Source organism: Zosterops lateralis, assembly GCF_965231275.1.
Source record: "Zosterops lateralis genome assembly, chromosome: Z".
Taxonomy (NCBI): domain Eukaryota; kingdom Metazoa; phylum Chordata; class Aves; order Passeriformes; family Zosteropidae; genus Zosterops; species Zosterops lateralis.
In genome coordinates this window covers 78283121-78427299 of record NC_139800.1, presented here as the reverse complement: position 1 = coordinate 78427299, position 144179 = coordinate 78283121, and the positions used below count along the sequence as shown (strand labels likewise).

Below are 144179 nucleotides of genomic sequence, written 5' to 3'. Positions count from 1 at the left end.
TACCTTCATTAGGAGTCTCAGCGAGGGAAGTGAACAGTCCTATGAAAACCTCTGCTGTTGTGCCCTAGTCAGGCAAAAACTTGTTTCAGTAGAGACCCACCTGCCCATGTCTGCAGTATTTGCTGCCTTGTCTTGTTTGCTCTTCTGCCTCTCTCCTTTTCTTCAGCATGATATGATATCCCTTTTCCAGCTGATATGCTGGAATAAACATGCTGGGAAGAACCTGGAGCTCAGCCTGGCTTCCTGTGAAACACACACCTCCATGGACTGCCACGGGAAAAGAAGCTGACCTTTAAATTTTGTGTTGCATTTGGCTTGGAATAAGAGCTCTATCTATATAAAGATTTTCAAGAATATCAGTAACATACAAAAATTCATCGAGGGTGTGTGTTAGTTCACTGCTTTCTTATTTCCCCAGCCCCCCAGCAAACAACCTCTTCCACACCTGGTGGTGTCTGGAGTACAGATGCTCTTCAGGTGCTGTGCTCATTTCTTGCCAGGGAGTGGGGGATGTTTTACACCTTGCAGTGAGGGATTTTGTTACCTTTGTAGAGATGTTCTGCAAAAGCTTCAGCTCCTTTTAGGACTAAAATTAAGCCTCTCTCACTGTGTGTTTAATTAACTTTTATTTGCTTGACATTTCATTTTTATTATTTTTAAGCAGTCTGAGGCTCTTGGCATTAAAAGCACATGTAAACTAATTCAACTGACAGATAATCTTCACAAAAGACATTTTTTTTCCTATCATCACACCACTAGGAATATTTTCCTGAGGAAAGAAAGTGGCTGCACAAATTCCCCCTGATTGCCTCAGTACAATGGACACTTTGCAAGGCAATAACAAGGGGGGAGAAAGTACCTGCTGAGAACATGTGGACACTAAATCAGACACTTAATGCTTCTGGCTGAGCTCCTCCAGGTACCAGTAAGGGACAGGAAAGGCTGCAGAATATTTATTTTATTGGAAAAAAGCGCATTTATTTCCACAATGGTTTAAAGCCTGATTTTAACTTGGTTCCCTAAAGACTGAAGAAGAAAATAATGTCTGCTCTCCTCCACCTAGTTACTGCCAGGCTTCTCCTCCCTTCCTTTCTATTTAGGCCATATTTTGGAAAGGCCTTGGTGTCTCTGAGATGTGAAGCCTCTTCTGCCTGAGTGGCCATCAGTGGCCACAGAGGAGCAGGAACAGGAGCCTGTTATCACCATGGGCAGGGAGCAGCTGGGCATTCACTCATCTCACCCAGGCCTCATGCAAGAGAAAACATTTCACTGCACACACACCTTATGCAGTGGTCCCATCAGCTTCTAAACCAAGAATGGAAAACTCGAAAAAAACCCCAAACAAATAAAAAAGATTTAATCAACATGAAGAGTAAACCCAAGGGGAGCACAAAATCCTCTGCTTTGGATAATAATTTTATGTTTATATATACATACACACGCAAGCATACCTTAGATGCAGATGAAGATTTTAGGAGAAAAAAAACCCAAAACACAAAACAAACAAACAAACAAACCAACAAACAAACAAACAAAAAATCAATTATTATACTAAGCACTACTACCAAGACTTGCTGAAGTGCCCTCATGAGAGCCAAAAAAGAAAAAATACTATTTTTACTTCTACAGATCATCTCAACCCACAATATTCCACCTATCCTTTTCAAAGCACTCAAAATTCAGCAAAGAAAGAAAACCTGGCACTTACTGCATATGAGAGATGTTTACAGTGGCAGAGTTGGTGTATTGATTGCATTGCTTCCTTTTAAATATTTTAAAGTGGATAATGGAGTATTTAATTAAAGAGAAATAAACATTAGTTTTCAATTTATGGGTAAAGAATGCCCTTAGAGTACGGGTTGCAGGATATGATCCTCACTCTGTTCACAGATCTATCATTTGTACCAGACATGGAGGATATAAATAACATCAGCCTTAGACTGGTGGCCCTCTGTAACTCTTCAAGACTTCAGAGTATTCTGCTGAAAAATCAGTGTTCTCTGAAATCCTAGTCCTGAAGTGCCAGCGATGTCTTCTCAGCAGCAATCAAAAATTGTTGGGCGATATGCAGTGGGGATACAGTAGCCATTATTAGGCTTACAGACAGCATAGTCTGTTTGGCTGATAATAAAATCAACATGCTGGTTTTGAGAACAGAAAATAATGTTTAATAAACATCATGTTTGCAAACATCCATTCTTTTCCCTTTTCTTTTAAATAATCTTTTGCTTCCGTTTCCTACAATCTGATGGACCCAAAGTCTAAAATTTAATTTTGCTAATTCTACCTCCTTACCAAAAAAAATGATACCTCATTGGAAATGAAAACGTGGAAAAGAACTATTCAAAGAGCTTCCTGCAGAAAAAATGGGCTCTCTGGAGTCTTTTTGCCAACATCTCCCTCATTTCTTCCTAATATCTGATCTAAACTTACCATCCCTCATCTTGAAGCCGTTCCCCCTTGTTCTGTCACTGTGTGCCCTTGTGACAACCCCTGTGGTTGTTCCCCAAATGGCAGGAGCAGACACTTCTCCCAAGGCACCCTTTAACTTTGGGCCTCCCATTTAGCAGTGTCACTGTAACATTTTGAGGGCTGTCACCTGTCCTGTAATTTGCAGTGTGACATTTCCACTTCTGCACGTTGAGACGTGGCTTTTCACTCAGCTTCCAGCAGCCTGGCCCAGGTGTCTGTAAATAATCTGGAACTCTGTGCCCACAGCTCAGGCTGCTCTCCTTCTTCTGCAGCACCTTGCAATTGTCACCATTGAGCCTCAAAACTTGCTGTGCAGCATCAACCAGGAGCTGCTCTTTCTAAAGTATTTATGCTGGCTGTTTTTCTCCTCCTTCCCTTTATTTTTCTCCCCTCAGACAGATCTTTGGGAGAGAGCTCCTCAGCACAGAATTACTTTGTTTGGGTGCCAAATCCTCCTCGCAGTGGGGTGTAGTCAGGGGGCTTGCATGCCTCTGCCAGAAAAACTCTCCTTTTCAGCAGCTCTCAACCCCCAGCATCCCTCTGGCAGCCAAGGCAGGAAAGAACAACCTTGTTACCAGCCCAAAGCATTTATTTTTTTTCCTCCTTCTCCTGCAGGCTTCATCTCCACCAGTCACATCCCAGCTCACAGCTGCTGGTGTGGTCCAGGGCTCTCCCCACACTGTCTTCACACAACTGGTCTCCAATCTGTTGCTCTGGCTCCAAATGGAGATTTTAGAAACAAAAGGAAAGCCAAGCATGGAGGGAGAAGGAGCAAGCCAGCTCTCAGTACAAGCCCAGCCAGCCTGCCCAGCCCTCGGCTCAGTATCCACAGACAAGGCTCCCCCCAACCTGCTGGCTCACAGCCCCACTTCAGAGCAGATTAGGAGTCCAGAAACAGAAAAGACTTTTCATTTGCTGCTTCTCTGGAGATCTCTTGAGCTGCTCTGTGAGCAGCTCTCATTTAAGAGCTGGCGTGGCAGCCATGAGAATTCTTTTTAAGCAATCAGTGGTGGAAGCAATTTTAGAAAAGTAACGTAATTCTTGTAGGAGCAACTTCTGCCTGGGCAAATTCTGCTGTCAGCACTGGCACAAATTAAAATGGGAAAAGAAAATTCTGCCTCTTGAGTGGGATGGGAACAGCAAATGCTGCACCAGTGCCCCATGGCTGTGACCTCCCAGGGACCACAGCTCACAGGGCAAGTGAACCACCCTGAGCCCTGGAGGTGGCATCTCATCCAACAAACACCACTGAATATTCCACAAGTCTTTCCTCTCTCATAAAGCAAGCAGATTATTTGCCTTTTTTTTCAGCCTTCCTTTCTTCACCGTTCTTTCCAGATTTTACTTGCCCAGCAATGCATCAGTGCATCAGGTCAGAGGGTTTTACCCCTGGCACCATGAACCATTTTCAATCATGTTGATAACCCAGATACCCTGCAGAATACCTGGTTGGCACAGCCCCTCTGGCTCTCTCTGAAGCCCTTCTCCTGGGAATGGGAATGGCCCAGGACAATCCAACACTCTTTCTGCTCTAGTAGCACTTTCTTTAGTGCTTTTAGACAAACACAATGTTCTGTGTGTTTTCTTTCACATCTCTCTTGCTTTCACACCACCCTCATTCATTGCTGTGTGCTGCTGGCAGAGAGTCCAGCAGGACAGCTTGCTGGTGGATAAGGTCTGGATGTGGCAAATAAACAGCATTTTAGATTATTAAATTGTTGGGAGATTATGGGGAGATATATACACAGAGTTATCCATTGTACTTATTTTTGAGGAATACCTGTAAAAATGTTGAAATACAAGGAAAAGTAGAGGAAAAAATTAAAAACTGCAGAAAGAGCTGTGTGTGGTACTCATGACACAAGAAGAGCCCATGCCATGTGGCACCAGGCAGAGAAGCCACACCAGCAGCAGCACAAAGCCCAGCAAGATCCTCCACTGGGATCCTGCAATCCACAGCCCCCAAACAGCCCAAAAAGCCACAACCTGCAGAGCTGGGGTGACACCACAGCTTTCTTTTTTTACAAGCTGTTGTAGCTACTCTTTTTTAGAAACAATGCAGAGGGTTTTAATCCACATGTCCACCTGGGACGGAACAGCATAGAAAAGAAAAATTGCCCCTTAAAAATAAACATTAATGTCCCAAAGACTGGACCAACCTTCTGCATTTGCCAGAGACTCATTAAGTAGCCTAGAGCCACTTTTCTTTGCTTTCATTGTTTTCTGCTTTAATGACAAAAATCCCTGAAGAGCAGAAGGTGAAGGGAGTTTGTCTCTGGTAGCACACTGATGTGCAGTAGCCCCATTCTATTTCCTTCCTCAGATTCATCCCTATCCCATCACCACTTGACAGCTTCTAGTTATTACTAATTTCAGCAGGTAAAAATAGGGCAGATCTCTCCCTCCCCAGCCCAAGAGTCTGACTTCTAAAATTGTGTGCAATGAGATGAGAAAATAAACCTCAACACACCACATACCTGACCTGGGTAATGGTGGAAGAAAGCACTGCCAGTGGCAGTTTCTCCTAATAAACTTCTGTAATGATGCATTTTCAGGAAACATGTATCAAGCCCTAGGAAAGAACTAAAAATGCTTGAGTGGTTGAGTCTCAAACACCCACATTTACAAGGTTAATAGCTGTGAGAAACAGACCATGCTGCACTGTAGAGCAGAATAAAATGCCCCACTCACAAAGACTGACAAAGAGAACCAATATGAAATTTTCCTTTCCAAAGTGATCTGGAGGTCACACTCTGCAGAAAAGCTAGGGGAAAAAAATAATTTATGACCCTTTCTTTCCCCTTGAAATGCATGGCTCAAGGGGAATCTGATGGCACCTGAATCCATCCAGCAACTGCAGCCACATGAACTCAACGGAGACACAAGCATGCAGTGACCAGCTCTGGATGCTCTTTTGGCACATTTTGCTTGTGGAGATCTCCCCCCCCATCCCCAGGACCCTGAATTTAGCAGATATACTCCTAAAACCACTCTGGAGAATTGGAGTTTGCAAAATATTTCCTCTTCCAGATGCCTCTGGGAACAAGGAGTCCTTTGGCAGGGAGTTTGAGAGAGGTTTTGCCTCTGCTTAGTGCCCATACTAAGCTTATCAGTGAGTCCAGGAAAGATCTGGTGTTTGCTTCAATCCCTCCCTCAGCATGCCTGGAGCCAAGGGGTTGGCAACTCACACCAGGTTTGCCTCAGGCTCTGCCAAGCTCTACTAGTGGTGAAAATTTTTTTTAAAAAATACACTTGCCACATTTCTCTGCTGGCAAAATACAAAACCAGAGATAGGTAGTGCCAGCATGAATTCCATTTGCTAACTGAGCTTATTCTGCTCACTGGAACAGCTTTGGAACTGTATTTGTGTTTTGCTACAGTGGCCAAATTTCTCAGCACACAAAGCTGGATTCCCAGCTCCCAGCACTGCTCTGCCTCTGCAGACCCTGGATCAGCCTGGGAGACTCTCCTTCTCCTGCCTCATGTACGATTCCTCTGTTCCCTGGCTTCCCTAAGCATTCCAGAGGAGTGAACTGTCCTCAGATGGATCAATTTGAGAGAGGACTTTTCACATCAAAGAGTTCATCTTGCTCTTTGTATCAACTAAGTGTTGCCTTTCTTGCGATTTTGCAAATTAAAATTTTACCCAGCAAAACTCAAACGTGACTCTTTAATACAACCCAGATGGATTATCTTTTTAAGAAAGGCTCCAAAGTGAAGATGCATTTCAGTCAGAGCAGCAAGGACAGGTTTAATCAGTGCTGAACAATTGAGTTTCTCCCCTAGCCCACGATTAACGAGCATGAAATACCATCTACCTTATAACTACTCCCAAACACTCGAGTATGTTAAACAGACTTTTGATTCTCTCCAGCTTCTTGAGCGTGTGCGAAGCTGCAGCTGAATCCAATTTGTACCATCGGCAGCTGGAGTTATTCTGCATTTGTCACTGGCACTACATTTGTCATTACACTTCTCTTAGCCGCAATGAGGTGACGCTGAAGGATAGAACTCTTTATGCGGCGTTAATGCCGTGGTCATCCAGGCGGTTTGAATCTGCTAGGGCACTTAAGCTGTATGTCTGCCGGGACAAAAAAGGTAGGAGTGCTTCCAAGGAATTTTGACTGGGCAAACTGAATCACAGCTGAAGCCAGGAATGGCTCTCCTGCACCTCCCCTGCAGGCAGTCAGGAGTGCGTCCTTTGAGAGACTTGTGAAAACTTCTCAAATAAATCTCATCCATCAGCAAGGCAGGCCTATGGAAAACAGCTTTTGTCCAGAGGCACTCAGGTCTAGTAAAGCCATGCTCTCTGAGGTGGCTGAAGGCACCTTCTTGTCAAATTGAGGATGCAGTGGCTTTCTGAAGGTGTGGGATGAAGCCTTGCTAAATCCCACAGTTGGCTGCCCTGACCAAAGCAGCAACTGCAGGATAGGGACAGAATGAAACAGTGGACAGCCAAAAACATCTGGTCACAAGTACATCACATGCTGCCATCAAAGGTGGATGCAGGTGAATGGGGCAGTTTTTAAAATTTCTGCCAAGGAGGAAATTCGTGCTGTCTTCCTGCTGAGAGGAGAATGTGAATATTCACAATAAAGTCTGAACAGAAAGAACTACTGAATATTTTAATCAACTCAGTCCTCCTATGAAAAAGAAGTAATTTTCCCCTCTCAGGGCCACATGGATGGGTGCACACTTGCTGCCTGATGTAGCAATGATCATTTATTTAGGCTGCTTTAGCTTAACAGCTAAAATTCGGCTCTTTGACTTCCTGTGCTTAGGAAAGAAATTGATATGCATTTTTTAAACCTTGAAATAGATAGAAAAGCTAGTAAAAGCCGCAAAGAGGGGAGGAAAAAGGGAACATTCAGAACAAATCAGCCTAGGGTAATCCAGAATAGTTTTAAGCATGTTTCCCCTCATATTACCTATTTCCTTCTGGACGGTTTTTACTGTCTTGTTGTGCACCTTTCACCCAGGTGGGCTTTTTGTGTCTCCAGCATTCCTCTGCCTACTGGATTAAATACCAACCTCTTCCACAGTCCTCAACTCACAGCAACTCAGGGAATGCTCTTCCTTGCCACCCCAGGTATTTTCATCTATAAAGAAAAACACTGGAGCTGCTTCCCTAGCTCTTTCCAACTCTTATCCAGCTTTCTTTAATCTGTATTTTCTAATAGTTACCATGGGCACACAGTGTCAGCTCTCCTTTAAAAGCTTTAATCTTTCTGTTAATCTAACCTGAGGTTTTTTCTTCTCATCTGCCTTTCTATTCCCCATCCATTGCTAAATAAAGGAAAAGAGCAAGTAGGAACCTGCCACCCATTAATTAATCTGGACAGCAGAGCACTTGGAAACAGTCAGTCCAAATGCAAACTACAGGACACATCATGAAAACCACATTTGATTCTTAATGATAAATCTTTAATATTAAATCCATAAAACTAGTTAAGCAATAAATGAATTAGAGAAAGCAGAGGTAAAAGGGAAAAAAATAATTTCAGATGAGCCACATAAAAAGACATAAAATAATCCCAATTTTGGGCTGCTTTCAGAGGTTTTGTGTATGGTGAAGCCATTTCAGCCCAGCTACTGCCCTGCTGCCCTCAGTAACTCCAGTGACACCCTGCAACATTGCAGAAATAGTTGGCACCAGTTTTCCCCAGTGCAAGGCACTGACTCGCATGATTAACTGGCTGTTCACCACTGGAAACACCAACATGGAGAATTAGCTGCTTATCTAAGGAGAGGGTTTCCCCTTCATCTTAAAGACCCCATCAGTCTTCACGTTTTAGTTGCATGATAAAAAGTTTCACAGGAGAATCACAGCTGCAGACAGTTTGAAATAAGCTTAGAGAGCCGTGGGCAATGAGCAATCATTTATTGAAATGTTCACTACCAGATTCATGATTTGTCATATGACATCTTTTAAAAAAAGTTATCACTTTATTAGTGAATTCAAGTACAAATGAAAAATTGCAGTTACAATAACCCCAAAACACCACAAAAACCCTACAACCTATCAACCAAAAACCTCAAACACTGCAGGCTGCATTTAGAATAACCAGAAACTGTATTTTTAGACTTCAATTTAGGCAAGTGCTCTGCACAAATAGTTGTCTATACAAAGTGCACAAGAACTTTCATCATCTCACTTTGGTGAGGAGAGGAAAAATGAGGATGCTCTGGGATATATTCCAATTAATTCACCCAGAGCTCATACATGTCATACCATTACTACTAATTCACATTTGTAATATCGTAATATGGATTGGAATAATAACTTAGACTGGAAGGCATTTCTGGAATTCTCTAGTCCATCCCCTGCTCAAAGAAGGGTCGAAGTCAGAGATGGACAAAGTTCCTGGCCTTGCATGCTCAGAGAGAACATTTCCATTTGAAACCCTGGTCAGAGCTGCATTCAGACAACCCTTTACAAGTTTCATGTCTGGCAGATGCATTGCCTGTCCAAAGAGATTTTCCACTTCACTACCATGTTCTAAGCACATTTCCATACAGTTTGAATAATAAAGCAGGGACAACAACATGACTGTCACCAACCAAGTCTCTTTCTGCAGAGGTAAGACAAAAATGCACCTGAAATGGGTCTTGCCTCAGAGACCATGGAAACCAGTCCAAAGGGGACTGAGAAACCATCAGGGGCCAGATTTAATGCCCATCTCCATAAAGGCAAGTGAACCTGAAGATGTAGGTAATTAACTTCCATGCAAATGAGACATAGCAGCAGCCAATTTTGGCTCAGCCTTCCTGCTCCTGGAAACAGTCAGTGCTTTGCCATTGGCTTCACTGGCAGCAAGACCCAGCTGTCAGCTCAGCATGGAGCTCATTGCAATTCCCCAAAGCTTGCTGTGCCACAGGCTGTGTGCCCTGTGGCAGCCCCACACATTGGACTCTGGCCCCTTGTCCTGGTGCTTACCTGGACCAGTTCTACCTGCTCTCATGAGGTCTCTGTGGGGAATTACTGAGCCTTGGATGGAGGCCACCAAATCCCTGTAATCCCCTGCCCAGGATCACACTATTTTTGGCACCTGCATGGGAAATACCAAAATGCACAAATACTCAAATCAAAACAAAGCCCTCCATTCTTATGGGGGGAAAACCCCCCCACAACAAAATGCACCACTTTTTGCTTATTTGTTTCCCATTTTCTTTATATGAGTCTTCTTTGTCAAGGTCTCCAAGGTCAGTTTTCCCCCTCAGATTTTGCAGCATTCCCAGTTTCCACCAACAGCAGCCAGAATGGCAGCCCATGAGGGGCTGCTCAGTCCATGGGTCTGAGGAAACTGAGCAAAAAGCTTAAGGGCTGTGTCTACAGCAAGAAGTTTCCCTGGCAACATGAGGAACTTGGTACCTCTCATGATTTGCAGTGTGCACTGATTTCATCACCTTCAGCCCAGGGAACCTGGAAACAGAAAAGCCTCCAGCTGCCTCAAGCATCCAACCACCTCCAGCCCAGCACAGGTCAAGGCTCATTGCTATGCACTGAACAGCTTTTGGGGACACATAGCCTCCCGTGATGGCTTGTGTCCTACAGAAAGAGCACACAAAAGCCATTAGACTCATTATGCTCTTTGTCCCAGCACACAGCAATGCCATTAAAATGAAGAAAACATAGCTTCAAGCACAGCTTAAAATAATTTCTTTAAAATTTTGAATGCAGCTTTACTTTAAGGATTTTGAAACCACCTAGCCACCTGGCATTTAGTAGAGCAAAGCCTGTGAGAAACACAGATCCTGAATTCTGAAACTATACAAATGGAAAACTCAGGCAATATCATCACTAGGAAATTAGTCCCAATTCCCATAGCATAGCTGGAAGTGTAACAGCAACTCCCGATCCAAGGCAAATTACACAGAGGCCTCGGCCTTTGATAATGAGTCCTGGCTTCCCAAGCTATCATGTCAGGCAGTGGTGGTAAATGTGTATTTGGAGCCAGTGTTTGCAGAGGAAAATGCACACCATGCAACTCAAGTAATCAGAAAACACAGGAACCACATGATGATATGCAAGAAATGAACAAGAAAGAATCCCAACTCATCTCCTCTGCTGCTTCCCACTGAAGATGTTTTAGCATATTGTTCTTCAATGCAATTCAAATTATCAGCTGATAGAACAATTATCTAACTAAAAGATTTAACCATGATTAAAGTCTAAACAAGCTGCTGAACAAACACCTACTCAGCCTCACTTGAACTTCATTTCAATTCCCTGCACATTGAGTGCTCCAGCTATGGATTTTTCTGATGATCAGGGTTCTAGGCAGCATCCCTCACCTGCTCACCCAATATTTGTAGTCTAACCCCCCTACCAAGGCAAGATCACCTGGGCCAAGTGACACAGAAAATTCCAGGTGGGTTTGGAAGGTCTCCATGGAGGGAGACTGCATGACCTTCCTGCTCAGGAAGACCTTCCTGTCCGGGTCTCTGCCACCTTCAATCTAAAGAAGTTCTTCCTTATGTTGAGGTGAAATTTCTTATGGTTTAGTTTATGGGCATTGCTCCTTGTCCAATCACTGGATATCACCCTAAAATCTCTCACCATCCTCTGGTACCCACCTTTGAGATATTTATGTGCATTAATGAGATCCCCAATCAGTCTTCTCTTCTCCAGATTAAATCCTGTGCTAAGGGGCTGTCAGAATGGTACTTTCCAGGAGTCTAAGGGAAATCTGGGAAACTTTTTGAAGCTCTCATTATAAACCACACCATCTGAGCTAGATCCAGTTAGTCACTGGTACCTGTGCACCAGCAGGTCCCACGGAGCCCATGTGCAGGGTCTACATGTGCCGTTTTCAGCCCAGCATCTGACCTTAGAAATCATATTCCTATTTTCAGTTTAAAATCTTTGAAATGATAAAGCTGAACAGGACACCAGCACAAATAAGGGCAGGGACAGCCAGGCATTTACATGGGCCAGTTGCAGCTGGGAAGAAACCTTGCATTCAGGTGAGCACAGCACAGGAGGTTAAGACAAGACTGGCCATGCAGCAAGTCTTTCTTCAAGTGTCTTTCCACAGCCATCAGAATGATTTTAAATGGGAATTTTTTCAGACAGCAACAGAACTTGAATCTGACAGTGCCAGAACAGCTGCAGTCCCCAGCAAAGCCAAAATGTTGGGATCCACAATGTTGGGATCCACTTGGTGCTGCCAGCGCCACACAGGGCACCCAGCTCAGTCATCACAGCTGAAATGATGGACAGGTGTCACTCAGAGCCAAGGTGACAGTGTTCTCCCCCCCAAGAGAAGCTGCAATGTCCCCTCTGTCCCAGTCAATGGCCCCCATCCTTCAGGGCTCCAACACCCTTTCCCAGGAGTCCTGCAGAGCTCTGTGGATCCCTTTGGAAAGGACAGATGCATTTAACAGATGATTCTGCAGAAAGGGCCAGTCTGCCCAGGCCTGAAGCAGAAGATATTTTATAACCTTGTGTAATAAACAGCACCCTAATGAGTGCTGGCAGAAGGAGCAAGAGCCAGCACTCCTCTCACCACACCCTGGTGAGGCAGCACATCTCCCTGACTTTCCATGGACAAATTTGTGTGTAACAAATGATAGAATGCATTAAATGGAGAGTTTTACAGCAGTGAAATGACAATATGCCAGCAGGCACTGGTGGGCTTCTGTAACACCAAACAACACACCCAGGAAATGTCATTGCCTTGGGGCATAAGCCAGGGGTGTTTATTTAGGGACCACAGCCACACTCACCATTGGCTGCCACCATACATGGCTCAGCCTAGAAACACACCAGCAAGGAGCAGGGATCATGCACTCAGGAGGGCAATAAGAAGTACAAACACAGCCTGGGCTTACTACAGCTCCTGAGCTAACTCTGAAGCATTTGAGAAAATGCTCAAGTGCTCATATCAACACAGTATTATGCCATGGGTGCATCAGCTGAGAACAGAGGAGATTAAACTGACAGTCTGTGTCCTGATTTATGACATAAAAATGGCAGGATCTTTACTCATTGGGTTTGAAAAATAGTTATGCTGTTTGACTTTTTAATTAAATCGTGGAGACTATTTATTATATGACCATAGATTGTTTGTATAAATACTTGTGGTTTTGAGGAATCTCAGTGTGAAGGACAAATAAAATAAAAACTAATAAAAATGTATTTTTACCATTAAATCAATAGTAATTTAAGCATGCCAAGGGCCACAATTCTATTTGAGAAAGATTGATAATCCCACAGGAAGAATTTTTAACTATTTGGCTGGTTCCTTGCACTTTCCTTGAGTCAGCTTCTCTTGGGAAACCAACAGCAAAATGCTAAAACCTGTTGATTTTAAATGGCTGAGCTTCTGAAAATCACCCCTGTTTGCACATATCAGGCAAGTGATGAATAATAGATATCTAAACAAAACTGCCCACAGGCTTGCTAAGAAGAGCCGAACACACTACAGTGGCAATAAAAGTAATCTTTAATACCTATTTCTCCATATATGAATTCCATAAGAGCTTTTAAAAATGAATACATCATAGAAGAGGATCTACAGGCACAATTACAGCTCTGAATTTGTACCACTGTTATAAAAACAATCTGTTAAGCTACAACAATGTTAAGATACTTTCAATGCCATTTGGATGACAGAAAACTGTAAGGAAAACCTACAGCTGAAAGAAGCTAATTATGGAAATTCCTGTACAACATATTGCTGAACACAGAAGAGAGTATAGCTTCCACTCTTTTCTGCATTGCAGATGCACAGATTTGTTTAGGTAAATATCCCTGAACAGTAAAGAGAAATTTGAGCATGAAAATAATAAATTTTTGGTAGAGAAAATAAGAAGCAGCAAGCTAACACTGGTTGGGAATGCCTCCCTTTCCTTCAGTGCATCTTCACACACACACACAGGGGGATCTTCCCCAGAAGGACTATGTCTTGACAGATATAACAGGTTCAATTTAATTGCTTATTTATGTGCACCAGTAAATAGAAAGGGCTGCAGAAAACTTCATGTCCTACAGAATATTAGATATGCAAGTCTAGGGCGTGAAGCTTACAGGGTGTCAGCTCATTTAGTCCCTAACAGGAACACAGGAATCATTACCACACCCCATGCCTTGGAAGCTGTTATTTATGGGCACTGTGTTTGAAAGCAAACCAGCCCAGAGCACTCATCTTTCCCTGAAGCCCATTTCTGGGGTTTGTCTAATACTTCCTATTAGAAATTATGCCTGTCACCTATTTTTGAGAAGGCCTCACACCTCTGCCACTTGCTGCCAGATGCTGAAATTTAGTGGGAAGAGAAACCCTCAGCTAAGCAAGCTCTTTTTCTTCAGTTCATTCTGTTTGGGGCTGCTCATGTTCCTTCTGCTCCTGGTGCCAACAGCAATATTTTTCTGCAGCCTGTCAAAACAGTGATTAAATCCAAGACTGCAATCTAAAGCCAGCCCCAGCAGCCCTAGAGAGCTGCAGCAGAGGCAGACGGATCCTGCCTGTGCCAAAGGTTTCAGCAGGCACCTTGCACAGGCAGGGATGGTGAGGATGAAGGAAGGGAGACCCAAAGCTCATCCCATCCCTTGGGTGGATTATCCTGCAGGAGTAACAAATCCGCCTGAAGGTCTCACTCCTCCATGGACATTGAACTAGCAACCCTTTGCACCTCAGCCTCACCTCTGCTGCACACTCTTCATGGATTCCTGCCTGATCCAGACTGCAGGAGAGGAGCCCCAGCCATGCACAAGCAGATTTCCCAGCTCATCCTCTGCAGGAAGGTGTCTGAGATGTGAAGGGGGGTGGCAACAAAAGCAGCATCCCCAAGGGGATGAGGGAAGGAATACATCTGCCAGATAAACCTTTTTCAGAGAGAGAGAAGATGCTGCTGGTAGTTTAGGGGGACCTGCATAACAATGCAGTGCAGGGGGAGAAGTACTCAGAGAAATGTTGATTTACCAGGAGGCAGAGGCAAAACCTGCTACTACGGAAGCAATGATCACCTCTGGATGAACAGGAGGGTCTAGAGCTTGTAAACCCTAGAACACACCTCAGCAGCCTCTCAGGACATGCCACTCATGGCAAATTATTTGCCAAGAGTTCCAGTGCATGTTGCAGCCCATCTCTGGGTGCTGAGCACCCCCTGATCCCTTTGGCTTGTGCATGAGCTCTGCATTGCTGTTCTTGTGCCAAGATGGATTTGAAACCAAGTCCTCTGAAGCAGACCTCAGACTGCAGCACTCAAAAACCCAGGTGTACTCACTATCTCTCCAAGGGGCCATCACATTAAAAAAATTAAGCATTAGTATAGAAAAGATCAATATAAATATATTAATACAAATAGAAAAATAATATATAGTAAACTATATTACAACACTGGAAAATGTGGACTTCTGCAAAGTTGAAAAATGGAAAGGGATACTGTGACTTCTGGAGCATCTCTAATGTTTGTGATTCCTCTTGGAGTACCTGGTGAGAAAGCAAAGATTTTGCATTATACAGGTCACATTCTTTCACTAATATTTCTATTCACAGGTAATTGATACACTTCTAAATATCTTGAAGCTATCTCTATATTCATACTTCTTTTATGGTGCATCTTTCTCCTCCTTAAAAAACTTAATAATGCCAATTAAATTTAAAAAGCTGTGTAAGCAGGATTGGTGAGGCTTAAAAACGTTTTGGCTGATTAAGTTTGGAAAGATGCCTTGCTTTGAAAATATTTTCTTTGTCCCTGTGCATAGAGCCATAGGTGACTCCCCTTTGCAGCATATTTCAGCTGAGCATCAGAGAAGTGAGCTGAGAGCACAACTGGTGTCCCTGGTGAAGATGCACATTCAGCCACCCTTTATCCTTCTTCCCTTCCAGCTCCCATTTCATATTCCTCACACTTGCTAGGTCTTATTTGTCTATGCATAAGGTCCCATGGGGGGACGTTTCAGCACCAGGTTTACAGAATTTGCCCTTCACCACCTCCTACAGATATCTAAAGGGATGCAGGCAAGCCAGGGTTCCAGGGAAAGTGGGTGTAGAAACCCAGCACTCTCAGCATCATGACAACTGGAAGAGCAATAAGGAAGTCATACATCTTGGCCAAAGTTTTGTGAAACCTTTCATTTTCAATGAATTGGCATTTTCAAAGCAGAAAATGCATTACCGCAATATTTCTCTTCAGATCTCGTATAAAGATACAGCACAATAGTTTGATTTGCAACAAATCCCTCTATAAAAAGTGCTGAGCCTGCAGAGATGTCTGCCTGAGAGGTTATATGGAAGATTTGTAGGAGCACAATCAAAGATGAAATGACATGTTAACTTCTGGATTATAACTAATCCCCCTGGAAATAATCATTTATTCAATCAACAAAATAAGATCAGTTACATTAACCTTGAAAGATCTAACAGCTACTCTGCAAGCTTCAGATACACAGATGATGATGTTTAGCACTGACAGTTCCCACTATCTGATTTTTCACTCTATTTTTGTCATAAAACAATGAAAAATAACCTCAGGCCTTCTTACTGTTTTGCTTACAGGGAATGAAATTATACAGTAGGTAATTTTCTTCTCACATGCCCCTGTTTATCTGAAGCTTGGTGTCAGCAAAGTTGCTGTACTTTATTTAAACTCAACTGGGAAAGAACAGAGATGCAATTACTCCATGCAGCACCTGTGGACTGTTAAAAAAACTAAATCAAAGTATGTGCTGGAGCTGGGCCCTTGTTTGAGATATGTGTACAATTTTTTCAGGTATTCAGGAGGCCTTCCCAAACTTGGGCACCACCAGGTATTTTCAATCAGACAATTGGCACAGATTTTAAAATCCTTATACCCCAAACCCCATCACGGATAAAACACTCACAGTTTTTTCAGCCTGTGCTGCTGAGCTGGTGGGCTAAGTTTTAAAATTTTCTTTTATTTTCATTTATTCTTACAATGTCATGGTTTGACACTGATTAACATGCCAGGCACCCATGAAAACTGTAATAAAGATAAGATAAGGACTGGGAAAAAAACACTTTAAGGGTAAAACAGGCTCAAATTTATAGGTATAAAGTAAATTTATTTTAACAGAGCCAGAAAAGGACAATGAGGAGTAAAATAAGCCTTTAAAACACATTATTCCAGTCAGCCCCTCCCTCCTTCCCACCAACAGTGGGAAGATAGGGTGTGGGGGTTTTGGTCAGTTCATCACTCAAAATTTTTCTTCAATTTGCTTAGGTAGAGGAGTCTCTCTTCTGCTCTGTTGTGGGGTTCTTCTCACAGGAGACAGTTCTCCATGAAATTCTCCAGCATGGCTCCAATTTCACAAGTAGCAGTTCTGCCCAACCTGCTGTTAACATGAGTCCCTCCCACAGGCAAACAGTCCTCCCAAAACTGCCATGGCATGGATCATTTTAGTTCATGGGGTGTAGACTTTTGAGGATGTGCTGCTCTAGTTTGGAAGCAAGGGCTCTCTATCTCTGGAAACAAGAGATAGCCCTCCCTGTTTGGGTCTCCCATAGAATTACAGCTTTTCACCATCCACCCACTCCAGGTGAGCACCTTTTCTCACGGGCTGTGAGGGGATCTTTGCATCGCCCCCATGCATTTCATGGATTACAGAGAGACAGTTTGTTTTATTATAGTCTTCACCATGGCTTGCAGAGAAATCTTGACTCCAATGCTTGGACCTCTTCTTCTCCTTTCTTTTCACTGATCTTGGTGCCACCACGTTGTCTTTTTCCACATGACTTCACTTCCTCCTCTTTCTCCAACTAGGAGGAAAAAACCCCTGCTGCTCATTAAGTACCATTGCCAACAAATTCCACCAGCTCAAAGATTTCTGCAGGATCTCACAGCACTGAGAAGTTGCTTTCATTTAGGTTTTGTGTTGTAGAATCACTCACCATATTTCCACTGCCAGCCACTGGCCTGGCCACCACTAGATGGGTGGTGCTGGCCACTGTGGCACCAGTGCCATCCAACACCTCTCTTCATTTGGGGTGCCAAAAAGGAGAAGCCATGGCCACTGGCTAGAGGCAGCCAGGCAGGTGTCTTACAGAGGCTTCATGATGCTTGTATCCCCAATTGTCTGTACTGTTTATGCTAGATATTAAGTTCTACACCTTTAAGATTGGTTCCAAGAGCAAAGGGGGGAAAACAAAGTGTAGAGTTTGTTTTCAGAAACTGCTTTTGCTGCCCTGCATTCCTTCTCCTGGACTGTGCTGTCTGCAGCTCAGACAGCCATAAAGAGCTCTCCTTTGCTTTTAGTTAGTTTTTTTTAGCTAGCTGAGGAGAGAAGTTCCTTGGACTGTGGCTTTTCTTTTTCTTGACACTGTTTAAACCTGCTCTGGACTGAAAACCCAGAAAAACAGTGGGAGCTTGTTGGAGTCCTAGAAACTTAGAATTTGGGGTTTTGGTTTTCAGTAATACATTTGAGTCAAGATGGAGGATTTGGGGTGTTGTCTTTGTCCTTCTTCACCTTCTTCTTCCTTCTTCTTCATGGGTGTCGGTGGTTTTCTGTAATTGGGTGAAAAAGGTCTGCATTGCAGGCCTTGGGTGGTCATAATTGGGTCAAAAATATAAATAATATAGGTGCCGCCTTGGTATTGGGTAGTTATCACTTAAAAGACCTTGGAAAGAGTTAGAAGCTCTCCATTTTACCTTCATTTTCTAAGAGCTCTTGGTGCATCAGTCTGTAAGTACTGTAAGTAGATAAGAGATAATAAACATTCAAAGACTGAACTCGAGCTTGGCATTTCCCATGTCTTTCTCCTGACCTTGGCAGAGAAGATAAGAAGCCAAAACTGCCACAGGAGCTCACACCTGTAGCCCAGTGGGGCCCAAGATGCTGCATTTCCCAGCATCAGAGGGACTGATAAGAGACTGAGCAAGCTGAGCTACACCCCACAAAAAGGACTTTCTGAATTTGCCATCTCTTCGGAACAGTGAGAGGTTTTATTGCTTAATATTATTCATTTTTTAAATGTTTGTGAATACTTTGCTTGTTAAATAAACAGTTTTTTTCCACTTTTCTCCGAGGAAATTTCTTCCCAAACCAGTTAGAGGAGGGATCACTTGAATCTGCTTTTCTAGAGGGACCCCTTAGGGAGTTTCCTCCCAAATTTAAGCCAGGCTTTAAACCAGGACAGCAGGCAAAGCCCACCATGCTGTGCCATGGTGGCAGCAAGGCCACACACCTGGTGCCAGGATGGTCTCAGTGCCTGTGCCTCACCACCTCTGAGAACAAAACTGTTCCTGGGAGGTTTTGATTATTTTCTTTTTAAATATGTCATCACAGAGGCATTATCAATTTCTCTACAGTGTGTCCATCTTCAGAGCCATCAGAGATTGGCTCTGTCAGACATCATGGAAGCTTCCAGCAGCTCCTCACAGAAACCACCTCTGTGGCTTCCCCCCAGCTACCAAAATCAGCACACCCTGTACTAAACCAGCACACCCTGTCATGCATAATTTAATTGCACCATCCAGGCTGGTGTATTTTTGTCTCAAAAACCAGTTCTGGCTGCAGATAACTTCCTATGGTAAATGTCAATCTGTGGTGTCCTTTGGTTCCTGGTGTGTTGCTGCTCCTGTGCAGGTGATGTTCTGCCTTCCCACAATGCACCAAACCTGCAAAATGAGAGGTTTCACAGCAATCTCAAGCTCAGCATGGCCATTTCTGGAGAGCAGCCATTCCCAACACTGGAAGACTCCATGAGGCCTAAAAGGATGAGTACTAGGATCCTGGATACAACCCATCCAGCAGCATACACAGCTCTGAGAGCCAGACAGAGGAAAAGGCAAGGGCATTCCCCCGGCACCTCTCCTTTCTTGACTTTTTTCTCAGAAGGGAAATTCAGAGCAAATTAAATGGAAAAGGTAATTCAGATCCACTGGTAGGCAAACAAACTACAGGAACATCACAGCTTTTTGCAAAATCAGGTCTGTACACTGCTGGAGCTTCACAAGGCCCCCAGAGGAATAGATTGACAACAGAAATCGCCAAGAAAAGGATGGTTCTGGAAGAATTAACAACAAACTGGAAGGCAGCACGAAGCTGTGGTGAACTGCAGTCAGCCTTCAGCCAAACTCAGAAAACTGCAGCATTGCTCAGTATTGCTATGAAGCAATGTCATTTAGCTACTGGCTGTGAAGGGGCCCCAGAATGGCAATTCCCTGGAATTACCTGGAGAATGGTCACCAAAGTCCAGATCCACAGAAGATTTTGAGTACTGACTGCAATATAAGCTGGCACCTGGGGAGAGCAGGTGGCCACACAATGGTTTCTGCAACAGCTGGGTGGATATAGACAAGAGTTGCCTGCAAGAACCTGAAAGAAAAGCAGACATCTTCTGTTAGCCAAGATTTGGCCACAGCCTTGACATGTCCAGGTGCAAGCTGTAAGTATTGAAAAATGTTGTGTCTCCAGCCCCTGGACACAGACGGCAGCCTGAGCAGGGCCTGGATGTCAGCACTGAAGTCCAAGTTCAAAGATTCAGCTCTTGGATGCTCAATCCTGCTCTGACTGAAGCCAAAAGGAAAGCTTGGAGAGCTCTCTGCAATGCACTTAAAATGTTTACTGGTGTTTATGTTTATAAATATATAATTAATGTTTCTGAAAAATTCATTCTGAGAGCCATGGAGAACAGCAACATCAGAAGAAAGCAGTCTTGAAAAGAGAAGGGAGAGGTTGAGTCAATAACAGTGGATCTTTATGATCCATATATTTAACAACTGCACCTTTCTGTGCTATTTTGAAAAATTACCCTCATTTGTTATCTGTGCATTTGTGCAACACCTCTACCCTGCAATCCTCCAGGAAAATGATTAAATTCAATAGACTCCACCCACGTTTTAAAGCTGAGATGGAAAGTACTCATATTTAATAAAAAGAACAGTTTCTAAATGGTTATGGTACTTAATTTGCATTATTCTCTTTGCTATTTTAACTGCAGCTTTATTAGAACAGCATTGTTGCCTGCAGTGCTTATTTTTCACCACCATTGTCATGATACAAGAAAAACATGGGAAGCAGATGAAAAACAGGGAAAATACAAAAAAGCAGAGCACGAGCAGAGTAGGCTGAAATGTGTGTTTTGGGGAAAAATATCTCAGATCTCTGCAAAGCTCAAATCCCTAATCACCCTCCCTATGAGCTTCCAGGAAGAGAAAAGAAGATGTAGGATGTTGCTGGCTTATTTCCATACCAATTAAACATCCTTTTGCTTTGGCAGAGAGGCACAGACAGTCAGCAGGTGAAAACTCAGCCCTCCAGCGAGCTGCGCCCATTGGCACTGGTGGAGGAGGCCTCTCCCAGCCTGCCTCTTTCCTCCATCCTTAGATGGTGGGAGCAAAAATTCCCTTTTCTTCCTCTGCTCTTTCCCTCTCAGGACCCACTAAGCTCTGTGGGTTGGCTCTGGTGCCAGATGTCTGTGTTTCCCCAGCTCAAATCCCCAGGCAGAAGATTAGACACGTCTGCGCCGGGAGGATCATCTCGAGTTTCTGTTGATGAAATCATCACAAAGATCAAGAGGCAAGGTTGTAAGGCTGGCCCAGAGCACCCCCGGGGCTTGGCAGAGGTGAAACAGGAATTGGCAGGAAGGGAGACAGAGAATGGTTGTGGGTGAGCCAGGGCTGGGTGGGTGCACAAAGCCCTCCTGAATCCACAGCCCTGCTCCAGCCTCACCAGCCTGAGCCACAGGGATTATAGGAGTCAGAGGATAAATTGCAGAGGGAGAAAGGTGAGTAAAAACAGCTGCTTGATCACAGACTCCAGTAATCACTTTCTGAGCTTGGAATCAAGAGGATATTCACCACCGAGGAGGTAAATAATCATATGGGTGAAAATGATACAATGAAAGAGAGCTGCAGGCTCAGCACCCACATTCCCTGTTGTCACCAGTTCAGTACCACCCCACAGACACTATTTACAGCAGCCCTGCCAGCTCCCCAGCCTGCTTTCCTGCCTGAGTGCAGATGCACCTCTGCCTGCTTCTGGCAGCATAGCACCAGCCCTGTGCAATACCTGTGGTGCTGCCAGGGGAGGAACATGGATCAGGTCACTTTCCTAGAAACCAGCACAACTCAGTGACATCACTGGTCAGCATCCTCCAAGCCTGAACCAGGCAGAGAGCAATGAATGGATTTAAAGAGGGAAGATGGAAAGACTCCAGCAAATATCACGGCACAAGACACTGGGTAAACTTAGCCAGAGCACCCCAATAGCATTTGCAGCTCAGCTATGCAGGATGATCCATGTGCATGCAGCCAAAAGATGGTCCCTGTCCCAAACCCCAGTAAAAAAATCTACTTTAAAAAGGCGGAGTGGGGGGGGGGGGGATAAGAGGAAGAATTCTAGAATTACTCAGGTCTTTGAATCTGAAGGAAATGTGATACTGCACGATGAAAAAACTCACATAGGAATCTTATCTCTGCTGATTCTGAGAAATTAGTCATTAAATTCTCCTTTGACTTTGCCCATAGATAGGGATTTGCTTGCATTCATTTGGTCGTCTTTGTTGCTTGCTGGATGGAACAAGGAGCACCAACTCACCTTTCTATATGTGTCCCTGAGTTTATGGCCCCATGTGCTAGGAAGGCAAAGCACACAAAGAAAATATTATGCCTTCATTTGCTAAGAAAACAGATTCTCACTAAAATGCAATAAAAGTGTTATGATTTCTTTACTGGTTCTCTTTTCAACAGAAAAAAAAAAAAGAAGTTACTTTAGTGAACTATTTAAGCTGTTTTAGATGAATAACAGACTTATTGGGAGAATAGTGTGTCCACTGGTTAGATTTTGAGAGAAGGGACATGGGTTTTGATGTTAACTGGTCCTTTTGCTCACTGCTGTCATGAGTTTAGACAGATCCCCACCAAAAATCAAACTTTGATCTAAAATAACACTCACCAAACATGGAGCAGAGTCAAGAATGCCTGCAACTACAAGGCAGCAATATTCCTCTGTCCTGGAGTTCCTATGCTGCAATACATACAAAACACTTCAGATGGAGTAATTCAGATAATATTTCAGATAGAATAGCTAATAACAATTGTTTTAATTAGCCCTTTTCAACCATTGTAGAACAAAGCACTGTAACACCAAGACTGGTGCAGATGTTTTAAGATCTGCTCAAACAGGTTCAATCAACAGCTTTGTCCTGGCAGGAAATTCAAAGAGGAGAGGACAACTAGAACATTTATGCAGCAACACGTGAGACTGCAGCTATTAAATACAAACCTACCAAAGAGCTTACTCAAAGGGGCACCACAGATTCAAACCAGAATTATTGCCAACTGAAAACAGCTCTTCAGTAGTTTCTCTGTGCTTACTGAATGTCTGCCTTCAACCCGTCTCTAAATATATTCCATGTCATCTTGGGAGAAATACTAGAAAGGCAAAAGGATCTTCAGTACTTGTACTCTTTCTTTGAAAGGGCTGCTACCACCTCTAGCTCCCTTCTTAGATCTGCTACACAAAGTGGCCCTGCTGAGGGGCTTTGCACAGCAAAACTTCTTAAGATGATGATGATGCCAGAGCATGAGTGCAGTGGGTTCACCCCTGGCCTTTGCTTGGCAGCAAGAGAAAACAAGGTGCCTTCAGCTTTTGAAGTCTTCTTTTAACAGGTTGGTTCATCTGATCAGAAGCAGGCTGGCTACTCTAGATTTTATAGGCAATTAGATTTTACAGGCAATTAAAATGGCAGAGAAATAAAATTTAAATACCACATGTAAGTTTAATTAATTGATTTGCCATTATGCAGGGTATTTCATCCACAGTTCTACCAGGATGGCACAGAGGGTGCCTTGGCAGACCAGAGACTGACACGTGACCCAGTCAGCCCCAGCAACCCAACTGGGACCCAGCCCTGAAGAACACAAATCCCGAAATGCAAAAGGGTTCAAATCCTCAGTGTTGTTCCTTCCCATCTCACAGTCTGAACACTGTAACATTGTGGCAGGATTGTAAAATGCTGATACCTTCCCAAAGCATCTCCTTCAGAAGCTGCTCAGAGCAGGCCACAGGAACAGCCATTTCAGGTCCATGCACACAAACATGCCTCGGTGGAGGAAGGACACGAAGGGCCTCTTGTATGATATTTTCCAGCAAGGTTTAGTTCAGCATGCCAAAGGAATCGTGGACAGAAGAACCAGACCATGTGCTGCTCAGGGGTTAAGTGTGGGGTCAGTGGCACTGATCTGAGGGCACAGGGGTGGTACAAAGGGCAAGGCAATCTATAGAGGGGTGTGAGGGATGAAGAACTGGGGAGGGCAGATGTTGGGAAAGATGGGACATGAAGGGCTTGAGAATATGATTGCTTAGTAAGAAATACTGGAGATGTAAAACCTGTGAGTGAAATAGAAATGAAGGCCAGCTTTAAAATGTAGGCATGGGAGGCAGGAAGACAGTGATTAGCTGAAGTTAGGTTGAAGGACAGAAAACAAAAGGACCCAAAAATGTAGCCCCTCTCCACCCTGCCAAGGCATCAAGGAAAAAGTAGATAAGAAAAGTAGTCTTTGGAGTTTAGAATATAGGATGACATGGTAATATAGTAGTTCTCATAGGCTGAATGCAAAGTTTGTAGGTTTTGTATCTTGCGCTGGTTGGTCGCTGTAAATTAGAATATTCAACACAAAAGGAGATATAATGTATTGTAACAAGGTCCTCGCTCTCTTAGCCCTCTCTCTTACCTCACTCTTACCTCTCTCTTACTTCTCTCTTGCACTTACCTCTCTCTTACCCCTCTTAGCTTTTTTACCTTCCTTACCTCATACCCTCTCTCTCCCTTTCTCTTTTGGGGCTTTGCTTCAGCCCAGGCTGGTGGCTGAAGGCAAAGCCCTCTTTACCCACAACCCTTGCAATAAAACCACGTGTTTCTAGAATATCTCAGGTCTGCAGAGTTCCTTCTCCCTGCTATCCACAGATGCTCCTACAATCTGGTGCCCAACGTGGGGCACAGGCAGGGCTAAGTGCTCAATGAGGGAAGCAATCCAGGGTAGATTGGCAGTAGTTTTGCAAAGCACCATGAAGGAAGTATTCTCTTTCAGGCTGGGCTGGGAACTTTATGGTAAATATTCCCAGGGCAAAGCCTGGAAGTTTCCCTGAGGGGGTTTTCAGGGTTCCCACAACAGGTTCTCCCCTGTTTTTTTCTTACTGTGAAGACTTCCTTAATAGATTTTTCAAACACTTAACTGAACAGTGAAACATGAGCAAAATTATAAGAACAATGATAACAACTCAAAAAGTCCTTTTAACTTAAGATGAAACCTTTTGTCAACGTCCCTTGTGACACCACAGGCCGTTTCACAAGGGCTGTGCTGGGCAGGCTGAGTCCTGCAGTGAGCTTTGACTTCAAGCAATGCACCAAATGCCTGCACTAGCACAGATAGCTGAGTCAGCTCAGGGGGTGCCATATGTGAAGGTGATGCCCAGAAGGTACCTTTGATCCAGAGGAGGTGCTACAATGCAAAAAGACCCCATTCCATTGCACACCATTGCCCCAGATCACGGCTGCACCTGCCTGGCTCCAGCTGTACTTCACTCTTTCCCAGCAGTGCTCCCTTCTTTGTGTTCCCTTCAAGGTGAGCTCTCCCTTCAAGTTTAATTGGACGTGTCGGCGTGTTTTTGTGCTCACGTTGAAGTGAAGCTAATTTTACATGGCAATATGCCAGCTCAGGAAACCAATACGCAAATTCGTAATTATTAATGCATAATTCAGAGATTATTTGCATACAGTAAACAGGCCATCATCTTGATGAAGTGTCAAATGGTATAAAGTGCTAATGAAAGAAAAGAGAATAGACAAGAAGAGATCATGAGATCAAGAGAGAGAGAAAGTGGGAGGTGGAATATATCCTCTAATGAACTTTCAGAAGCCTCCCTAGACTGTTGTGCATGACAAGAGACACTAAAACACCTTTAAGCACAGCCTCAGGAGCCATCTTTTCTCCTGCATTCCAGTCCAAAATCTTCCATCAGGCAAAGGCACATTTCCAGCCTGGCCCAGGGTTTATCTGAGTATAAATCAGATCATTCCAATCAAACCAGAAATTAGTCCTTCCAAGACCTAGCCATTCAAAAGGCCCATCATTGTCAGAGGTGCAATGTTTCATTATTAAAGGGCTCCTCAGCTGTCCCAGTAGGGCACCTACACTTTCATTATACATTATGTATGGTGAGATTATTTTAACCATTTCAACACAAGAGGAAACATTTTCCAGCCTCATTCAAGTCTCTCTTTCACTCTTATCCTGGGGTCTATGAGGAAGACGGAGTCCTCACCTCCAGAAACTGCAAAAATACTCTACATAACCAAGAGTTTTTGTCAGTAACATGATATTCACTGAGGAAGAAAGGGAAAAATGGATTCACATGCTGATACTCCAGCACGGGATTCATTCCATCATTTTACAGTGCATGTTGCATCCACTGGAGAGATACAACTCTTACTGGAAGCATTTTCTTTGCAAGGAAAAACAATCAAAAGCTTTTGCTGAGAGCAAACTCTTTCTTTTTAAATATGCAGACTTCATTACTATTAACTCGAGCTTTAAAAGGTAAATATTTCAGAAAAGGGTTTCTAGCTTTCAAGATTCACAACAAATGTGTTTTTTAATATATGTAAATAATATTCCTATCAAACCACAAGTGTAAGTAGTTACTACATGCATCTTTGATAAACCTCTGAGAAAAATTACAAAAACTGTTGTAAGTATATACTTTTAAAAGATTTTTTCTATATTTGGCTTTAAAATCATGACTTTTTAATGATAACTGCTAATGAAAAACTTGAGCAGGGAATAGTGCAAATGCAAATGAGAAAGGACAGCTCCTATCCTGATGTATGATGTATTAACCTGTTGCTTTGTGCATATTACAACTGGCATAAGATTAAATAAAGTGATCATGGTACGCACCTGGTAGTAACTTCTGCTAGACTGGAGCCCAGCCAGACTGGCTGAGGCTCCCAGAGGCTATTGGAGTTTCTAGTATTTTTTGTACGTATGTTATTGTGTGGTTTGCCATTGATTAGGTGTCATAAATGCCCTGACCTTGCTATCTGCTTCCAATGAAGTGGAAATCAGTGGAATCTACCCAGACTTGCTATGGATTTAATATACTTTCACTGAACTGCAAACACACCTATTTTTAATGAAGGGGCAGTCACATCCTAACTAAATACAAGCACCAAAACATTAATTATTTTGATTATTCTGTGGTTTGCTCATTTCTGCTGTCACACCAAGAGCAGCAAGTTGGCTTTCAGAGGACAAAAGGAGAGACAGGCTTTCTTTGTGTGCATTTCTGTTTGTTTGCTTGCTTCTTAAGCAGATAATATTGCCTCTCCACAAAACCTATTTATAATCAAGCCTTCAGTCTTGCTTTCCTCTTGGGTTTTTTTTTCGGGGGTGGGGGTTGTTGGGTTTTTTTCCCCATGAATTGACTGCCAGGGGGAGCTGAGCCTGGGAGATAAATATATCAGCTGCACTAACTCTTGAGCAGAGCTGAGGCTTGGCACAGAGCTCTCTTTCACGCTGCTATATGCATGATAAAAAGGATTTCTTTTCTGGTGAGGATGCTTTAGGAGAAAATGTTCTGAGCATGGTGCACAGTGGAGAGGGAGGGAGACAAAGTCTGTAAAAGAAGGCAGGAGCACTTTGTGCCATGAGAAAAGATTTAAGCTTGTCAGAATGAAAGACAAGCATTTTCAAAGTGCATAATTTCCCGAGAATTACATGGGATGTGGGTGGCTTCAAGGCTACAGCTCCTGCTCTGCCACATATAGGTTTCAAGGTCAGAGTCTAATTTTATCCTGTGATATAACAGCCTGTGCTGGAAGCTGCTGAGACAAGTCTGAGTTCCTGTCGCCCCAAGTGATTAGTGCCTTGCTTTCCTTGTTTCTCTGAAGCTGAAGGCAGGGTGAGAACAGGGCAATTTGGGATCACTCCATGACTTCCATGTCCACAAGTGTCACACTGGCAGCCACAAACACTGCTCCAAGCTGCAGCACAGCTTCCACTGCCAGTTTTTAAGGTGAGCTGAAGGTGCTAGAGGGGAAGGAATGAAAGCAGAAACTTCTGAGGTGGGCACAAGCTGAGGAAGATGCCAGTTTCTTTTCCCAGTTAACCCACAGAAACCTCAGCTTGAAATTAACGACTTCAGGGCAGAAATCAGAAGTGCAAGGCAAGGAGGAAACATGGCAAGGCAAGGAAGCAGTAATTCTGTGCCTATGAATGCAAGGGTTCATCTCAGATTAGCTTGGCAGGAGCCTGGGAGAAGCACTGGGATGAAATCTGACTTCAAGCAAACAACCAAAAAAGGGAAAGGATGGAAGATGCAAACTAAAACCAGTGAGACAGACCTTGAGGAACCTGATAAGGATTAACACTTCTGATGCCTGTTCCTAATAAAGGAAAGGAGGGTTTGACAGGATCACAGGGCTGAATAGTTGTGACTTCTGGGAACTGGTCCATCAGAATTCCTGGGGTGGGCTCCTGAGGTGAGGGCAGACAGAGATCTACACCTAAGCAGTTCCTGCCTTGGAGCAAGCACAGGGCAAAATGACTTTCTGCATTGTCTGCCAGTCCTGCTATCCAGTCATTTTACATATTCCCCCTAATGCATTTATTGGCATCTGCAGTGCATCCCAGGGAGAGAGGAAGGGAGGGAGGGAGGGAAGGAGGGAGGGAAGGAAGGAAGGAAGGAAGGAAGGAAGGAAGGAAGGAAGGAAGGAAGGAAGGAAGGAAGGAAGGAAGGAAGGAAGGAAGGAAGGAAGGAAGGAAGGAAGGAAGGAAGGAAGGAAGGAAGGAAGGAAGGAAGGAAGGAAGGAAGGAAGGAAGGAAGGAAGGAAGGAAGGAAGGAAGGAAGGAAGGAAGGAAGGAAGGAAGGAAGGAAGGAAGGAAGGAAGGAAGGAAGGAAGGAAGGAAGGAAGGAAGGAAGGAAGGCTTCTTCCTTTGTTACTTTTCCTATAAATAATAGAGATGCCTCCCTTGATATCCTTGGGGTATTTTCCCCCCACAAAAATATGCCAACAGATCACAGAAAAGTTTGGCAAGCCAAACACATCTCTACAACCCAAGGCTATTGCTCTGCTGTTATCAGACAGAAAATGTCAGGTTTTGCTGTCACCACAGTGTTTCGGGGCTGGCTCAAATCATGGATGAAGAGAAAGGCAAATTCTGGCCAGTGGTTCCTTCCCAGTGGAGTGCAGTCCATGAGGAGAGGTCTGCTTTAGCACCCACAGCTGCTGCTCAGCCTTGTGCTTGCAGCCCCCAGACTCAGACAGGGTTTTTCATACAGTGCAAGCCCTTTCTCTACTCTGAGCTCACCTGTAGCTCTATTAAAGCTGCCTCCTAATGATAGTCTCAGATTTTTCCTTGCCTAAGCAGCAGCACTGCCAATTCCACCCATTAAAAGTATTGACTGCCACAGGGTGACATGTGGAGTGGTGAGACCACAGAGCTGCAAATTGTAAAAGACAAATTAAGTCCCCACTGACAGTTCTGAGCACCAGCACGAAGAGAGCTGTTCCTGCCAGCAGAAGGCTTTCTAAAACTTTGCTAGATTGAAAACAAAAACAACACATGGCAAAATTGACCTTTGGGCCAAGAAGGAACCAAAGGTGAAGTTCTTGTATCTGTAATGGCCAGAGGAGGTGAAGGATGATGCTGTGGGAGCATCAGTGGTGCCAGGAGCTGTTCAGCCACCTCTCAATTATGTGGCATGGATGGCAGAGAGCAGTTCAGTTTTTTGGCTCTCACTGAGCAGACAGCAGACCCCCAAGTTAGACACTCAAGGGCCATTGCAAACACTAAAGCATCTGGTAACTGTAAACCATAAATTTTCCTCTGAAGCACTCTGTTAAAGCAACAAATCCACTATTTTTCCTGAACATTTATTTCACCATGTACTTTGCCTTGTATTTAGCTGCATTAAAATCAGCTTATTCTACACCAGTCCAGTGCTGACTACAAAGTACACTGCTGATGATCATAAATTCTTCATGATGTTATTTTCCAAGCAGAAAAGATCTGCAAGCCTGGGAGAGACTGTCCTACAATCCTTTTACCTTAATCAATCAAACAGGTTTGTTTGCTACAAACCTGTTATAAACTTGTTATGAAGAAAACAATTAGAAAACTGGTATCAAATTTGTCTGACAAGGTCATCCTGCCCTCCTTTAATACTTTATTCGTTATGAAGTAGGATTTAAAATAATGATGCCTTCAAGGTACCTTTACCCCTAGCAGATGGTACAAGTCACAAGGCAAGAGCTGTAATTAGAAAATCAATGGCAGTCTCATCATTTCTACATGAGTGCTGGAGAGAAAAAGAGGGGGTCTGTTTGTTTGTGCTGAGGGTACCCATTTTCCAGTTTGATGGTCCTTGTCCCTGCCCTCCACAGAGAATAGTAACATCCCACTTAAGTTGTTTTGGAAGTCTCCAAAGTGCTCGATTGTTTCCAGGACCAAGAAAAGGGAAAGATGTGTCATTTTGCCTGCTAATAAGTCCCCGATTGCTTTTCTTTAAAGCCTTTGGAGCTGATTCATGAAGAATGGCAAGGAAACGGCACTAACAGTGGGACTGTGCCTTTTGCATCCCCCTGAGTTACCAGGCTCAGCCCAGAATTTCCCTAACACCAAAGGAAGTGTATGCAGAAACTCTGCACTTCAACAAATGCTCTACGTGCACATGTAGAGTCAGACCAACTTTAATTACATGATTATTTTTCTTCTCTCAGATTCCTGGACTTATACAGGACAGGCTGCAGAGCTGGTTCATGACTTACACATTTAGAAGGAGCTCTATTCATAAACCATAAGCATAAGGTTTATGCTCCAGGCCTGCTTCCTAGAGAATCCAATCTTTAGTAGCAACAGGGAAAGCTCAAGAATGAACAGCGCCTTGGCAAGCTTTTCAGTAAGGGCTGAGACCAGCTAGCCTGGCTCAAAAAAGATGCAGAAGTACCTGAGCAGCAGCTCACTTTGGCTGCAGCTGCCTGCAGTCACAGGCTTTAGCATCTCCTCTTTTTGTAACCTGTGGGCAGGATCTCAGTGCATGCAGGCTGGAGGGGTGGGAAACCAGCCCAGAAAAGGGGCACCAGCTAGCAAAGAGAGCATCCTGTAAGTAACAAGGCAAATGGTGCAGGGGAACAGGCAGTATTCATTCAGGAGCAATTCTGGATATATCCCACAGAGTAGATAATGGCAGGGAAGAGCATTTTGCTTTAATGGCCCCTTCATTTCTCTTTTATTGCATCTGAAGTATGCAGTAAAAGGAAAAAACATTTGAAGACATAAACAACCACAAAGAAACAGCCTGGCATCTCCTGAAATACACTGCAGGATTGGATGCAGACAATTTTAGGAGGGAACAGAGTGGTGGCACAAAGGAAGAGTATTGATGATCCCATGCTGGGGGAAATCTCATGCTCCCATGGGATGTCTGAATGAAAATCCCACACTGTACTCCTTATCACTTGTTCTGCTCTGAGAGACTTGCCTGCTGTCTCCATGGGCATGAGGCCCCAGGGATGATGGTATTCCTGGGGGAAGCAAACGTAGTGGATAGACACAGGGATGGTCCTGCAGCAGCACCATGTGTTGCAGGTCCTAGAGATGTGCTGAGGAGATAAGGCAAGACAAGGTCTGTGCCACTGCACTGCAGTATAAGGCATCCAACCAGGAGAATTCCACCCCCATGGACAGTAACAATGCAGTAATGTCAGAGCATCTCTAACTGAACTGCACCTTACTGGCAAAATTTTGTCCCCATATCTGAAATATCAAGGAAAATGATCTCTTTTTTTTCAGGAACCAATAAGGTTCCAAACCCCCACACTGTGCAGAATGATACAGAGCCCATCTGGGGGCTTGGATACCTGCTCCAAGTAGTACCTGAAGCAAAGCTGCAGGATAGGAGCAGCTTGTGCTGCAGACACAACAGGACAGCATTGCTAAGGCTCACTGGGATAACGAAGGTCCAAACGTGAAAGGTATCAAATGAGACTCTCAGTTTCAGAAGGAGTCCCCATGATGAGCACACTTGCTACTTGCAAAAGCTCATCTCTCTAGCAAAGACATGATAAACAATTTCTCTGCCAACACACAAAGAACTCTGGTGCAGGTGAGGCAGACCTCTCCTCTACAGCTCCAGCACATGCACCTTCTGGACAGATCATACAACCTGCAGAGCCAGAAAAAGCTTTTGATTTGGGGAAATTACAGCTTGGCTCTGCTGTGCTAATGAGTAGTCATTATTTGTAGCATCAAAGCCAAAGGAGTGAGATCCTGGAGCAGGCTGAAAACACAGAAGTGTCAGGGAGAAGCACAATTACCTTCCCTTCAGAATCAGGGTATACTCTCACACTAGGGCTGCCACAGCACATCCTACAAAGCAGCTGAAATGAGAGCTATCATTGAAGGTAATGAGGAAGTGGATGAGCTGGAGATGGAACAGCTACAGCCCAGCATTTCTTATTCCCTGGCTCAGCTCTGCCTTGAGAAGAGGATCTCACCAACTCTAGGCAGTGGAAGAGGCTACAACTGGTGGGACTGACTATGGGGGTTTAATTGGGGTCATCCTGGGCTGTGAAGTTTGTTCTTCTCCAAGATTTCAGCTGTACTCTCTTCATCTATTCTATGTAGGATTTCTTGCTACATTTTCACCTTTCAGCAGCACTCTCAACAACTGGCTGGTATCTGACACCCAAAAATCCCTTTCCCTCCTACCCTTTTCTGAGAGCACATCCACCTGCATTATTATGAAAACCTACTGATTTTTAAAAGAGCTTCATAAATCCAAGAAGGGAGCAAACAGTGTAATTAGCAAGCAAATTACACACTGCAACATGATGAAGAGTGAATAGAGAGGGGTAACTTGTTGAGATCTGTCTGCAAATAAGTCTCCCATTGGAGCAGGCTATATAAACAACTAGTCAGAAACTTATTACGTCTGCATGAGTCACCACTGGCTTGAAAGCTGCAAAAAAAGGTAAGAGTTCACAGAATCCTAATCAGCAACAAACATGTGATCAGCCTCAGAACCAGTATAACAACTTGTCTTGGTCTGAAAAAAAGGCATCTGCCAAGGAAGGTGGGAACCTCTCTTGGAAGAGAAAAAAAATGATCTTCTCCCCTCCAACTTATTTTAACTTTGAAATTACAGAGCTTTCAGGCAAAGATATGGGGGAAGGAACAGCAGTTGTTTCCTGGTGTGTGTGTGTGTGTGTAAAACAAGGCAAACAAACACCCCCAGGGCAGGGCCAAGGAACAGAGCACAAACCCTGGGACAGCCGTGCTGGGCTGGGTGCTGTCAGGGTCCACAAATATATGCAAGGAACCTGATGGTTCGTTTTAAGGATCTCAGAGCGCAAAAGGCACGGCAGGGGACAACTCAGTTTACTTAAACAAAAATAAACCTTTATTTAGTGCCAAAAAAATGCCATAGTGGGGAGAGAAAATAAAGAGTAGTAAGAAAGAGAGGGAAAGAGGGGAAGGGTATTATAGCTACCAACGGGGAGAGACGAGTCCTCGAGGCGTAGAGATGCCTATAGATGAGATCTTCTCCAGTGGGGTGATCATAAAAGTGAGCAGGGCTCTCCAGAGTTTTTATAAGTTGGTCAAGGCAGGGGCCAAAGTGAAGGGCACAGAGCCAAAGAGAACCAAAGCGAGGGGCACAGAGCCAAGGCAGGAACCACCTGTGTTGAGGCTGGATGCTCATGAACAAGCTGCAAACCGTACCTCTGGTATGGACAGACCAGTTTGGACAGGCAGCCTTGGCTCAATCCACTGTGACCAGTCCCATTGTTCTTGCACTCCGTTCTCATGGAGATGCACACCAGTCCTCCAAGACTTGGCAAACGTTCACCTCAGCCAGGTCAGAGGCTCATTTCAGAGTCCGGGCTCCCAGTCCCCAACCATTGGAGACAGTCCTGAGGCATACCACACCCTTGGGCAGACTCTGACAGGCGCCTTCCCCTGCCCTGCAGTTCCGGGCACGGCCAGCGGGGGCGCTGCGGGCTCCGGGCCGGGCACGGCCCTGCCGGGATTCCCCCGCGCCTGCAGGGGGCGCTGTGGCGCGGGCTCGGCCCGTCTCCCTCAGGCGGGAATGGCGGGCGGGCCGGGGGGGAGAGAGAAAAGCGACTTCCTTTGCCAATCCCCGGGGACAGACGGTGTCAGTGCCCCTCTGGACGGCAAAACGGGCTGCGGCAGGAACCTCGGAGCGGGGCTGGGACGGCAGAGACGGGCACAGCCCGGGGTGGCAGATGAAATGTATCAGAAACCCCTGAGCTGCAGCAGGAGCCGAGGGGTGTCCCGGCAGGCCGGGGCTGTGGGGTTACACTGCAGGGAAACACCCGGAGCAGCGGCACAGGAACGGCGGGGCTGGGCAGCGGCAGCCCGGACCCCAAACACGGCCCAGAGAGGCTCCATGGGGGGAAAGGGGCTCAGGGCCCTGGGTTTTCCCTGAGACACCCAAGGAGATGGTGAGGAATCTCACCTAAGTGAGATTGGGTGTGAATAAGGTCCCAGTTCAGTGGCTGCTCCAATGAGCAGAACTTCACCCACAGTAAAAAACAACCCCACAGCAGTGGTGAATTCTCCCCACAGCAAGACCACAGCCTCCCCTCCCCTCATGGAGACATAGGAGCTGCCCTTTCCCCTTCCCCTAGCCCAAGTCTCATGGTATCTCTGCCCCTCCAAGAGAAATCCCTCAGCAAGAGTACACAGTGTCACCCTTCCCTGAACTGCAGAAACTTCTTGGGCCTCTTAAGCACTGGTCATTATTGTCTCTTAGCAACAGAGGCAAGAAAATTCCCTGGGGGAAAGAAAATGAAAAGAGTGATCCTAACCTCCAATACAAATACTCATATGTAAACAATGCTGCTTTCCTATAAAGTTTGTAGAAAGATGTTAAATAGCACCTAATGCTAGTTTTAATTTAGCTGGATGCTGCAAAATAATGCCAAAACAGGAAAAAAGCACAAAATCCCAAACAGTCCAAAATACCAATTTCCAGTGCCCAAGAGTCAGTAACCAAGGACATGAAACCAGATAATAATATTTAGAGTAGATATGCATTACACCACTGGTTGTCCAGCCAGCAACACCTAATTGAACTGAAATTATTCACTCTGCATATCTAATTAGAAGACACAGTCTCAAGGCTGTGATATGATCAGCCACTCAGCATTAGGCTTTTCTATGAGACATAGCTGATGACAATCTCTTGTGCAGGGCATGGAGGAAATGCCACTGCTGGACCTGCAGCTCTAGTTTGCAGCAGATATTACTGTTTATGATGGCCTTGATCTTTTTGTTGTACATTTACAGACCCTACTGCTGTGCACAGACATCCCACACTAAATCTATCAGAAAACATTACCCGCTATAGCTCTTGGCAACACCAGCTCCGCTGTGTCAACCAGCCAAAACAGGGCTCTAAACGAGGAGAACAACTCAGATCATATGTTTTGCTAATTATGCATAAGAAGAAGATGTAAACAAGCTCCATTAAGATTATTATGCATGAGTTCATGTTTTCGCACAATTCACAAATTACCTATAACTGCTTTTCTCAGATAAATAAGGTTGGAATGATACAGCTGACAGTTTTTGCCAAAGACTGTGAGTTCACCACAGCTTTCAGAGAAATTACCCGGGGATTTACGGTCTTATTAACCCGTGACCCTGATATTGTCTGATGAGACTTTATTATCATCCTAGTCTGGTGGCTGAAAAGAGTCCTTTTGTTGATCCAGAAGACTCAGAGCAGAAGCAATATGTCTCTGAACTGAATCTGAGTCTGAAAGAAACTGTCCCAGCTGTTTATGAGAATAGATAGCCCTGTTCTGTCTAGGGGAAAAACTGGGTCAATAGGATGAACATATAGGATATCTTTCTTTTCTGATTCAAGTCAATCTTATACAAACTGGGAATGCTAAAAGAGAGAGAATTACTAGAAGTCGTTGATACGTAATTCCCTGATCCCACAAAGTTCACAATGCTCCTGCAGAGAGATGCATGGAGAGTCTGGGGGATCAGGACAAAAAAAATAAGAAAATAGGTTTCCTGCAAGCATCATCTCCACATTCTGAACAAACACAGCTCCAAATGCATAAAGCCATGGCCTCTCCCTAGGCTTTAGATCACAATGAACGTGTTGCTTGGCAATACCATTCCCTTTTTAAAGCTCTCCATTCCCCAGCGCTTCTGGCTTCACTCCTGTGTGCCCACTTGGTATTTCCTGTTGAAAAATGTTGGGAAGCAACTGCACTCAATTTCTCAATCCCTTTTTACTTTTTAACAGTGCATAATCAGCTCAGGGCAGACTTGTGACTTTTTAAATTAACCACATTATTATTTTGATACTATTTTCTTCTGGATCACTAGATAAGAGAAATCCCTTTCTAACCCCATGCTACTCTGCTAATTGTTTCAGTTGAACCTACTGAACACTGGCCCACTGTCCAACACTGGAAAGAACAAATTTGATATGAAGAGACAGCCTGTTTTTCTATAGTATCTCCTGACAGAGATAAAATGTAAATACCTAGAATGAAAATGAAAAGTAAAATGAGAGTAACGTGGGACATTGTTTCAGCCAGCACTGCAGAGAGCTTTGCTGGAGGAGAGCAGCAATCAGCTTCTTCCCTTGACCAGGCTGTACACAAGCAGGAAGCCTTACCTAACATTTCTTAGATTTATAAATCCCTGAATGACCTCCATGTGTCTCTTAAAAATAGTTTTGAAGCACTGCCAGGTTCACCAACCTTGCATCATTTCCAAAATGATGCTGAGAGCCTTTGCTTAAATCAGTGGCTGGGTAAGAGCACCTTGTCCCAGCAGCTCTCTTCACACCTGAAGGGCTTAAAAAAGGCTATTTAAGGATTTCTGCAGAAATCTCATCCATCTTCCAAAAGTGGTCATTATGAAGGACACAACTTGTAACACTGGGGGCCTGGTGGACTGGAGGGCAAAACAAAAGTCTAGAGGAGCCCAACAAGAGCTGGGGTTTAAGCCAAAATTAACCCACATGTTCATGAATTGCTGCTACCTTTGAGTTAAACAGGTGTGTGCTTTCCTGTGGATGTGTTCAGGCATTCAGCTTCCAAATCCAGCTTGCTCAGGGGCTCCTGCTTGTGCAAAACTGTGCCCAGACCACAAATTAGGGTTTGCCAGTGGCATCGTGTTCTCCTTGACTATGACATTCATAGCCTTTAACTACAGGTATTTAGAATTATATTAATGTCTCCTATATTATGTAAGGCAGATTAGAGTTCTGTTCAATTTAATCTTGCTCATCCATCATTTATTTAACTCTGCGTATTGTCATTCAAGGCAAGTATTTTGAAATCAAAGCTCCATTAAACCTATTCAATTATCTGTTGTTCTGTGTAACTGTTATCACCAGGTGCAATAGCTTTTATTAACTGAAATAGAACATTAAAAAAATGAAAAATATATGATTGTTAACCTTGGAGCACCCCCAGGTCCTCATTTTAAAGCAGCTCAGGCATTAATCCTACAACTTATAAATAAATTATTATTTTAAAAAAGACTAGGAAAAGTTGTAGAAACAGACAACTGAGCAATGTCTTCCATCATTGATTCTGCTTTTTTAAGCAGGTGTATCTTTTTTCCCATGCAGCACACAGAAAGGCTTTGATGTTTTATGTAATGCTGTCGCTCACTGAAAGGCAACTTGAAGTTCAGTGTAAAATTCAGACTGCACAGAGAGCCCAACTTCACAGCTCCTGCTCTCCTATTTGTGAAATGCTTTATATTTAAGAGTATTTATACTGCTTGAAAACTATGTTCAGAAGAGACGTATTGTGGTGACTCTGTCTTAATCACTTTGTAATTAGATGTACATTTAGTAACATCAAAGTAAGGGGAAATATTGGTCTATTTCTGTACTATTCTTACGCTATGTCATGCCTGTAAAAACTTCAAAGTGTCTAAGAAACCAGTCTGATTTCATACATAATTAGGTATGGAAGTGATACTTCCAACAGCAGCCTAAGACAATAGCAACCCACTTTACAGCCCTTGGCGAGAAACAAATTGAGACAGAGACAACAGCAAGAATAGCTGATACCTGAAATCACCTCCCTGCTTTCTGGAATGAGAAAGCTTAGGATCAGACAACTCATGTGGCCTACATATCATCAAATTTCTTGTTTGTGCCAGGAAGATAACTGGGAAATCTTGTAGAGTGAAATATATGAATTGGTCAGAGATAGGTGGCTAGATCCAGAAACACCTTTGAAACAAGGATCTGCAGAAAATTAACAGGCTCTAAGGGAAGATGCCCAGCTCTCCAGGGGCCGAAAATACCTCAAATAGGATCACATAAGGTAGTCAGTAACAAGAGGCAAAATTGCACTGTGAAATTCCACTATGCTTAGATATTGTTGTTAGCTTTATCCTGGAAGAAGTTTAATCCAGGCTTCCTTGTAATCCTTTTCTTATTGCTGACCAACACCACCCCCCCTAAATAGCCCAAACCACTCTTCATGGACAGCAGTGCTTGTGCAGCACAGCCTGCCATCCCCTCAAGCAGGAATCAATGCAAACTCCCATTAAGGCATCTCTTTTTTCTGTTGTTCCTCTGCCACAGAGCAGAAAACCAAAAAATACCCTTTAAGAAATGCACATATGAGACTGGATGACTTACAGGCAGCACGAACAACAGATGTACGTGGGTATTGACTACCTTTCTTGCTCCAAGTAATAACTGCCGGCTACAGTGAAGAAGCTGCAGTCTCCCAAACACCTTCAGTCATTTCTCATTGGCTTCCAGCCAGATCATCCCACAAGAATCTTTTCAATTACGCAATCCTATAAAAACCAATTTGGCTCCATGACAGTGATGAATCTGTCCTCTGACTAACCTTATTATTTGCTTGCTTGCTTTGTGAAGAGCAGGATCAGACTGCTTCAGATTTATCCATACGTTTTCAGTGTTTTGTTAATCACCCTATTGCTTTATTGATGTTCCCATATTGGACAATCACCTTCCTCTGAAGAACACTTGCTAATTGTCAGTGCTGGGGAGGCTGGACATTTGTGATAAGTCTGATTAGTGGAGCAGCATTTCTGTCATTCTGTCAGAATGTAATGACCACCTGTAAAACAACAGGATGAGAACAAGTGCGAAACAAAATAAAATGCTATGTGTTTTCATCCATGAGAAATCATGCCTGACCAATAGCACATGATTCTTTATAAGAAAGCTTCCTTGTTGGACTGGGGAAACACACTTGTCCTCACCCATCCAGAGTGTGGCAGCCAGTGGAATCTCTTGAAGTGAGTTACTGCTTTGAGATGGAGTGGCTGGGAATAAAGAGCAGAAACCATTTCCACTGGGATTACCAGTGGGGTGTGCTGGAATGAGATTTTTCAGAGCAAGGGCATTATCAGTGATGGCAATCCAGTTCATGGTTGTCATTAAGGATCCTGGTCCATGAAGCAGCTGTGGTGTTCAAGGAACATGCCAGGCTCATCTTCAAGGCAAGAGTTGTCTTACAGAGGGACACATAACATAACAAACCTGTGTAAAACGGCACTGTATTACCAGGCTTTTCTTTTTCTAAAACTTTGAAATGGTCAGGCTAAGAGTCAGAGAAAAGGTGACATCAGAGGGACTGGTACAGATAAAACAGAGAATGCCTTGCAAAGAGGCACGGCTTCGCTCAGGTCTGCTTTACATCGAGCAGGTGATCACTGACACTGGCCCATGTGAAGGAAGAATAAAAAATGTACTTCAGCTCCGGAAGATTCAAGATCTGGGGGAAAAGAAAAGCAATCAACAGTGCAATTTGGTTCTAATTCCCAAACTTTAGAAGTCTGCTGCAGTGAAATAGTTCATAATAAAGCAATTTCTACCACCACGCTGAAGAGGAGAGACATATGGGCCAGGAACAAATCAAAAGCCACTCTACCAGAACCATTGCTTTTGAAGAGCCATCAGAATTGCTGCTGAAGTGTCTTCAGTGCATGTGACTTAGCATTCAGTCACTGCCCAGGCTGCTGCCAGCCTAACCAGCCCTGCACAGGTCAGTGTATTGCTGCTGTTGGGGCTGAGCCTGGGGGCCAGGTGACTTTTGAGCTTCTCCATGCAGGACAAGGAGTATGAGATGCTCTCATTTGCATCCAGAAACACTTCACCCCTAAATAATCAAGCAGTGGAGAAAAAGGGGTTTTATTATGCCAGATGCTGAAGCCTATGTCTTCAAGGGCTCTCTCTCACAGGGTGCACCAAAAAAAGTCAGATGGTACAAAGGATTTAGTCCACACAGCAAGTCCTGCACCAAGCCAGGATGCCCTGCCATGACCTTCCTGTGGTCACCAAACCCTTGGAAGATTGCAGGATTTCCTCAGCTCAGCTGGGACAGGGATGAGCAGGAGCAGCAGCACAGCCAGGACAGGCACCTGGGGCTGAGACAGGTCCTGCCCCCGTGCCAGGAAGGCTCAGCCAGGGCAGCTTCTGGACCAGAGCACCATAGCTTAGCACTCACCCTAATGAGCTACCCATTACAGTAACAAACCCCATTAATTTTAATGCTCTCCCATTTATGCTGGAATCATTGTGCTCCCACACTCCCTCCACCTGACAGTGTCCACTGAGACAAACAGCAGCTCATTCCTAAAGCAGCATCTTTAGGAATGTACCCCATGAGCCCTGGGCTGGGGGACCAAAGCTCAGATAGGAGCTCCTTGAAACTCAGATTGAGCATGGGAGATGCAGACATCCTTCTCACTGCCTCTGCAGGACTTCCCCAGAACAGTAGTGCCTGGCTGAAGGGAGGTGATGGTTTTGCCTCCAAAATCATCCCAATCCCTCTGCAACTCCGAGGCAAGCTGAGGGACATAAGCAGGATCCCAAACTGAAGCAATCTGGGGCACAAAGACTTCTGTGCTCTTTCAAGGGCAGGCAGAACCACCCAGCCTCTCTCATCTGGTAAAGAGCATCTGCTCATCCAGTCAGAAACTGCAGTTTTCACTGAGAAAAAGAAGGAAAACATGGTGGCATTTTTCACTCTTTCCCACTGAATTTTTAAACTTAAAATATCACAATTTTCAAAGAAGGCCAAAAAGAAAAAAAAAATATTACAAGACAGGGCATAAACAGAAATTATTGGAAGTATTTCCACAGGATTTTTTAAGCATGAAAACATTTTTATAAATATCTATGGAAAGATTACAGCTATTTTGGATCGGTTGTGGAGTCAGCACCGAGCAACAGATTTTGCTGAGCATCCGCTCTTCTGGAAATATTTCCCAGGATAGAAAGCAAAACACCCAGAACTTCTCAGCACACTCAATTTGCTAATTTTGTCCAAGGAAATCTACCCTCCAAACTGTCTTAGGCAGAGCAGTCCCAAGGAAGACCACCAGCACTGTAAGACACTTTGGTCACCCATCAGCCCTTTGTACAACACTCTGCACATACAATCCAGAGCCTTTCGCTTGCAAATACATATTTTTATCTATTTTAATGCTGATCCTCCCAGCAGCCCCCAAGCAATGATGAGTGGATGAAATGTAGGCAGGGACACAGCAGTAAAGTCATTCTCAAGGTGTTGGGGAGCACTGAACCTCCTAGAGAGCACTGGTGGGATGTGAACTCTTCCTTGGAACAAGAGTGGAGACAAATTCAGGGAACTTTTTCCTGTTGTCCAGATGTGTTCAGCACAGCAGGCAGCTGTGCTGAACTGGGGCTATCCAGAAAGAAAATCCATCAGATAGCATGGAGAACAAGACCCTGGAGGGAGGGTGGAACAAACTGTATAGCCATGGATGCTGACTAAAGAACACAGATTCATTATGTAACTCATGTTCAAGAGTGTTAAAGCAGCAGGTCTGTCCCATTCCACAAGCCAGAGGCAGCAGCATCTCCCTTCAGACCCTGCAGGACCTAGGTGCACGTGTAAAAGGTTTTCTTCAAGGGATTTACTAGCAAAGCCAGCAACTTTTACCATGCAGATGGAATAATAATTTTAAATAATAATTTAAATAGTGGAACTAATGAGATTTAATGACCGGTTTGGGTTTTTACCCTCCTCTGGATAAAACTCATATACTATAATTTATTTATTAACATAAGTCCTTATTGCAATTGGGATTAACCTCCTGTTTTGCACTGCTGGAGCTGAACAGGCACAGGGGATGAGGGTCCAGAACAATGGGTGTGGGTCCAGCACAGGCGACCCATGCCAGGGAATCCAGGTGTAAGCTGTGGGGACTGGATGTGTAACCAAAATGGCACTGCTGGTCACAAGGAGGAAAACAGCATCCATGCCGTCCATGGGTGGTGCTGGAAAGGTGCTGGCAGCTGCAGTTTCACCCCATGTAGGTGCTGCATTTTCTGAATGAAGATGAGATGCTCCTCTGAGCATAGCATTTGTCCTGAAAAGCTCCCCAGGCTCACCTTCACTCACATTCACCCACATTTTTTGCCTGTATTGTGGCTAAGAACAACTACACTACTAAGACACATCATCACATCATCCACATGCAGATGTGAACACAGGGGAGAGAGCAACTTCCAAAACCATTGCAGATTTTGGACATAAAAATGCTTTTGGGGATAGAGAAAATCTCCCTGTCTACTCATAAGTTTATTTCCTAACAACATGCATATAGCAGATCAGCACTCACTCCTAGTAATTCCAGTTAAATCAGTGGAAATACCCAGAAAATAATTTAATCTCAGTGCTTGGTTCATATTCAGCCAGACAGGATGAGTGACAGTGTGGTTCCACCTTGGTTGGTTGGCTGGATTTAACAAATATATTGTCTGGAGTTGAGAAATCATCCACCACCTGGACTTTTAGCAGAGTATTGATGGACCTTTGGTCCAACCCTAAATCTGCTCAGGACAGAAGTACATTTTTTACTGATTTTGGAAGTTGTTGGTCAGGGCTTACCTCCCAGAGGCTATGCTGCCCCAGGCACCAGGCACAGGGAATGGGATTTGGAGCTGGTCCATTCACCAGCCTGGGTGAAAGCCAGCACTCAACAGTCTCAGGTATCACCCTGCAGAGCAGGAACTCCACTTAAAAACCCAATTGATTAAGGCTTATACAAGCATACGTTTGTATTTTGGCCAAAATTAACTCTGTAAAGTGTCAATGCTACAGCAGAGAGCTGGGAAGGAGGGTATTTGTAAGGCTGTTTTAAAGATTTTAAAAATTGGGAAAGTCAGTTTAAAAAAGAGAGCTTCAGATGGAAACTTTAAAACCAGTTTGCCAGCTAAACAGTACAAGGAGAAAAAGCATAATTAAAAATAAAGTTATCAGGTTTTTAATACTACATTTACCAGAAAAGCTAAATATAGCAGCATTAGACTAAAACATTGTCTTTAGCAGGCTTAAGTTTCAACAATTCATTTGCTGATTAGCATCTACATGAAATCACTCAGCACCTTGATATTTGGGGGAAAAAAGACAAATAGAGAACTTTTATCCATTTAAAGAAACCCAAATCACAGTGGGCTAAACATAGAAAAGGAGAGCGATAACGGAGAATGATGTAAAACCTAATTAAAGACCTTTGGCTGCCGCAGAATTGAAAACCAATTAAAAACCTCTTTTTGCCTGGGAAGGTCCCAGAAGAAATTCCTAAATCTTAATTTGCTTCTGTCCTTATCTGTGCTGTGACAGGTCTCTGAAGCCTCGACAGCCAGGCCAGGAAGATAAGAGGGCAGCGAGCAGTGGCGCTCGGGGTCTGGCTCCCTCTCCGCAGGCAAAGCCGCCGGGACCTCGATCTTTAATTACAGACCACGACCGGGTGCTCCATTAGAGAAAGGGCTTTTAAAGCCCCATTTAAAACTTGATATGCCAGCCTCAATACCTCGCTGCCAAGTACAGCCCTGATGGAGGATGAAAGATGATGCTCAGCCCAGGCCATGCCTTGAACTTTGCCTGGCAGCGCTTCCAGATGCTCCCAGCTGGGGCAGTCTCCTGTCCTGCTGCAGAGGGATAGTGCCTCGGCACTTTGCCAGACCCTTCATACCATTTTGTTTTATTGCTGTAGGGAATGATCAGCGACAGAAGCTGGGAACACTCAGAAAGACTTTTTACAGGCTTATGCTTAATTTAAAAATCTAATTTAAATCCTTAGTAGCCTTTCCTTTTTATAAAATTAACACTTAATTCCTTCCTTGCTACTTGAATGAATTCATATGTGTGGTCAGCCAGAGAAGATGGAATTGGAAATTACAATTCTAGGGTGGCACACTGCATTTGAGTAATTAGAACCATGGATTTTGACATAGATTTATTTTCTTTATTTCCACTTTTTGTTGCCTATGACAATATCACTGTGACCTGGGGTTTGATATTCACAACCATGGCAAGTGCAGAGACCAGAGGGAACCTGAGGCAACCAGAGGGCCCAGCTCTGCTCCCAGATCCAGCACTGGGAAGGTGCAGCCTGCCCACTGTGTGCCTACAGCGGTTGTCCTCCCTAGTACTGCCAACACAGAGATCAGAAATCCCAGACCAATGAGACTCTGCAAAGCATGATTTGGGAGCTGCTGCCATGCCAAAGCGGGAGCATCCGAGGGCAGAGGGCATGCTGTCTGATGTGTCCATCCCCTGAGACATTCTTGGAAAGATATCAAAGAACCTTTCCTCCTGCACATGTTTCCCTTTTGTTGAATGCTCCCTTTCTCCCGTTACTGGTCTTTTTTTCCCTTCATTTTTTTTTTTAGATTTCTAACATATTCTGTTTTTTCCTTCCCACCAAGGCAGGCTCAACCTTGCCTCCCACTGTGGAGCTGCACAGCTGGGTCAGCTCTCCCTGCTGCAGGCAGCAGGTGACCCTGCTCACACCATCCCTCTCATGAGCTCTGGTCTTCTCACCTGAAGAAGGAGAATTTAAATTATCTTAGCAAAACCCCACACGATGATGGATGACTGGTCATGGCACTTTCCTCCCAGAGATCCCACAGGCATTGCTTGAGCTGGCAGCTTGCTGGGATTTTCATGATTTAATGTGCACCCATGAGCTACCTAAAGAGCAGCTTGGGCACTGTAGGTCCTTCATCATTTTTCCTGCTGAAGTCCCAGGCTCCATCCAAGTCAGCAGCTGCAGAGGAGCAGCGTCTGCCTGCGCAGACACAAAAAAAAAAAATCATAGTACTGGTATTTGCCAATTGATTAGCAATGACAAGTGCATCCACCTTAGGCAAAAGGACCACCAGAGCCCCAGAGCAATTACATAAAGCAAACTCTCACCTTGAGAACATACTGACATTATTTAAAACTAATGCTCCTGGTGACTTTTCTCCCTTTGCTTGTGCCCCTCACAATGGCAGCTGCGGTGGAGTACTGCCTTGAGCCTGCCATGCCAGTGATCTTCACCTTCCACTCTCTCCCAGAGCCAGGACCCCTCCTCCCTATGGACAGGGATGGGTGCTTTAATTGCGGCCTCTTCCCCCAGGACTGGATTCTCAGAGGAACACAGCTGTTCCTCCTGGGGACAGCTGGGATCCTGAGGCCTCACTCTCTGGAATGCCAGGCCATGGTGCTCCAGGGCTCTGGTGGTCCTTCTGCTGTAGTTAGGTGCACTCATCACCTCTGAGCATTTGCAACCAGTCCTCCAGCATCATTTCCATGACCGAGGGCCATTAGTCATCTGATCAGCTTGCTCACCACGCCAGCAAGTTCTGCTGCTGCACTTCCTTACATGAAAAAAGACAGCTTTAATTTGGGGGAGGCAGCTTTAATCCTGCTGGAAGAGAAAAGCCATCAGGAGTTCATTTAGTGCAGTTTGATGGGAGCGCTGTGTGTCGGCTCTCATGCCATCAGATGCTTAGTGAGAAGTAACTCCAATTGGGAATTAACCCATTTTGCAGTTACTGCTAAACCTCTGGGTTTAATTATTTTTAAGAAAGTATTTTAATTCCCATTCCTAGGTTGTTGTTTTTTTTTTCCCCAGAGATCTGTTGGCCTTAAAGCAGGTTCATTTCTACAATGGCAGCTTCAGAACCTTGTCTGAGATAGGTTGGATCCTGAGCTTAGGGAGCTCCAGGGCAACAGACACATCCAGGTGTTCCAAAACCATCAGCCTGAAGGGCTCTTCTACACATAAAAATAGCCTTTGATTTTGCCCCTCCCTCCTCCACTGGTACAGCTAAATTTTATTTTCCTTTATGCCAAGCCTTTATTCCTGAACAACAGACTGCCCAGAGAGAAGGATAAAGAGGAACTGTCTAGAGGTTTGTGTATTGTAAGGTCACAGCAGGCCTTTGCTGACGTAAGTCACTAATAGCATGGCTAGACACACTAAATGACATAAAAGTCAAGAGTGGACAATTAAATATAATTTCAAAGTGATAGTTATCCTACTTGGGAAGGCCACTGGATTTACAATGTCTAATCCTTTGCAAAATGTCTGTATATTAAATAGCAATAGTTAATTCAACCACGTATCCTCTCAGTGACCTCGTTAATCTATCCCCTTGCTAAAAATACTCTTGGTTTGTCCCTGGGAATACAGTGATTCTCATTAGCAAATCATGGTTACTCTTACTTAATACAACACCACTGACTAATATACATGAAAAATACATCAAAGAAACTAAACAATGGCTTTCTGCCTTTCTGAGGGGTAAAAACAGTCAGACCAATCAGTTATTTTCTTGTGAGATTACAAAAGCACCGCCAGACCACTACATGCAAAACCCAGCAGTAATCTTGTGCAGGTATAGATTAGCTCCTAGCCCTCCCTGTGCTCAGACCATGCATCATACCCACAGCTACACTCTTTTATTCCCTTTACAGCACATCTCAGAAGTCTTTGACAGAAGCTGCACTGACCTGACACCTGGACCCACCACTTCACTGAAGAGCTCTATACCTGCATCAGGCTCAATTCTTGTTTAAGCCACAACTCTCCAATGTCTCCTCATCACAAGATGCTGGCCCTGAGTTACAGGCAGCTTCTCGTTGAATTTTTCCATGCTGTCACATCACTCCTGCAGAAGTTCTCCAGCCTGTGAGATGCAGCATGAGCCCTGCATTGCCCTTCCACATAAAGGCTCAATTTGCTAAAAATATGTTTAGAGAGGTGTTAAAGCAAACAACTGGAAATTCTTAAGACTGTACAAAGCATTTCCCATTAGTGTGCTGGTCACAGGGTTGGTCAGGATCTCCCTTTCTCCATCTCTGTCCATCACCCAACCCAAAAGCTCAGTGAGGAGCAGCTGGTAACACCAGAGACAAACCAAAATTGCTGAATCCAGCCCCTGTCACAGCTGGAAGCAGAGCCTGCAGGTGAGCTGCTCCCCTGCCTGGAGGAAGCTGTGCCCAAGAGGAGGATGAAGCTCTCAGGTACCAGCAGCTTTTCCAAAGGGCACTTAAAGACCTGAATGCTTCCCTGGCCTTCACCATCCTTCAGCAGCAAAACCCTAAGAACTTTCCAAACAGGCTGAAAGATAACCAGTATTTTTCCTAACAGTTCTTTATAAATCAATGTAGCTTTCATAAAACTCATTTTACCTGTAATATTATCAAATTGTTTTGGTGAAAACTGTTCACTCCCTACTCGATGACCACAACCAAAACTTGTTTACATGCCTATAGTAATGATGGAACATGCTCCAGATTTCTTTTCTAAGCCTAAAATTATTTAAAATAACTTTCCATCAAGACATATAAATCTAATCTGTGACCCACACACAAACATTTCGCCTCGTTCCACATCATTCACTGGAGCTGGAAGGAAAATGGACCTTAAATGAACATAAACCATAGCACCTGAGTATTTAACATTGCATCTTTTTCAGAAGACAAACAGTTCCTCTGTTATATCCTTCCTGTTCATCACTTTTTTCAGCTGAGAACACAATTATTGGTGATAGAAATTCTAAGAAGTAAATAAAGTTATTTCTAATTAGTAACCAAATAAATAAATGAATAAGTAAACTGTAAATCTTTTATCTGTGCCTACAGGACATATTCTCTCTTATGTTGTCTGTGATCATATTACCAGAGTCCTGCTACTGGGCAAACCTGGTAAATGAAGCACAGAAATATCAAATATTCTGCAAGGTGTAAATGGGGCAAATGCTGCTGATGTTGGTTGGTAGGGTTGTGCTGCTTGCAAGAAAAAGTTGCTGCTAAACTGCTGCAGCCCTTTCCAGAGTCTTAACAGTGGAGAAATGGGACACAGTGGAGAAATGGGTAAAGCACCTGCTGCAGGCTTTGAGAAGGAATGAAACTGCTTTAGATTTGCCATTGTGGTGCACATCTTTACAACCAAATGTTCATGTATAAACCATCATCCATTAGCTATGATAAAACATGCACTAAAATAATTTCCAAAAGGAACATTCAGCTGATATTTACCCATTCATTTTTTTTTTACCCATTCAAGATGGTTTAATTTCTTTTGGTCCCCTTTTTAAAGCAATTCATCCCACTCCACCTTGACATCTTGTTTACAATTTGTTTGTAGCCACAGAGAGCTGACAGATGTGATGTGATTAGCAAGACAAGACAGCCTAAATACAGAGCAGACAGCACAGCAGACAACACGCAAGGGGCCTGCAAGCTCCTCTGCACATTCCATCATCCCCACCAGCCCTGGGAGTTTCCATCTGACAGTGGAGATGGGCATTAACCCCTGCAAGTCCACACAATGGTTGATTTCAAAAGGCTGCACTTATTAAAACCCAGTTTCTGTTGAATTATAGAGAAGAAGTAGGTGGCTTTCTGCAGCCCAGCTCTTTTAGACAGGAACATTTCCAGCTCAGTTCCACTACCATTAGCAGAGTTACTAAAGTAATTTTTGAAGTTCAGCTTGTGCTGTGACCTGTTACGTGGTGCCACCTCAGCAGTGCTATGGGAAGAGGAGCAGAGTCCCACAGCTGCTCTGAGCTGCAGGAGCAGAGCTGCATGTGGGGAAATCCTCCCCTCCAGTATCCAGAGCTGTCAGACATGGAGTCATCTGTGTGTTTTCCAAGTAAAGGGATCAGGGTTGGGAGGGCAAAGAGAAAACTGAGTAACTGTCTAACAAACCCAAATGAGCACTTCTGGTGTTGGCAAATTCAGATACCTGGAGTCTCTCTTGCCAGGGTTTTTACATTGCAATGCTTTGGCTTCTCACAACTCACCACCCAGTCAAGAAACAGTTAACACATCCAGAAAAGAAGCTACTTTATTCTTTTGATGGGGTCTTTCTAAAATATTACTCCCCAGTTTTGAGAAGCACACAAGACCATGCAATATCCACCTCTCAGTACCAAACATCTGAGAATGGGCTGTCCAGGATCTGCAGACAGGGTCACAAGCCTCTGCAGATGGTTTTACTTACTACTCTGGTGAAGTGCTTTCACTGAAGGCTGTCAAATCACATGGATAAAGTCCACAGTTAGAGAGTAGAAACTGGAAGCTGAACGTGGGGCATCCCACTTTCAGCAAGAAGAGCACAGTGGGCTCAGGGGCTGATGGTTCCCATCACAGCAGCCATGCACAGCATTTTGCAGAGGCATTAACCAACAAGGATGAGTTCAGAGCCAGGATGGGCATCCTGCACTAGATGCTTGATTACAGCATTTCATTCCCTTACTCTTGGGATGAACTCAGTTACTTGCAGGAGTTCAAGAGCTGTTTTCATAAAATAACCAGTGCTCATGAGGTTCTCCTGTGCCTTCTGTGGGTGGCCAGTAGAGCCACTTGACAGCACAGTCTTTGCTGTTGACATCAAAAATGTCACCTGACCCTCCATCCTCCTTCAGGCAAGTCACCTGATGTTAGGGTTTTTGTGGGGAAAAAAAAAAAAAAAAAAAAAAAAAAAAAAAAAAAAAAAAAAAAAAGTAATATCAATTAAACAGCTGGAGAAAACAAGTCTTTCAAACCTTAGCTGATAACCAGCTTCAGAAGAGTGCAATAAATTATTTGTTCCCATCTTATGTGTAAGGGAATACAGGCTCCGCAGGTGACTTAGAAATGAAACAGGAAGGAGAAAGGTCTTCCTCCAGCAAATGGAACTAGGAAAATAAAGATGTATCATACCCTCTGACCAAGACCCAGCCCCTGGGTAGGCTCTCCCAGACTCTGGCCCTGCTCTCCCCACATCCCCATCCAGAACCTGAACAAATGGCAGTGCTGGTTACTGAGGAGCCACCCTGCTGGACATCTCTTCTCCCTGGAGGTTCATGTCACTCCTGCTCTCAGGGCACTGGTTTTGTTTTGCCCACCTGCTACAACATTCAGATCTTCTTCCAGCAGGTCCCTCCCTCAACTTCCAGCACTGTGCCCATAAGATTTAGCAGTACAGAGGTTTCACTTGCCTCTTTGCTTTTGTATTTGTATCTCACAGGTTGAGATTCTTCTGCTTAATCCTGACCCATTTCCAGTGGCAAAGCAGTAACAATGGGTCAGTAACAGGGTGTAATGGTTTGATGCTGCAAATTCAGCTCTGTGTGGGGTGTAGAGAGAAGGCTCAGAGCAGAGGCTTCTGTAAAAAGAAACTCCAGTAATTTTTAGTTCGTTTGCTAATTGACAATCTGATTTTAGACTAACTGCTATTCCTTTCAGCCTGTGAACTGTTAATGAAGCTGGAATTTGTCCTAAAGACCATATGGCACATGTCATCTCTATCAAGTTATCTAAATTCCAGAAAGTCCACATTTATAAGTGTATAAATATGGAAGAGGAAAATGAAATGTGATTCTTTAAGAAGTGTAGTTTCTGCTGTAACCCCAAGCTCCAAGCTGCATCTGTTTATTTAACGGCATTGGTCTCTCATGCCACATGATGTTAAGACAAAATAATTCATCTTAATTTTGAAAAGACAGCAAAAATGGAGAGTGAGATGAAGAATGTGAGGCATCTTTTAAAACTCTCAATCTGATGCCTGGTCTAATGAAAATGCTGGTTTACAATGAGGGTGGGTTTTCTTTGGGGAGGAAGTAAAGATAGGGAGAGCAAACAAGGTCTCAGCTTTTTTCTCATCAGCATCCCTAAGTACAGGGCACATGCTTGGTGACACGAAGAGGTCTCAGTCCTGTCCCTAACTACCTAAACCTCTGCATGGCCCAGCCTGCCTGGAATCAGACTCACAAAATGTCTGAGAAATATTTAGGGCCTTAGCAGAAAACTGGGGGTGGGGTGGAGAGAAATCCTCACTCTCTCCAAAACCAGTGGCTGATGAGTGCTAAAACTAGATGAGATCACTCAGACATGCTCTTAATGACCTCCACATGCTCCACATGCAATGATTGCAGCTCAAATTTGTCCTGTGCTTTGGAGAGCCCAATGTATTCTGATGAACAATCAGAGATAAAAGAGGAAATCCTTCCTCCATGCAGCTGGATGAAGGTATTTTAGGGTGCCTTGGCACAGGTGAGTATGTGCTGTTATTCCATGGTTTGAGACAAAAGCCACAGTGCAGGGAGTAATGCAAAGATGTTGGGTTTTTCCTTTCCCAGCTTCTCGGGTTTGTTTTCTCACCCGAGATTCAAGTTGTTTAAAGTCCTTGGCCCTCCAAAAGCCCCGAGTCGCGTTGGTACAAAGAAGCGGAGTCTTCAAGGCCTTGCTTTCTGGTTTCTCGAGTTGTTTATTATTTGATATCACAAAGTTTTTCTCCGCTCCCAGCCGAGGTCCGGACAGCGGCTGGGACACGAGGCGACTGCCCACCGATGGGACGTCACCTTACATTTATACAGATAATTACGTATAGGATATTTACTATTTCACACCAATGCCTAGTGCTTACACTAAGAGGGTCACTTCTGCTTTGACCCAATCCACTCTAACTATCTTATTTCATCACCACCCCAGAAGATGGAGGACAAGGAAGAAGGAGAGGGACACGAGGTACCACCCAAATTCCACCATCTTGTCCCCCATTTACCTCTATTCTAAGAATCTTAAAACTACTGAATTTTGTATGTTCTACTGTGTTATACTACTATTTTCACTTCCTGGTGATTTGCAATTCCTCTCCTAATGCTGGAAGTTTTTCCCATGGGCTACGATCAAACTCAGTGTCTTCCTGGGCTCTGTGCCAAGGTTTCCAACCCCCCTGGACCGGTTCTACACCCCCCTGTCCAGGGCTCAAATTCTCTTTCCCAGGTCTCAGGTCATCCAAGGGGATGTCCTGGACTCCAACACAGCTCTGTGTCACTGCAGGCCAAATGGAAACCTCCTGGGTTATTACACAACATGAATTTGACAGGATTGTAAATCATAAAATTGTCCCAAATGGCTGCTGACAGCAGACACTATCATTCAGTTGCATCTGATGTTTCCTTCTCTTCATTTCTTCTTACCACAAGAAGAAACATTCCCTCCTTAAAACTTCGTAAAGTGAAAAGGAGAAGCAGAAACTCCAAAAATATCTGAATGATGAACCAAAATGTGACATTTCATGTTTCCTGGGTTTGACTAAATGCAGTAATGCTGAAATAACTAGATGCATAAAATCTCTTTTAAAAAGGCTTAGGAAAAAAACCCAGAAAAGTGTATCCTCTAATATTCTATATTATTTTAAAACATTATTCAGAATAGACTGGGTAGAAAACACTGACTTATGGGAACTAGGGCATCACTTATGTGATATGAGCACTTGAGACATCCCCTATACACCCAAAGCCAAATATTAATAGTGTGGTATATCAACAGAAGCAATCTCTCTCTGTTTTGGGGACAGACATAGGGATTTATTTTATTGTCTTTATTTACAGCAACAATCCTTTCATTGCTAATATCCTCAACTCCTGACAAAACATGCATAAGGGACAGCAGCTCTCTCTTCCCTTTCTGGAAACTTGGGCTGTGCTTTAACCACAATTAGGAAGCTGCTTTGATTTTCCTTCCAAGTTCACTGTTCTTGACCCTGGTAGAGGTTCTTTAGTCCCACAAGGCTGTTCCCTGAAGAGGGAAGAACATCAATCCCAATTAATTTTCCTGGGTAGGAAGGGAACCTCACAGGCAGGGGCTGAGGAAACCTCAGCACCCAGTGCCTCTCCCACGTAAGAGCAGGGAATACACGCTCTGTAAACAGCTACTGTAGGCACTTGTTGCAATTATGTATCTGAAAGAGTCAAATATTCAAAACTAAAGTTAACCACAGGCCAAAGCGAGCTGCATTTAAATGTATCGAACATGGCAGGCCTGCTCTTCAAAGCAATTTTTTTCCAGAAGTGTTTAAGAAAAGAGATGACCCCTCTTTACCCCAGTTAAACCCATCAGCAGGAATTTTATGACTCTGATGGTATTTGTTGACAGCTGTCACACATTTGGGTAAAAATATGGAAAGATACACTGGCAGGCATTGAGTAAGAAACATGGGGAGGGGAGTCAGGTGATCAGTGGTGTTTATTTCGGTGCATAAAACATGTAAGGAAAATTATTTCCACATTTCTAAGAAAAGGTTACAAGCAATGAAAAACAAATGGAAAGAAACCAAGCATTTTTTTTTACAGTAATGTTGAACAAGGAAGGTAAAGGCAAAGTTGTTAATTCAACAGAAGCCAAGTATTTTGGAACAATCCTGGTTATAAGGAACACAGGTTAAAACAGACTAATTTTTCCTTTATTAATGAATACTGTTCCATGAAACAATGTTTAAAATCTGAAATGTTCCTACAGTTCTTTTTTTCTGCAGTGTCGTGCAGTCAGGTGAGAATAAACAAACCTGCTCACTACTGAGAGCTGGAAAGTGTGACCCAACCCTGACCTTCCCCTCCCATGATCTCCATCTGGGCACAGAAGAAAGAGCAGAATCAAAGGCCAACAAAAAGTTTGGTTACCCAAGGAGTTCCTGTGTCTGTCCCCTTCCAGAGCACTCAGCGTGCACAACTCTCCTTGCAAAGGGGACGAGGACACTCCCGTGGTCTTTAGATCCCCAGGTTACTAAAATTTTCAGCCTGAGAGATTTGCCTCCTGCACACAGGTTTTGGCTGGGTTTGGGAACATCTTGAAGAGCAGTGAGGGGCTGGTGGGGAATTAAATGTCAAAGCCATGGCCCTCAGTCCACAGCTCCACATGGTCTTTAGCTCCACAGGTACTTTAGATGTAAGAATCCAAGCTCAGATTTATTTTGGAACTCAATCAACAGGCAGCAGGGAAGACAGGAGGTGCTCTTACACAAGGAAACAGATGCCAGACAGCCCAGAATGCCACGGTCTGTGGGAGAATATGGCAACAGGCTGGCCAAGAATGCAAGCAGGTACAAACAACTGAGCTTTGACTCACTTAAGCCAATTATAAGTTATTTTATAAAAAATTATATATACATATATATATATATATATCACTCCCTATTCATTCTGTGAGAGCTCAAAGTCCAAACTAACCTCTAAACCATGACAAAAAGATTCTAAAACAATCTGTATTTCCCAAACACATTTTCATCTGAGATCTTCTCCCACTGCAGAACGATTTCTCCTAAACACTTAGGAAACAGAGCTCCAGATAGAAAGGGTTTAATAACCATGTGGATGGCCTGACAGCACAAAGCTCTGAAAGAGCCACCTGAACCTTTTGCTCTCACTGCAGACTCAGAGAGGCATTACTCATTTCATGAATAAAAAGTTAAAAACTCAAACGGCAGCAATAAATACTCCCAAATATGGGGGAAAAAACAGCACACAAGCCGAAGTAATACATATAGTAAAAGACTATCCCCTCAAGAATGTCAGCCACTTATGGCTCCTGCTGTAGCACCACTCCCAGGTTATCTGGGCTACATAATACAGATTACCAGGTCATTACAGAACTCTGGAGAACTCCTGTGTGTCACTGATGCTGGAATTCCTGAAAAAAACAAGCCATGTTGCGTAAGTAAGACGTGTTATGAAAACACATCCCACCACGTTTTCCCCAGAGTGGGTAATCAGCAGGTCCAACAGGGCTGGACATTAAGATATGGAGCCGATGGACTGAGAAAAGAAGTTCACTTAATGACCTGTAAAAGACTGGCAACAAGAACATGTGAACTGGTGACAGGGAGGAAAGCAGGAAAGCCACCCAGATTTCCTAGCTTGCTCTCAAACTGCAATCACCTTTTCACAGCTGAATAGGTCCTGCAAGACTCACGGGGCTGAAAACTGCATCAATTAAGCAAAGTATAACTCTGCCCCTTAAGACTTTTTTTTTTTTCTGACCACGTTTGCACTCACAGAATCATTATTCACATTTAAACTAAAATACAAAAGCTACATATGGTGTGCAAGAAAAGAACACTTTCACAGAGCATGGAAAGCATAAAGTGCCACATGAGAGCTTGACTCTCCCTCCAGATCTCTGGGTTACCACTGCACACAACCCTCCACACACCAGGTAAGGTGCAAGCCAGGAGGAAACAGGACACACATTACTCCTGCAACATGAACATGCCTTTCACTAGCTTACTACTGCTTATATATTTCCAAGAGTGCACAAGCTGAATAATGAATGCATTTATCAACAATGGGCTATTTTCTCTCCTGATGTAAGGACAGTGCCACTAAAAAAGCCTCATCTTTATCTGTTCTGATCAGGAGCAGAAGTAACAGAGTTTTTGTCAGCCACAAAACCAAAGGAATAAAAAAAAACAGTGACCAGCAGATTCAGACACCAGTGTAAAGGTGAGGTGATCACCAGCTGGAGGGCAGATTAAGAAGGAACAACAATTCTGGTAGGCAGAATGAACTTTGCAAGAAAAGTGCTTTGATCTTTTCCGATCAGATTATCCCCAATTCTTTGGTTCAAAACTTCCCCAGGTATTTGTACTGCACTTGTTGCTGTGGTATCAAATTATATTTTGATGTCCAGCCAGCCCATCAAAAGACTGTAAGCCTTTAGGGAGAACTTTATTTATCTGCATGTGAACTGCCCTAATCCATGATTGCCATTATTCCACTGCAGGACCAGACTAGTGGTTTGAGCTTAACTGTTTATAAATTGCTACTTCTGAGAGATCCCACCCCTCAGAAACAGAATGGAAAACTTAAAAATAGCATTGCTTATAAGAAAACAACTCACTTTTGTCCTGAGAACAGGTAAAGTGATTCTTCCACCCAAGGGGCCTGTAGAGCCACAGCCAGGCTGTCAGCCACGTTCTGCTGTGCCAGTGCTCATCCCCCTTCAGCACAATTCCATTATCCCAAGAAGCCACAAGACTGGCTGGATCCTGGCAGGAATTGCTCTCCCTGGACCAGGCTCTTGGACTTTACAACTTTCTAAGGGGAGGGGAATTATAGAAAAATGGATATCTGCAGATGATTAACTATCTAATGTTAACAGGGCAAAGAAACTTGACATAACCTGGATTTTCCCAGGTCATCTTCCCATTGTTCTTGTCCTGTCTCAAAACACATACCAAGGGAAATGTCATTTCGGATGTCTGGAGTCACAGTGGTGGGTTTTGCAGGGATATCAGATGAGCCTTTGGGCAAATTGTCTATGGAAATGAGCACTTTTGGCATTTGCTACTAATTGGGCACGAAAAAAGCAAAATCTGAATGAATTTTGCAGTGTGTGTCCTGCATCACTGGGAGAGGGCAGACAGCTCCCGTGGCTCTCCCAGCTGGCACACCATGTAGTCTTAATTTCATCCAAGTCAAACAGCTATAATTGCTTCTTATCCAGATGCTTTTCTGATTTAGGTACTACAACTGCAATATAAGAGACTCCAAGATTTATGAAAAGGCAGCCTGACTGGAAATGGAGATGGGTATTTGCTGTATCCATGTGCATATCTACAGCTGTGGATTCAGAGATGGAAAGGGGCTCTTATGCTGTGGTTAAGAAAGACACAGTGACAACAAGTAATTTTATACTATATTACAGAAGAAACCAGTTTGCAGTTTTGGGCAAGTCTTTGATGTTTGCTTTTCAATCCTAGTGAGTAAATGTTCACTAATGTCATTATAAATACTTTAAACCAGAGGGGGATTTAAAAAAAAAGACCAAAAAACCAAACCAAAGATTAATTTGATTGAAGCACTACATTTAATCCACTGATGACAAAATGTTCAAAAATAATTATTTCACTTTATGTAGAACAGATAACGAGCCACTTAAAAAAAAAGAAAACAAAATAAAAACCCCTCAACATTGTGGCCATATACCAGCTCCTGGCTATTCAAGACTCAAACACAAAACTGACATCCTGGCTTTAAACCACCTCAGAATGATCAGAACCCATATGTTAAGCTTCTTCCAAACAGAGAATAGCAATGAAGATACCCACTTTTAAACACAGTGTCCCTTATCCCCAGTAAAGAGTAGGATATATTTACATTATCCTAAAGGAAATGCAACTCCTTCAAGTACTTTTCAGTTTAATTAATAATAGAGACACTGAATGTGGATTTCAAGGGATTCAAACTCTAGCAGGGTCTAAAATACAGTCTCTTGAGCTGGAAAAAAAATTAGTAGCATGTGACACTTAAATGACTGACAAATCCTTAACAGACAGAGCAACATTCTTCTACCCAGTGCTTTGCACAGCATAGGAAGAGTATTCTTAGGGTGATGAATCAATTTATCCTCACTGGCCAGTTTCCAGGAGTATCCACTGGTGCCACTATTCCACCTCCAACAACCTTGCACAGCCGCATGGAGTTGAGACTTCAGTTTTTTGAAGAGGAAGAATTGCTTTTGATTTTAACCAGAATAATTATGAAACCTACAGCTTACTTGTAGATTTTGGTAGTGACCATTACCAGTAAACTGCACAAAGAATAAATATCAGTACTTCCAAAACTGACACCACAGCAATCCTGCTGCTTGATGCATCAAGCAGGGATGAGACACAAATAGCAAACTCTTAACAAAAGTCTATTGAGTTTTACTTGGTTATTATTAATAGGTGACACAAAAAGCTGGTTTAAACAGTTTTTCTCAGAGGATCCCCCTATGACTGTGTTCATTAGCAAAATGACTTGTAACATGATGGGAAGTTCAGAACAAGCACAATGGCATAATCAGAGCTGCAGTTTGTCAGCAGGGCACTGTATTCTGACAGGTAAAGACTCCTGTGAATTTGCACAGCTGCACGCAAGCAGTTCTCCAAGGAAAAAACATTAAGACTGTTTTTTCATCAGTCCCTAACAATAAAATGAGCACATCAGACCAAAATAGTTTCTTAAAAGTAGGTCAAAAATACCCATTCATGATCACTTCTGCATTGGTTTCCTAGCAAATTCATCTACCCACATGGATATACGTAATGCGTATCCTGGAGACAGTGAGGCAGAGGAAGAAAACCAAATACATTAATGAGGTAGCTTAGGCTGGGTAACTGCAGTTAAAAGTTTTATTGAACAAAAGAAGGTAAAACGTGGTAGTCCAGGTCCACTGAGCAAAAGCAGCTCTCTCACTGAAGCTGCACTTTGTGCTAAATAACCTTATTAACTGAGACTATACAGAGGACACGTTATGCAAGTTATCTCAACAGCAAAGGAGAAAAGGTAGATTAAATTTGATTGGATGGAACCATTTGGTCAAATTCAGTGGCTTAAGTTACTGTTTCTAGCCCTTAACTACCTATATTCAGTACAGCTGTACAACAGAACACACAGCTGCACTGAGTCCCCATTTTTTAATAGTGTGTGCTCCCATGCAAGCGGAAGCCAATTCCTAAAAAAAAAAAAAAACAACCCAAATTAAAAAACACTGACATGTTTAGGATGTTTTGTTTGAAGCATCATTCAACTGACTCAGGAAAAACACTTGATATATGCTATAAAAAACTCCCGGCCTCTACAAGGTCTGCTCCTGTACAGTGCTAATATTTTAAAATTATTTTATTACTTCCCTCTGCCTAAGAAACTTCATATGCTCTGAAAGCACCCACAAAGTCAGGTGGGTAAACAGATATGTCAAAAATACTCTGTGTAAAGAGGGAGGTAGCTCAGCCCCTTGGCAACCTTCAGACAGTTCACATTGATGTGGTCTACCTACCCTTGTAATCTGCAGTCAAAAATGAAAGGAAAAAGGATTTCAACATGAAATTTAGTGACATGTTCAATACAATTTTGACTCACTGGGCTCCCAAATGTAAGCTATAAGGTACCTCACACCCAACATACAACATTAATAACGTACCTAGTTCATACATTTTATAGACAATACCCCCTCATTTGTTAAACATTTGGCTCGGGCGAGTACATCTTTTATTGTTAACCACTTGAGAGACATTCTATGCCAAAGAAACAGCACAAACAATGTCAAAGTCTTTTCTTTTTTTTCCAGTAATTGTATGAAATGCTGTAGGCTAAGCCTAACAGAAACTACTGAAGAAAAACAACAGACCCCATGATGCAGTGCAGAGGTGTTACTACGACATGGTGAGTCAAGGGAGGGTTCTAAGGTGCTGAAAGAGGAGACTCTCTAGACGGTGACCCCGTATTGTCCTCCGGAGGGAAAACAGTGAGAGTGCAGGCTCGAATGCCACCAAGGGATTCTGGAAGGTCAAACACTTTATGCCACTCATCTTTTTCTGGATCATACTTCTGAACTATCTCCACCATGCACCGGTTATTCCAAGAATATCCTCCAACAACATAGATTTTATTTTCAAAAACAGCAACCCCAACATCGCTTTGCCCACGTAACATGGCAGCAATTGGAGTCCACTGGTCTAGAGTTGGCGAGTAATATTCACAGCTTAGAACATCATCATAATCACTTGTTCCTCTAAAGTGATTTCCACCAATAACATACAGCTTGTCTCCTACAGTACACATGCAATGCAGACCTCTGACTGTCGTCATCGGGGCTTTCTGAGTCCATTTGTCTGTGTCAGGGTCAAAACACATGAGTTCCTTTTGGAAGGTATCATGGGTGATTCCCCCTAAAGAGACAAGACACATGTTAGAGTAGTGCTCACCCTCATGAGCATTAAATAACAAAAAATACATTTTTCTGGAAGAACCCCATCTTCCTTAAAACTTCTTCACTCTAGCTTAGATTACAGAAGTACTTCGTTTCCAATGACATTTGTTCCTTTAAATGGGAATATGAACAGAAGCCATGTCTTATACTGTACCTCATTACACAATTGATGTGGGCAGATTAAAAGAACAAATAAACCTGTTACGTATGCTTCTATTTTGCAAAATTATTTCTTTGCTTACATTCATTCAGTTTGCTAGTTTTGTTCCTCATCATCAAGAATCCATTTCCCTTCCAAATTTTGATACTATGTCATGGTGTTGTAAGTATCATGCCGTAGAATTTTTATCAGAAAACTTTTTTCATCAAGTTCAAGTGAATAGACAAAGAACACAGATTTCAAATATTCTTCAGTTAATAGTTATCTATGGTTCCATCTATGTTTACCTTTCCCATAGCTCCCTGAAAATGCATTTGGAGAGGCTTCAGGACAAAAGGCAAAGAAAAATCTGTGGGATCTACATGAAAAAAACACAGCAGGCAGCATATGCATCTGCCAACTGCAGTAAAACAAGCAAAATGGGCAAAACACAACTGACAACAGCCCAGCAATTAGGAGCTCAATGGATTTGCTCACAGTAAAATAAGCACTTGTACCTTACAGTAAATTCTAAAGCAAATTCCTCCTAGTCTACTGGCACAAGAGCCCCTAAATCAAGATGCTCCAGCACATCTCCCCACCAGTTCTTGTCAGCTAAGCAACCTTGTCCCACCTCCTGCCCTGAATTTCACCTTAGTTCTTAAGAGGATATCCTTTAAAATTTCAGTAGGAGAATATAGTCTTGTGATCTCTGCAATGATCACTGACAGACAGATTGAATCTTCTTTAAAAATTAAGCTAATAGCAGATTTTCAGACAACCCATTTGGGAATATAATGCAATGAAACTACAACCTCAGTGACACATAGGACCAAGTAGATTTATCCCAAATTTTATTATATTCCAAGTATATTTATATTTATTTATACACTCCAAATAAAAAAATGTGAAAGTAGAGATATCACTTATACAATATGATTAACATAGAAACTTAGCCCTTTCCACTACCTTAATCAAGGTAAATGTTGTTCTTTAAAGTAACAAAATTTCCAAAGCATTAAAAAGTTTATAGGGAGAGTGTGTTTAATTACATTGCTACATTATATCATATCATAATACCTGTTATAATTATTTAGTAGTTATACATAATTATAGTTAGATATTATAATAGTATTATATTTAATTATATTGCAATATAAATTTTTATGTGTGGCTACACACATATAAAAACTTTATTCCAATTGGTAAAGTGAGTAACTGCTTTGGAATTTGGAGCTATTCAATTACTAAGTGTAATATTATCTACAATAATTTTGTCAGAGCCTGCAGTGTATGTGCTGTTTGGCTTCATATGAAACTGCATCACTACTGATACCATGGCAATCCTACTGCAACCACGGGCTAATTTGTACTGTCTGCTGCTGAAACAGAAAAAGTTAGATAAGTAATTGTTTCACAGAGATGATACCACAGGCATGATTTACCTGAAATGTACATTAACCCTCCATACACAGTTCCAGCATGGCCATAGTGGGGTTCATTCATTTTTGCCACGTAGCTCCACTCGTTCATCCTGGGGTTGTAACATTCCACGGTGGCTGTTGGAGACAAATGAGAGCAGAGAAGTGTTGAAAGCAGCAATGCAGTTTGGTGCTGAGCTCAGTGCAGGGGCAGAAACATTCACAGAGGAGGTGCCAACAAGTAACACTGTTCAACTGCGGGAGTCTCAAGGGAATTATTGAGCACTACCACAGAAACACAGAACAGATGGGGTTGGAAAGGGCCTCTGGAAATCATCTAGTCCAACTCCTCTGCTAAGGCAGGGTCACCAAGAACAGGTTGCACAGGATTCTGTCCAGCAGGGTTGTACCATCAGCAAACTTGCTGAGAGAACGCTCTGTCCCTTGCTGACTAATTTTCTATTGCATTGCAGGGTTTTACTAAGGATTTGCACAGCAACAAACAGCACAGCATATGCAAGTCACTACATCAGTTTACAAAAGCCAAGGTTTTTAAAAAAAAAAAAAAAAAATGAAACATCCTGGAATCTGGAATGGAGATAAGCAGTGGCTGTGTTCATGTACAACTCCGTTTGTGCGGTTTTCTCTGTGAGTTGTAATGTTAAAATGATAAAGGGTTTTATTAGATCAGAAATCACAGAGGACAGTGCCAAGTTAAGAAGAAACCCAGCACCCAGGAGTCAGTGCAGAATGGATTTCTCAGAAGGAAACCTCTCTCCCATGTAAGATGGGAGAGATGTAGGTTGCAGGAAAAGGGCGTGCAACAAACACAAGGAATACAAATCCAGATTCAATAATGGAGCAAGCTCTAGGTATTATCAGCTTGAATAATACAATATGATTAGAGGGGCACAAGATTCTCAAAAATCCTATAATACTTTTTGATGCACAGAGCAATTGTCAATAATTAAGTTGTCTTAAAGACAAATCAAATCTCATTTTAAATAATTAAAGACTGCTAACCTCTTTTGGATGTTTATGAACTATACATAGAAAAATCAAATCTGTCTTTAAAAGTCACATTTTACTTGCTCTAGAACAAGGTTTTTATTGAATCAAGGGTAGAAAATCTGAGTCAGCTCTATGGAATCAGTGATGGTGACTTAACAGAGCAGGATTACACATCAGCTGAGAGAGAAAATACCCACAGAATCTGAGAAACTTGCCATTATAAAGGCAGAATCTAGTTAGTGTTTAGTTTAAGCCTAATTACAGAATTATAGAGCAGACCAGTAAAGAACATCAGGCAGTAACACTTATATAGTGAATATAAGGCACCTCACCTTAACTCCAAAGCTATTTCAAAAAGATTCTCTGGATCATTTTGGAAGAGTATAGCTATGGGTTTCAGACTATAAAAATATTTCCCTAGTCATGAAAAAATTAGTATAGAGAACATTAGAGTGACCTTCTGAATTCTCTTTTAGTTGCTGCATAATCTCCTTATTGTTGCAAAATGGGATGATAATACATAATTCCATGCAATTAGTGTCTCAAGTACATGCACTGAAAATAGAAGCTTCCAGTTCCAATGTCAGAAATACTGTTTGACTGCCAGTTCAGCATCATCTCTAAGGCTAGAAGTGAAAAAAGAAAAAAAAATCTATTTTGCATTTAAGAATTTTTAAATTGTTACAGCACACTGGATTTGCTTCAGCTTTTTCCCACCCAAGAGCTGAACTTCGAATTTATGAAATACAGACAAGTGCCAGTCCAGAACACTAAGTTCATGACATAAGGCAAAACACACTAAAATTCTGTTTTTTTCTAAACAAATTGTATATGCTGATTTGCATGTATAAAATTATTAATTTCATATTTTTGAAACTGTTTCAAAATGTAAATGAAATCTTGAAATGCATCTGGTTCTGTGAGAGTGCCTTGCCCAAGGACTCCCAGTTCTGCTGTCTCCATGATGTGTAAAATGGACAAAAAAATAACAAACCAATACAAAGTAACTGAAGTCATGTGTATCTGCAAGTACTGGTGACGTACCAAACCTTTGATTTAAAAAATCAGCCCAATATATGGGCAAGTTTCCAAGTCTACTCTAAGAGACCTGACTTGGTCGTTTGGGTTTTCTTAATAAAGACAGAAATCTCCTCTTAAAAACAAATTGTATTCTTTTCCATTCAATATGCTGCAGGCCTTCTGTGTCCCACCAAAGACTTAGCCACAAATCCAGTGAATGCTGGAGACTCTCTCTTGCCACAGAAAGGTATAGGCACAAAGAACTGATTCCACAAATGACACCTAAAATTAAATCTGTGAGTCGTGTTTCTGTGCAGTGCCACCTTGACATCACACGCGGTTTCTGCCCAACCCCCAAATAAACCCACACTCACTCCTGTAAACATATTCATCCATTCCAATATTCTTTTTTTAAAAGGAAAGCTCCTTTCCACTCTGCTCTATTTAGCAATCAGAAGCAAAGACGTGCAGAAGTTTCAAAATCAGAAAGAAACAGACTTGATGTGCAGCAATTATAGCTGTCCCAGTTCCACCCCTAGAGCAGCCCCTGCCAACCCGCTGCTCCTCTGCGCCAAAACCATCGCTCTACTGCTTCCACAACAACTGCATCCCCCTTCCCAAAGTGCTTCCAACTCTGCATCCAGGTGAGGAACTTGTATTTATAACACACTCCAAGGGCAGGAAGAGCAAAGCAACTGCAGAGTCAGCAGCACCCGGATGAACGTGACATTCAGCACTGGACAGTTTTATCTCACTCTGCACTACAAACTGCATTTAAGAGAGAAGCCATAGCCAAAATATCCCTTTAGCAAGAGAAGATAAAACATGCAGAATTGGTACCCATTACCACCATCCCAATCACCATATTGTAAAGACACTATTTATCTGAGAAAGGATGATGCTGAGTCCAAGACCCATCACTTTCTGACGTGGCTTCAAAACTGTCTTGAATATTCCTGGTACAGCTGAAGTACTGTCTGACACTATTTCAGACAAATTATTCCAACTCAAATCTCACATCCACTGTGCTCTAAAACAAAGCCAATCACTTTCCAGCTGAAAAACCTTACTCTTCTGTTAGACTGGTCTGTATATTTGTTTCCCTGTTACCTTGCAAGGTCATTCAAATTCCCTCTTTTAGCAAAATATGCCTCTGCACTGAAAAGAAAAAAAAAAAAAAAAATCAAAATTCCAGCTATTAAAGGTGCCCATTATTTAAGAAAGATGTCTCTAGAAAACCTCCAGACAGAGCAGAGTTCACAAAGCACTCTAAAACTGCTACTTCAATGCACCTAAGTGAGAGTGAGGGATTCATTCTTCCAACACCATGAATGATTCAGACCAGGCTTCATTTATGTTCAACAGTAAAACTTCTGATGTGTTCATTACCATAATCCAGGGAAGACCGGCCTCATTTTAATAGAATTAAGCAATCTCAAAAAGACATGAAGTTTTGGCAGTCCCAAGGGATGTTCAGCCTGCACTCCTGTTACAGTGCCATCTGTGATGCTATTTGAGGAGTATACAGATACTTAACACTTCTCTGTCAGCAGCTTCTGAAGTGTCTTGAGGTCTGTTACAGCAGCACTTAGCAACTCTGTGATGTCCCAAAACCCAGGCTCTTGATTTTGTTATATTATTTCTATAATACAGCTTGTTCCTGTACAGCTCCAAGCTTAGTTAAATAGTCCTGACTAATTTTGTCCTGGCATACCAAGGAGCCACTTCAAAATAAGCCTCTGCACAAGAGGCACTCTAGTTCACACTCTGGTCTGATATTCAGAATATTACTCTGACAGTAAACAGCCCAACTGGGTACTCATCACTGCTTATCAACCAATGACATTTAAATTACATTAGCTGTATCTTTATATACATACATATATATGTACACACACACTCTCACAGGGGAAGTTTTTACATAAACAAGGAAGGTTCAACACCATAGAGGGCATCTGGAAAATTAATACCTTCCAACTTGATGGGCAGAAGGTCAAAAGAACAGACAACTGCCCTGGTGGTTTTCTCTTTCTGTCTTTATTGCAGCGTGATGAATGAATCTGTGGTTTAGTCATAATCCAACATCCCCTAAAGGGCTTAGGAAAAGCCCATATATAAAAGCCCCAAACTCTACTCAAGCCTATCAACAGCAGAGCCTGAAGTATATGGAAAATCCTGAATATTGTATTGAAAATACGAGTTTTCTAGTACTTAGACACGTAGCTTCTGCCATCATCAAGCACCCCAACTGAACTGTTACCATGAGCTACAAAAATCTACTTGTCAGAAAAGAAAAGAGTCTCCAGTGTTCAGCTGGAATCTGGCAATGTGCTGTGCTTCACAAGTATCTTTGTGAGCCACACCTGGTTTTCCCTTTGTCTCTTTTATGCAAAAAGCCTTGTTTTTTGCACATCTGTCTTGTTCAGGCTGGGCTCCTCCCTTTCCCCAAGTGCTGTTCTCCTGCCTTAAGGGGAATACCTCTGGCAGCTGCTCACCTTGACATTTAAAGGGAGCTAACCAGAATTATCTACAATCCTTCCAAGAGTGGTGCTTAATTCTGCACAGCCCTAAGCTGTCACAGGATTGAAAAAAATCTAAATTATAATATGATAATTCAGGACATTTAAAGGATACATTTACCACTTTCCAACACATATACCACATACATGAAAATTCACTCATCCTGTCCAGTGAACCAAACTTTTCTCAGTAGCATGCACTGGTAAAACATCAGCTCATTATTACACTAAAGCAAGTATTACAGATGTAAAAAGTGGCATTTACAAAGTTCTCAGAAGATGAAACATCTGAAAACTGTTTTGAAAAGATTAGACAGAAAGCCTCAAAAAGTATAATTTTTATTCCTGCGAATGTCAGGAAAAGAAAAATTCATTTTAGTAACTTTAATCCTTTGGCCCTTTTCCATAAGAGCTCATCTTCCAGAAAGCTCAGTTCAGGATTTGGGAATTTTTCCTCCCTAACAACAGACTGAAATTAGTTTGAACCCAAGGGCAACTTCTTTAATATCTGTCCAATACACATTTGACCTTCTCTTCTATGAAAAGCCTGAGAGTTTTTCTCTTCTGAACAGAATGTGAAGTTTAAGCTGGATTGCATCTTCCAGTTGTCAAGGTTTATGAAAGAAGTATGAAAATGAAAAGTGACTCACCTCACAATTAACAAGGAAAGAACCTGAAGCTCCAAATCAAAGCATCAGACAGCTACAATATTTAGCATTTAGAGTGCTCTTCCCACAGACTGATCCAGTGGCACTTTTCAGGTCTGTGTGGAAATTGCTACAGCATTTTAATGATATCTTTACAAAAGAATTTTAGATAGGTGATAAATTTTGTATTTTAATTAAAGAAGGCAGAAGAGTTGAGGTCAGCAGAATGATACTGCTTGATCTAATTTAAGGTAATGCTGCACTCAAAGCCTCCTTCACACACAGGTTGCACTGGCTTACAGACAATATTATTTCATATTGATTTTGTCAGACTTGCAACTTTTTCACTGACATTTTTATAATCCTGCTTGGTTCAGAGTTTACAGTGCACAAGGTCAGCAATCTGATTATCTGCTATTAATTCACACTCTTAGAAAATAGCTCACTGAAGATGTATGTCAGGTTTTTTGATACTCAAAGATCAATACATGATGTTAGTTTGTACATTTAGTCTTTTAGAGGATATTGAAATTGTTTAGGATGCATTTTCAGGGAAATAAAGTGACACGTAGTAAAAAATTCTGAAAATCTCAGGATTTGCATCAAAAAATGGCTGTCCAGGGAAAACAAGTCATTGCTAAGCAGTTTCCCATCTTTTTGGAACAGGAGGTATTTTTAAACATCTCATTTCAACAAACATTGGGATGGATGTTAAATTTCTAGCAAAGCCAGGCCACTTTTGTATGGTGGAAGCAGTGTACTACATGTTTCCTATGAAAATTTGCAACATGACAATGAATTAAATCTGTGTATGTGAAAAACCAAGACACAGTAATTTTAAGAAGCCACAGATCCTGCAGCGGAAATCAAGTTTTGTATTGTTTCAATTAAAAATGTTTCTCACTGCACCTGCTGGTATCTGTGCATTTCTGAAAAGCAGATCTTAGTAGCAAGAGGTAGAAGCCACAGAGGGACAAGGGACAACGGTTGATTATTGGGCTGAAAACTAAATAAGATGAGATGATACAATACCTGGTTGATGTATATGATTATATCTGGTTTAGATATATAATACTGTGCTTCTGGCTTAGAATATAATACTGGTTTAGATATAATACTAAACTTCCAAGCACAATCTCTGTGACATTCCAATTTTAAAGCATACACAAATTTAGAGTTGAGTCTACCATCCCAGACTTGACTAAATGCTAACCCCACTATGGCTTTGCACAATGCAGTGGATTAACAGGGGTCATCCTCTGCAGATTTTTGTTAAATTAAAACTTACCATGTATTTATTGCAAGGGAGGAAAAGAGGCACCAGGACCAAGTCATTCAGTCACTCATACAAATAAGTTACCTGCATACTCACAAGATCATAGGTGAAATATGTAATTTTTAATAATTAAAGAAGCCTAGAACATCAGAATATCTGAATCTCACTAATCTGTGAGTGGAACAAATCACAGTCATTAAACTAAAACAACAATTAAAAAAAACCACATCAAAAAACCCCTTGGCATTTCAAATACTATTCCAGAAAATTTGTTTCTTTCAAAATGTAACATTCATTCAACTGGGAGCTTCAGCTAGAGCCATGTATCTATCTCTCAGGGACGGATTTTGTTTCTCAGCTGAAGTAATGATTAATTTTTTCTTTTTAAAACTGCATTTGTATTCCCCTACACTTACACAGGCAGACATACATTTCATGTTTCATGGTAAAGGCCAAGACATTGGATATTATGCATCAAAACACAAGACACACATATTTGGAATTATTTTTTTGGTGGGATTCCTTCCAAAATTAACTTCTAATAGCATCCAGACAAATTTCTCTCTGCACTTGCAGCATTTCCAGAAAGCAGCAGCACTCCAATGCCTCCAACTTGTTCCTCTCCACCCATTCCCTGGGCAGCAGGGCATTTCCAAGCTCAACAAAAGGCAAAGGGGCTGGCTCCAGGAGGACTCACCTAGCTCACCCGCCGCGTTCCGACCTCCGACTGCGTACAAATGTCCTTTGAGGGCACTTAGGTGGAAGAAGGTCCTTTTCTCGTTCAAAGACGCCACTTGCATCCACTTGTTGTAGCGAGGGTCGAACCTGAAGACCGTGTCAACCGCTGTCTTTCCCTTAGTGTCGTAATTGCTCTGGCCGCCCACCACGTACAGGAAGTTCCCGATCACGGCGATGCCGTGCTGGTACCTGGGCGCATCCATGGGGGCCAAGGATTTCCACTCGTGGGCCTTCTCGTCGTACATCCTGAGCTCCTTGCTGACCACCAGCTGCTGCCTGAGGACTCCCCCCAGGGTTACCAGGTGCGTGCTGTCCGAGCGGATGGCCGTCCGCTCCGACTGCATCACCGGCTGCATGTACGGCATCATCTGGTAATTGCTGGCCTCCAGGAGCAGGTTGACGCAGGTGTTGTCAGTTCTCATGAAGTCCACTGTCTGGACGTAGTTAATAAGATCCTGGGGTGTCATCAGGGGGAACCTGATGTTCTTCATGAGCTTCGCCGCACACTCCATGCGAGGCTCCTCGTAGCGCAGCCAGCGACATGCCGCCTTGAAGAGTTCAAGTTCAGTGCAGTGCTTAAGGCTATTACTTGAAAGCACGAAGGCAAGACGTTCAAAGGGGAGTTTCACAAATTCACCAGTACTTAATAATGCGGGGAAGTTCTTCAGGATGAAATTATTAACATATTTATCCACTTCCGTGAGGTTGTATGTGTTGGCAATTCGCCCAACCTCAACACAGTTTTCCAATGAAACCTATTAAGTAAACAGAAAAAAGGAATCAAAACATTTTCTTAATTTGGTGTCTAAATTATAATGTAAAATTAATGAATACTGTAGAATCAGCAATATTTCAGCATTTTGCAATGCTCAAGGTGATTTACACATGAGCAAATATTCAGTGCAGTATATATATTCATGACTGCAAGGGGAGACCCAATTTATTTCTTATTTTGAAAAAAGAAATGAGACAAGGAACAAGCAGATGGCATATATTATGCCAAATACCTTATACAATGATGAGGCATAGCAGTTACATAGCACTTCATCTTTGAAAAGCTCTGAAAACATCTTTGTAAGAAAGACATGTAGAAAATAAAGTTAAAGGAGAGGTGATCAGCCCAAGGTTACAGAGAGCAAAAATAAAAGCCTCACCATTAGACATTTTCTGACATTATTAAAATTGTATGGACATAATTAAACCAAAGAGAATGGCACAGCTAACCCCTGCATGCCACATATTTCAACAACTTATATTTACAGAGTTCAATCTCATTAATAAATTCCTTCAAAACAAACAAAAATGGATCTTTAATAAATCAAGGCAGTGCTCTTACAGACTGTTCAAAATTAAATACATGTCAAAACCAAGAAAAAGGTAGTGATTTTAGTTTATACACATTTTTTTTTAAAGAATGAACTTTGGAGGATTTCCCCTAAAAATACCCAGCTCATTAAATGCTTTAGCAGTATGGATCACACCCTGATTTATCTCAGTACTCGAGTGACTGCATCTTGGTAATCATCTGTTTTACACTGTAGCTGCATCTACCTTTTTATATCTTCAGCTCCCGAACTTCTAAGGTCACTTGGGATCCAAGGCACAGGGAAGAAGAAACATGCCAGGTACGGGGCACAATTCCTAGTGGGTTTTCAGTGAACCCAGTCAATTCATTTCAGAAAGCTCTCTGGTACATGAGCCCAGTAAGTCACTCAAATGCTTCCTGCTGAGAATTGCGGCTTTTTTGCATTCAAATCTTATTCCAATCCAAGCTTCTTCTACCCATGTTCTAGTCTTTGTGCATGTCAGTTCTACTCAGTGTCAACCATCTCCACAACTTTGTGATTCTCATCACATCTGTAATGCCGGAAGAATTTAAGCTTATGAATTTCACGGTTATTTTTAAAAGGATTATAAAACTTGAGGACTATGACCCAACTGGAGCCTAAGGATTCAAAAACCTTCAAATGACCTTCTGGTCATGACAGAGATTAGAAGATTTTAATACTGTATAACTCAATCTGATCATTGTCCTTTAGTACCAGAGAATTCAAATGTCTAATGAGTACCGGAATAGGAGATTTTCTTAATTCACTAGAAACTGATCTAACTTGACTTAGAGTTAAGATCTGCAGTCATCCAAAATCTTCATTCACACATCCTGAAAGGCTTACTAATCCTGTAATCAGGTCCTGTCTATAAAATGAATGTGCAGCAGACTGTCAGGAATTATACTATAGAAATATTTATGCTTTATATACATGGAAATAATTTTTGTATTGCAAGGCAGATCACACTGTTTGTATCAAAATATAATCACACCAACTAGCAACAGCCTGTAAAATATTCTCTGACTGGTTTTGAGGATCAAAATATTCCTTGACTGGGCAATCAAACAGGTTGCCCAGAGAAGCTGTGGCTGCTCCACTGCTGAAGTGTTCAAGGCCAGGCTGGATGGGGTTCTGAGCAACCTGGTGTAGTGGAAGCTCCCTGTCCACAGCAGGGGGTTGGAATTGGATGATCTTTAAGGTTCATTCTGACCCAGGCCATTCTATGATCCTAATTTCTTTACATTTCCTTTTAGGTACTTTAATTTCCATAAATTAATTGTATACTGGAAATCACAGCATACCATAAATTGCGTCAATGAAACAGAACATTCTTACTTCTAAAATTTCTTTCAAGTTGTATTACAAAACAAAGCAATGGAAAAATCACCTCTTAACAAACAGCTGACTTGCAGTAATCTTAACTCTTGCTATACATTTACTGTACTTAAAAATCACTTTGGAATACATTGACTGGCACCAAACTAGAGAGATGCAGCACTTCCTCCACATCAAAGACAGGCAGATATTATTGCATACAGGAAAGGCACACTTGAACTTAAAAGATCAAAGCAAAACCTATACAGCTTTTGTACAGGTTCTGTACAATTGGCACATGTTCAGGATGCAGTTGAGTATTTGGAGCTATTGCTGACTGGCTGCCACTTATCAAGTGCCCAGAGTGCATCAAGTTATGTATTACCATAATTATGTTTCATTGTAAATCTATGCAACTGAGCATATTCCCGGACTTCTTATGTTTGAGAAATTTATTGACACATTACACACTGTTAATGACGGATGAACACAACATCAGGAGTTTCCAGTCAACCCCTGATTCTTGGAAAATTTAGTTTATTCTGCCTTTATTAATCCACTGGGACTGTAATGCACTCAGAGTTGTTTTTTACCACATATGATTGCAAGCACTTCCCATTGTGCTTATGAAACTGTGCACTATGTTTGACTCAATAACAAATTCCACCACTCGCCTCAAATCAGGGCGTCATATTAAATATTGTCTTAAAGGTTACTTAGCTTGCAAAATTACCCTTTTGTGATCTAAGATAATAATTAGTGTACCAGGCCAAATTATATTGTGAAGACTTAAAAGTCATAAAAATATACATTCTAGAGATCCTTAAATTCTGAGCCAAAAAACAAACCATAAACAAAATGAAATGCTGTAGCTACTTCTACTTGAATATTCAAAACTGTACAGAGTTCAGTACAATAATGTTATTTAAATTAGAAGTTATCCAAACATTGGGGTTTTTTTATTTTGTTAGAAGTTTGACTTATGCTATGGTTCTGTGTGGAAGTCAGTCAATCAGGAGCTCTTCAACAGAGAGAAGGAACTGCTACTCTGGACATCCCACTGAAGTGAACAGGAGGAATGGAAATATCAGGTGAAAATATAAGACTGACTGTACAGTGTATCCAATAACTAGTAAAAATACTCACAAGAAAAGAGCTAAAAGTCATAAATGTTCCAACAGCTAAGCAGCTCCGCAAGGAGTTGAGATTTTCATTTAAATAAATCCTATTTTACAAGGACTTTGACTACTGAGCAGAGCTTCTCATTCACATTATTCATTGTAATTGCTCACTACAAAGCAGAAGTTGCAGAAAATACTAAAATGCTTTCCAAAAAGAAAGGTCAAGCACAGCACCATGTTAGGACAGCCTGAAAAACCCAAAGCAAAACCCAAAGTACTTTCTTGAGAAAGCAGTTTACTTAATTCTTTGAAATTTTGAAGCAACCACTTTCCAAGCTCTCATAAAAACTTAACTGACTATAAAATAGTACAAAACTGGACACAGAAAATGATTGCAGACATGAGAGCCTGGAAAACAGCTCAGGAAAAGTAACATGTACAAAAAAAGCAAGCCCTCAAACCTGGTAGCACAAAACAATCAGGTGTCTAACTTTGTTTTGTTTCAATGACTGCACTTAATGCAGTGCTTCAAAGAGTCAAAGTTTAAAAGGGCAAACACACTCCTGAAGCCCTCCATTTTCCTGTGGGCTTCCATTGACAGAATCCCAGAAAGAAATAGCACAGAAATTTGACCAGCTCAGAAAACAGAATCTATTGTACCCCTACAGTACAAAATCAAATTTCTGGTGGTTGTCAAGAGTTGGTCCCAGGGTTAAATCCTGTGCTCCAGAACAGATTAACTTGCTCCATCCTCAGATAACAAAGTTCTTTTGACAAGACACTTCTTCCAAGTATTAAGCCCTCCATATCTGACTATTTCCTAGTAGTTATAAAAGTGTAAAGCACCAAATTATAGAAGGAACAAATTTTTTTTGCAGGTACATCCAAGACATTAATTTTCAATGTTTGGAAATGTTTTCTTTAATTACAGTGTAACAATACTTTCCCCATTACCCTCTGATTTTCCCAAGAACTGTAATTCACTTGGGTAAGTTTCTCATCTTTCACCATTTTGTACACTGCTGCTACTTTTGCAAAATCAGTATTGTGTCTAGAACTCACTACTCTGAAAACATTTCCATGGCATTTTTATGAATTTTAATTACATTACAGCTCAGATGTGAATATGAGAGCGGTCCTAGTCTATTGTACAGCTGTAATTATTTAAAACCAATAGTAACAGTAATTATTTAAAACCAATCAGTAAGACTGAAAATATTTTAGGAAGTATTCCATTGTTTCTCTGAGAGTTGCAGAGCAAAGACAATCAGAGCAATGAGCTATTTGACAGGAGGGTTGTACATGCAGAGCAAATAAAAAACACTTTTAAGTCAGCTACAACAGATACTATTCTTTGAAGGTCTCATTACTTTTGTTAGACAAATTAAGCTGTTACCTTAAGCTTTGGGTTTTCTTTGTAAATATCTCCAATACCTTCTTATGAAGTACACAATTACATTATGCCTAACATAAACTGACTTTTATAATCTCTTTAATAATGGACTCCCCAGACAATTCAAAGACAATTAAGCATTTGTCTGGAAATGGTTACCTCAGCTCTCAAGCCAGCTAACTTCAGTAGAAATAAGCTCAATACTTGCTCAGAATATTAATTTAAATTACAGAAATGCTCCTTCAAACAGAAGCTCATTTGCTCACCAACTCTTGTTTCAACAAATTTAGAAGTAAGGTCATTCAAAAATACTTTATATAAGGATGCTAAGAACATAACTAGCCTAACAGAACAACCTCAATTTTGTATTTCCTCTACAGCTATACCATGCATGATATTATATCCCCTTAGACTTCAATCTAAATGAAAGCATTCCTGGAAAAAAAAACCCAATAAAATGAGTAGAATTAATAAAGTCTTCCTCATTCTTTAAAAATGCAGTATCAAACAAGACATTTCTTATTTGGGCAAAAACAGTAACTGAGTCAACATCACAAGTTTCAAAGAATGAGCATTTTAAACAATAACACGATTTAATATATGAAAAATGTTCTTTCCTTAACAAAGCAAAATAAACAAGCAGCTGCCCTACCCAGAAAGGGGAAAGGGCAACACGGTGTCCCCAGGGCTCAGCTCCCATCAGAAAGAGCCCTTTTCAAATACCTGATTCAAAACACCACCAAGACCTTTTTCCAAGCTGGTATTTATAGTAATGTCAAACCTGGAGAGGCATAATTTTGGATGGTAAAAAAAGTCTGAGCAACATAAAATAGGTGGGTTAGAACTGAAGAGTATTAAGCTTAATGTAAGATTATAACATTATCAAATGACTGGTCAGTTAGAAAATATTTCCAAATTACAAGCAAAACGGCATTATCAAGCCTAAATATGTCTAACACCTCATATGAAACAGATTGATGTTATTACCAGCTTGGAGTCCTCTGGTTTGCATAAATCCTGGTACATATTTTCAGTTAGGGAGGTCACATTTCTAAGCCTGTACTCTTCAGAGCATCTGGAATTCCTGCTTCTTAATTTCTCATTACAGAATCAAAAAACTGAATTCCAGATAATTTTGTAAGTCGTGTGGAGCACACCAGTCTCCCTGTCAAAGCCAGAGTTCTAGTGAGGTATCTAAGCATTTAACATCAACATTAGAACACCTCCAGGAAACATTAAAAATAACTGCAGAGTTTCTCTCCAGGCAGAATTGCTTTGACAGTACAGCTCTTGCACCACTGCTGCTCTACAGCCCCACAGAGAAGGTGCTCCTCATTGCTGGCAGTACAGGAGGGCAAGGAAAGGTACTGAGGGATCCCATCTGGGTGTTGGTTTTATTCTGTGCTTGAGTCAGAAAAAAGGTAACTGCACCCCCATTGAGATGGAAGGGCTGTAACTACAGGAATAAAGTGAATGTAACTGAAGCACACCTAATGAATGCAGCAAGCAGACTAATGCTAGAGTGAGTGCAATCATGCAGGGAGACCCTGAAACATCTCGTATCAGACATGTAAGGGAAGAATTTTAATGTGGTAGGACACTTTATCTAACTCACACTGTACCTAATACTCTGAAGAAAACCAAGTTTTTCAAGGAAACTATAAAGCAAATCTGTTCTCTGTGAATCTAAACTATGAATAATGCCAAGTTTTAGACAACTATTATGTAATACTATTATGACTATCAGTGTCATCACAGAAGAAAAACAAAACTACATACCAAGGCCTTAAACACTGTAGAAGGGAAACAAATAGTCTTACCCCAGAGATAAGAAATACTTTACAGAAGTCCAAAACAGGTAAAATCTGCAAAAAACTGGCAGCTTCCAGAGTGTCCTGAAGGTTGTCCATGTTAAGTGAAAGTTTTGCAGTGTAGATAAAATCAATGATCTTCTTTAGGCCTATTTTGTTCACACCATGAAGCTTAATGCACATTAAATCTTGTTCCTTCATTCCTCCTGAAATACACATGCGGGTAAACGTATGTGATCATTTTGAAGGGGTTGAAATTATTTCATAAATTCAGAAATAATTAAAATACATTTTAAAAATTTAATTTTAAAACCTCATATGCAAGTAGAGAGAGATATGTTTAGTCCACAGTGTTGTTTGCAATCCTGATTCACACACAGCACTGGACTTGTGCCTGAGTGTCTGAATGAGAGTAATTTGGAGACAGCAGTAGATGTCTTTAATAAAAACACCACCTGTGAACATGGCCTTGAAGTAATCACTTGCAGAAGCCATCATTGCTCTGTGGACAGGAAACACCTCGTCACCATCTCCGGGAACAAGCGTCACGTCACAGAGCAAACCTTCCACTCGCAGCTGGTCAAAGCCCTGCAGGAAAAGCACAGTGCAAAGCATCCCTTTGATTTGGGAGGAGAGTAGGAATCTCTTTTATCTCCTTTATGTAAATATTTATTTACTTTTCTGTACATGTGTACTGTACATCCAAAAAAGTGACAAAGAAATAATTTGTCATCTTAAAACCGTTATCTGTAATATGTTCAATGATCATTATTCATTGAAAACAAACATAATAATAATTATTTTCCAGATACGGCTGATGAATGCAAAGTATGCCAGGCCTTAGAAAGTAGCTTTATTCAAATAATTAAGTTATTTTCAGGAAGGAGTTTCTTTTGCAAGCTTTCACAGTAGCAGTTGTTTCAGGTAGGGACTGCTATCTTTTTTGGATCTACAAAAAAGGTCACATATGCATTCTAGATATAATTCTGTTTCACAGCAATTAGAATGGTTTGCAACCTAACAGGCTGCAAAAGTCTGTGGTCTGAAAGGAAAGCTGTTATCTGGTTCTATGATTATCAAATTTGTTACCAAAGTTGAATGCTAAGAACTCCAAAATAAGCTCCCATTATACATCTGATCTCCTCTGAATTACTTACAACATCTAACTAATAAAAAATGAACTCATCTTCAGTGACATCCTAGAGCAAGACTTCCTCCAAAGATGCACCCATTTGTGGATACTGGAGAGTGGATGAAATACTCTCCTCCTTCATTCACTATGGAACAGAAGCTCAAACATTAAACATTTTCCTTCAAACTAGTATTTTTCTAATACTAGTAAGCATGTAAATATTGTCTCTATAGATGTTCTACCACACAGTAGTACCATTGCCAGACCCAGCACAGGGCATTACACAAAACCTGGCAAGGCTCTGCCATCTTAGGGACATGCCTTAATTAAATAATGACATTTAAGTGAGCTTCTTTGATACAGCTGTCACGTAAGAGTTTAAATGTTGTTACCTCTTAGAACTTGAGAGTGGACCCCAGGAAAAGGCCAGGGGTTTTTTCAAAGCTGCTGCTAAAAGCTGAACTTCTATCTCACAGAAAATGAAGTTCCAAGCAATGCTTGCTTGAGGACATCGACAGCACAAGAACATGAGAGTTTTTGAGGCTCTATAGGAATCGCAAGTCTAATAAAATCTATTGAGTGGACACATAGTTTAGAGCAGCCAAAATTCTCAGTATAGCTCAATACAGGCACGAGAATATTTAATTACCTGTAATACCACAGAACTGTGAGTATTGCTGGTGAAAAATCTTGTGGTTCCTGTCTTCGAAGACTGTAGATGGGCAGAGACGCCCATATCGCTGCTACCAAGAGACACTTTCATATGAGGATCCTCCTCTTCCACCAGAGATCTGAGAAAATGGGAACAGAGAAACCTTAAGACCAAACTCATTTTCATTCAGTGATCTTTTCTTCTAAACGCACAGTCTTCTGGGATGAAATGTGGCAGCACAGAGGCTACAGGGGAAAAAAAAATCAGCAGGCAACAGAATCAGTCCTTAGTGGTTCCCTTCAGCTAATTCAAGAAAGTGAAGCATTAACAGTCACTAAAAACGCATAACTACTTTTTGGCTGGTAAGTTTTTCCTTTTCTTTCCATCCCCAGCTGATTTAGATACCTGCACACTACGTTGTTTCTGTGAGCCAGTATTTTAGGATGCTTGAAGAGGTTTCATCTGGTTTCCAAAATCAAGCACCTTAGCTTTTCCTTGGCAAACTGGTGAAACACTGAAACTCTAACTGTAATATTAAAGAAAGTATTTTCATTCTTACAGCTTGCATTACCTCATTCATGCATGACTATTAATAATAGAAAATATACATCATGGAGTTTCAAGCTGCAGCTTTAACTTGCTTTTAGAAACACACAATTAGAACTCCCTTAGGACATGATATCCAGTATTTTGCTACTGTGCAGCCAAACACTTCATAATTTTAATTTAAGATTTTATTCCAAGCAATTACTGTCCAAATCTAGACAGGACAGGCTAATTTTAGATAGAATTGTTAAAGAATTACTGCAGTATTATCAGCCTACTATTTTAATCTTGAGATGTAAATTAGGTTACATCTGAGAGCCTAACTATGCTAACCTGTAATTATTATACCATGTAAATAAAATTCTTCTACAGAAATATTAACAATAAGTAGTTTCTGTAATTTCTGTGATCTAATGTTCTACCTATGAGCCTGTACAGAAGTATAATGAATTTGTACGGAATTTTAATTAGCAAACATAAGCTGTTATTCCACAGAAGAGGGCATCTCCATTGTTAATGAAGACGCCAAATTTCAAAAAAGATTTATCGCTATTTGACATAATTGCTGCAAATTTCAGATACAAAAAGATTTCCAAATTTTAAACATGCAGGTTAAAACATTGGCCTCCAAGCTAGTTTCAGAAATTACTTTAAGTAACAAGAATGTGTTTAAATCCCCCTCCTTTTCCTCAGTTTTGATTACGATCTATGTAAGGACAAATTTAGAATTTGTAGAAGAAAATAATTTTCATAATTTCCTTTTTTTAAAAAAAATATTTACCCCACCTTCTTCGGGTACAAAGAGCACATAGAGCACTTTCTTGTTCAAACCCATGAGTACAAAAGGTCAGCTACGAAAACATATTCAAAACAAATTCACCATTCAACAGTGTACATGGGTTTGAAACAGTGAGATTTTATGCACACAGACATAACATTGTAGGAACAAGGGAACATCTAAACAGCTGTGACTTCTAATGTATTCAGCTGAATAAACTAATGTGGATGAACTGCAGCATGCAAGATTCGCTCTATTTTTGAAACACAATTATCTCTATTTTATAAAACAAATCCAGAGTCATTAAAACAAAGTTTACAGGGTATACCTTAGAAAAGGGCTCTCCAGACTTATCTCTGCATCCAACAAATACAACTATGCAACAGAGAAGCAAGCAGTTGCTGGCTCACAACCCCAAATATTTTTGTTCACTTGGTTCTACGGTGTTTTGGATTTGATGGGTTTTGTTTATTTTAGTTTTCATACAATCACACGGAGGTAAGAGTCTTACATAATTTCAAAGGACATCCAGTCTCTAAATTTGTACATGTCTTTCTAAGGAGAAATACAAAATAATGTGGGGAGACTTGCAAGCATGGGTGTGAAGAACAGATTCAACAAGCATGAATCTGACTCTTTGCTCTTAAAGCATCTTCCCAATATGTCAGATCAGATAGATGTACATGAAAGAATATTTAAAATACTTTCTCTGAACTCAGAAGAAAATAGGAAGTGAACATGTCGTTTAAAATCATTACAAAAAGAAACAGACAAGTAAACCACCCTTCTTGGCTGTTTGCAGTGGGTTTTTTACCACGTTTGCCACATCACTACTTGACTTCCTGACAGACAGCACAATTCATAAGTTTTACAAGTGAAGGCAAAGACCTTGAGCATGATTCATTTATTCCAAGAATGGCTGGGATAATGGAGGCATTTTTCTGAACATGACACACAACTTCCCATAGCTCTGTTCTCTACAGGTCATCCTCTATAGAACACAATGCCTTGTTAAAACTGCACAGTCAACAGAAAGGATATAATAAATTTTAAAATACTTGCAACACCTAAAAGTAGACATTCAATATGCCTGGTGTGGCTATTGGCAATTATTTCCTCTACCTGATTTTCAATATACAATGAGCATTTCTCTACATCACATGCATAAGCTCAGCAGCTCACCACCTGAAGCTCCTCTGCAGAAAATATTTTCACTATTTCTCCTCCACATTTGCTGTTATGTATGGACACAAACTTGCACATGTGAATGAGGCATTAAAAACTTCAAATTCCACACTATAAAAATTCACCAGAATATATCTGTTACAAATCTATTTCTAAACACTGACTTGGCTGCATATGATTCTATGTGAATAAAGACAAGCAGATTATATTAATCCTGTATGGGTTTTGGCTTATATCTAAACAATTATGACAAAAAAAAATTGTGATGTGGGTTTTTTGTTTGTGGGACCTTGGGGATTTTTCATTGATTTGTTGTAAAATACACCACCTTTCTAATCTACAGCTTAACAGTTCTGGAGGGCTGAGCACACTCTCCTTTCTGCAGAAAGTGACTTTGAGGAGCTGGGTTTGGCAGGAATTCCAAAGCAAGTCAGCAATAACACCTGGCAATGAGGCACTGATCCCCTGAATTCCAGCCCTGTGACATTCACCTAGAGGGAAAGAGCACTCCCAGAGCGACCACAAATTATGCCTTTTGTCACTGCTTTGTAGCAGTTCAGCATTTATCTCCACACACCACAAAATCTGTCTTTGTAAGACAAAGTGAAGCTGTGACAGTGCTTTAAGCCCTGTGTTAACAGCAATACACAAAGAGCAAAACCCAAGCATTGCATCATATACCCTGCAACAAAACCTTGAAGTATTCAGAATGTAGCTTCTGTTGCAGGGGTTGTAACGTTAAGATTCAGAAATAACTCTGCAATTCACACCCAGAACAGATGGGAAATGGGCTGAATGTCCAACTGAGTTCCCAACAAAACCACAGTAAGTTCATCTGTCTTGTTTGGACACTTACCAAAGGCATTATTTGCATTTATTAACATAGGTCTCCTAAGCACTATAATTAGCTCAATAGTAATGAATGTAAACATATTGATTTTTTTTTTTTACTTTAGGTACAGTGTATCACAATTAAGCATACTACCAAAGGAGAAAGTTAATTCACTTTCTAATTAATTCTATTGTTCTGATCAATAAAAATCATTAAACAAGAAGTACAGCAGTACCATTTTTAACCAGACTTTAAAAAGTTAGGAAGCAAAAGTTAAAAGAAGTTAAAACAACAGTAACATTTAGCGAGAATTCACAACAAGCTGCTCTAAACGTGGATGTTAGAACCAGCATCAACACACACACTTGGTCTAGAGAGGGTGGAACATCACAGTGGTAAGAACAAGGAAATGTTGGAGTTGAGTGTGAAATGAATATTAACACTGCAGGAGGAAGGCAGAGAAGCTGCCTGACTTTCTGCAACCTCTGGGAAGCAGTGGCTTGCAGTTCAGAGAGAGGTGACAGAGGTTAATTAGTTGCTATCACAAAGTAGGTTGAATCAGAATTTTCTTTCTAACCGCATGTTGATTATTTCAAGTACAGCAGAGGTTTTTCCTAGAGGCTGTAACCAAATGCGCTTTTCTCGTGACTCCAAGTTAATCCTCCAAGTACTTCCAACTGATATTTTTGTAGTGATGAAATATGGAGTGCTCATTATATGGATATTAACATGCTTTAATTTCCCAGCAAATACTGACAGATTTCACTGGCTGGAGTTACAACATTGTTCACAGAGGCAAATCGCTTTCTAAACCACTTAGCAAATATTGACCTGTTAAAACAGTTCAGTGACATACATTCAGGTAACCCATGATAAGCAAAGATCCATGAAAACTGTGACAAATTTTATTCTCAGTTAGAATATTCAAATCATGGAGTTGCCATTTTGTAGAGCTTAGTGGCGCAAATGAAATAAATCAATATTCTGTTATGATGGATTCTTCAGAAGCAGTCGCAATTTTCTGATGCAACAGACACAAGGCAACTAAAATATTATTAAGGATTTGTTAATTTCCATCAGTAATCCATTCATCTGTTTCTCAGACTATTGCAGAGACTCTTTAAAAGCAAAGTAAGGAGATCAGCCTACAGCTACAGATATTTTAGAGTGCATGTTCTCCAATTTATTTAAAATCTTGTCTTTACATAACTCAGTAAAAGCTTTGCCAAAGCCAGATTGGCCAGAGAGTGAGTTCTTAATTTGGTGAAGCCCAATAGCTCATTTTTGAAAGGACTATAACTTTATTTTCTGTCAAATTACTGTTCAATGAACCATGACCACAACTGTTCTGGTCACTGGTAAAATGGCTTCAGATGCAACCACCTCTGGCATGTGCCAGGACTCTGGTATTTATCAGGTAACAAGGACAGAGATTTCAATTTCATATTAGGTTCTTATCACTCTTATTGCAGGCCAAATCTTTATGATTTTATGACATATCAAAAAACCCCCTGGTACATTCCAGGACTATCTTATGCATGCAATTTGCTAATGAACCTATTAATTAAAATTATTTACTATACTTCTGTCTTCCCATTATGTATGAATGTTCCAACTTCATAAGTAATGAATTTAGGAATTCCCCAACAAAGCACCTGGCCACCTTGGAGCTCAGTAAAAGCAGAACTGATATGGCAGCATTGTATTAAAGAAAAATGAAATGGTTTTTTAGAAATTCAAATATTACCATAATGCAGATGAAAAAATTATGCAATCAGGTTATTTCACTTTTCCATTCCATAACTTCTACTCATACAATTTCAGGAAATCCTTTATTCAGGCAAAGAAGTCTCTGTTATACTTGTCCTCCCCTAAAATAACATATCTTCCATTCAGTACTACTTTTAATCATGAATTTCCAATTTAATTCTTCTATGGTATCAGCAACTCATAAAATCTAACTAGTTTTATCAACTGCTAAGGATTTCTTACTACTAAAAAGTTTCTATAGGAAATGCAAGTTCATATTTTAAAACAGATACACGACTCTGGCTAGCAGAGAAAAGAAAGAGAAAAGGTCATTTTTGTTCCAATAGGCTGACATAGTGAGTTAACTCCTCTCCACAGACCAAGGAGCAGGTTCAAACTTCAGTTCTCTCTTTGAGGCACACGGGAACTGACACCACTCCTGCTCAAGAGCCAAATGTAGCACGGACACAAGAACAACACTGGAAGGCAGGACCTAAATTGCTTTGCATGGATCACCTCTGCGACACACACAGTGCATTAGGAGTGGGAATCATACCTTTTTTTCCTTTGTCTCTGTGGCCAGTTGTCCTGTGCTATCGGCTTCAGATGTCACTGTTTTTGCTGGACAGTTTAAACACCATATTTTTATTAGATGAAATTGAGGCTGCCCGTGAAGCTAAAAACACCTTGTATTTGTCAGGCTACTGCATTTCTTTAAAATGCTATTTAATTCTGTTCACTTGAAAGGGGCCACCACAACCAGAAGTTTAAAAACCTTCTGCCTCAAGTGAACTATTATTGCACTATAACTACTGTGAATGCAATCTCCTAAAACAGCTACAGCAGCTAGTGCAGAATACTGCTCACTTTGGACAATGTTCTGATGTTTGTATTTTAATATTTCACTTTTTACACCTGAACTTTTTTGTACATTAGAAGGGCAGTGGTAACTACAGAACATTTAAAAATATTTGCTTAGTAACTTCATACTGACTCCTTCTAAATCTCCACTCCGGGAGAAAGGCACAAAATAAAACTTACTGTTTCGTAAATTAAAAAGCAAACAGATGTCCCATTTTCCACCTTTCCTCTAAACTGAGGGTGCTCTGTAAAAGGAGAACATAAAACAGGCTCTATATAATAGACCAAAGTGAGTGGGTCTTTTACAAGGCTCTGGCCAAGGGAAGCAGATGAGGATACAGGACTTGCAAACCCCCAAAATCTGCAGAAAAGGACAAAGGTGGTTTGTGGCCACAGGCTGATGGGCAGAGGCAGGCAGTGCACCAGCTTTACCTGCTGTTCTGACATAGTTGCAGCAAAAGGTGCTCATTGCAGTGGCCAGCTGAAGAAGGTGAAAGTCAGTACACAGAAGCAACACAGCCTGAGCAGCTCTGCCAGCATCACCACCAGAGGCAGCAAGGCCACAAGGGAAACAACAACCACAACCTACTTGAAGAACAGGGACAACGACATGTGCTTAACCACAGTCAGCCTGCAGGTAACCAACTAAAGCTATTTCTAGAAGCAAAGTTTTGGAGATTAGTACTCAAATGTCAAGCCTTAACCTTTTCATTCTTTTTTCCCCCTTTTTTTAGTACAGTCAAGTCTCTTTGAACTTCAACATGCAACCATCACACTGTGTCCAAGCTCACAAGCCCACATCAACAGAAATTATATGAGCTACAACAAGCACTGAGGTGATTCAAGACATTGTCACTGTTCCAGCACCAGTGGCTCTCAATGGCAAGTAGGAGAAGACAGAAACAAAGATACTCTCAACATGACTTAAGTGTTTTTGAATTGCTTTCTAGTAAAGCCACACTGTGAACAAAGACAGCAGAAAATCAGTTGCCACAAAGCCAGCAGAAGAGGACTAAGCAACATCAACTGTTTGGTGTGATTTCCCAAGAATGTGCACACAGAAAATATTTTCTTCAAAATTCCTTTTTAAACAACTAAACAATCACAGGTCTCAAGCTGTTTGCAGCATAATTACAGCCCGCTGGTTAATTCAAATTTGTTTTCCACAGAAACAAAGCAATATTTGGCTCAGTCACTGCTATAAAGCTTTTGTTCCTAACAGCATTTAATCTCTCTGGGAGCCTTAGTATCACATTCACATTTATCTGTTTGACAAAGGGTTTGCATTCATTGAGTCATTCGTAGCTTAAATTTGCAGACTTGCATTGTTTAATGATGCTAAATTAGAAACAGTTCGCTAATGACTTTTTGCCAAAGTTGATGTTTGTCTATTGATTCCTACTATTAGAAACAGAAAAAGCAAAGGAAATACACATTTTGTAGCTTTTCTACATTAAGAAGAACTATTTTATTCCCTAAATGTTGAAAAAGGTAAAATAGAACAGGCAGAGGTTTCACAGGTTAGGCTGGATGAAGACTGCACCTATTTTCTGCTCTTTATATTTGGTCTTATGTACTCAAGAGTTAAATAAGAATTTTGACTAGGCAGCTTAATACTTCCTGTTTATTACAAAACACTTATAAAAACCATTCTGAAAGCACCATCAGATGACAGTTGTACCTCATGTGTCCTTAGTTTTCACACACAGAAATTAGTAAGTTAACAGAATTGCTCCTTAGAGACAAATATAAGTCTAAGGAGGCACCTGCACATTCAATATTTGGTCACAGAACATACATACCACTGTGTTCCTGTAATTGAATTATGAACTACTCCTTTCAAGAGTGTTAGAGGTTCTTTTCCTATATATTGGTTAGAATAATTCTAATACCTTAAAAGTCAGTAAGATTCTGACATAATGGTTTGGGTTCTTATTTACCATTCCTCTTGCCCTGCCACTTCTCACAGATGTTTTAGCATTCCTTTACTGCAGTTTGCTGGAGAGGATGTAGAGGGGCATTACTTGCTTTCAATTGTAAAATATTTTCCCCCTATGTGATAAAGCATTTAGAGCTATACATGCCAGATAAGAGGGACATGTGACTTGTTCATCCCATGAAAAAACACATTTTTGCATTGTAGATATTGATACAATCTTAGTAATTGCTAGACAAAATACTGAAATATTATAACAATAATATAGATGTGCATTCCCACTTTAGTGTGATAGCTACACATCATTATGCTACAATTCCCATTATATCACCATTTAGAACAAGCAATTACTATTTTAAAACCCAAATATTCACCAAGCACTTTTTGGAAATCCATAGGTAGCCCTATCCAAATGTCAACAGAAAACACCACTTAACACTAGAAAAGTCAGCGAGTAGAATGTGACTGGAGAACAAGATTATTTTCACAGTAACAAAGAAATAATGGCAAAAATAACAAACTGGCAGTACTGACATGATGACAGAACAGGCTGAGTAACATATTCTAGGTAATTCAATAAAGATGCTTTACTATGTCACAACACAATGTCAATATTGCAACATCCTGCTGTATAGAAGGAAAAGTGTGTAATTTTGGGGACCTGTAGGCCACGTCAACCCCTATAAGGTCTCCCCAGAAAAAACAGCAGCCCCAAGAGACTTCATGACAATCAATTTGGAGAGTTTTTCTCATTTTTATCAGTTTATTAAAGCAATGAAATTTCATATGTCAAACTTAGAATAATCTATTGAAATACCTATTATATGAAGAGCAGAGGAATGATCAACAGGCACAAAGGAGAACTCTGTACACAAAATTTCTTGGATTAAGAACAGTCTTCTACTAGTATGACACAAACCCCTTCTACTGCCCACTCATCCAATCCATCTGTTTGCATGTATTGTCAGATCAATTTAAAAAACATTTGAGGTGAGCTGCATATTGACTTTCAACGCCTTGAAATTTGAACTATCCAGAAAGCAATGTCATAAAATGGAAAGGTTGCCAAAGACAGGTGAGTGTGACTATCATGTAGCCTGTCAAATGCTCAGGAGCCCAACAAAAGGGTTCATTTACTAAAAATGACCATTGAAGGCAGCAGACACACATAGGGTGGTCTCACCAAAGAGAACTAATACAGGAGGTCTGACGAATTACACACCCACATCTTTTCCCATTTAAGTATATATCACTGTATAGCATAAATTCAAAGAGCTCAGTGTAAAGTAGATATCTGGAAAAAGACACAAAAGCATTAATCTATATAACCAATATAAGCAGCTAAAACTAATGCTGCTTGCTCCAGAGTATTAAGAATTTATTCTACTTTTCTGCATACTAACTGATTTCCATTAGAGCAAAGCATTTCCTATCAGACAAATTTCATAACCATGTGACTCAGGACAGACTGTGTTGCAAACTCTTTGATAGCGATATATTTAGAATTCCATATCTGTTTATTTCTTTTAACATTAGTCAGTTATTTATGATAACATATGCAAAGGATAGTTTCCATTTAATATTAACATATTATTCCATGTGAAAGGATAGAAGGCACTAAGATGACAAGTGTATTATTCTGAATTAAAGATTCTTTTATTTTACTTATCTTTAAATTTGGCATGAAGGTGACTAAAACCACTTAATTCAACATTTAACTTTCTAAAAAGCAGCTAAGAATATTCTTGCGTGACACAACCTCAACAGAACAATCCTCTGTAAAGTGTTTTTGCAAATAGTATTTTTGCATTATTGAATTCTTTGTAGATGTTCATCATAGCACTTTAATCTCCTGAGTTTCCATGAGCTTCTCTTCCATTTGTATTAATGGAAGATGTGCACAATTTTTTTTTTTTTTTTTTGACATTACTGGTGTGAATAAGAAATAATTCTCTTAGTTCTTAATGTATGAGATGCCATGCCCCATGAATAATAATTGGGACTCATGTTCCTTTATGTCTCAAAGCTGTTAAATACAATTCAGAACTGTTCCTCACCCTCACTGCAGTAGTGCTTTAATTCTTAACCTCTGGTTGTGTCAGTCACTGTTGGTTTTTTGTTTTTAAACATTTGGCAGTCATGTTAAATAGGAGCTATGATGACACGGGATACCACTTTTTCAAGTGTTATTCACTGTCTGTGTTATTCACTCCCCTCTTACTCACTTGCTGAAACTGTCCACATAATATATGAAGTCATAGGTCTCTCTCCACACAGTCAACACAACCACAAATATGAATATGATTTGACTAGTGGTGCATAAACTTGCTGTAACAGCTTTCAAAATGTTTGACAAACAGCATCTATACTCTAAACCCCAGCAAAATAAGTGCCATGAAAGAAAATGCAGGCTGACAAAGGCGTGTGCAGTTACCCAGAGCTGCACATTCCTAACTCATGCACTAAGCCAGCTGCACTACACCTACATATATTGGCACATGCCAGCATTCCAATTCTCATAGTGCCTAATTCTCCCTAAGCAATGTCCCTGGATCTCTCCAGCTTGGGGAAAAGTTCAAGCTACTCTGGATCAGCTTCACCAGAAGTCAGGGAGTGTGTGCCTTCCCCACCAGTGGGACCCTTTGCCATCTCTATCATGGGAAGAGTTACCACTTGCAGCCAGGATGTCCTGAAACATCCCTAATAAATAACTGGTGGTGTACAAATCTACCAGCCAAGAGGCAGCTGCTCCTGCTGCTCCTTCCCGTTGCCAGGAGAGGGGTACCAGATCCTGCAAACCAAGCAGACTTCCCTGTGACAGAACCACATCCTCAGCTACAAACCCATCACACCCCATCTTCTGCAGGTCCCTCATTTCTGGCCACAAGATCCCCAGGGCACAGAACTCTCCGAGACGAGCTCCTCACACTCATTTTCCTCTGTCAGCAACTTCCCCAAACTTCCCAAGAGGAGACTGAGCTAAGCCTGCACAGCTGCAGGAGAGCCAACATTTTGCAGTGGCACTTTGTACTGAGGTGCTTTATCCTAGAAGCCAAACCTGCTCACAGCCACCAGTCTCAGCGTTTAGGGAAACTAAGGCAGAGTTCAGCCACTGGGTACACAGTCCTAAAAAACTCTAATAAAATCTGTGTGTCTTTATCATTAGTTTAATCTCTGGATAAGTTGTTTGTAAATTATAAGCAAGTGATAAGGAGATGAAGCTTTTAAAGCTAAGGTCAACTAGAGGAACCCGAAAAACTGGAATTTCATTTTAAATACAAGGAAAAAAACCCACTTTTATGACCTTCCTGCTTTGTATTCCAAACTACACTAAACCTCCTATTTTGTAAGATTGAGATGTCAAGTATTAAAGGGATTAAAAGCTCAATCACACCTTTGCATACCCTAGATCCAAAATATTTAGTAACAAAGTGTTTGTTCATCTGTGAATTCTGGAGTTTTGCGGCCATTTATTTTACATGAATATGTGCTCCATTCCACACACCACTTTTTCCTCAACCCTTTACCCAAAACATAAGCCCTTTGCCAGTCTGCAGACTACTACTTATAAAAAAAACTTATAAATATGAATATGAAAAACATCAGGTAATTTAAACAGTATCAAATCTACTGTTATCTCTGCAATGAAGGTAATTAATCCCACACCTATCTTACAGGTCAACCTAATTTACAAGGGATTTTTTATTTAGTTGATGTATATTGCCTAATCAAATAGGTGCCATTTTGTAATCTTTCTCATTCTTTTTAATAAAATACATTAATCATTTTAGCATTAGATACACAAGTCCTCCTAATATCGGGTCTCTGTGCCAATAAAGAAATGTCTTCAAAAACATTGAGATACATCGACTCATTATCAAGAGATGATTAAGGTTGTTGATCACATATTTCTCATGCTCCAGATAAGCTCAGCATCATATAGTTTAACCATGATCACTAAACCTGATCATACTTTCAGCGCTGAGATAATCAGCCACACCATCCCCACCACAAAGGCAGGAGCGTTCTCGGGGCTAAGATTAGCACTCTAAAGGCAACGCACAAAAGAAACGCTCCGTTTCAGCAGCAGAGAGATCAGACTGGGCTAGTTCAGATTTTTCTTGCATTTAAGACTACCACAGTTTAAAAACAACAGCATAAGATAAAGCACTAATGGTACTGTTTCTCCGAAATAGGTTCAAATATCTCACAACTCTTATCATCATTAAGCCATATTTTTTAACAACTCAGAATAGGTAGCAATTTCCTGGAAATAGCTTCTCTTATGGTAGCCTCAAGTATATATGATGCTTCCCATAAAAAGAAGGCTGAAGCACATCCACATCTTGTGATAAGATTAATTAATGTTAAATGTGAGCGTGCCCAGCAGAGGTTTTGTACAGCCAGGTTTGTTCCCTCAGCCTTTCTGCCCGAGAACAATAGTGACCATGCACATGGCGCTGGATTCTTTCAGCCCCACCATAACAATGCCATGCTCAGTAATAACAACAAAAAATACATTTACAGGACCTGTGCACCTCTCTCTTACAGCACGTAACTACTGTAGCTGAAGCAAAAGCCAATCTGCAAGTAAACAATAAAAGCTTGAAAGTACTAATATTGTAGGTACTCGGCTGGAATACTATTGGAAAGTAGTAACCTTTACGGCAATTTCCAGATAGAAAAGTCACCTACACTGCTACCTGCGCCTTTTAAAGCAACTCTTCCTCCTTTTGAAAGAGCTGACTCCTTAAAGGCAGAAGCAATTTAGTACCTTGAGCTTAATAGCTTTATTTCAGAGAAGGAAAAAAAGCCACCTGTATATGCTAACACAGAACTCACAGCAACAAAAGGTGAACAAAAGCTGCATCAGGATTTGGCAAGACAAAGGCATATTGTGAAGCTACTTTACACTGACAACCTGTATAACTATGCAACTATTCAGATATGAATGATTCAAATTTATGTTTTAAGCTTTTGTTGTAACTTTTTTTTAAGACATTCAATTTGTATTAAGGCTAAGACTTTAAAGAATAAAACAAGACCAAAGCAGGATGATTTAATCTCTACGAGAACTCACACGAACAAAAGTGCAGTACAATACAGCAGGTGATTTCAAGCTCAATTTCCAAATGAAATAGTCAGGAGGAGGAAACGTTCACATATACACTATACAGAAAGCCTGCCAGCCTCAAAGCTTAACTTGTCATTTCAAGATCAGCTCTACAAATTAACACCACCACAAACTTTTCAAATGAATATACACAATATCATTATGAATAGGGCTTAATCTGCACAATTTCTCTACGTTTCAACAAAAAGGGAAAGACTTGACACGACATCCATCATGAAACATCCAGGATAAAATCAGGGAGGGGGGTCTACATAGCAAACAAGATAAAATTCTGAGTGCCAATGTCATTTAATATGTAACAGGGTATTTTGCCACAGGGTAGTCTCACGAAAAGAATTCCCACCTTATTATCCTCATTTCTCTCACTTACATGTATGCTGGAGAAAGTGGCGATGACCTGGATGTTTTAAGCACAGGAACTGGGAATTTCCAGATAGCAGGAGAGCTCGTTTTCCATTTCAATGGCATGTTGTCACCACGGTACTACAATAACAGTAAACAGCGTTTCCATAACAGACTACCAACTAGGACTTCCATTCCACACACTACTGACACAGCAGTGGCTGCTGCTAAGAACAAGGAAATGATTCTGCCAATGCCCTTAAACCGATGCTTCCAATCTGTAAAACAGGGCTGTAAGGCATCTCCTTTTAAATCCTGCTGTCCCCTAAAGCAATATGATGATTCTATCCTTCTAACTCAACAATAGTGCCACCTCGTTAGGGAAGCACTGACTGCAGTATATGTTAAGAAAAAAAAAAAAGGAAAGACTGCACTCTGCACACCAGCATAATGCAGCTTTATTTAATAAAAGCAGCTAATTTTTAAAGAACTGTTTCTGATGCTATTGTTCTACCTTAACAGGGACACTGCAGCACTGTACTATATTCTCTTCCTATTAACCTCATTTCTGACCAATGGAAGCAGAAAAAAAAAAATGGGTTTCATATGAAAATGAAACAACATACCTACTCAGAATACACTTGTCATCCTCTGAACATTCTTCTTTTGAGCTGCAACAATACAAATGGGATATAAATCTCAGCATAGCCTTAGGCCACGGCTAATAGAGATCAGTGACTAAATTCAGCAGCCTGTTTTCCTCCTGTGCAAGCTCTGACCAAACAATACAAGAATGCCATTATGGAAAAAGCCCATTGCAAAAATCAGTCCTTCTAATCCATAGCTAGGAAGACAAAATAAAGCAGAAATCGCTGCAGGTTTCTGCATGCTCTTCTAATAGCTTCTGGTTCAGGATGCTCTCATTTTCCTATTCTCATTTCCAAGGAGGAAGAGCGAAATCTCATGCATTTTACAACATGATATGCGAACACAAATACCACTCTGTCTTCTGCAGTAGAGAAGCAGAGACTAGCAGGCTGTTAATAGCAGCCTTTGTAGGAACGCTATCAACAATCTAATTCTCAACGCCCCCCCAGCAGCTCCCAAATTGCCTCCAGAACTGACGAAGCAGATGGTCACGCAGGTCCCCATCAGGGACCACTCCGCAGCTCAGGGCTCTGCTCGGTGACCTCCCGGGGCTGACGACAGCGGGGAGCAGGGGAGGCGAGCTATTAAAAAGGGAATGGGGAATTTAATAGCGTCTTATGCAGGAGCAGAGCAGGTTTCTTGGGAAAAGAAGGCAGAGATTCAGCTGGACTGATTAACTTATGGGGGGGAAAAAATACATCGCCTCTAATGTTTTGCCACGGCAGACCAAATCAACACTAAGATATTTAGTCCACAGATTTTTCAGCATGACAATTTTTCTATTCATCAGGACAGCTTAATCCTCTCATTAAAAGCCAACACCCTGTCATGCTACTTAGCAATAAAGAATTGAACCAGGAGCTATTTCTATACATTTATTCATTCTAGTAACATTTAACAACACTCTGATAGGTTTTTTGTAACAGTGAAACATCTTAAGTTTCACTGTTACAAAATGTTTTTCACAATGTTAAATTCAATTTTGTAATGAAATTACCAGGGAATAACTGCTGCTAGTGATCAGCATTATTGAAAATGTTTGCCCAAAATATTTTGGGCATTCGAAGCTGTTAACAAAACAGAAGGCAAGCAATTAAAATAACACAGGACAACTTCACTCAAAACCAGATGCACCTCTTGGACAAGCAATTGAGAGCCTCTCTCCCACTTCTCTGAAGCTTCAATTTACAAATGAGCAGCATTAACCGGGCAACAAATTTCACAGGAACTGCTACTGGGATGCTGAACAGACACCTCTGTGTATGACAACAGTGTTTACATGCTGTGACAATATATTAAGAAACACAAGTGCTGCAAAAACACCTATGCAGTTTTAGCAGAGTTATACTTTTAGCAAAAGAATTCAAGTATTTACACGCCAACAGGCACAATTGGCTACTACACACTTGGCCAGTACTGTGTCCAGTCTCACACACACAACACACCAGACCACTACATCGTGCCAGCTCTGCACTGAAGGTCTAGAAATCAGGGTGAAAGACGCTAGATAGCAGCTATTATAATCACAAAGTAAAAAAAAACCCCAAACAAACAAACACATGAATTTGCATTCATACACTCAACTTTACTGTTACATTTAGCATTATACAGAAAGTGTCTCTTAAAATACAATAAGCAAACACAGTTTCTCCCTTCCTCACACCAAGTGCAGCCAGTGCAACCAACTGGTAGCTGCTTGTAAAGTCTGTTTCAGTGCTCTGCCACCCCCAAGGAGATCTTCACATGTTTTATTTATTAAGAGCAGCATGACTAATTTAAAAAAAAAAAAAAAAAAAAAAAAAAAAAAAAAAAAAAAAAGAATAAGGCTAAAGACAATCAATGGACCCTTTTTTCAGAAGTAACTCCTGAAATACCCTTTTGATCAGTAAAATAAAATCCAGCTCAAGCCACAAAGTCATTCCCAAGCACTGACTGACATTTATGTCAATCTACACAGGCACAGAAATCAGAGTTACTTCCCACTTTTGACCCCAACAAGATCATTCACCCTAGAGGGCAACATGAGTCCTCAAATACCTGCTCTCCTTTATGTGCTCCTGGTCCCATTCACTTTTTAACTTACTCTACAAAGAACATAAATAAAACTTTTGCAGATAAACAGTAAACATTTTTTTTTTTTTTTGAAAGTACAGGAATTCCAAGCACTGCCAACCAAATCTCCTCCCAAAGTCCAGCACAACCTACTCCACCAAACAGCCCATGTACAAAATCCAGAATTGAAGAAATAGCAGTGCCAGGTACTCTAAAAATAGGGAAATGCTTCTCACTTGCTAAAGAACAACCATGTGAGAAATGAATCACCTATCTGCACATAAGGAAAAAACCATAAATCAAATCCCATTTTCTTCCTGACAGTCACATATTGGTTGCATACTCACAAGGAAAACACTATTATTATGTATTTTATGCTTTACATAAACTATCCCTAAGACAATAGAACATTTCAGTATATAATTCTGGTACTTTAATTAGGACTTCAAGATAACAGCTTAGCTGCACATTTAAAAATATGGGAAAAGTAAACTGATCTCCTGGAGTGCATTCCATCCACTGAATATGCATTTTCTGTTCTCTTATTACAGAGCTTTGCCACTCATCCTCTAATGAAGGATTCTGAGGGCCAAAAGCAGTATTACAGCTCTGTGCAGAATCCTCCTTGCTGAGAAAAGCTATTTCCAGACAAGTGCTCTGAAAACATACCAACTTGGCACACAAACTGGAGACATGCTTTAAGTTTAAAACTCCTAAATGCTGAAAATTCCATGATAACTGTGCAGATTAAACACAATTTTGGGACCATTCAAAGGGCTTGTTTTCTGTAGTTTTCTCACAAGCACATTTTAACTCAAAATTAAAAGCATCTACTATTTATGACTTGCTTGAAGTTATATTCTACTTATTACCCAAGTCCTCCACACATCCTTTACTCTGTGTACCAAAGATGAGAAAGGATTTGGGGTTTAAGGAACTATCTCCATGCTCATGTTTCCAAAGCTGCAGTGAGCACAGAAAGTAACTGACAGAGTATCACAAACTTCTGCACAAAACTCACCCATAAAGGAAAGGAACAGGTGCCATAAGAAGAAAAAAAGTAAATAATGCCACCAAAGGCAAGATCCCAAGGTGCCATTTTACAGACCTGAGATGTTAAGCAAGGCCAGAAGCTACTGCTTGGGGCTGAACAGCAGCACAGCTCTGATCCCACAAAGAGAAGAAACACTGGAAAGTGTTTGTGTTAAGAGAGGAAAGTATTTCCTAACCCTCTTCCTCCATCCCTGCATCTACATCCTGCTTCACTATTGACCAACAAGCAAAATTTTGCCCCAGATGGGAAGAGCAGACAGCACAGCATCACACTCAGCAAGCACATGACCAAATCACACACAGAGCCCCCTTGCCAGGGCACTGATCACAGCATCTTTTCTTCTGCAAGCTCTCCCTGACCTTCAGAGGATGAATACAGCTAAAACCATGTCCCTTGTGACTCTCTTCCTTTTCTGGGGATATCCTCTTCCTTCCTTTGTGCAACTTGAATGCTAAGCTGCTGCGACGCGTTGCTGCACATACCAAATCTCAACACATTGTCCTCTTACAGCCCACTGTCTTCACATTTCTGGGGCATCTGTACTTCCAACAAAACTTTTAAACCATTTCCCATAAGACTTACTTTCACAGTCCTTCAAAAACAAGAAAAAAGCACAAGCAGAAAGCTGTATCAGAGCCCAGGCAATATAAACATATACTAGTCTGAAACTATTTATTCTTAGCCTTTGAATGCCACCTAAATTTTTGTACAAAAACAATGCAGAATAAAAGTCAACTTCTACAGATATTGCTGGATTTTCATCAGTTTGCACGGATAATGAGTTTAACTCTTTCCTTAGTTCTTAAACTGTTAAAAACTGAAAAAAAAACTTGCTCAATCAAGTGATTTGCTATGTTTAAAAAAATCGCTGTTCCACTTTAACAGGCTACTTACCACTCTCCTTTTATCCATCTCTTAGGAGTCAGATGAACTTTCCACTAGGTGAAAAGTAGGGTTATGCTGTATCATAACTTTCTCAAGCCCTCCAAACCCTTTCTAGAATGACCTGAAAAGTCTTCTCACTTCCAGAACCTCAGGTTGCTTAAGCTTTCCAGAAAGAAAAACAGTCAAAGCCACAGTGACTGTATAATGTACATCTCCCATTTACATCTAGACAACAGAAAGGTCTTAATACTTGTGTCACAAACTATTTCCTACTGATGTAGTGTTCATATAAGAAAAGATGCCGAACTCAACAACAAGAAAAATATCTTAAAATAGTAATGCTAAGACCAGTAAACATATTCAAACTTCTAAGACTCTTTTCCCCTACACTTGTGTTCTAAAAATTCATTGATACGAAAGCATGTTTCCATTTTAAAATGCACATTTTTTAATATGATAAAATCCCTGTTTCATGATATTAGCACTAGCAGACCTTGCTTCAAACTGAAGGTAGAAAATCAGTTTCACACAGGGAGGAATTGCTCTCATCTTTTCTGTATCTTCAAACCACCAGCCTGCTGAGCTGATGAATCCTACACTACATGAAAGTATTTTGATACAGAAGAAAATAAAGCAGAACCCCCAAAATCCAGTAAAGCATTCCCAAAGGCATGGAGCTCAAATACAGTAATCATTTCAATATCAAAATCATTTCAGCAATTTAAATGTGGCTGCAAAGGCACAAGTCTAGAAACTGAAGAAGAAAAAATAAGGATGTGTAACAATTCTCTGCAGGTTCCCTAAAAAACTGACCATGTGATAATTTAATTGGCTTTCTTATTTAGCTCTTTCCACTTCGCATGGGTGCTTCTCATGCCTCTACCTCTGGCTTTTCAGTCTATTAAACTGCAGCTGTTCCAATTACTGGAAGAGAATAATTAAAACACGGTGTTGACAGTACTGCCCTATATACAAGTCAGTTAATTAATACAATTTCTTTGACCATATATCATCAAAATATTCCAAAATTCATATGAAGGGAAAACACCTTTGTCTAAGGAGGAATCCAAAGGAAACCACTGCAGTCGCATTTGCAGTCCTCTCACAGCAACACTGTAACATTCCCCAAATACTGAAGTACATAAAAAGATTGGCAATATGCACCTGGCAATGCTTTTACTGAAATTGCAACTTTTCTAGAAACATCAAAGATCTTACTAAGAAACAGTCTTTGCATTTTTTTTTTATTTCATTAAGAAATTAGCTTAAAACTGCCAAAGACAGTTCTGACAATTATGCCTGTACTTTAACTTGATACCTGCTATGTTGTCTTAAATTGTTTTTTATAATTGGGGGTAAAAAAAGCCTTTAGACATCAGATGTAAGTTACAGCAGCTTTTAGAAGCAGTTGTGTGTAGACATCAAGGTGCATGTGACCTGATAAATGCATCAGAGATGCTTACAAAGTAGTTACTATCAAATATATTTAATTCTTTTAAACTGGGCTGACTGCTCATGGAACAAGGAACAACCGTAAATCATAAAGCAGTGAGATGAACTGGGTTTGCAGCCAACCCCTCCTGCTGTCAAAATGCTGTAAGCAGCAAAGGTTCCTGTCTCTACAGCAATCGTGGGGCCCTTTCTCAAATAGGAAAAAAAAAAATTCCCAAATGTTTAAATATTAAGTTAAGCAGTCAGGGCATGTCCTATGTGTTTACCAAGAAGTGCTACAGTTTTCTATCCACTCACTCAGCATTTTTTCCTGTATAAATGAGGAAATTGCTGCAGTAACATCTTAGGATGCATAATTTCAGTGAAAATTATTATACATAAATATACATATGCATACTATATATATATATAAGGGATTGTGTATATAGCATGTGTATATATATATATATACACATACATATACACTATATATGTAGACACACATTATTTCTATATATATTTGACAAATACACATTACCCTGCATCTGACACAGCCACTTCCCCTTCCTTTCCACACACCTCAGACAGGAGAGATTCAAATTTTCACATGATTTTGAGACTACCAAAGTTAGTACATGTTCTTCAACAAACCAGAGATGATGAGAAGGAATCATGCTGAGAAACTAGTTTCTCCATCTCACACATTCTTCAATGCCCATAACCCTTTGTTTGATCTTTGCATCATTCATAAATGGAAAAAAAAAAAAAAAAAAAAAGTCTGATAGTCTAAGTTTGAAACTTCTGAAATTATTTAACAACAGCAAACATTCAAAAAACCTCAGGTCATTTCCTATAATATCACAATCAGCTATTTTAAAAACTATTTAAGTAAAATAATTTTGCTTAAACCTAAAGTCAGGTTCCCAAAAACTTGCCAAAAAAGGGAGACAAGAAATGCAGAAATTCAGTCCCTGCAGTATTCACTGCAGTATTCAACTCCTAAGTTTTGGAAGCATTCATTTATTAAATTATTAAAGCCTATCTCAGGTATATTTGGTAATTAGTCTCAGAAATGTTTCGAATATTCTGATGTGTGTGTTTCTTACCATGAAAGCGGGTTTTATTTTGTGCCACTTATGGTTGCCTTGCAGTTTCTTGTGTATATTTTTGAAGAGAGATTTTTCTAAATTTGGGGTAAGATTTATCAAGATGCACTGTTAACTTATTTACAAGCTATATTATATTAAAAAAAATCAGCTTTGCTTGGGTAAATTATTGTTATGTAAAAGTTATTAGGTAAAATAAGCTTGAAACACTCAGTAGGAAGTAAAATCAAAGTGAGCTAATGAAAGTTTCCAATTTTTTGATCTAAGTCAATGTATCTACTGACAACACACCACAAAGAAATGTTTCTGAATTAGCATCAATTTATTCAGAGAACTTGGCTTATCTTCTCCAGGTGATTATATTTAATAAATCAACACAGAAAACTGAATCCACAGTCACAGCAACCAGATTGACTCTGCTGAAGATAATTGTCTGAAGCAACAGTTATTTTTATTAGGTCAAACTGTGAACTACAAAGAACTTATTTCTAAACAACTTCTCCACAGCTGTTACAGTCTATTGGCTGCTCAATTTATTTTAGTAAAGTATACCTAAACACATTTACACATCAGACTCAAATGCTGCAAATATATTAAACAATTTAGTAACGGAACAGAAGCCAGGACTGAGCACTAGCCATGAACAACTTCGGTATTTTCTGCACCACAGACAGCAAACTGCAGACTACAGGAGTCATGTGCTGGGTAAAGTTTTTTGAAAATATTCTTAAAGATCATAGTTTTTTTCTTTCATTCTTGCGTTATTTACATGGAATGCGTTAGTCCTCTTGCATTCTCTAATTTCTTACTGTCTTTATCCATTCACTTTCTCTTACTGTCTTTATCCACTGGAGTGTTTTTGTGGTCCTGCACGCCTACAGAAGGTGTCCCTGGTGAAAAGAGCAGAAGAGCAGGCACAGGGAGACAATAACAAAGCCCTTGATCACTGCTCCTGTGTGCTTCTGTAATGGCTCAGTTCCATTAAAAGCCAAAAATACAAACCTTTCCTAAACACAGGAATTCCTACTGCATTGTCACCTCTGATGCCTCCAATCCACAACTCACAAAATCTCCACCGTGGACACTCCTGACATGTCTATCCAAGGGCCAGAATCCCTCAGGAAAACAGAGAATGATATTGAAACGACTTCAAGAAAGATGCTGATGCTCCAAGTGCAGGTTGTCAGAAATCATTGTGGGGAGTCATAAAAACTGCAGACGTGCTTCTTCCAGGAGACTTGAAACTGCTGCACCTTTGCTGCCCACGGCCACTGCACTGCAGCTGGCTGGATTCCTTCAAGGAGTCACAAAAAAGACACCCAGATGCAATCAATTTAATTACCTGCCATCAGATACTCTCATGCATATTACATACTAATTTTTACGACAGCAATTTGACCTTAAAGTTCAGCTTGCCTTCACACAGGGACAAGTGAAAGTCTTAAGCAGCAAAAGGTTCAATTTCGAATTTGTCGCTAATGTTAATTGTTTATTGCTAGTTGGTAATTTCTCACATCCAGTGAGAGAAAAATAAAAAAAGAAAGTATAATTTCTCTACAGTAGAAAAGGAATTTCAGGACCACAGATAATTTTAAATAATTGCCATGAGAGCAGGTGAAATTAGTACCAAAACCAGAACAGCTGAACAGGCAGTGCAGAGAAAAGTCTTGTACTAAATCTTCATTGTACAATCAATGAGTGTGTTCATTCCACAGAATTAGCCCCATCTTAGCGGTCATCAACATTTAAAAAACATTTGCAACTTTCAAAATGCACACCTTGCTTAAGTTTAGATTTTTCCAGAGGACAAAAAAAACATGATCACACAAACAATTCTTCGTATGAACTGGCTTCATTTCTCTGAAATACACCACTATGTTTGACTTCTAAATCACTAAATGTCAAAACTCCTGTGTAATAATTAAATTATAGACAGAAAACTACAAACTGCTTTCCTCTAAGCAACTCTGAGAAGGTAAATTTAAGGAAAATCCCATATTTCCTATGAAAGTTTTGAAAGATTCCAGTTAGTTATTTCAAATTTGTTATGTTGGGCAAATATACAAGATATTAATTCATTTCCAGAAGCAGATTTAAAGTTTTAAGATATTCACTTAGCAGAGTGGAAGAACTCTGCGATTGCAATACCCCTATTTAGTGGCAATCTGGATAATTTAGGATCAAATGAGGACATGCTGCTTTGCATAAAATAATTGTACTTAGCAAGGAAAGTACAAGCTGATTTTAGAAAGGCCCATGAAAGAATGGCAATCTTACTTGCATTTTTAAAAACTGTTAACTACTTAAATCAAATACTTTAAAGTCATTAGATTATAACCATTTCTTTCATAACACTTCAGACATCTGACTCCTATTCAAAAGTTCAGTTCAGTGCTTTCACCAATGTCCACGTAGCAGCTTCTACAGGTCATTTTACCAGCACTCCACAAAAATCCTGACAGTCTTCCACATCTTTGCACATGTGGCCACATCCTTCACCTGGCAAACCCCCCTTCAGAAACAGAGAACTGAAAATAAATCAGTGAAGCTCAGAGGAGGAGAAGACTGCAGAGAGGTGGGTGGGAGGCTCAGCCCAGTGACAGCCACCACCAGCTCAGCTGCACCACTTCATTCCACCCACTTCACTTGGTCAGGAAAAAATGGGTCTGAATTCTGCAAATAACTCCAGGCTCCTATGCAAAACAGTCACATCGTTCAAATCTATGCTGCTCTAGTGAATCACAGCAGGCTCAGGAGAGACCACATTAGGAAAAAAAATATTTAAAAATCGGTATTTGCGCATGGTGTAGAGGTCCTTAGGGTGAAATGACATTGCACAGCTGTGATGCACGAAGACACAGTGCAAGAGTCAGCTAAACTAAGAAATATCTGTATTTCAGCACCTTCTGCAGCTGCAGTAACATCCTTTTCTACAGCTGAAAATATCCTTTTGAAGTATACGTAGAGAACGCCAAACAACCGTGATAACTTTGAACCGGGACAAGCCCTTCTCTGAAATAGTTGTAAGTAAAGTAGTTGTAATTCGGGGCTTTGTCTGCCAGAGGGAGCTGAAGGAAAGAGAAAAAATCCCAGGCACCTCATTCCTTCAAACTTCTCAGGGTTGTCCTACACCAATTATATAAGTATTCTAAACAAAAGGGGGTTTAATGTAAAATCAACCCCAGCTGTGTCTGGCACAGGGCACCCCTGCACTGACACCCAAAACTTTGTCCATCATGTCCAGTGCATTCGCTCTAGGAGTGAGTCCCTCCATAACTCTGAATGGCAACAATACTTCCATTTAAAGTGTATTTAACTGCTTTTTGATCATCCACCGTGGTGGAGATGACTGCTCCAGAGACAGACTAATAAGAACAGCATCAAGCAAGGTGGTATCTAACACCTTCTTACATCAACCTGTCAATAAATGCAGGGCAACACTGCACAAAGACTAATCTAGAACAAGATACATATTATCTGAAAAAAGATTGTCATTAAAAGGGTCAATGGTCTTTTTTGCACACTCTTTTCACATACTGCTTCTAACAATGTTGGTACACCTAAAAAATCTGCCTGTGGTTGGAAGTGCTGCCATGCAAAACTAGCATTTATATGTTACCATATCAATAATTTATTCTTTTATAAAGCTTGCTGAAGAACTTGAAATAAACAGGAATTGGTCTCATTTTGCAAATTGACAAAGCAAACTATTTAAACCATGTGTTCATGGGAAGCTGGGATTCTGAAAAACAGCTCAGGATAGAATTTCACTGCACACGTACTGGATGACCCCTTTCTTCCCTCCTGCATTTTCAGGCAAACTACTTCCACCTCCAAAAACTTTACCTATAAAAACCAGCACACAAGGGTTTCACAGTTAAAAAAAAAAAAAAAAAAAAAAAAAAAAAAAAGGCAGATGGGTATACTTTTAAATAACTCTTCTAAATGCTAAGGTCTAAGCTGATCCAGCTTCCTTTAGATCAAAATTTCACTGATAGCTGTAAAATCAGTGCAGCAGCATCGTGTGCATTTCTTGCAATCAGAACGCTTTTACAAAAACCAGTTATGCCACCTTCTGGTACTCACAAGAATTACTCAACAAGACAAATATTTTAATACATTCCCGTTTTAAATGGAAAAAAAAAAAAAAGCACAAACAGAAACCTCACTTTAACTATGAAACCAGCGAAAAATACTCCTCTTGTTAAGCTTTGGTAGGTCTGTACAACATCATAGCTCTGATTAAGTACCTTGGACAAGTTTGTACCCAGCCTCAAAGTTCCTATGCCCGTCCTACCCAGGAGATGGATTTGATGATTCTTAGAGGCCACTTCCAACTCAGGATATTCTATGACACCTCCCGACAAACACAGCACTCCTCCCAAACATTACCTAGTGTGAGACATGAGCTATTCTGCCCTTTGCCCCATCTTTGCTGCAGCAAAGAACTGGGACAGGCAGAGAGTGAAAAGGATGAGAAAACTTGTGGAATGGCTTCTGTACAAGAACTGACTTTCAGATTGGACTTAACACCATGGGAAAAAAAGAAGAAATACATTGAGAGTACATAGTGTCACAAAAAGCATGGTAAATGTGGGGTCCTTATTCACCAGTCCTCTAACACAATAAAGAGAAAGCCTCACATGAAACTACCAGATGTTTGGCGGAAAAAAAAAAAAAAAAAAAAAAAAAAAAAAAAAAAAAAAAAAAAAAAAAAAAAAAATACCAACCACACGAAAGAGAGGAAATACCTTCATGTAACATGCTGCAGCTATCCCACCAGCAGCAGCTTTTCAACAACTGTTTATTACAACACAGATTCACTGAAGCAAAGTGAGAAAAGCAGTTTAAAACAGAAGTGGTTTGTAGCCAGTGCTCTATACATGACTCCAGCACTCACAAGGCCAGCAATCAAACTTCTCCACCTCACCTCTCACTACCAAAGCATCCTTAGTACTGTAGTGGGACACACACAGAGTTACACAAAAACAACTTTAAACCCCCTTTCCTCCTGTCTTATGTCTGAATCTATGCAATTAACACCGTACTGATAAAAAACACAAGGGAAGATGGATTAAAGCTATGACTTCAAGGAATTTTTGATCATTTCCACCCTATGCCTGCAATATAAAACTGCTTCTAGATGTCAAATTTCTACAAACAGTTTCTGAAGCAGAAAAAGCTTCAGAGAAGGAAGAAAGAAGGCATAGAACTAGGTATGAAATAACATTTACAAAGTGGATAACTGACTCCAAAGTGTGTCAACTGATACTGCACAATCCCTCCCAAGACAAACATTTAGTAGTTCTCCAATCTTAGACAAGCTCTGACACAGAAAGTAGGTATTTCTGTGTAGATTAAAATTATATACATCTAATTATATATATAAATTATACCTTTCTAGGTATAACTTTACACTCTAACTTTGAACTACAAAATTTAACCATATTTTTTTAAAAAAAAAATTGGAAGCTTGGTGTAGGAATCAAACCCAAGACAACGCTCAGGCACTAATGTACAAACAGCAGATACAACATAAGACAGCTGAAGCACAGGGATATCTATTTACATGCCCACTTGCTCATCACATCTTCCCACAAACCTCTGCATATTCTTTCAGCCATGTTTACTCAGTTCTCTGCAGAACGTGTCTCATGGTATAATCATCTCCCAGATCTCTAAACAAAACAAAACTTACATTAATCAAAGCTTTGCTTTGACGTGTTCTCCCAAGTACAGTATCTTTTACTCATTCTGAACTTTGGCAGTTGCATTTTCTGGAGACGCTGAAATTACAATTTTGCCCACATAAGACAGAATGATAATACGTAGGAGGGCATACACACACCACAAGAAATACAAAATATGATTTTCATCACAAGCAAATAGTATCTTACTTGCCTGAAAGATTTTTACAAGAACCTCTGAAATATCTAATATAGCAGCAAAGTTGCACAATAATACTTCAAGAGAATCATGAGAGTAGCTCAGACCAGGCAGAATGTGACTGCAACCACCTGAACAAAGTCTTGCTGCACATTACACAAAGTGTTGCCAGGAAAATGCAATGCCATAATCCCACATAACTAACTGTTAATACAATGTTTTTTTAAAAAGCTATGCACTAACATCAGTCATGCCTGAACTGCTCCTGCCTCCCCATGTATCTACAGACATTTAGAACTGGAATTGAGTAGATTTCTGCAATTTACCAAAGCATTTCTTCAGTCACTTGGAACGCTGATTCTAAATATCAAACCTTGTCCTGAAAGCAGCGTTGGTGTCTAGAGATTCAAAGGCAATCTCAAAGGAACTCAGTACTTTCATGACACTAATATTCTAAAAGCTGTGGAGGCCTTTGAACAGCATATACTGAAAACATAAAAAGAAGGCAAGATTGATTCAAGGGATAGATGGGAAATCTCTGCTGAGACAAACATAGTCCACTCCAAAAGCACAGGATAGAGCAATCAGATTAGGAAGGGAGGAAAGCAGGAAGGGAGGGAAGTAAACCAGATATTTATTCAGTAGGGTCAGTACTGAAATCAAAACAAAATGCAGTTGGTAGCTTAAGATAAGATGAACATTTGCCACAAGAGTTTCTGTAAACACTGAAATAAAAACTGTTCCATGAATAATAAACCTCTGCAGGGAAACCAACAGTTACAGCAACTATTAACCCAGGAGTTTTACATAAACACTGTTACAGAAGACTGTTCTTTCTTTAATGCTCCTCATCAAATTTCTGTGAACTTAAGTTCTGGCTCATATCCTGAATCAAGCAACAACATGCACAAACAATACCTCCTTCTGTTTGAGTCTTTCACTAAAGTAGAAATATAAGCAAACTACCAACACTTTGCTGTCCAAAAAGCAGCTGCTGGGGAGAAATTTCTAAAACATGACAAATTTTTGCTGGATCTTGAAATAAATGTCCATTCAGGGTTTGTTGTTTCTTGTTGGGGTTTTTTTGCTGGGGGAAAAGGGGTGTGCAGATGGCACTAATCAAAGACTGATTTATTAAAAGGAAAAGACTTATTTGAGAACTGCTAAATATTTTAGTTAATTACATTCAATAAATATTTAAGTTTTTCAGAATTGTCGGTCATTGTATCAGGCACCTGAGTGTAAAATAATTAAATACAGAATTTGCAGATAAGCAGCCTATTTATAATTGTTTTTTATCAATACCCTAGAACAACACACAAGGCACAGTGTGACTAAGCTTTTACTTCAGGACTCTAATCTGACGAAAGCCTACACAATCCAAAGGGCAGAAGTACAATTAACTAAAATTATTGAGCCTTAGCTTTCTGGTGTTGAATGCACAAATTCTTTTTCACAGCAAATTCCAGCGATGTGATTCAAGTTCATTTACCCTTCTCCCTCCCTTTGCTCCCAAGTTCTGCATCAGTTTTCTAACCCAGTTAACTGGCTGGAGAACAAGGCCATCCCTGTTCTCCAGCATCACTGCTCATTACTCCTGAAGCATGTACAGCAGAGGGGTGGTGGCTCCCATTGCACATCAAGCCAGCAGCATCACATAATTACTCCTCATGAGCTGAAGTTTTTGCCACACCCCACTGCAGACCAGCAATGAAAAAGGATTTCCGGTTCCCAATGACAGACCAGGGATGTCCTGGCAAAGGCCCTGAGCAAAGCCCAACACAGACAACCATGTACTTTACTGTATGGGCTGAGCTCTAATTATCTGAAAACAACTGAATAGAGTCACATCAATGCTCCAATTACCGGGACACAGACCAAGAGAGGAAAAAACCTGGCTGTGAGAGCAAAGAGGAACCCAGACAAAGGCAAAGATGCTGCCTCAGCCGGGAGAGAGCAGCTTTGCAAAGCCTGCAAACTCCTCTGCTTCAGCTGTCATGCTCTGCTTCATTCCCACATTGCTCTGACTCACTCAAGTCACATCAATTTAAGCAACAGCAAACACGGCTTTGCTCCTCGTCCAGCTGGGCTTCTGAGGGACTTGCTGACTTGTTGATACATGACCTCTGTGCTCTTGGGGACAACAGGAGCACAACGAGACCATCTGAAGATTTAACGCATTCCTTTCAAATTAAGTTTCCTCCCGGGTCCTTGGTTGATCCACCACCACCTCCCCGACTGTCAGCTTGGATCCACCCACCCTGTAACAGGTGAGCTGGAGCAGAAGAATGAAAGCAGAATTCAGGAATTTGGAACAGGGTAGTTGCATGCTGAAAACGTTTGGAATCCAATATGACGGAGCTGAATGTGATAACATAGCTTGGGAAAATGGAAGGGGATTAGCAAGATGCTCAAGTTTCAGCAATGCCATGGGAAGGTCAGGCATAAATATACATACAATATTGTGACAAGGCAGAACAGCAGTAGTTATAGCTGAAGGTTTTCTGTGACAGACATGGATGTTTAAACAGTGCATTGCTATCTTCAAATTATAAATTTGCTATTATCCACAGGAATCAGACTGCTGCCTGGATTTCAGTATGTGTTTATTTATGGGATTGGAAGTCACCAGGCTGTAGAACACACTGTTTGAAAAACTGAGCTGTTTCCCTGAACAACCTTTGCTGGTCCTGCAGGATACCTGTGTAATACCTCTGAAGATCACATGAAAACTTAATAGTTGCTTCAACTTTCATTCTCAAGGACAAGACATTAATGCAAATATAACCCAACACTTCTCATTATTACAAGATGTCCTTAAGAGCATTAGTAAGCTTACAGTGCAGCTCATTAAAACAGATCAGTTTCGGATGCAAAACTGATGTCCCCATACAGTGAACACAAGGCAAGACAATCCCTCCAGCACAGTCTCTGTGTGATTATTTTCCAAGATACGTCTGATTTTGCATCCAAGTGAGCTGCAACCTGAATCAGAGACATCCCAGACGTCCAATGACAATGGAATAATGGGAAATGTATTACCAAGCTGCACACAGGAACATACACAGACAGAACACTCCTTGCATAAAAAACAGAGTGGAATGTACATGTAGGAGGGTTTTGATTGGTTGAGTTTTATAGTGCAAGGGGGTTTCATGTTCAGGTGTGGGTGGTGTTTCTGTTCAAATAAGGCAAAAATATATGCATCTTTCAGTTGTTATGGGGTGGGGTGCAACTCCTTTCCTTTGTTTTAAATGTAGGAAGTACCAAACTATTGGGTAACTGTGAAGAAAGGGACACTTCTCTTTCCAAAATTAGGCCATTTCTGTTAACAGCAAAATCAAACAAAACAGATCAGACACACCCAAAGAAAAGTTCTATTTATTTTTTCCCATTCCCTTTATGAATAGCAGATAATGTAATTCTTTAATTTTGACTAAATTGAGGGACATTGATTAGAGCTCAATTTAGCACCAAAACAATTTTATGGGAGTAAATAATTTAGACAGCATTGCTGCTTTTCAGGATTACAACTTTTATTTCAAAAGTGTTCATTTAGATGACCAACTGCTAGCTATGGCAGAATAAACTGCATATTACAATGATTCATTTTTTAAACAACAGGGGTAATTTTTGAATGTTTTGCACATTATCAATTTAACAACTATACCAATCTGTACCCCAAAGTGATACACACAGTTTAAATATACAGTCATAATCGATAAATTACATGCAGACAAACAAATATCATACTCTCAAAGGGACAATGCTATGCACACTGTGTGAGTAGATTATTTTAGAGGACTTTAAAGCACCTTACCATAAGCATAAAGTTGCTTTGGTTAAAGTCCTTCTTTTTAACTTGATGCATTCAAATAAACAGCAAATGGAGCAGGGAAACAATTACTCATAATCCTCAAGCCACCTCTCATCAGGAGAGCAACTATAATCCACCCAAGTGACAGGAGACAGAGAGAGGAAACAAAAGGGAAAGAGACAATCAGCATGAGATTATGCTACACTGCTAACAGGTGTCATCAGATGGAGAACCTTCCAAAGTCAGAGCTTTCCAGAAAAAAATCTGCTTACAGTATGTTGAAAATCCTACAAGCCAGCCAGACCTTCCAAGCAGCCAGAGCAGTTTGCACGCTCACCTATCCCATTAAAAGCAGCAGTTGACCTCCTTCAATTGAAATATGAGCTATTTTAGATCCACATCTCTTGCTCCCCACATAAAGTTCAGGTTGCAAACAGTTCATGTGCAAAAGGCACCAGCTTACAAACCACACTAAAGCTGCACTTGGACAGAAGGCGAGACCCACAGCCATGTCCAGAGGAAACTGAACTGCATTTAACCCAGAAACATACCCAAACCAAACCCAAAACCCAGCTTTTAAACATGCAAGAGAATGTTTCTGCTTTGAACCACTATTCTTTCTTCATGAAAAAAATAATAATTAACAGGAATACAACTGTGTCAGGTGTCAATATATTCATTAAGCCTGCATATTAATTTCTAGTCACAGAAGAGGAACTTTTGCTTTTCTATCATATATTCCATCACAAATAAAGCATTATTTTTACCTAGCCAATCTCTAAAAAAATTACAGATATTTTATTTTAATGCAAGTCCACACTAAAGCTGTGAGTATTACTCTACTAATCCTTAGGTCATTTTAGTGGTTGGTTAAAAACAGAGGTAATTTGGAGAGCTAAAAGCACTCACTGGAGAAAAACATTTTACTGAAGAGGTTAATTCTTCCACTGAGATTAAGAAATCTTTTCTCCCTTAACAAGCATAAACACTGTCACACACACCATACTGAGACCAGATGTAAAAAAAAAAAAAAAAAGTCCAATAAATAAGGTAAGAAGTTCATCATCTCCTTAAAAATAAAAAAATCACTGAATTTTTTTCTAGTTCTTTATCTTCTAATTTTAATTCTTACATGAATATATTAAAAAATGCTTCACATGACAATGCCAACATTCACATTTTGAATAATAATGGAATTATAAAGTATTGAAGTGCACATGCCTGGGAACAAAGGACAAAATCATGAACCTAGTGAGGTCTGAAAGTACTTGTAACATCACTGCTATGAACACAGAGCTGACTGCTAAAGAAAATGAAGTATAAAAGAATAACTTGAAGGAAATTGGACTGAGTAGGTACTGGTTGGGATTACTAGAGACTGGAAGCTTTCAGAGATGGAAAAGAACACATACATAATAACTCTGCTGTAAGAAAAGCTTTTAAAACACTTTTCTTCAGAGTTTCACAGAATTATTCATTAAAGAGCCATTTTTCCCTCTAAGCAGAAATGTAACTAAAACACTGCTAAGAGCTTGTGTGCACTTACAGTGCAAGTCTGAAAAGTGAAACTTGACACTGAATATGCTCAAGTCACCATAAATGCATCTAGCGGACAAAAGGCACTTGTATGCCTATTTTGGGAAAAAAATAAAAAAACGGAAAAAGAAATATCTGTTGCTTCTACTCCAAGATCAAACATATAAGGAAAAATGCCCCCGGAAGCAGCAAGCAGCATACCAATGAGTTTGGTCACTCTTCAAGACTGATTTAGCTACTGCCAAAACATAACTTCAGTAATTTAAACTGTTGTCCCATGAATTATCTCTTGAGACTGAGACAGAAGTACACAGAATCAGTCAATGAAACTACAGAAACTATTAAGATTTCTTCAGTCTAAACTTGCTAAAAGAAGGTTGCTTAATGTCAATAACCGCCTTGGAACAGAAATAATTGAGCATTTATTCTTAAGATGAATGCTCAAAACAGTTATATTAATCTAGTTAAATAAAAGGTTTAAAATGCCATTAGCAATCCAAAGGGAAAAAGAGTGGAGGTCTTAAATGACATTAACAGAAAATCCTTTTGCTGCAGAGTAATATTTTCAATCACCTATAAAGGCAAATAAATCCTACCAACTTACTGAACACTCATAACCAGACTGTTTGATTTTATATAGTGGTGAAGAAAGGCATATGATGGATCCCTGTCACTTTCTCAGACAAACACTAAATCAAAACTATTGTTTCTGACAGGATGTCAAGATGTAAAGTTCCTTAACAAAGTAGTGTCAGAAACTATTGTGCCAGCAGCACATTTCATCATAAACTTAAGACCCCTAATCTTAATTTTCCTAAAAAAATCCTAATTTTCCATTTAAGTATGATGTCCCTATTCAACTGAAAAATGCATGAAAACTAATCAGGATATTTATATTTGAGTATGGATCTCAAAAATTTTTTACAGAAACATATTGCACTACAAAAAATATTTATTTTTCTTGTTTCTTTGGAAGAATGAATCCAGTCACTCCAACATAAATTAACCAGATCAGCCAAACTACCATTATGGGTGTGCAAAGTACAGCACAAGTTAATATAAACAATGCTATAGCATCTATGTTCATGTTATAAAGGAACAATTATGTTTTAAGTGAAGATTTCATTTCAAGAAAAGACACTGAAATAAGGTTGCTGGAATTTCTGTTGGGTTAAAATGATCAACTCTGCATTAAACGACTGCTGAAGATCTGAGGAGTACAACTCCTGTTTACTATAATAAATTAAGTCTTGTGGTTTCCAAAAAACCTGCATCACAGAAATCCACAAAGCAGATGAGACATTCTAAAACAAAGAATCACATCTAATCACAAATTTCTAATATCTAAAATGTACTTGTAAAAAAAATGGGAATTGTTCCCTTCACAAGGATACACTTATCTCATTTTTTATCAAAAACATGTTAAGAACTGAATTACTTTCCAATTAAAATCAATATTAAGTCATTTTTGTCACCACAAAGCATTCCAGACAATGAGAATATTCTGTACTACAAAAAAGAAAAAAAAAACCAAACTGCTAAACTTCACTAGCTTTTCTCTTTGCCAACAAAGCATCAAGAATTAAAATGCAATTCAAAAGCTGAACTACGTTCTCAGACATTTTAATATTATAAAGCCTTGGGTGAAAATTACAGTATTTATATCAAAATAATAATCTCATTTCTTCTTTTCTACCCACATGCTACCTCGAGTTTTGGACAGATCTTTATTTATGCCTTTTATCTTGCCTGCAGTAGCACATCACTAGGGACGTGCAGTTTTGCCTGACTGGTGATTTGTTTGCTGGGAGCACTGAAGAAAGAGTGTTTTGTTTGCAGGATCCTGTCCCTTGGCATGGAAGTGAAGACATAGGAAACATGAAGGGTGCTGTTTCTCTAAAAAAACTTACACATTCAGACCAGCAAGGGCCTTAAACAAATGCACTTATATTACTAAATTATTTTTATCAATTTATGTCATCAGTTAGGATAAACTGGGAAAAAGCCCTCTTCGAGAAGTGTATGCTGCAGATATAAAGAGTTACTGAGAAATAGACAACCATTTTTTCAAACTTCTTCTACATCTTCAAGATGCAGCCTTTTCTGCCTTGTTATCTAATGAGGTAAAATCCATCTTTCGCAAAATTAAATTGTTCTGGCTTCTGACAAGCCCCATATTTCTAGTCTTTGAAACTACTCAACTGTCCTCCTGCCTTGGCTGAAGAGACAATTAATCTACAGCACATCCATCCAACACTCCTGCTTCTCTCACCACATCCAACAAGAAAAGCTGCTTTCTGAGGCCCTTCAGGGCTCAGCTTTGCTGGTTTTCCAACACTTTTCCCCCTCTATTAGATCAACCTTTGGCAAAGCATCCAACAAACACGTCTGTTCTCTTCCATGGGAGCCATAACTCACAAAGCACCAGAAAAGAAGAAGAAGGAACAATAATTTCTCCTCCCAATCAACACCAAGCTGGCAATGGCACGTGGCACTCAGCAGTCAGAGTGATGAGATATGGCACCTATCACTTAGCCACTCGAGTTGATTTTCCACAGATCACCAGACAATCCACAAGCTCTTACAGCAGGAACTGGGAGCTCCAGGGTGGCACAGCACAGGCACAGCATTAAAAGTGCAATTATGCAGCAATTGTTAAGGTAACACTCTGCCTCTCACAATCCCACTACAAAAACTTGGTAATCTCTGATCAAAAAGCCACCAAAACTACGATGAGGGGTGCAAGATGACAGCAGAGCACTCTGCTGGCACAGTAACAGCAGAGACTCAGGCCTTTCCATCAGAGGCTATTCTGATCCAGCTGCAAACACCCACATGCAACATCTGTTTTGTCAGGGCTGCTTAGGAGTGAGGATTAAAGAGGGTATCAGACAACATTTAAAAATTTTCTCATGGATTTTTCTCTTTAACTAAACACTACAATACTGTTCCTTATTACTAAAAAAAAATAAATAAATAAAATCAACAACAAAATAGTTTGGCTCCTTGAAGGGAAAGCAATTTTTAATAAGCTGTCCGAAGATTAAATTTTAATGAAGCTTTGTTAATACAAAAACCCAAGGCTCTTCATATTGCACTAAAGAGTTAATCAAAATTCAGCTGAAGGCAGAGTAAGCATGTGTTGGATCAGTTCAGACTTCCTGAAATGCCATTTACAAGCAGTGAATTTCAGGTAAGCCACATGCACTAAAATGGAAGTGAGACTAATGGAACAGGATTCACTACAATGAACTCCATAATACAAAACCATATTTAAAATCAGTGCATGTAGTTCTTGCTTTATGTAAACCATGCTACTGCAAAATTAGCTTGTACAGCACACAGAGCACTGCTAAAGCAGCACAAACACCTGGCTTGTGAAAAATACACCCTGGCAAGCAGGAGGCAACCCAGCAAAGGACACATTACCAATGTGCAGAGAGTAAAGCTCCAGAAGATCTATTGCCTTGCCCCCACCATCCTAAAACACTTCCCAAAACAACTCAGAAGGACACCTGCACCAAATCAGAATACAAACTGCTTCACTGCATAGCCACTTCAACCTTTAGTAAGACATTGTACGGCAGTAAAATAAACCTCTTGTGCTGTTAACTTGGATAAAGGAAAACTCTTCTACAGACTTAATGAAATCTAATCTATAAGCTCAAAACCATTCAGCAATTCCAACCCCTGCATAACATTTGCAGGAACACAGCTGTGCTTCTGTGCTCCCAAGGATTATTTCACTGCCTAAGTGCACTGGCATCTTGGCTCTCAAGTCAATCCTTGTCTTGGCAGTTAGGGGCCAATTCCTAAACTGAACTCCAAGAGGGACAAGTCTGACAACACCAGAGTCACTGTAAAATTTCAAAGCAAACAGGGTTACATTTTACAAAAAGATTCATGTAACTTAAGTTTAAAAGCAGATCTGTCTGCTAATACATTAAGGGAAATGTAGGACAATATGTAGATGGAACACACTTTTAGAGAAATTTTAACCCACTAACTCGTGTCTGCTACAAGTCATCTGAGGCCCTCCTCTCTTTGTACATTACTTCTAAACCTGTTCCAAATGAGCTTTTCTGTCCATATTAATGGTCTAGAAGGTGACACTGCTTCCATCCTCTGCCTTGTGTCTAAGTGAACAGCTCAGCCTTCTGCAGCCTCAGACAGAGCAGGGACAGAAGCTCTTCCCACCAACACCTCACCTCAAACTCCCCCATTTCTACAAGCAGCAGATGACCTCAGGCCAGGGCTCTGTGCAAGGACAGACTTAAACCACTGCACTGAACATAAAGTAGCAGAAAGCAGAATTTTTACAATGCTGAGGTATGTGAATTAAAATACTGTTTTAAATGAAATATTCTTCTGAATTTTGAGTCAGATGATCAACTTTTTCATGCTTGGATTTGTGTAGTGAACCAAATTTAAGTTCATATACCTATGGTAAAATTGAACAAATTATTATTAGCTGACCCAAAAGTATGTAATCAATTTAATTTAAAAGTGTTCTTAAAATGTTTATGAACTTAGAGATTTCCCATCTCTTCAGTATTCTGTAAAGGACTTGCATTTCATCTGCACTTTCCAACCCTCATAAAGCTTCTCCCTGATATAAGTCACCTGTGGCTACAACTTCAGCATATTAAAGCTCATTCATCATCACCTACACTTAATAAATCCACAGTGATGAAATAAACTCTGCTGACAAAAGGTTGATTAGATAAGCAATGCATGTAATAAAAAAACCCCCTGTGCGTAAGAAATCCAGCAAAGTGAAAGAAAAACCTGCATTGTCTCCACAAAGACAGCAGGACCATGACTTTTGGATCTCACACCTTTTCCTCACTACCAAGTGAAAAAAAAATCCTGGTATGAAACCAGCTGCTGACTGTCAATTATTTTAAGAGCATAAAACTTTACATGGTTACAGAGAGGAAAGGCCAACAGAACATATTAATTAGCTCATTCATGAGGAAACTGAATAGCTCAGATACAGCATGTCCCTTCAGTGTCCAGCTTGTCACATGCACCCCTGATATACTGTCTACCAAGGGCATAGCTCAAGTACCTTTTACTCTTGTAGAAATTAGACTCACTCAGATATGGTCAGATGTCAAGCAGAACAAGGCACCCTCATTGAGGCTGTCCAGAAAAAAAATCAGCACCGGGAATTCTGTGCATCTCTGCCTTTTGGTTGAACTTCATGTTTAATATTATCCACTACACTTAAGAATTAATATTTCTGGAGTTTATGAGTTTAGGAGTCAATACTACATGAAAATGAAAAAGATTTTATTGTACATTTGTTCATTATTAGCAAAGCTATTTTTTAACTTTATGGACTCAGTTGCAGTATATATTTCAAGCCCTTTAAAACCTGCTGTTTGAGCATTCAAAAAGTGAAATGTTTTTCCATTTTTCACCAGAAATTTTACACATCAAGTACACAGTAACAATCACAAAAAGAACAATGGCAACAGGCAAATTGCAATTTCCATTATACAGCCCACAAACTTGATAAATACCTCTCAAGACATCCCAGCATAAAGGTTAAAGCCATAAAGGTTATGATCATGCAGAACTGGAAAAGGAATCAGTTCCTTCAGCTCCATCCTGCATCAAAAACTAATTTCAATTCTCAACTTATCCCATTATATTTTACACACATTCACCCTTGTAATGATGCTGTAAGACCTAATAGAATAAATTAGGTTTTACATATTATTGTAGCTACTAATGCTGACACTGAGGAGTACTAAAGTAGACAAATCCCAAAACACTCTTCATGGTGGGTGTCATTGGCTGTGAGCCTCATCTGCCCCAAGTTTCAGAGCACAACCTGACCCAGCCCAGTGCTGAAGACCATGAAAAGCTGACTGCTGTGCAACTGAAATGTCCTGAACAGGAAACATCTGTACAAATTAAATGTTATCCCCACAAAATAACTGCTGCCTATTTTACAAAAAGTCTTTTCTGAAAATGACATCACTAAAATATAGTCAACATCTGTAAATAAGCTCCAGGAAAAATGTATGTATTTTCAATAACTGTAGCACCACCATAAAAACACTTCAAGGAATATAGAGTTGGAACATTTATACCTAAATTTCTTGTTTAATAAAAAAAAAAATCAATCAAGTTCCAATTTTATTAAGCGGGTAATATTAAAGAGACCTTATTTTTAAAATATTGAAATAATGAAGATTATTGCATATTGCCATTGATACTCAGCCAACTGCAGCTAAGACTTCACTTACTTTGTCCACAAGAGACATATTCTGTTACATTCAACAAAACAGAGCAAACCAAACAACACTATCTCCTGGGTAAGTCAGCTGGATCAGAACAAGGATTTCTCCTGCTGCTTCATAAAGAATCCAGCATCTGGCCAGGAGATTGTTATAAAGAAATCCTCACACAGCTTTCCTGAACCAGCAAGCAGAGCTGGAAGAAGCCAAGTGAAAATGACTACAAGCCAACATTATCTTTAAGCTGATTTTCTCTTGAGTGAAAGCAAGAGAGGCTTTCAAATTAGGCACTATTTGCCTAGATGCCAAACCAAAATGAGGACATTAAGCAATAGTGACTTTTTTTAACTAGTAACTAAAGAAATCACAAAACCATATCTATGAATATCCGAAAGGCTCCAGGAACAGGGAAGTCTAAAAACCATTTAACTTTTCTTTTAGATCTTGGTAACAAGAAAGGCAAATCGAGTGTACAAACCCAAACTGGTTTCTACCTAGGAGTTGAAGCAATTACTAGTCTATTGTAATAAAAGGATTTTTCTTCAATTTAAGAACAAAGAAAAAATTCATTGTGTAGTTTTAATGCTACAAACATCAGAAAAATGAGAAATCAAGGTGCCTGAGGTAAGAGCAGTTCTTCTAACTTGAGCTCTTCCTTGCCAAGAAAAGCACTAAAGTTGTCCACAGAGGCACTATTCTCTTAGATAATTATCATAAGAACAAAGCAGCAGCTCCAGAGTATCAAAGTTTACGGTTTAAAAGAAAGCACTCTAGACCACATTACTCATATTATACTTACACCAAAAAAAAAAAGAAGCACAAAGACTATCACGGAAAATCCTGAAATAACATGCTGTTTTAATTCACAACTGTTACTGGAAATCTGGCAAAAAAAAAGGGAAACACTGGGACTAATTACTCCAAAGGAATGAGCTGGCTGAGGAGCCTACAGCCCTAAAAGCACAGCATTTTTATGGAATCCATCTGAAAAATAAGACATTGCATCACCTAATTGTGCTCTCTAAAAATGACCTTGGCCCCACAAAAGCAAATCCTTTGAGTACTTATTTTGGTACAGTTATATTCCATCATGGAGGTTCTTTCTTTCCTGTAATATTTTGGGAGTGTGGTTTAGCTGCTTGATCCTAGAATACTGTTTATTCCAGCAGACAAGAACTGAAAACTTTCAGGAAAGCTTCTCCTGACTGCTATATTCCTATCATCTTTATGATAGATACAGCAAACTTGCAATCCAAAACTGGACAAGGACAATAAAGTGTTAAGAACCTGACATGCAGATTAAGTGTCTGTAAGTAACAAGGTAACCCTGCTAAAGGTTCCCCATATCCACCATATCAGGGGTTTTACTGCTATTTAGAACACTTTCATCAGTCAACTTTTACTTTCAAAACAGTAAATTTGGTAGAATGACCACTACAGACAAGTAAAACATTGTGGTGAATCACTTTTGAAACCACCCATTGCTCTGCTCCTCCAGCTCCTTCCTTCAACCATGAGCTTTGTCCACGGTTCCCATGAAGGGCTCAACACTCAGAGCTTTCCAAACCCAAATGAAACTGTTAGACAAATGGCACAACTGTTCTAATTTAGAGAATAAAAAAATAAAGATTAAATTCCCACATTAGCATTTTGGGCTTTTTAGAAAACACATGTCAGTTACTCACAACGAGTCTCTCCACATCATCTCTGACAAGCGGAAATATCTCCTCTGTTCTTCATGCACCTGTAGTCAAACAGAAAAGAACTGAAGCAGAGTCACAGACAGACATCCCCAAATAGCACCTGGCTCCCTGATCCCATGAATTTTCACTAAGCAAATCAAGATTTGTTCCAAACATTCACACACAATCTGTTCCCCCATTTCACTTACTTTCTCTGGTAAAATTACAGAGATGAAGGAGCACCAAAGCAAGAAAAATGTTTCTTGTTTGCGTGCATTAGGCTGCTCTTTGCTGTGGAAACAAGGATGAATTATGAAAACTAATCAAGTGAACAGAGAGCACATGCCCTAGATTTTTCAAATAATCTCTTGGTTTAACCCAGTTGTTCCTGAGCTTGCCTGTCCCATGAACAATTTACTAAAATGGAAGCTGTGACTCATTAAAGCCACCTTTTAAGAGAGAGAAACAGTTCAAATTATTTATAAGCAAGACGTAATCACATTAATTTGTATAGAAGAGGCCAAAATCTTAATGACTTCCATTTCTAAGATCTAATACAGTTGATAAATAAATTCCTAGTTCATTTTTTTTTTTTTGTCTCAAGAGTATAGTACCCTTACAGCTTTTAACCAAAATGAAAGACCACAGACTACATTCTGGCTTGTGAAATCATACCTCCACTTGAAGGGACAGTGAAAAAGTTCTAATATTTCTGCTGACATTTCTTTTATTAGCAAACATTGTAAAATATAAACTACGCAATACCCCTGGAAAGATCCACACTTCGGATTTTTGGTCTTTTATATGTTTTACATTTATAAACGTAACTGAATGAAAAAAACCATAGTACCTGTATGTATTGGGTATTTCTTTAAAGCAATTTGCTATTAATTCACAGCCCAAAGAAGAAATTCCTTTTTCTTAGTCAATACTTTTAATTTACAAAAGCAAAATTATAGATAAGGTCACAGTGGCAGTTTATATATAACAGAAAATAAAAGCTTATGCAAATCATCCTTTCCCCTTCAACTGCTCTGTACCATGACAAATAAAATTTTGACTTCAGAGAGTAGACACAAGCTCTCCTAATTTAAGAGCCTGTCTAAAATACTATTTTGCTAAAGCAGACTTAGACATTTAGTAGAAGGAAATAGTACACAGTATTTGTAAGCATGAATTATAAATTCAGTGTGTGCTTTGCACTACTTTAAACATGCCACAACCGAGACAGCATCAAACAGAATTGTTTAACAGCACCTAACTTGCCCACTCCCTCCCACTGATACTACAGCAGCTGGCAGAAAAAAGTGGTTCTTAACACTTGATGTTGTTACACCTCAGGACTTGGTTCAAATAAACTTTAGGGTTTTGTCTGTTAAAGAAGTCTGCTGAGTAAACAGGTTTTATCCATCTTCTGTCACAAAGCTAGCATTCAGAAAGGGCCACATCACCTGAGCTGCTCTCCTACCATCACTACTCCATTGTTTGTGAAGTTCTATGTGATGTGCAGTGTGCTCACTGCAATTAGGATGGGTGCTTAAGTCTCAGTCCTTGTTCTGCTATCCTGTGGACATTACACAGGATTCTCTAATGAGACCAATACATTACACAACAGTATGAGGGGATCAAAAAAAATTCCATGCTAAAATAGAATATTTCCTATTCAGAAAAACATTCATCTTTAACAATAGAGCTTCTATCATCCTCACTCTTGATTCTACATTCCTAGCATATAAATATCAGAAATTTGCACCTCTGCTTATATCTCTGCCACAGAAAGTACAAATCTGATCACCAGCACAAACTTGCATTCCCTGCCTGGAGATCAGGGAATTTCTCACTACTGTGCAAGGTCCTGAGGTCTCTGGTTTCCAGAGCTTGCTCTTGGAGCTGCTGTTATATTTTGCCTTCATTCTTTCAAAAAGAAGTACTTGCAAAAAGAAGTTCTTGCAAAAAGAAGTACTTATATTAATGAATTAGGATTCATTTCCTATAAAAACCATTACATTTGTTCTAACCATCTTCAGCCTCAATACAAGAAGAAATTTAAAAGAGGTATGGTCGAGACCCATGTAAAATTGTTGAGCATTCTTAAGAAGTTAAACTACTTCTAATTCCAACTCCATAAAACAAACACATTACATGCCTTGTCATATCCCACTGGATGCAACTTGTGTGGTGGATACCCTGTGAAATTTATTTTTATGCCTGTAATTCATCTGTCAGGAAGCTCTAGATTATTCAGGGTTGATAGTGCAACACTGCCTATCTAGGCTACTAGTATCAGTTACAGCCAGCTCTTCAGAGACAAGAGAATATTAGTGACACTAGACATGCCAAGGAGTGACAAAGTGTGCAGGGCACAGCCTACGAAGCCATTAAATGAACAAGCCCACACATCCTCAGGGGCAAATGTGAGCATCCAGGGAACATGAGAAACACTCGTCGGGTCAGAGGCCAGACCTCAGCAAACATCATCCCTACAGCAGGCAAGTTGGTTTTAAACGATTCTCAGAAATCAGAAAGCAGATGCTGGGACTGAGCCTGACTTACAGTGGTAACACAGCCCCTCCTGCACAGCAGACAACCTGAACCGAAAACTAACAAAACACAACTGCTGAAAAACAGAGTGCTTGTGAAATCCAAGTGGGCAAGAGGTTGAATTCTCACTCTGGAACACTACTGAGGGCCACAGCCCCATGTTACTTAGTTTCACCCAACCACCACTTGCCTCCCTTGTGCTGGAGCAAACCACCCAGCTGCACAAGACAACAGCAAAGAGCTGCCAGGGGACAAGCAGCGCCAGCAGAGCCAGAGGGACAGGGAAATGCTGCTCTCCAGCACCCACTCTGCAAAGAGAGAAGGAAGCAGCACTGTCCCCACCCAGCAGCAACTGATTAAATCTGACTTTGAACTACACTCTTAAAAGAATGGCTTCAACGGTTAAAAAAGTAATAATAAGAGAATCTCTCTCTAAATACAGAGAATGTATGCCTAAAAGAAGTATTATAATCCTAGAAGTCAGATGCAGACCAGCCAGGTGTAGGCAGTTTTCAGCACGAACCTTGTACACAGCTCTGGAGAATAATACAGCCTCCCAGTTTTTATAACAGGCATCAGAGCTGCATTACTCAAGAGCAGCATTAACCTATATCCACTATCACCTGATAATCATTACCAAGTAGAATAACTTCCACCCACAAACCAGAACTATATAAGTATTTAAACATTTTCCACAAAAATCAAGTCCAGACACAAAAGAAGGCCCATATTATAGAGTACAGAAAATAAACTGAAGTTGCCAATCAGCTTTAGTCAGCCAAAGTCCTGCATTTTGAAAATCTCAGTGTCAAAAAGAAGCCAACAGTCAAAATACAACTATAGGTTGCAGAACAGATCCAAATGGAAATTTTGCAGTTGTATTACGTGAAGAAGTTTTATCCCACCAAAGCGGTGCTACTGTTCCTGTCAACTGTAGCTATATAATGGCCTTCATTAATGTACTTTAAAAATACATTTGATAAAAATTTTATTCAACCTATTTTAGGAACACAAAATAAAACAAGTTTCAGCACGCTCACACAAGCTTAGAAGTCTTCAGTAATACTTCAAGTATTAAAAAACCTCATGCTTCTTGGTATAGTATTTCACTCACAGAGAAAGAGAAAACAGTTCCCTGAAGCAGATCAAGTCATTAATACATCACATACAAATCACACCTAAGTAAAACATCTGCAGTTTAAAATGGCACCATAGGCGAGAAGAAAATGCTGTCAATAGCTGTGCTAAGCCTAACAGACCTAAGCTGGATGCCCTTAAATTATACACTCAACACTGGGAGCTTCAGCAATTAGAGCATGGCATAATCCAGTCCCAAGAAATGAATGGATTTCTCTCCCATTCCCTTTAGCCCTAATGAGATCATCTCCCCACACAGCAATCCCAGCCTGGGACCAAAGAGAGGGACAAGGAATAGGCTGCAGATGACACACTTCAGTGACAGTGGGTCTAAGATGCCAGCACAGGGAGGGGACAAGGATGCAGCAGGGACCAGTGCCTCAAAACACAAAAAAGCAAGCGTGAGGCAAGCCAGCTCCCTGCCAGAGCCACAATACCTGACAGTCACAACCTTGACTCACCTGGGGTCACACCAGCTCTGTTCCCTGCACAGCAGCACTGCTCTGTCTCTTCTGCCCTTGGCTCAAACATCTGTACCCTCTTGTCCTCCCCAGCTGCAGCTCCAAGCATTGTTCAGAGCTGTGCACAGCACCCAGATGTCCTGTCAGTGGCAGCTGCCCAAAACACTGTTGTCCTGCTCCTACAGCCACAACAGGGCAGGCCCCTACCAGTGACAATGCCCATAACTCCTGCTGTTTGCTCATGTCCAGACAATAAAGCAGCTTCCATGCCACCCCTCTCCTAAAGGCAACGTGAGCTTCTGCCTCTGTGCTTATGAGTGGAGGAAGGTTTTTAACCATTCTCTTCCAAGAGTGCTGACAGTACAAAGTTAGGAGTCTTACCCTCCATGGATTGCTTCCATTTGCCAGGGACTCCATCCTGGACAGTTTGTGTCACAGATTTAGAGGCACCAACTCTGGAAGAGTTCATGAAAAGGCCAGTTCACATCAGGCTGGAAACAGATGATAAAAACAGGAAGTAAAAGCCTGTGAACCTTCCCAGCAAAACAAGTGCACATACACGTCAGCAGACTGAAATCTTCCAGTCTCCACAAGTGACTCCTGGATGGCCAGTTTACATTACCTGGCAATAATAGCAAAAAGCTCAGAACATTAAAGCCCATTTTCTGCTGTAAAACCTTTTGGCACCCTCTCCTGTATCACATACCAGAGTATCAGAACCACCTGCATCACTGAGAAATCAAATCCTTGGTATTTCCTTATTGCTACCATTCAAGTATCCTTTGACAGGCCACCTTGGAACCACTTTCCACTGGACTCCAAGCCTTACCCCTGCTGTTACTTCCATCAACAAAATGCCCTTTACCTGGAGGCCTCTCCTAAGCTACATCCCTAGGAGAAGAAAAAGCTACATATGCAAATAAAGGCCTGAGAACAATGCTCCTACATCAAGTTAGTCAGTATGATTTCCAACACCAACCACTGTCAGCAAGGTTCCTAATTTTGCAGCGCTGTTTTGGGCCAAGGTGGAAGCTAAGGGAACACCAGGCTGCACATCAACTTAGAGGCAATGGTTTTCCTTTATTTTCATTCTAAGGCTTGAAATGGCACAAACCCTGAACTGACAATTCAGGACACACTAGGTCAGATGTGTACCCAGAACACAACACAGCTCACACCATTCACTGCCTTATCATAAGCCTCACAAATGACATGACAGCTGAGTAAGATGCACTTCACATGTTTGTCATTCATCTTCAGTCAGTGGCACATGGATGTTTTCTAACACAACAGCTTTAAAAGCAAAATGAGATTTGGATTTCTGATGATAGTTGTGCTAGAAATGGACATTAACAACCTCCCAAACACAAGGATCTTGAACAGAAAAGCCCAGCTTTTCTGGCTCCAGTAACTACCTTGAAAGAAAAGCCAGAAGAGAAGCCACACAACCTTTAGATAACTGATTGGCAGGGAACAAAAAAACCCAGGATCATCCTAGATGTCCCAACCTCTCAAACAGCGAATTTGCTAAATAAGACAGTTCAAAATGAAGGAATGTTTTACCTCTGAGCAGCACAGCTTAAATTGTTAGCTCAGTCAATCCACGACCACAAAAAGTAAACTGAAGCTTTAGGCTGCATTCTGGAAAGATTTCAAAGCTATTTAATATTCTACAAATATATAAATTTATCTTTTTCAGGTAAGCTGAACAAATGTCTCAGAAAGCCAAAAGTAACCAGTCTCAGCAGAATCTGCTTGAGTTACACATCCTACTTTGTACAGAGCACTAAGCCTCCTAATAAAGAACATAAGGCTCAGTGATTTGATCTACAAGAATTTAACAATTTTAAGTTGTTCATCAAAAGAGAGTCCTGATATTTTCGAGATATTAGCAATGCCTGACATCTCAAGTATATAAACCAGCTTTTGAAAGCCCTTGGAAAAAAAACTGCTGCTGAAGAATTAAACTTGACATGGTCAGAGTCTTACAAAAGAAAATTATTTTTTCATTTGAACATTTACATGTTAAGTATTTAAACTGCTGTGAAGAGTTTAGATTTCAGGAGTTCTCAAGAGATGTACATTTCCCATGGACTATATCCAAATTATTATATGTGACAATACAAAGTCTTCTAATTTCTATCCCAGTGAAGCTGACTAATTGTGTAAGTTTTCTACAGACACTGATGACACTTTACAAACGTGTTACTCAGTCTCTCAAGTCATTTATTTTGCACTGGGAAAATTAATCAGAATAATTTTCAATGTGTTAATTTAAGGATGTCTACTGTGACATCTGGAAAAGGCTGTGTAAAGAATACAGAGCATGTACATACATGAATATTTACATATCCTCCAAACTAGGAAGTCTCGGACTACCAACAGACTACCAACAACCAAAAATACCTGAATATTTTAGTCAATACTCAAGAATATCTTTAAAGCTATCTTGCTTTCTTGGCTACATGACCTGTTTCATCAGCCTCTGTTACACACTAGGTTTTATATAAGAAAAGCAGCACACAAAAGTCAGTCAGGAAACCTCAGCCTGAAGACCCAATCATCCAGGCTACCTAATTCAGGAGCAGTGAGAGTGAAAGGACACTAACTTCTGGCACCTTGCCACTGCCAGGTTTTAGGAACTCCCTCCCACAAACTGCATCTGGAACCCAGCCCTGAGCACTTCAAAATTCACTTTTATTCTTCCGCTAATTTGTCTAATCACATCTCAATCTAATTTGCACTCAAGATCTCCCATGACAATAGAGTCCTGATATAATTACACCCCGGGTAACAATGGAGTCTCACAATATAATTACACATTACAGGAAAGGATCCTTCAGCTACCACCTCAGTAATTTCCCAATGCACCACCCATGGCTGCACAGCAGCTTCCCACCTCCAATGCCATGCTGACTGCAGAGACTTCCCTACTACATTTTCCCAAAGAAAGCTCCCCTGCTGATCCACCCCTTTTGACCTGCTGTGCTCCCTCTTTACTGTCTGGAAAGCTGGGACCACCTCCACACTGAGCTACACAATGTGTTGCCTGGTTGTGTTAATTGAACAGGAATGGTTTCGCTGGGGTTTAGTCGCTAAAAGAAAATTATTTGCGTACACAAAGTATCTCAGCTTCCTTACTGTTCATGGCAGGATCCCAGGGCTATGTTTCGCCATTCCCAAGTAGTCCAGGTTAATTTTGACATCTAGAACAAGGTTTGGGAAGAGAAAAGAATTGTCACACATGTTTGCACGCTATTATCCACTGTAGTTTTTATTTTAAAGAACTGCAGGGTAGAGCATCTCCAGCAGAGTTAACTATTGGATCCTGCAGCCCTTTGAGCTCTGTCTGTAGAGTGAGTGGAAAATTGGATAGCCCCACTTCTTGCCTGAAGGGAAAGTTCACATAACTCACTAAAAATCTGTGGCATCCTACTCTTTTCCATGTGTATGGAATATTTCATACAGAATCCCACAAGATCACAGCTCCACATAAAAATCAATTTCAACTGTAGCACAGAAGAAAAAAAGTCAGATCTAATTTTTGCTTTGAAGCTACTCCGGCAGTCACTGTCCCAGAATCACAGCCACCATCTCATGTCCGTCACTAAATGCATACAAGCCACAGAAGGCACAAAAATCCTAACAGAAGAAGTAATACCTTGCACTGTAATCCCAAGCCAACCCCCCTTCTCACAGATTCCCCCCAGCAGCTGTTACCACAGCAGGAAGCAGGAAGCTCTGGCTGGGCTTGCACAGGGAGCACCAGCCACAGCAGAGCTCAAATAGCACAAAAGTTACAGTGAAAAGTCATCTTACAGCCACGAACAATGGGACAGAGGGATTTAGGAGGAGACACGGCATTTCTTTTTAATGCTGAAAATACAGCACAACTGATTCGAAAGGGAAACAGCAGGCAGTTATCCCAAAACACAAGGAGCAATCAGCAGTGCTGTTATTTGCACCGGCATTAATTTTTTTTAATTCTTTCTAACACCAAGCAGAGTGAAGAAATTCTGGCAATAATCACTGCTGGCTTTCATTTCCTCTGCATTTCCTCCCAGAAAAGAAAAAAAAAACTAAAACATTGCACTTGGCAACCCATATTCTCACACTGTTAACACCAGTAAGTGAGGGTCACTTCTATAATTCAATGAATGAACAGTATTTTTTTCAATTACAAACCCTTGCCAATCAAATTATTCATCCAGTTAAAACAATAAAGCAATACTAACAACAAAATCATACAGGAAAGTGCAGGTTAACCAATAATAGTGGATCAGAAGCACGTGGGATATTTAAGCTACTTAACCAGAACAAAGGGTTTACCTAAAGATGAAAGGCTATGGCAGTCTTATTTCATAAAGCTTTTGATACTCCTCCTGAAAATGTGTCAAATTACTTGGCTTTTACACATGCACAGCTATGGATGGCTGCAATGAGAATGACTCAAGTCCCAGAACTAAAATATCATTGTGTCAGGAATGACATACACAATTCACCAGGAAGCCTCTTACACAGTTTGTTTGGTGAAGAAGGCCAGAAAGACATGAAGTTAGAAAGTAGTTTCTGATGTTTTCTTACTCCCTTTAAAACCAGGAGTAAGATGCAGCTCTCCCCCATTCCCTATGAGCACATTCTGCCCAACCTGCAGGGTGGCACAGCCATGTCAGGCCACTCCAGCGACACACACGAGTGTCACTCTGCAGGGCCTTGTGAAAGGCTCTTAGTAATGAAAATCTCAAACAATGTTTTACTTGTTAGACACATCTGGGAGGGCACTGAAACAATAAAGGCAATACAAAGATAGCATTCTCTCCTCGGACCCACTCATTTTTTCCTCATCTCATTTCTTTCACTGCCATTATTTATTCTTGGCTCCTTGTTTAGGACCATCAAATGCTGTCATACAACCTCTTATGTTGCATATTCACATTTTCCAGCCCAACTCCATCCTACCATTGATTTTACTAATGAATAAACAATCTGAACTAGTAGCGGGAGCTGGTTACAACCATAGCATGGACTGTTCTGTACACACAAGAAGACAAGACACTGCTGCCCAGCAGCCCCACACCACCACCAGAAGGGTGCCAGCACTGCCATCCCCTCCCTCCACATGAAATACGTCTAAATTCAATCTCTTCTTTCACTCCACACCAGCAGCTCATTACAGCCTAACTAGAAAACACACTCATTCCCCATGAGGATGATGAAGTGGGATTTTCTCATTTCAGCTGTAATCTCAGGGTTATTTGCAGGGAGAAGCCACAGTGAACCTCTGCCCTAGGTTTGGATCTCCTCCTCTAGGAACAGCTGTGCCATGGAAGAGCTCAGCACCCTTGGCTGCTTGTCTCTGCTCTCTGCCATAAGGCTCCAGCTGAGCTGCTCTTAAGTACTTTCTAACCTATTTACACAGGATCAACCAATACAAAGAGTGATTATTTAGGCTGTTTAAACCCACTCCAGCTTATTTTGGTTGACATTCTGCAGAAGAGCTCACATAAATGTCTAAGCTGCCAGAGGTAAGGTTTACAGCTCCCTTACCGAAATATTTTCTCCTCCTAAAAACTAGGAATGATAGCCAACAGCAAGAGAAAGCCAGCAGCAGACAAGAAATCCCTGCTGTCGTCCCAAAAGAAGCCAGGGCATTTGGCACACTCATCACTACCAAAGAAATCAATTTTAAGAGGAGGGCAAGTCCAGTGTATATTTGCTCAGTCGTTTCTCTCAGAGAAAACGTAAGTTGGAGCTCCATGAGCCAGGACAGCCATGTGAGCACCTACAATAACACTTCACACAAACCCCTGCTCTTGGAGGAAAGCAGGAGATGCTTGTAAAGTCCACCACATCCCCTTAAGGCTACAAGAAAGAGAAAAATGTTACCACAGGCTAGACAACTTACTAAGGTGTTACCAACAACAATAACTGTTCCTTTGTACATTGGTACCCAACCCCACCCGCTGCCACCAAACACCAGAAAAAATAACCAGTGGAAGAAAGACCACCAGCACAGCAAGATTTGGGAACAGGAACTGCCTTTTTGTTCTGCACATGGGAGGCATTATCATAACAAGGTCTTGGTGCACCACTTGGTGGCTCTTAATTATCATCAGGCAGACACACCAGCTAAAACATTATGAAAAAAAATAAGGAATTGCAGTAAGAACATAAAATCTTAGAATCCCTACCTTCTTGCTAAAGGGAAGTGCCAGGGGGGGTTGTACCATGGTTCACTTAGAGCGTCACAGCAAACTCCCCCACATATTAAAATCTACATTAAGACAAAGTACTAAACCATTCCTGAAAAATATTAGCAGAATACAGGCCAGGCTCTTTTGCATCAAGTGATACCACCAACATCACTGAGATAAGTGATGGGTTAACAACACTTCTACCAACCCCAACACAGGTGATAACATGATCATCTCATTACTCTTATCTTTTAAATAACAGAACTCCGTTGAGGACAAAAATTCTTAGACTCGAGAGTAAATTAAGGTACCAGGCCTCACTTGGATCACAAAATTCCCCACAATAGTCCTTTTATCATCACAGATGTCATTGTTTGGTACTGTCCAAGCCTAATAAGGAAGAGAGGCAATGAATGCTGGCACATTTACTTCCCCATGACAAAAGTGAGCAACCACAAGATACTGGTCAGAACTGCAGAGACACCAAGGGAGCAGCATAAGGCAGCTCAAGCAACCTGGTGAATTCAATATTGCTGACTTATCTAGATTTATCCTTCAATTCCTTTGTAAAGTGTTTAATTCCTAATTTCCAGCTTCAGTGTGTAAGCTTGCAAAGTCTTTTGTTTGTATGTCTCATGGGACATACATCCTGGTGGAAATACTTTAATTCCATTGTATAAAAACAAGCTTTGCTTAGAACAGCAAACACAAGAGCCCAGATTAAATTTCTAACCATAAAATCGTTGCTATATTATAAATTCAACATTAAAGAAAGCAAAACTGGTAACACTGTTACTGTCCAAGCTTCCAACATACACAGGCAATAAAAAACAATTGTTAATAAGTGTCAGCAGTACAACCTCACATCTATTTTGTAACTTGTAGTTGCTACTACTTAAAAAGTTACTCACTAACACTAAGCAGAAAGATAATGGAGGGAGGGCGGTAGGCATAAACTATTATCACAAACCCTCTACAATTCTGGCACCATGGTGGATAATCAGCTTCTAAAAAAATAAGAAATATATATATATAGACCACATGCCCACGTCTGTAGGATTCTAGTGCTGCTCGCAGCTTTCTTTAAATAACGGATGTGCTACTCACTTCCTCAATTCTAGTCAAAATCTGTGGGCAGCCATACACTTGCCCAGAACCACGTGTTTTGTAACACTGAAACTGGCTGAGAATCAGGCAACTGATAAGCCAAAAGTTGACAAGGCAGAAGAGCAACCCATTTCTTCCTCTCGCTCCCTTCAAGAGCCTGGAAGCTGTCAGGAGAACACAGGGCAGGGTTTGAATCCTCCAGAAGTGACAAAAAGGTTTTCCCCCTTCCTCAATGTAGTGTAGAATTTCTGCTTTAATACAAATATTTACCTGAAAGCATGAATTTAAGGATTACATGGATCATTCAGCTTCCTCACAGATGGAAAGCTAATTGGAGAACAGCAACCCCAGGAAGAGCTGTTTAAAGGCATCTGGAAACATGACAAGTTTGAAGTGACAGCAATGCCCTGGCCTTGCTGAGCTGAGTTTGACGCTTCATCCCCAGCATCTGCTGGGAGAAGCTGCACTGCCTTCCCTCCACTCACCTCCTGACATGACTCCTGTCTCTACCTGCGAGTGCAACAGCGAGGTGTAGCCACAGGGTAAGTTAACAAACTGATAAAAGCATTTCTGAGTGGGTAAGTTTCCCATGAGCTAAGCAGCATGAAAGAAATCATCCTGCAATCACTCGAGCATTAGCTCTGCCAAGGAGCTGCAGCAGGAGGTCAGGGCACAAGGCAGGACCACCCAGAGGCACATCTGATGAGGAACCTGTCCCCAAAGCCTCCAGCATCACATTTTGCTGCCTGAGTGTGCAGCATGTTTCTGCTTAATCTTCAACGAGTTTATGAATAAGTTTGAAATTTAAAAGAAATATTTTGCATTGTTTTCTTACAGAATTATTTTAAAATGTAAAAAACATCCTGCAACCATATAGGACAGAACCAGAGCTTCAACTTTAGAAAGGCAGTACAGTAAAAATGTGCTGGGTTCAGATGATCATCATAAAATACTGCTGGTTACCTCTCATTAGCATTATCAGATAAGGTTAGTTATTCAAAGGAATCAAAGTTCTCACAATAGTAGATTAAATGCATGTGGAACACATTCAATTTAAACTAGAACACACCACTCACATGGAGATCCCAAAGAACAATCAGGAAAAAGGAATCGGGTTGAAATTCATATTTACCCCTATGTTTTTTTCAGCCTATAAGATTTTCTCTAATGTTTAATTATAATCACACTCATCCTGCTGAATTTTTTCATTATATGGCACCTCACCTTCCTCATAACAGATGGTCATGGTGTGAATTAAGCTCATTTATCATGCACCATGGTTTTCACTTGTCGTGATGCTAAACCCTGGTATGTGATCTCTGGTTAATAGACTGATAAAATTAGTTTATTCTCTTCACCAAGAAAAAAGGAACCAAGTTCTTCCCCCACTGCCCTACAAAGAAGGAAATTAACATTCATAACAGGACTCACATGACCAGTAACTGAGTGCTGCAATATTTGTTAGAACAGACACTTTTAAGTTGTCCAAGCAAGGACAGGCAGTTAAATCACCTCATCCCTACTTTTAACCATGAGATCCATGCAACACATTCCCATAAGCTTTGTGCCAACTGTTTTTCTTCTTGGGAGGTGGAACAGCTTAGACAGGACCTCTGTCCTAAAGCAGCTTACACCTCCCACTTCAGGCAAATAAAGAGACTTCTGAGAGGCAGGACAAACAAGTCCATATGCCAAGAGGCAGGAGCCACAGCAAGTGTTTGACATCACAGGTAAATAGTCCTGCTGCTTTGCGTACTGACAACCAGTTCTGCCCTGGTCTCATCCACACCTGCAAGGAGAACAGCAGCAGTTTTGCTCTGTCATGTGCATTTGCCTTCCATCTGCAGCACTGTCTGGGCACCCTCCAGAGAAGGGGCCCTTGGAAAGGGAGAGCAATATGTGCAGTGTGATAGTTCAAGCAGGCATGGGGCACTTGGTAAGATTGATGCTCTTTAATAAGGAAATGGAGAAAGGTCTGAAGTTTTCCCCAAAATTTAAGCAACTACAAGTCAGGGCAAAAGCTCTAAGAACTTATTTGAAAGCAAAACTTCTGTTCACAAGCTATTTTCATTTGTACTTTCTCCTGTACATAAGCTCGTTCATACTTTAAATATTTCACATTAAAGAAACCAAGCAGAATATCTGGCATTGCCAAACAAATCTCACATTTCACAACTACAGAACACACCATCAAGCAGCTGCATCAGTCACAATGAAGACAAAAAGCCCCAAGGAGTCATATGACCATTGTCGTTTGTATTAACAAAGCACTGTTTCCACAAAAAGAAATAAAATTACGTATTTCCTACAGCAAGTTTAAAGCAAAAACATCAATAATACAAATCAGTAGCTGGGGCATTCTTCAAAAAGTAATACAGCCAACTCACTTGAAAACAGCTTCTCAGCACAGGCATCGAAGACATCAAATTCATTACAGGACACTGAACATGGGAAATCACCCAAATTTTCTTAGTCTTCTGAAAGACACAAGCCAATTAAAGGGGTCAGGTTTTAAATCTTGTTGCAGGTTGCAAGCTCCTCCTGGCTTCAAACAGATCCCTTCCTACCTCAAAATCCAGAAGATACCTTCAGGAAATCCACTTCTGAAACACTTCTGTCACCAATACCAAGTCACACATTCCAGCTCCCTGTATCTCCCACCCCAATGCACTTCCAGCCCAGTTCCCTTGTCAGAACCTGCTGATACAGGATATATTTGTGCTACATGGCAGAGGCACACTTTCACCCCAAAACACTGTGTAAAGCCCCCAGAGACAAAGCCTTATTAAAATAATTCATAATATTCCATAATAATGAATAATTTCATAATCATATTTCAAAATAATTCGCATAAAATTAGAAAAATTTTCAATTCCCCCGAATGCCCACTGAAAGCATGCCTTTGCTCCCAGAGATACTATTTATTATATACATTATTATATACAATCTAACATTATTTAATTACTTGGTAGCTTTTCAAAGGCACCTCGCTTAGGGCTGGCCAATATACTGAGAAAAGTTTCTTTCAGAGAAGTGTTCCTAATCTATCCACAAAGCTCTAATCTCCCAATTTTATTAAACCTGTTTCATCACAAATAGCTAAAAAGAAAACCATGCAAATATTTCCAGCCAGTGCTCTGACAATGCAATACAGCTGTGAGAATTAAAAAAACCTGAAAGTAGAGAATCTTGAAAGGAAAGCAGAACATATGTTGCCCCATCTATTTAAGCTTTTACCTCCCACTCACACTAACACCCATAAACACTATGCCAGATCTGTGATAAAAGCATCCCTCCCTGTGAACTCAGCCCCAGGCTGTCAAAATCACCTTTGATAAGCTATTAAGAGTCATTAGAAAGGTTTTGCACTATTGATAGAGTGAAACAGCCTAACACTGAGTATGTTCTGGAGCTGCCATTCTTTAAGAACTTCATAATTGCTCAGGTTTTGCCATAGTGCAGTTTCACAGAAAGTTTTGCCAGCACAGACATGTAATCTAAAAGAGTAAAGGAAAAAAAAAAGTGCCATATACTAGGCATCACAACTATTTCAGCAACCTAACAACCATGAAAAACACGAGGATTTCTGACAGCTTTGCTTGTGGTGTTTGTGGAGGTGACAGAGTAGTGCTAGCAGAAACACTCCCAGCAGAACACACTGCGGATTCCTTTGGAATCTCTACCAACACTTTCTTTGTAGTGCTGATTAATTATCCCTTTCTAACAGCTGGACAACACCAAGGACACACAGCCCTGGAGGTAACTTCAGTATTTCAGACAACAGAGGTTATATCTTTGGATCCACACAACCTGGGCTTGATCACCACTGTCAAAGCAACACATACAAGTGTTGTGTTACACTGAGATACATTCAACATGAGATAGCTTGTTGATTTATTTTTTTAAATAACTCCAGCACTTTTCTCAGCCTGTTGGAAAACAAAACAAAGAAAAAACCACACCTGTGACTAGAATTCATAGAAGAATTTGGGTTGGTAGGGACCTCAAAGATCACCCTGTTCCAGCCCCCCCTGCCATGGGCAGGGACATCTCCCATTAGACCAGGCTGCTCAATGCCCCATCCAGGCTGGCCTGGAATTCAGGGGGAAAAGGCAAGGCTGAGTTTTGTATGCCCAATCCCAGTGTGCCTCTAGGCAGGTCATGTGCCAGCAGAACCCTTCCTGCAGCAGCCACATCTCACTTCCCCTCTGAGCCCCACAAGCTGCCCCAGCAGGACACCAGCTGCACGAGCTCCTGTCCCTGCTTTGCCCCCACAGCTGCCTGAGATGATCCCAGTGATCCCATCACTCCAGGGACATGCTCAGCTGTCATCTGGGGGACTCCACTCCAAATTAGATCGGGGAATCTGGGCATAACCCTTCTCTTCTGGCTGGGTGCATCTGCTGATCTGCTTCACACATGAGCAGAAGTTGTGCCAATGACACCACGAATTGCACAAGTCTCCAGGCCACTGTTGCTGCTGCAGATTAGGCACAGTTGAACTACGGCCTCAGATGACGTCCAGTTTAATGAATCTTTTACAGAAGAGCAGAAAAAAAAAATCTTTAAAGTAATAATAATAAAAAAAAAAGCCGGCTGGGGCAAAGTGGCTTTAATTCATTTCTGACACCTAGTGTCACTGGCTCACTAGAAGCAGTCTTGTTTCTTTGAAGCAGAGCAGCATGCTAATTTGTGCTGGCTGGCACCTCGCTACAATTTTTTGAACTTTAAAAGTGAAGGAAAATGTTTAGAAGCACGATTTTGAAAATCAAAGAGATCATGAGAAGTGCATTTGGGATAGTGTTTAATCCAAGTTACTACACAATTTTTTTTTTTTTTTTTACTATCAACACTCTGCAGCATATTCTAGCATTAAACAGGACTGCAGAACAAGCTCTACCATGAAATCAGAGAAGTGGGAAGAGTGCCCTGAAGGTTATTCATTAGCATTATCTCTATGTGTAGCTCACTGGGGAAGAATAAGGAAAAAACTCCTCTGTGACATTCTATTCAAATGTATGAGGCATATTTAAATGAATAAGGAAAGTATTTCTGATGCAGATTTCACAGCAGGTCCAAGACAGCATCAGTTTCATTAACACTCAGAACATCCAAGCTGAAGAGCCCTTTGCCATACAAAACTGGAAAAAGATGTGCACCTTGCATCTCCTGAATTACACCAAGGAGCCGAGCCAGGACTCCTAGAGTTCTTAACTTAACATCGCACTTCTCACACGGAGGCGAAAAGTCCTGAACGGCACCTACTAAAAACAGAGCTTGGCCTAAATTTTCTGCCAAACAGCGAGAAGAGGAAACTGACAAGTTAATTACAACCTACAGCCACGTCCCCTCTTTGTAATGTCCGCATCTCAGAACTACTCCCCAAAAACTCCTTCCTGCACCCAGACCTCATCCTGCAGCCTATTTAAAGACCGGGGAACAATAAACCCTTGACGAGCAGAACGGGCCGGGGGAAGGAGGAAGAGAACGATTACAATGGCTGCACCACAAAGCCTGGGAAAGGAGAGTTAAAGACTCTTCTCGTGGCGGGGGGGGACAAGCCCGGTCCGCACTGGGGCAAGGGACACTCCGGCGTGTCCCCAGCCCTTCCCAGCGGTGACCCCCGTCCCGCCAGACCCGTCCCTGTCCCTGCCCCGCCGGGCCCTTTGGCTCTGCCCTGCCCCGAGCACCCCTTGTTGAAATGAGAACACCCCGCCTGCCCTCCCTCACCAGGGGGTCCCCTCACCGCCCCTCGCCGCCCCCGGCTCGGGGGTCACCGCCCCAAAGCGCAGCCGGGACAGCCCGGGCAGCCCTGCGGGCACAGGGAGCCCCCGCCGGCCCCGAGCGGCCCCCGGTGAGGGGGAGCCCCGGGGCAGCGGCTCCGCTCCGGGCTCAGCCCCCCCGCGCCGAGCGCGGCCCCGCTCCCCCTCCGCGCCCGATGAGGCCCCGCGGGACGCGGCGCTCCCAGCCCCGCCGTGTCTCCGGAACCGAGCCGGGTCCCCGCGCTCCGCCCTCACCTGCGGCGGCCGCCCGGCCCCAGCCCCGGCCCCGGCCGCGGCCCCGCTCCGGAGCGTCTCCCCCGAGTGCCGAGCGCGGCCCCGCTCCCCGCGCCCGGCCCGCCCCGCCCGGCCCGCGTCACCGACACGGCCCCCCGCACTGCGCCTGCGCGGGGGACGGGCCTGGGGAGAGGGGCGGGGCCGGAGGGGGAAAGGGGCGTGGCCTGTGCGGGCGTTGGGAGGAGTGGAGGGAGGGAGGGGGAGGAGGAGGGATGGGCAGGGGGAGGGATGGAGGCAGAGAGGGAAAAAGGGAGATGGCTAGAGAGAGGGAGGGAGGGATGGGAGGAGGGATTGACAGAAAGAAGAATGGAAGGAGAGAGGAAAAGAGGGGAGATGGCTGGAGAGAAAGAGAGGGATGGAAGGAGTCAGGGAGAGAAGGAGGGAGGGATGGAAGGAGGGATTGACAGGAGGAGGGATGGACAGAAGGAAGGATGGAAGGAGAGAGGAAAAGAGGGGACACAGCTGGAGAGAAGGAGGGAGAGAGAGAAGGAGAGAGGGAGGAAAAGAGGAGCCACAGAGGGACCACGGGTCTGTGAGCAGGTCTTGTCTCCAGCAGCTTAGGGCATCAGGAGAGCTGCTGGAACAGCAGGGAGTACAGAAAGAGGCAGCAACAGTCATAAAATCACAGAATGGTTTGGGTTGGGAGGGACTTTAAATTAAGACCATTTAGTTCCATCTCCCTTGCCATGGTCAGGGACACCTTCCCCTAGACCAGGTGGCTTCAAGTCCCATCCAGCTTGAACTTGGACGTTTCCAGAAATGGGGCATCCACAGCTTCTCTGTGCCACTGCCTCACAACCCTCAAAGTAGATAATTTCTTCCCAATATCTAATCTAAACCAACTCTCTTTCACTTTGAAGCCATTCCCTGCCTCTATAGTTCCAAATGAGGAGCCCCTCTCCATCCTCCTTGTATTTCCCTCTCAGACACTGGAAGGCTGCTAGCCAAGTCCTTGGTGGCCTAGGGAATGCGAGTGACAGACAGACAAAAACATCTCCTTGTGTTCTCCAGGGGATTCATTTGGGATCATGAGGCATAGATTTAGAAGAATTAAAGACTGCAGTCCAAATAGATAGTGCTGAGATAATGTAGCTAGAACTTCCCTTTTGCTAACAGAAGCCAGACTGAAAGAACTGATAATCCTTAGAAGGAACCGATCAATCAGAGGAGCTGTCAAACTAGGGCTTCTGCATCCTGAATAATCAATAGACCCCATAAATACAATACAATCATAAATCAAACAGTCCTGGGAAAAACAGGATTTAGCTGTCACGAACACTAAAGGTTAAAAAGTCAGAGCTGAGGAAGACAATCTTACTTCATCATTTTGGGACCCCACCCCATTAAAAAGACCACCGACCCATTTCAAAGAACAAACTACGCATGCTTGGTGGCTTTTTGGGCTAATTACCATACGAAGCGGGGAATGGGAGGTATCAGAGCTATGAATATGCATTTGTAGTTTGTGTATTCAATACTCCTGAAGATAAAAGGCCCTGTGATGATCTGTAAATTGCACGTGTGTTTCTGGGAGCTATCCCTCACGCTGCCCGGCGTCGTAATAAACATACACTTTCTAACTTTAAACTGTTAGAGAGTCTTTGTCCGTCATAGTTGGATATTGGTATTAGATCAATGTCCATAGTTTTTTAATAAATCAATCAGCAATATTGCCAAGGGAAAGGCCAGCCCCAAGCTGCTCTCCCAACCATAGTGTTGGCTCCTGAAAAGCTCAGAATTGCTTCACCTGCTCCCACAATGCTGGAGGATGCTAAGCCTGGATTTTCTTCACAGTCCTCTCCTCTTTTTCATGTGGCCACATGTTTGATTTGGGAACTGCTGTTCTTCTGCCGTTCTGCCTGCATTGTTTCCTGTAAACACCTTTAATTACTGAACACTCCACATTCAGCAAATTTTTGACTTGCCCTAATCTTAGGGCAAATAATGACTTAGTTAAACCCAGCCAACCCTAATGAAGTTATAGGAATTTTAGCAATGCAATTGAGGGCAGAACTTTATGCAAAAGTAATTATGAAGCCATAGGTAACCTTCCAGCCAAGACTGCAACCAGCTCCTCATTTTTTTAACCCTGGAGGAAAAGCTGAACAGCCTAAGAGACCATAACACACCATTTGAGAGTTGTGTATGTCCAACAGCACTTGCTTTCAAAGCTCTTGTTTATCTGGTCATTTTTTGTATTGACTCATCAAAGCCAGTGCAGCATCAACCTCAGAGCAAAAAGATATCCTGGTTGAGTAACTCTCTAACAGATTTTGCTATGGGCAGTTTTGGGTTCACTTCTGTTCTCCTGACATCACTGAGAGCAACTGAAGCAAATTCAGGCACAGGGAACCAATTCACCTCTGCTCTGAAGCTGACAAGAAAATCAGTATCTCAGTTGCAGAAGAAAGCAATTTTTGTAATTTTTTTTCAACTCCTGTCCTTGAAAATGACCTCTTGCATGAGCCAGTGCCAGTCTCGACTTATCTTTACAAAACTTAAGGAAGAATTCACCTCTGCTAAAAAAAGACATGGACAGAGTGACACACTGGATATTACACAAATGTTCCCAAATAGAATAACTCCAGTATAGGAATGTGCTAAGTCACAACATTTTACAGAAAGAAGGTTGCAACAGTGAGTTCTTCACCTTTTTGCTTCATCTTTTCCATTAGAAAAGCTAGTGAAACTTGCCATTTAGATGGACAGTAGCTACAAAACACATGCCAGATACTGCTTTTTTTCCCCTACTGCTCTTTTTTATCACAAGGCAAGGTAATGTCTCCAATCCACATTTAACATGAGCTCTTGCCCAAGTTCGAGCCCACGCTTCCAACCTCACAGAAACTTTCTGATCCTCTTTGCAAATTTACCTAGTGAAAGGTGTTTTTTTACAGCCCAGGATCCATCTCGTTTCACAGTTGAATAAGTATATGTAAATGTATGTATATATATCATATATATATATATATAATATTATTTTACTTTTTTTTTTTTTTCCTAAGGACTTGGCAAATTAGTTGGGTGCTCATAGTGCTCTAGTGTTCCAGTGTTCTTCCAACAGTTCCACCTTAAAAACCAGGCAAGTTTTCCTGGTCTTTACCTAGAACCTCTCAGCACCAAATTCCAGCACTTGTCTGGAAGCCCCCAGGAGCCCAGCTGTGCAGGTGAGGGCTGCAAATCTCTGTTCAGCAGACCTAGGCTTTCTCACTAAGGAGTTGCTCTTGAAAATACATGTGCTAGGGTTGCTTAGATATTACATTGACATTAAAAAACTTGTTCTAAGCACACTTTTCTACAAAACTTTGATTCCTGTTACGTATTTCTCTGCCAGAAATCCACCTGAAATTTGCTGTAGACTCTCTGTCAGGTATCTCAAAGTATAAAGACCAGCACAAGACAAATACAGAAAATTACTAATACAAAGCAATTTACAAAGTAAGTTTTATATGTAATTATCATATACATTACATATGTCTACTTACAGAATAGTTCCTTTCAAAACAGCCTTCTAAGTATTTATGCTGACAAATCTGGATACAATTTGATAATTATAATGAACATATTTTGGTGTCATAATACACCTTTACAGCATCTAAGAACATAAAGTATTTAAAAAATGAACAGTTACCAGTTCAGGCAGAGCAGGTTTATATCCACCTCACAATTCACTTTGCATTGATGTTACAGATTAGAGAAAGCAATATCCATTAAGCAACATTATTTCCTGTTCAGAAAGTATACAACTCGATTTTATCTCAAAAGAAAACAGGTACCCACCACTGCCTGAGCTCAAAACGATTCACTCTGGGCACTTGCCATAAATTGTAACAGAATCTGTCACGAAGTAGGAGGCAGAACTGGAGTAGAGGAGAAACTAAGCTCTATTAAGTTTCAATTGCTTGTGGCAGCATTGATTCACTATTTGCAGTTCTGCAGGCAGTTACTGTTGAGCTTGATTTGAGCATGGGAGGAGCTGCAGCTCACATGTAGGGAGTACCCACACATGTTCAAGGCAGCATTTCTGCAGCTCTTTCAACCAGCATTGCCCACCAAAGTGAACGTGCAGCACTCATGACCCCTTCTCCAAGTGCAGGGCTACAGGTGGAGGTGCATCTTTGTGCTTCCAGATGAGAAGGGAGCTCCTCTGCTGCATGAATGCTTTTTAGTTCCTCTTACTTCCTTTACTCCTCCATTTAGAAAAGTTACTTTCAGGATTTATACCTTTTCTATAACAAAAAATGTTCTGTGTAGGATAGGTCTGCATATTCAGCCTCACAAAATTAAAATCATTCTAAAATGAGAGGCGAGGTGCATATTTGTCAAGCAGTAAACACTGCAAATGTTGGTGGTTTTTTTTTTAAATCATTCATTTTAAGTGTTTTTAAAGCTGACTTTCCCCCTCAAGACAGTCTGATTCCAGTCACACACGTTGCATTTCCAACGTTTACTGGCAACTCTGGCTCTTGCTAATGCACAGAAATCCTATGGAGCCACGGAAGAAAGGAACATCTGCTGAGTACAGGCAGTTCTGAGCTCCCGGCTGCTCCTGCAGGCTGCCATCCCATTCCAAAGGCCGGGAACAGCTCGGCACTGACCATCTGGAGGGGCTCTGTGAGCACAGCCTCCAGCAGAGACAGAGGGATCTGAGCAGCAATACACCACGTTCGCTGAGGCTGGTGAAGCCTTGTAAAGAGTCTTCATTCAGAGTGGAGTGTACCTACACCTTGTTCTTGGTGTTTCTCCTTGGTGTGAATTGGGAATTTCCCCCAGAAGGTTGACAAAATAAAAATCCCTGAAGGGCAGAGCAGTGCTCTACAGCTTTGTCCTATTCCATCTCCACTTCCAACAGCACCCAGGAGACCCCAGTTCTGTTTCCAGGAACATCAGCAAGGAAAATCTCCCAGTTTCTCAGATAATTCCTGTAAAGAAAGCAGCCTGGCAGCTTCTCTCCCTGTCCTGAGATGCAAACAGGAGAGACTTTTGGTGCCCAGCATGAAAAATGGAAATTTCACCTTCCAGCCTCATGCTTTAGGGCAGAGAAATGGGTATTAGCTTCCTCACCACCCGAGCACTGGTCAGATCAGAGCCAGCTGAGGAGCACAGAGACACAGCCATGCCTCCCCAGCATGGGGAGCAGGCAGCCCTCAAAAGCAAGTGACACTAAAATATATATTAAAGCTTTACCAAAGAGATGTTTGAAATGCCTCTCTTTGCACAGTCAGTGCCTTTGCATTACAAAAGTACCAGATATTAGAGTAGTTCCCATTGCTTGGAAGAGAAAATACCTGCCTGGTATGTGCTGGCACACAAAAACATTCTAAATTAAATTATAATACTGATAAATCCTGCATATGCAAGCCTTTATGTTCAACCTTTTTCATCATCTACAGCTCTTTTCACAAATATAAAAATGAGGGCTAAACAACAACCTAAAGATTAATTTTTCTTGATACCATGATGAATGTGTCATCTCTCTTTGCCCTCTTAATGTTTTGTCTCTCTTTGCCCTCCACGCAGTCACCCACCACTGAAATGGCAGTTACTGGGGCAGCAGAGAATCACAGACAGCTTGGACAGCCTGCCCTTCTCTACCAGGCAAGCTCACCACAGAACAGGGAAGAAATCAGCATAAACAGCATCGCTACTCTCAGAAAAACGTTTCCAGTGTAAATGGAGCATCTCACTGGAGAGACATAGTTAAAATATTAAAATATGTAGAAAGGGGGAATTGTTTTGGCCACTGAGCATTAAAATTCATCATGTAGAATAAAAAAAAAAAAAAAAAAAGGACAGAAAACATTTAGGTTACAATTGATCCAAGTCTTAAGAGTTCAGGAAGACAAATGAAATGTGAAGGGAGTGGAAGGAAGGATGGGGAAATCAGAGAAGATGACTGCAGGGACTACAGTCTGTAACTAGCATTCAGGCAGAAAGGAGGCCATCCAGAGCAGGCGGAGATTTAAATGCCTCAAGGATTCAGAGTGGTTCTAAAATTTAACCCAACAACTACAAAGAGAGAATCTGACCTAAATACGTCACTGGCATCCTTACATTGCCCAGTGCAGCAATAATCTCTGTAGTTTGGGGCCATGAAGGACTGGTATAAAAGCAACACTGACATTTTAATGCCATTTCTAAAACTCATACATGCTAAGAGTGTTGATTGACTTATTCTTTTCAAGACATACCAGTAGATTTTACATTCTGTTTCATGCCAGTTTTGCATAAAAAGACAGTCAGAGGTCCATTGCCCAGGGTACAGCTTCTTGTGGTAGACACACAAAATGGTTTACCCATTTTGTATTGCAGGGTGTGATTGCAACATTTCCATCTGCAGCAAGGACTCTCTCATCTTCAGTTGACTTAATTGTTTTGGAAGCCTTCCTTGGGAACATAAGCACAAATAAGACAAATAAGAACCTTTACCAGCTGCAGTCTGCCAGTCCCAGCTCCAAGTACTCCCTTACCTCAAAGGATTTCACTCAAAAAATAAATAGCAGTGGAACTTGTTATTTCCTCCAAAGTAATTTTGGAGTTTATCATGTTTTTCCTCCAGTGAAAAATCAGTGAAGCAGAATTTCAGATTTAGAGGAATACCAATTTTTAAAAGATATTTCTTCATGCTAAAATATGTTATAATAAAATATTACTATCAAAAGATCAAAGAGTGCTTTTCCTTAGCTGAGGTAGAGAGACATTTGGGAGCCGGGGCAGGCTGCAGGTTGTGCCTGAACTTGGTGCAGGACTCAGTCCAGATATTTGTTTGGCAATTCAGGTACTCTTCCACAACAGCTTTCATTTTTAATGCAGGAATTTTCCTGTAAAGTCTTTCCTTGCTTGCTCTCTTCAAGAAGAGTGAAGCAACTAAATATTTAAGTTGTATTATTTTTCTACATTGCTTTTGACTTGATTTCCTATACACATTATGAGGCAGTCCAGAGAGGGGTAGGAATTTGAAATCTGAGTTATAGATTATCAGCAAGTCCAAAGTCTCAATTATCTGGGGTTTTATAATGGCAGATTTGTATTTTCATTGTGTCTTTTCTACAGTTTGGCTTGTTTTATAGTTGTAGGGAAAAAATAGCCAGATGACAATTCTTTCTTGCTGTCAGGGAAAAAGTGCAAGTTGGGAAGTGCTTCCAACAAGTGTCAGAGGAAAAAAGCAAAATACAATACTTTCTTTCAATTCAATAGATTTCCAAAATGCACTACAATTAGGTGTTTGTTATCATTCCCATCAATTTTTTATTTTTTTTTTTTAATGTCTGTACAGCAGCATTGAGCTTTGAAGTGCCAGCATGGGGATACTTTATGATTCATTAATTACGTTTGCATTCACCATATACAAGTTCCAACAGCTAACAGAAGCAGTGAGTTAATCAATGTCTTCTGCAAGTTCTTGCTGTTTTTCTAGCTTGGGCAAAAGCTGGAACAACACTTTTTGCACAGAATTACTAATCACAACATATAACTACTTCCACCACTGTAGACTGTGTATTCTCCAGGCTAAACAATTTGTCATTGCATGCTTATGCTTTTGTTCCCTGCTGGCAAATGTTTCTAACTCCTTTCATATGACTGCAGGGCAAGTTTCAGAACATGACAGGAATTTTTAAACAGTAATAATAATTCTCAATTTGAGGAAAATCTGCTCACTTTTAACTCATAAAACTGGTGTTACAGGTCTTTCTCATCACCGAGAGGAAATGGGAGTTCGACACTGCCAGGAATGCAGATAAATAACATCACTTTCATCTGCCTTTCCTTTCCCACAGGTGGGGATGAACAGGGAACAAATGCCAGCAGAGGAAACTCCTTCAGCCAAGACAGTTAAGCCAAGATGCAGGAGAAGTGGCCTGTGCCAGATGGAGGGATTATACATACAATTTTCCCTTGAGCAATAGGGAGAGCAGTGTCTCTTGATGAAGCAGTGGAGCCTTGCAATACAGCACTGCACTCCTCATTTGCTCACTGCACAGGGCATAATCTATGTGCTGGTTTGACACCTGGGAATTTCTTCCCATAACGAAGAAAGCGGTGCACCTTTGCTTTTTTATAATTAGCAGTAAGGATAGAAAAGGTGGAATTCTAGAAACTTCTGTATGTCTTATCATTTATCACTATATTATCAAAACAAGACATGAAGTTCTGTTGTGTATTATTTTTCCTATCACAAAAAAAAAAAAAAAAAGGCAATAAAGGCTGGATTTTGCTTGCCTCTTGCAAACACTTGTGCTGATCTCTGGAGCATTCATCTTTTAAAAGTTGTAGGAACTGATCAAAGTTGGGTGTGACACAGCCTGGCCAGGTCCTGGCAGAAGAGCTGCCTCTGACCACCCCTAACATCACAAAAATAGCGAAAGCAATTCTGTGCTCTCATTCTCCACAATGTGAGCTGCTAAATGGGCTTTCTGCTGCAGTCAATAGTTCTTATAACAAAGCAATCTCTCTTTAGGGTTTGCTCCCAATTAGAGATCACAATGAATATAAAATAAATTATTGATCTATGTCAGAAAATACATTAACAAATCCATCTCCAAGCATGAGCAGCTCGATGGTTCCAAGTGGAGCAAATTTAGTGACTGTTAGTGTGAAATGGCTCCATCAGCTGAGCTCACCCACCAGTAAAGCAGCTTAGTAAACCTTCTGAGCCACACCAAAATATGGACAGGAGAACAACATAGGACTACCCAGTGGCCATTTCTCAAAACAATGCTTCGAAAAAAAAAAAGTTTCACATGGCCACAGGATAAAATGTAGTGTCTCATCATGATATTCCTGAAAGCAAGGGAGTCTGCCCTGAGGCAGATTCAAGCACCTCTAGTAAGGCTAACCAGCACTGCAGCATCAACAGTGAAGGGTTTATTTCTACAGAGGTAAACAAATTGTGAAATGTGCTTGCACCACTGAGATGCTGCAGTGTGCACAGCATCAGCAGAACACAGTGACACCAGCTATCTCATTACAGGGTATTTTACTGCAGTAGCTGCTTGGGTATAAATCCTAAGTTTTGAGCCATGACTGCAATGTAAGAATGTCTTTATTTTTCCGTGCAGCACAAGGATAATGACTGCAGAGAGAAAACAAAGTTGTTCAGTCTAATATTTTATCTACAGGGGAACATTTCAGCTACTGCGTTCTGAATAGGTAACACCAAGATCTGTTACAGCAGGGAGGGCAGTGGCAACTGATCCTGACTAAATGGCATAAGGAAGGTAAAAATCATGAACAGAAATGCAACACAACACATATTGGGAAAGAAACAGGCTGAGTTCCTTAGAAAGTTCACAGCCTGGCTCCTGAACAGGAAGTCCGCCCAGGAATATCCATGCTGACCACAAAGATTTACTCTCTTCAGGAGCTTTCTAAGGCGGGCTTCATTTAGAGAGGGATATTTGATTGTAAACAACAACAATCAGAGTGTAGTGTCATGGTTTCAGTGCTTCTAGTCCATCTCCTTTACAGCATAATGCTATGCAGAACTTTCATGAATCTGCATATACATGTTCTGTATCCCTCAATAGGTTATCCTAAATTTTGTGTGTGATAAAGAGAGGGCACAGCAAAGAGTATCAGTACTGACAGAAACCTGGATCACCATCAGCTCTCCTGGCTGTGCTCCAACATTGATAAAACCCTGCTGGTTGTCAGAGGGGCCATGGGGACACTATATTTCAATATCAAAACTTGACTCTCTGTGTTATGGCAGGAGTTCTCAGCAGTGTGTCTCCCTTCGAGGAGACCAAAGGAATTAGCATAAAGTGGGGGTTTGTAAATAACAGGTCATCAGTATTGACAGGGAAATTATAGGTGTCAGAGAGCAGGATAAATAGTGGAGGTGAACCTGGCCAACTGCTTTTGAAATTCCTTATTTACTGCTGGCCCCAGCTGCAGGCTCTGATGGCTGTAAACATTGCCCTTGAAGAATAGGATGGAGATGCCACAGAGCATCTGTCCATAGGGTATAGTGGCAAACCCTTACACCAAACAGGCAAATGCAGTTTCGAAAACATTACAATAAGATGGGGTGTCTGTGTCAGTGAAGCTGTGCTTCATTTGGCTCAACGCATCATTGAAAATTATTTCCATGAAACCATATAGAAAGTGCTTTCAAAATATCCTTGAAAGGCTCCTGGAAATACTTGTGAATGTCTGAAAAGCAAGCCCAGTGAGTACC

At 41.0% G+C, this 144179-nt stretch overlaps 1 protein-coding gene across 10 annotated transcripts; it reads right to left on the bottom strand.

Moving 5' to 3' along the window:
- Positions 1-52764: 52764 nt before the first annotated feature.
- Positions 52765-134011, bottom strand: LOC310922792 (kelch-like protein 13). Of its 10 annotated transcripts, none has more exons than XM_083883621.1 (11): positions 133961-133984; positions 130331-130420; positions 123761-123848; positions 121024-121133; positions 116507-116565; positions 76790-76931; positions 75464-75596; positions 75018-75214; positions 67998-68793; positions 60852-60965; positions 58017-59226 (listed from the first exon to the last, which is right to left on the bottom strand). In XM_083883621.1, the coding sequence occupies exons 4-11, from the start codon at positions 121057-121059 to the stop codon at positions 58739-58741; spliced, it is 1965 nt and encodes a 654-aa protein (XP_083739747.1). In that variant the 5' UTR covers positions 121060-121133; positions 123761-123848; positions 130331-130420; positions 133961-133984; the 3' UTR covers positions 58017-58738. The 10 variants fall into 10 exon arrangements, with proteins under 10 accessions (XP_083739745.1, XP_083739747.1, XP_083739748.1 ...); XM_083883622.1 differs by having other exon boundaries at positions 123784-123848; XM_083883619.1 differs by lacking the exons at positions 121024-121133; positions 123761-123848 and adding an exon at positions 52765-58010 and having other exon boundaries at positions 59131-59226; positions 133961-134002.
- Between the last annotated feature and the right edge of the window lie 10168 nt (positions 134012-144179).

Bases quoted from the DNA above. Each gene is read 5' to 3' on its own strand.
- LOC310922792 (XM_083883618.1), bottom strand. From the start codon at position 130,375: ATGAATTTGATGTCTTCGATGCCTGTGCTGAGAAGCTGTTTTCAA. The intron at 68,794-75,017 runs GTAAGACTATTT...TTTACTTAATAG, and splicing joins AAGTATTTCTTATCTCTGGG to GTTTCATTGGAAAACTGTGT. The intron at 59,227-60,851 runs GTAAATCATGCC...TTGTCTCTTTAG, and splicing joins AGGGTTAATGTACATTTCAG to GGGGAATCACCCATGATACC.